Source organism: Macrotis lagotis, chromosome 1, assembly GCF_037893015.1.
Source record: "Macrotis lagotis isolate mMagLag1 chromosome 1, bilby.v1.9.chrom.fasta, whole genome shotgun sequence".
Lineage (NCBI taxonomy): Eukaryota > Metazoa > Chordata > Mammalia > Peramelemorphia > Peramelidae > Macrotis > Macrotis lagotis.
Genome location: NC_133658.1, coordinates 851,018,267 through 851,162,445, shown reverse-complemented (window position 1 = coordinate 851,162,445; position 144,179 = coordinate 851,018,267).

Sequence of the window (144,179 nt, the reverse complement as noted above, 5' to 3'; positions counted from 1 at the left end):
GGACTCAAATTCTATTTCTGACGATCCTTGTCAGAAACCTCAGTTTCCTCATCTATAAAATGAATGGATTAGAAGACTTGCCAGCTCTAGATTTAAGCTCCTATGATGATATGATTCTATGATTCAGACTCAGAATAGGGCCAGGTGGAGGAGGGCAGACAAAGAAGGAATAGTGGCTTCCCCTGCTACACCTCCTCTCATGTTGGCCTTTGGGGCATATTGAGGTCCTGGGCTCCACAATCCTCTAACAGGATTGCCCTAGATGTCTGGAAGCTGTTGGGTTCAAGTTGGAAGGGTATATGTAGCTGTCAAGGATTGACAAAGCTGCTCCCTCCAGAGCTCCAGGGCTTCCTGCTCCTTTGCAGAAGCCATTAGTGCAAAGCTGGGGAATCAAGAAGCTCTGGACTCACCTGTGATTCTCTGCAGTTGGGGAAGGAGTGTCCCCAGTCAGGAAACTCTTGGGAAGGGTAACTCTTGCTCTACCTCACTAATACTACTGGCATCTCCCTCCTCAATCCCTGTCTTTCCATCCATCCCTCTCCCTTCTCTCATGCTCTCTTCTCTCCTTTCCTTCCTTTCATCTTCTCCCTTTCTCTTCCTTCAGTTCTCCTTTTCCCCTTTCTCTTTTCTTCCCCCCTTCCTCCCCACTTCATGGCACTTCTCCTTCTCCCAACTCTCCTTTTTTTCTCCCTCTCCATCTTTCCACCCTTCCCAAAGCTCAGGAGATGAATGTTCCCAATAGTTTAAAAGACTCCATAGCAGAGAGACCTGCCAAGGCTGCTGAGGCAGGAGCTCATTTATTCCCTACTGAAATTTTTTCCCCAAAGGAACTGTCTCTCCTGAACAAAACTTAGGGAATGGAGAACAGAAAGTTTTACTGGTTCATCTGATTAAGTGAAGCCAGGAAATTGCCACTGACATGAAAGGTGCCCACACCTAGGATCCCGGTTGCTTCCTCCCCTGATGTTGCCAATATCCAACATTTAGAATTCTACCCTTCTACAATCCTTCCCAGTTGGGAAAATCCCAGGAATCCCTGCTTACCAACTCACGCATCTTGCCCAGGCTCTCATCTAACCTGGCTCAAAGTGAGCAGGTTTTTGTCCAGCTCCGGGGCATTTTCTCCAATTTCTGTCAGAATTTCAATGCCTTTTTAGATCAAAGGACTGGAAAGGAAATAGAAAGCTCATGTGGTCTAGTATTCTAGTTTTATATGATAAGGAAATAATGCCCAAAAGAGAGAAAGGACCTGACCAACGTCACACAAGTAATGAAGTACACAGAGGGAATGAAAACCCAACCAGGTAAAATCCCCAAATCTCTCTCAACCCTCAACAAAAAGTCAAATTTTCCTCACTCTTCCTCATTCCTTTTTCCAGGCACATATAGTTAAGTCCTAAGAGAGATTGATTTCCTTTGCCCTCCCTACTTCCAGGGCTCTTTTATTCCCTTGTCTAGGAAACACAGAAACAAGAGCTAGGATAGTGGAAAGAGAGCTGAATTTGGAACCAGAGGACCTGGGTTCAAATCTTTTCTGTCATTTACTGTCTGCATGACCTTGAGCAAGTCACTTAACATCTTTGGGTCTCAATTTCCTCATCTCTAAAAGGATGGGGGCTGAACCACATGACCTCTGAGTTCCCTTTTGTCTCTAGATCTAGAACCTTGTGATAATAAGAATTATCATGAGGGAGCAGGACCAGAAACCAACCTTTACCTTCTCTAACCCCCAGAGTAGGATTCCCAGAGAGAGAACCCTCACATTGACTTATCTCCTCTGAGACACTGGAACTGAAGAATTACAGAAAGGTCCTCAGAGATCACACACTTTCTAAATGGGGAAACTGAGGCCTGGGGAAGGGAAGCAACTTGCCCAAGGTCACAGAAAAAATGGAGCCCTTAACCCAGGTTTCTTGCCTCCTGGTTCAATATTTCTTTTCATTTTCCTGTGGAAGCCTGTGTTTCTCCCCTTCCCCCCCTCCCATCACCACCCATCAAACCCCCTGCTGCTTTCCCCTCCTCTGGAAGACCACAGAAGTGTCTATCTCCTCCCCACAGTTCTAAGCAGTAGGCTTAGTGAAGGGTTAAAATGGGAACCAAAAAAATAATAATAAAAATAATAATTCATTGTAAGATCTTCAAAAACAAATTCAGATTTTTTTAATTATATCAAATTAAGGTCATTAAAAGTTAAGTTGTGTACTGAGAGCATTTTTCGATGAAAGGTGCTGTAACATCATTATTTCTCCCCAAAACGCACTCGCTGTACATTTCTCAAAGCCATCAGGCTTGATTGAAAGCTAATGAAAAAGCTGTCCTGCGTCAGTTTATTCCTTGTATCCATTAAGAATAATTACGGCTGAACAATTTTTGATGCCTGTAACCTTCGCGAGTGTTGCTAATGGCATTATAAATTGCTCCTTGTCCAATGACTATGGCGGGATGCTTAATTCAAAAGCGCTCTGTCAACAGGGTTGATTTGTGGGGCTAATGAGTGCGTTTAAAACAACAGCCTCAGCTCATGCATCCTAATGTCAATAAGAGGATGTGGTTCAATAAGGAGGCTTGTCCGTAATAATTAGCAGGGACAAATGCTCAGGATTAGGCCGATCACAGCGTTAATGGCCCGGCTTTCAGCCCATTAAAGGGAAAGTTTTAGTCCCTACCTTCTCTGAGCTGACTCCCAACTTTTCAGGGTGCTAGAGCCAGACTGGGATACAGGAAGGTAAGTGGAGAGGATCACAGGATTGTGCAAGTAGAGGAGGACATGGAAGGCCCAGAGAGGTTCAGTAACTTCTCCAAGGTCACACAGGTGGTAAGTGGCTGAAATGGGATTCAATCTCAGGTTCTCTTGTCTCCAAAGCAAGTACTCTTTTCCATTTTGCCTTCTAGTTCCTGACCCCTGAATCTCTATTTGGCAATGTACACAAACCAGTTCCATTCAGCCTTTAGAGCCCAGTTCAAGTTACAAACAGCCAGAATTTTCTCCTTCGGGGAGGGAGGGAGGTTGGAAAACTCTACTTGGGGGGGGGGGGACAGGAAGAGTTGAAGGGAAGACTTCTTACTCTCAGGGCAAATTGAAATGTGAAAAAATAAAAGAGAAGGGAAAGAAAAAATACTCCCCAGGCAGCTGTGGTTGTGCCAGGAGAGAGGACAGGCTATCCTTGACAGAGAATTACTCTTGAACCCTGAAACTTGAACCTCTGGAAGGAGACAAAGAGAAGTAAAAGTAGGGAGAGCAGAGGTGGAAGAAAGCAGAATGGAGAAGAGGAATAGGATCAAAGGTATGCTGGGGCCATCTTGAACCTGCTCTAGGGACTCAAGTGTTCAATTTTCAGTGTGAACATGGCTACCTCAAAAACAGACAAACCACAAATTAGAACTTGATTTTTACTTTGTTGATTGTCTAGACTTTAGAAAGTGATGGCGATAATGAATAATGTAGTTTAAACTCACAAATATTTTAAGTGTACATTTTTGAGAACCATTTGTCAAACATTTAACAGCACATCCTTGACAGTATCAGTCTGGGTCCCAACAAAGGAATAGTTGTGCTTTATGACATGGGTTTGGACATAGAGATTGAGGATTGGGGTAAGACTGCCCTGATCACCCTCTCTCAGTTAAGGCTCTTGGCCTAGTTCTTCCTCTTTGAACAAGTCAAGTCAATCAATACTTTCTATCAAATTCCTGCTATAAACAAGGTTTTGTGCTAAGGATAAGGGAGCTAGACAGATAAATTAAGTATAGTCCTGTGAAGTTCACAGTCTAGAAAGAGAAATATAACAGATACAAAATATAATAGTGTACACTATCAGATATAATAAATACATATTAGTGATACAGTCTAGGTAAGAATTGGGGAAGGAAAGATTTCTAACTAGAGAGACCAGGGGAAGTTTTATGGAACTGGGTCTTGGATAGAATTTTCAATAGGCAGGCATGAGGTATGGGAGACAGATTCTAGGCATAAGGAAGAGAATGAATAAAGGGATGGATCTGGAATAATACACAACACAAGGCAGAAATAGTCAATTTGGCTTCAAGGGTGGAATACATGAAAGGAATTGATATCCTGTAAATTTAGGTTGTTGTCATATAGAGGATGCCTAGCTAACTTCTGTTTGGACTCTAAGCAATGGATAACCAGTGATGTTAGGAAGACTTGGCAAAATGCATGGGACTGAGTCAGGGTGGAAAGACTAACGATAGAGGAAAAACTTGAAAACAAAGAAATTTACAAGATTTTAAAAACTCTGATAAATGCAATAATCAACCATGATTCCAAAGGACTGAGGAAGAAGCATGCTACTCACCATTTGATGAACTCAAGATGCAAAATTAGATATTGAATGATATGGGAATGTACTTTCAGTATACATATTTTTATTGGGGGTTTTTAATGAAAGAGGAGATTGGAGAGAGAGAGAAAATGGTCATTTGTTAATTGGAAGTTAATAAATAACTAGAATGTGAGGGCTGGACTAGATAACCTCAAAGGTCTTTCTTGTTTATAAATCTGTGCAACTCTGAAATGAAATCAGGGGCACAAACATGAATCAAAACACAATCTCTCTTCCTAAAGAACTTCTAGACTGTAAGCCTCTTGAGATTAAGAGTGGTGTAAAGCAAACTCACTTCTTTCAACTAATACTAATGTTCATGTGATATAGCCTATAATTTTCTCACCCATCTGATCACCTTCCTCTAGATTCTTGATAGTCTTTCTCAAATATGGGCACAGAACAGAATATACTCTCAATGTGGACTGACCAGAGCAAAGAACAAAGGAATTATCTCATTTTTAACAGTTGAAGATCCCATTAACTTTTTTCTGGTGGTAGGGGGAAGATGGCACTAAGATGGTTTATATTTAACTTGAAGTCCATTAAGACCTGGGATCTTTTTTAGAAGCTGTTATTGAGCCATGTCTTTCTTCCCATCTTGTACTTGTGCAGTTGATGCTTTGAAGTCAAGTAGAGATTCTTATGTTTAATCCTATTAGAATTCACCTTCATTGACCCTTTATTCCAATCTCTTTAAGTATTTTTAATCCCATTTTTGTCACCTAGTTTGTTGGCTATATCTCCCAATTTTCTTCCATCTGCACATTTGATAAGCATGCCATTTATGTTTTTATCTAAGCCACTAAGGGAAAAAAAGTGTTATACAGCACAGGTTGGATAAAGGACTGAATCCTGGGGCACTGCAATGGATTAGAGCCATGACTATGGGTTAGCACTGGACCATTAATCGTCATCTATAAAATGAGAAGTTTAGATAAGATTATCTATTTTCTATTATCCATCTATTCTGTCTTTATAATCCCATACCTCACCATCACTACCAGTGGGACCCTAGGCAAGTCATTTCCTCTCTCTGAGAGAGATATACTAGATTGCCTCTCTAATTCCTTCCAGTTCTAAACCTACAGTCCTGATCCCATTTGTGGCTCAATTATCTCATCTTCCATAGATTTGGTCTGAGGACAAAATGAGATAATGGATGGACCAGTGTTTGAAAAAAGTAAAGACTGTTTGAGTGGAAGGGAGTATTACAATGTGTAGCAGACTTGAGGAATGGATTTTTTCCAGTTCTGTTCCTAACTACCCCATTTTGCCCTAGTTTCTAGGACAATGGATCCAGGTTTAAAGTGAATCATGGAATGTTGAAACTAGTGAGGATTGTGAGGCAAAGTTGTATAGTGGAGGGAAAAAATTATTGGTTCTGAAGTTAGTTAGGCTAATATCTCAGATCAGCTATTTAAATAATTGTCTGACCTTAGGCAAGTTCCTTTCCCTCAATGGACCTCAGTTTCCTCATCTGTGAAATAGGGATATAGACCAAATGACTTTTAAAGTCCCATCTGGCTCAAATTTATGCTTTTTCTATTCTCTAGTCTAACCCCTCTTTTTGATAGGGAATGAGACTGACATTTAGAAAGAGGAAGAGAATTGCTCAAAGTACACAAATAAAGAATAGGAGAACTGTGATCTGAATCCAGGTTTTAGCAGTTTTAATTCAACATTCTTTTCAATGCAAAAATGCTGATGAAGAACTGCTCCATGTGCATGTGTGTGAAAACATCTGTAAGTAGGGGTGGATATTGGGAGAGGGAAGAGGATGGGCTATAAAATGTTTAACAACCAGCTTTCCAAAAAAATCTCTGGACTACTTTTAAGTTTAATCCATATCACTAACATTTTCTTAAGTTTTTGTTGTTATTGTTCAGTTGTATTTGACTCTTTATGACCCAATTTGGGGTTTTCTTGACAAAAGTACTGGAGTGGTTTGCCATTTCCTTTCCCAACTCATTTTACAGATGAGGAAACTGAGGCAAACAGGTGAAATGACTTACTCAGAGAAACACAGCTATTGTGATTGAAGCCAGATTTGAACTTAAGATCAGTCTTCCTCACTTCAGGCCTGGCAGTCTATGCACTGCACCACCTACATGCCTCAACTTTTTGAGACTAGATCATCAAGGAAACATAAATCAAGCCCAGAGTTATATAACATTTTCTAGTTTCTGAGATGTAAATGCTCATATTGAAATTTTAACAATTGCTCTTTCAAGGACCAATTCAAGCAGACTCCAGCACATTCCTGGATGTGGAGGAAGAGATGGGAAATGTTTGCAGGAAGCAGCTATTGTATGTTAGGATTTGCAGATTCTCACCTATGTGTTCTGCTGTGAAGGGGCATGACCACACAGAATTGGCATGCAGAATAGTCGTATATTTGGGCTACATGACTAATTATGATGGATGTTTCCTTTATCAAGAACAAGACTTGCCAAACTAATTGCCTTTTTTGACAGGGTGACTAGGCTAGGATCATTAAATATATAGTTTACCTCTACTTTAACAAGTCACTTGACAGCATTGTTTTCTTTTGGAAAAAATATAAGATTAAAAGCTAGATGAGAGCACAATTAGATGGATTCAGGACCAAATAAATGGCTGGATTCAAGGAGGAGTCATTAAAGAATATTGGAAGAACACTAGTTAAGATATCCTGAGTTTTAATTCTCCCTCAGACATTTACTAGCTGTGTGATCCTAGGCAAATTATTTGATGTCTGTTTACCTCAGTTTCTTTATCTGTAAGATGAATATAATAATAGCACTTATCTCCTAAGATTGTTGTGAGGATCAAAGGAGATGAGATTTTTAAAGTGCATTGAAACCTTAAAGTGTTATATAAATGCTAGTTATTATTATTTTATTACTGTTATTGTTATTGATGCCCACTTGCAAGATCTCTTCTAGATACCCCAAGAATCTGAGCTTAGTCTTGTGCTAAATATGTAACCATGTTGCCCACTGAATTCTCTGACAGAATAAGTGGCCTACCTATCAAGCTTGCAGAAGACATAAAACTAGGTCTATAAATAAACTAGATGACCGAGTCAGGATGGCAAATACTCTTAACAGGCTAGAGAGTTGAACTTTATCTTATGAGATGAAATTTAAAAGGTATAAATGTAAAGTATTACTGTTGAGTTCAAACAATCAATTCACGAGTATAAGGCAATCTGGAAAAAAATGATCTTCAATTGTATTAGATTACAAAATCAATAGGAATTATTGGCATGACCTGGCAGCCAAGACAGCTAAACTTTTGGCCAGATTAGACTACACTGAGAGGTGCAGCATCTAGAATGGGGGGGGGGGGGGGGAAGTGTCATGGGACACACTGGTGAATGTTTAACAATCAGCTTCTCTAAAAAAAGCATGAAAACAGTTTTAAGTTGAGTGTACATTAACTATATCTAGAAAGTCAATTGAACAATAACTAAATCCTAATTTGCAGCATTTGCCACTTATAAATCAAGCCCCAAGTTTCAGCATTTGCTATTTTTGAGCTGTGAATGCTCCAGCACAGGCATACTAGAACCATCTCATACAGATCTGCTAGAGCAGATTGTTAAATTTTCAGTGTATTTCTACCTCAGAAATTGACAAATGCTGCAGATCATGGATTGATGTATTGTTTCTAGACTTAAGAAAAGAATGAAGAAAATGTTCATAATGCAGATTAAATTTAAAAGTACGGCAAGGGCACATTTCTTTTTCTTTTTCAAGAGCTGGTTGTTAAACATTTACTTGCACACTCCTGAAATGTTCATGTTGAACAGGTAGCTCTGATGAATCAATTCAAGATGACTCCAGTACATTTCTTCAATAGTCCCACTGTATTATACTCTGGTCAGAACACATCGAGTAGACTGTATTCAGTTCTAGAACCCTCATTTTAGGGAGGGCTTTAGTAGGTAGGAGAACATCCAAAGTAGGGCAATAAGGATAATGGAAGGCCTAAGAATTATATGTATGAGAACCCATTCAAGTAGCTGGGCAAAGAGAAACCTTGGTGGGAGGAAAAGAAAACTTGGCAACTTCCTTCAATTATCTGAAGGACTGTCATTTAGAAAAGTGATTAGGCTTGTTCTGCTTTTCCCCAGAGGACAGAATAAAAAATATTGAGTAAAATATTGCAGAGTGGCAAATTTAAGTTCATTAAGGGAAGGAAGGCAAGGGAAAGAGGCTGGATGACTACTTGTTATATGTTTTAGAAGGGATTCTTGTTCAGGTATAGAATGAATTAAAGTACCATCAAGGTCTTTTGAAATTCCAGAATTCTATTATTGGTATCTTGGTTGGGTGAGGCAAGTCTGGAAGGCAGAGAAACATCTCTTTATATCTAAAGGGTCCAACTGTACCTCTTCCTTCAGCTTAAAAGGGAATATCTATGTGCCTGTGCTTCGAGGGTTTTCCAAAGTCAGAGATAAAATACTACTACACTACTACTACCACTACCACTACCACTACCACTACCACTACCACTACCACTACTACTACTACTACTACTACTACTACTACTACTACTACTAATAATAATAATAATAATAATAATAATAATGTCGATAGTTAACATTTATATAATGCTTACCATATGCCATTTGGAGGTAGTTAGGAAGCTCAGTGGATGGAACTCTGGATCTGGAGTCAGAAAGGTGTTTTCAACTCTAGTCTCTTACTAGCTGTATGATTCTGGGCAAGTCACTTAACCTTTGTTTGTCTTAATCCAACTGGAGAAGAAAATGGTAAATGACTCCATTGTTTTTCCCAAGAAAACTCCATGGATTGTCATGAAGAGTTCAACATTGGGGTGGCTAGGTGGCATAGTGGATAAAGCACCAGCCCTGGAGTCAGGAGTACCTGGGTTCAAATCCGGTCTCAGACACTTAATAATTACCTAGCTGTGTGGCCTCGGGCAAGCCTTTTAACTCCATTTGCCTTGCAAAAAAAAAAAGAGTTCAACATGACTGAACAACAACATGCCAACATTCTGTGCTTAGCACATTACAATTATGATCTCATTTGATTCAGAAAGATTCCCTCAAAACAGATTCTGCCCTCATCATAAGCCCTAGGCAAGAAGGAATTGGGGGAGGAAGAGGGACTGAAAGGAGGACAAAGCCCTCATCTCTACAATGTTCTGTTTAGGATAAGACACTGTTTGCTGTGCCACCTAAGTTATAAGCTCATAGATCTAGATTCATAAGAAAATTTAAAGATTATCTACCAGTTTATATTACAGATGAGAAAACTGAGGCCAAAGAAGGTAAAGTAATTGGCCAAAGTCCTAAGTGTCAGAGGTGAGATTTTAATCTTGGACCACTTGACTCAAGAGCCAGGGTTCTTGTATCACATGGCCTCCACAATATCCCTTCCCCTACCTGACCCACTCCACCCTCTCCTGCCCAGCAGTATCTGTCAGGAGCTCTGCAAGAACAACCTAGGAGGCAAAGAGAGGGAGCTTATTCCTTTTGCTATATCTGAATGGGACAGGAACACTAAACTACCCAGCTCAGACTGTACACTCTTGGCTAGCATTCACATGTTTTTGAATTATTTAACTGAATCTGAACCTTGCCAAACAATGAAAAGAGTATTATTTTTCTGTACAATGAAAATGCTCCTTTTAATAGTAGAGACTGCTCAATCAAGAGTAAAGACTGGAGTCATTTAAAATAATCTCTCTCAGATGTGTGATGAGAATGTTGTCCACACAATGGGCCAGCAGCTCTCTCCTCCCCCCAGAGCTGCATTCTAATTGCTTCATGCACACCCTGGTGAGCTGCTTCCCTTGTGCTGGAGAGAGACTGAAGAGAAGGCAAGGGAGAACACAGAAAGGAAAGGAAAGGAAGTGGGAGAGAGGTGGAATAGGGGGTACAGAGGACTTGGGCCCATGGAAAAGCAGAGAAAATGGGTTAGTCTCTAATAATACTTTGCACTGTCATTATCCTATCCTTCTGTCACACCTTGGCTAGCTAGGGGACACAATGGATAGAAGATGGGGTCTGGAGTCAGGAAGACCTGAGTTCAAATTTGGTCTCAGAAACTCACTAATTGTGTGATCCTAGGCAAGTCACTGAACCCTGTTTGCTTCAGTTTGCTCATTTGTAAAATGAGAATGATAATAGCCCCTTCTAGGATTGTCGTGTAGATCAAGTGAGATAAGCATTGTGCTCTTAGTATGGTACTTTGCATACAATTTTGTTGTTAATGATGATGATATTTGTCCTTTATTCTCAAAGAAGATTATGACCTCAAGGAGGTGATGACATGACATACACATGAATTGGATTTGAGTAAGGCTGGCTCACTCAAATGAGTCTCATTTTCTCCTCCAGAGCCATCTGGGTTCAGTGACCAGATATGAATCAAGATGATTACAGATGGTCCTGGATGTAAGGCAATCATGGTTAAGGTTACATTGCCCAAGGTTAAACAACTAGTAAGTGTCTGAGAGCAGATTTGAACTCAGGTCTTCCTGACCTCAGGGCCAACTCTCTATTCACTGCACCACCTTAGCATGTAGTAAGCTCAATATAAATGTTGATCATCATTATTATCCTATATGACTCTTCTCCTTGTCTTTAATCGATCAATAAAGACCTATTGTTCACCTTCTATATGCCAGACTTTGCTTTTGGTGCTAGAGATGAGAAAACAAAAATGAAATAATACTTTCCTTCAAGAAACTTATATTCTACTATCACATATCATATTTCCTCATGTATAAGATGCACCTTAATTTGAGGACCTGAAATTTGAAAAAAATGTATTACATAAAATTATTGAACTTACATTTTATTCATCATGAAATTCAAGGACCTTCTGCTCATAGCTTTCAGGTATCTTTTGGGCCATGCATGTATGCATGCTTAGTCCATTCTGTTTCATGAACCTGAAGCACCCATTGTATCCTCCTTTGAAATCAGTCACTTCTTTTTCATCATCAAGTCTTCCTGTCTCATGCTGAACCATCTTTATGGACACAGAAATTCCAATGATCCTTTGCTCTTCAATCCATTTCTTCAATTCTCTCTCTAGATCAAGCCATTTGGCTGCCTTGCTTCTCATGACCTTCTTCTGCTGTGGTGTTTTCAGTAGGGTTTCTTCTTCCCAGAGCCAGTCTCAGATTGTTTTCTCAGTTGAAGGAGGACCAAACTGATATTCAGTAGAATGATTTCCATTCATTTGCAAAATGGATCACTTTGAACTTGAATTCAGCACTGCATGAAAATCTTTTCTGAGCCATTTCTGGGCAGAATATGCCAGGAACAAATGCAAAAAAAAATGAGCCCAAATTTTTCAGAAAAGGGTGAATCTTATACATGGGGGAATTCTGTTCATGTAATTCTATACAGAACACATACAAACTAAATATATACAATGTGTCAGGAGGAGATCCTAGTAGATGCTCTTGAGATGAAGAAAAAATTCATGTTAAGAGGATGGTTACTTATGTTGACTTTGGAAGGAAGCCTGATTTATACTAAATGAATAATAAATGTTTGTTGACTGTCTAGGGCAGGAGAGGGGGAAGGTCTGAAAGGGCCACAAAATCATTTGGTTTGGCACTGCTACAGCAACTACAGGTGGGATTTGAAATTCAATAAATCTAGGAGCTTTTTAGAGATAAATTAATTAAATGTTTGATAACATATGGCAGGTTTATTTTTAAGCTGATAATTTTGTATGGCCTACAAATGATATTATAAATATCCAAATTGCCTAGGGAATATGAGGTATAGGAAATGAGGGAATATATTCCAGGCACAAGAAACAACCTATGCAAGGGCAAGATATCAGAGATGGAATGTCTGCGTGAAGATCTTAGCAAGTCACTTAAACTCTCTGAAGCTCAGTTTCCCCATCTATAAAATGGAGGCAATAATAGAACTGATCTCCTAGGATTATTGGAAGATTCAAATATGATAGTGCATGTAAAGTACTTAAAGTCCTATAGAAATATTAGGTATTATTTTGGAGTATCCAATCAACATTCAGGGGTCCTTTCTGTACTTTTACTATTTCCCTGGAAACTGATTCAGGGCTTGCATGGTCCATTTGCTAACTTTTGTTCTTGTTACTTAACATGACTACCTCCTTTTCTGGACCACATGCCCTACATGACTACCTCCTTTTCTGGACCAAATACCCTTGATGATATCTTTCACATGGCTTCTTGATTTGAAGCCAGTAATAGTGGCCTGCTGTAGCTCACCATGTACCTTTCTTATAGATTACCATGTATGATGTTTCTGAGAGAATGCTTTGTACTGCATTGCCCTTGATATCTGTTCTCACTCATAAATTCTGTTGTTTCCGGGACTCTGAATGTCAGATCTTTCTCAATTCAGGTAGAATTAGAAAATAAGCATCCTTTCCTTATCACTGTTTGTTAACCTTATCTGAAAACACCTATTTGAGTTCAGAGTTCCTGATGCTGGGTCAGAAGATGTAGATATTCTCCCTATGGAGAATGCTCTGGAAACCAAGTTCTTGTCCTCCTGACAACTTGAGCCCTGTCCCCTTCAAAGAACTCTAAAGAGAAATGTAGAAGATATCCCAAAGGAGAAAGTGACAGTCAATAAAGGTTAGAAGAGACTTGAAGACTCAGGTCTTCAGAAATTTTGAGCAATGGGTCCTGTCCTCAAACTGCTGAAAATCTAGAAATAAAGATACCATTATTTGTATAGAATGTAGCTATCTCTTTGACCAGATTCTCTTGGCCATTGTTCTCCTTCTCTGTTTTATAAATTATTGTTATTCACAACAGTAACAATAGCAACAGTAACAAAACAATTATCTCATGATTTTGCCATAGCCAATAAAGCAATGCCATTACTAGGTCTATGCCTCAAAAAGATCAAAGAAAGAGGAAGACTCTGCATGTACAAAATTATTATGACCCTTTTTTCAGTGGTGACAAAGAACTAGAAATGAAGGGCATGCTCACCAGCTAGGAAGTGACTAAAAATTTATGGCATATAAATGTAATGGAAAACTGTCATGCTATAAGAAATTATGAAAAGGAAAATTTGAGGAAAACCTGGGAAGATTTTAACAAACAGATTCAGAGTGAAATGAAAAAGAACCAGAAGTATCATTTACACAATACCATCATTTAAAAAAAAAAAAGCAACAACTTTTGAAGCACTAAAAACATCTGATCAATGCAATAACCAATCTTTTTTTAAAATTATTTTTATTTTTTCAATTATATCTAAAGGTAGTTTTCAATGTTCATTTTTGTAAATTTTCTCCCTCCTATCCTTTCTTCCCCCCCCACCTCAGGATAGCAAGTAATATGATATATAGGTTATATATATATACAATTGTGTTACATATATTTTCATATTAGTCACACTTTGAAAGAAGAATAAAAACAAAGTAGGGGAACCACAAGAGGAAAAAAGCAAAAAAGAAATTAAAAAGGTATGCTTTGAAAAGCATTCAAATTTTAAAGTTCTTTCTCTAGATGTAGATACATATTTCCATCACAGGTCTTTTAGAATTGCTTTGGATTGTTGTATTGCTGAGAGGAGCTATGTATTAATTGATCATCACATATTATTACTGTTAAGACAATCAACATTCTCATTTCCCTCTGCATCAGTTCAGGTAAAACTTTTCATTCCTGAAATCTGCCTGCTCATCATTTCTTATAGAGCAATACTATTCCATTATATTCATATACTACAGCTTGTTCAATCATTTCTCATCCCCTCAATTTCCAATGCTATGACACTACAGAAAGAGCTGCTATGAATATTTTCATACATGTGAATCTTTTTATTTTTTGCAACAACCAATCTTGATTCCAGAGGAATTATGATGAAGCATACTACTTGCCTCCTGACAAAGAGAAACTCAGGGTGAAGACTGAGATGTGTATTTTTGGACAGTCAGTGTAAATTTGTTTTGCTTGATTGTGCATATTTGTAAAAAGGATGTTGGTTTCTCTTTCTCTCCTGTAATGGTAGAGGTAGAATGGAGAGAAAAGAAATGCTTTTTATTTATTAATTACATTTTTAAAAATATATCAGCTAATTTGGAAATATGCCCAAAGAGTAATGTGCATACCCTTTGATCCAACAATATCACTACTAGGTATGAATCCCAAAAATATCATAAAAGTGGGAGGGATATATTTGTATAAAATTATTTATAGCAGATCTTTTTGTGGTCAGAAAGAAATAGAAATTGGAAGGATGCCAATCAATGTGAAATGACTAAACAAATTTTGATATATGAATGTCAAGTAATACTGTTATTCTATAAGAAATGCTGAGCATGCTGATTTCAGAAAAACCCAGAAAGATTCACATGAACTGATGCTGAAATATAGTGAGTAGAACCAGGAAAACATTGTACACAATAACAACAACATTGTGTGATGATCAATGATGACAGACATATCTCTTCTCAGCACTACCATGATCCAAGACAGCATTCAGAGAAGGAACTGTGGCATCTGAATGTAAACTGAAGTATGCTATTTTCAATCTTTTGTTGTTTTGTTATTCTTTGTGGTTTTTTTCCTTTTGTTCTGTTTCTTTTTTTTTCACAATGTGACAATTATGGAAATATGTTTAACATGATTATACATGTATAACTCATATCAGATTGCTTGCCATCTTGGGGAGGGAGGGAGGGAAAGAGGGAGGAGAAAAATTTGGAACTTAAAACCTATAAAAATGAATGTTGAAAACTATTTTTACATGTAATTGGAAAAAATAAAATTGTCTCAAAAAGCAAAGTGAACACAATTGCACAGAAAGCTAAAAAAATATAATAGATCAGCTATTGATGATAAATCTCTCTATACTTAACTAGGGTGATCCTCATGCATCAGTTTGTTGGGGACCTGTTCTTTTGATCCTTGGCCATGGAAAGTGTCCTGGTTACATATAATCTGGGATCTTAGGATATGGAGCTGACTCAATCAATTCATTTTACAGTTGAGGAAAGTAAGGCCGAGAGCAAAAGAAGGAGCTTGGCCAAAATCATATAAATTGTTAGTAGCAGAGATTGGGTTGGAAGCCAGTGTTCTCACTTCAGATTTACTCCCCTTTTCCCTATGCCAAGAAACTGCCTCTGTTTGCACTCCACAGGACAGTTGAGCATGTAAGAAAACAGTTGGTAATTATAAAGCGCTATACAATTGGCAGTGATTATTAGTATTAGTATTATTATTCATGGGAGGGCTCCTAGAACCCAGAGACAGATGCCAGACGTGACATGTCACTTGGGGGCTATTTTTACTTGACGGGACTTGTGGGAGGGGAAGTCTGGCATTCCCTCTGTTATTAGGAATCACAAGGTTAGTCTGGTCAGTTTGGGGACTGCCCCCGACGTGCCAAAATGAAAGTACAAACCAACGAGCGTGATCTGGTACAGTCTGAGACAGCGTCATTTTTTGTAGATCAAGTGCACAATCTTGTCAGAGAGTGAGACAGTGAGAAATGGCTGGTCATGATAACTTTGGTAGGTCTCAGAAAATTGACAACTAATAAGTTAATATGTTCACATTTATAAAGCATCTGTTGGCACAGTTCTCACAGACATAGACCTAGAAAGAACTTTAGAGACCATCTAGTCCATCTCCTTGAGAATGACTATTTAAGATTGACATTTGAGGGGTAAGGGTGCCTAAAGTCACATGCAAATGGAGAAAGGGACTAATTAGAGGACAATTATTCCATTTGGCTAGAAGCAGAAGAGACTTCAGTGGTCCTGTAGTCTGGTGGACTACAATGGGGGCCACTAAACCATCCAGAGGGACCCTTGCCATCATATGGTGACTTAGAATATAGATATCAATTGGTGAATTTCTATTATATTATAACTTATTTTGCTAAATATTTTCCAATTACATTTTAAACTGGTTTATACCTCACTGGGGAGTACCATGTGCCAAATATTGCCACCTCTGTTATATCCAACCTTCTCATTCTGCAGATGAGAAAATCGAGGCCCAGAGAGATAAAGTAACTTGTGTGATCTGAGGTTATGTGGGGAGTTTCAGAGGTGGAATCTAAACCTTATGTCTTCTGCTTCCAAAAGACCAGTACTCTCTCTCTCTCTCTCTCACTCTCGCTCTCTCTCTCGCTCTCGCTCTCGCTCTCGCTCTCGCTCTCGCTCTTTCTGTGTGTGTGTGTGTTTTCATTTGAACAGTTCAGTATTTAAGTCTGTCAAAATCACAAACCTGAGTCCTCAACTTATGATTAGACCAAAAGGTTTTTTGGGGTGAAAAGATGGAAGGAAAGGAGACCATTGTTTCCCTCATTATTAAGCTCTAGAATGGAAGTTTTATGGAGATACTGCTTCTTAATCATCTTTTTATCCTACACAGAGCTAATTACTAGATATTCAGTAAATGTTTGTTGAATGAATGAATAGATAATAGTAACAATAATAGCAACAATTTTTCAGGAAAAGATACTGAAGTTTCTGTCAATTGCACATTCTATGTGTCAGCAACAATGATATGATAACCAGAAAAGCCCATGTGATCTTGGGCAACATTAAAAAGAGCATAATTTAGGGGCTGCTAGGTGACACAGTGGATAGAGCACTGGCCCTGGAGTCAGGAGGACCTGATCTTGTGCAAGTCACTTAACCCATTGCCCATCTCACCTCATCTATTGTGTTGTGTTTAGCTCTGAGGACCACAGTTTAGGAAGTTGACAAGCTAGAGAACATTCAGAGAGGGTGACCAGATGGCAAATCCATGACTCTTTTAAGGAAGGGACTGGACATGTTTAGACTAGAGTAGGAGACCGGGACACAAAAAGTTATCTCTTTAACCCCCAAAAAGAAAAACCAGAAAGAATGGATAGAAGTTGCAAAGTGGCAAACTATGGTTTGATATCAGGAGAAACTTCCTTATGATTTGAACTACTGCAAAGGTTGAATAGAGTAGAGGAAGGAAGAAGGAAGGAAGAAAGGAAGGAAGGAAGGAAGGAAGGAAGGGAGGGAGGGAGGGAGGGAGGAAGAGAGGGAGGGGAGGGAGAGAGGGAGGAAACCTTGCTGGCCTGATAAAAGCTTACATAATTCTGTTTTTCTATCTAACACAATATACTTCATGGTTTACAGGAGATAATCTTGGACTAAAAGGGTCAATAGCTGTTGCTAACTGGCTATTTGACCTTGGGCAAATTATTTAACTTCTCTGGGTCTCAAGACTCATCCATGAAATGATATGAAAATGCTCATAAATCAATTGGCTCTTTCTAGGTCAATTTGCTAAGTATTGGTGTCCAGAGTTATGTTGCTTTCTCCAGATGATTGAAGAACTGATACGGGGCTAAATGATCCTTTGGATAAAGACAATTGTCATTATTCTAAGCCCCATTATTCTCCCTCCAAGTCCTGATTGATGAGATCCTAAGTTAACTTTGATATCATTGCTTCTGATCCCAGATCACCTTTCCTGCCTATCCCCATGATCCTCATAGATTGGTAAATTTCAGAGAGCTATTGGAAGAATCCTATATCCCTCAAGTTTGCTAACTGTCTCATCTTAAACTGAAATTCCCTCTTGTTAGTCCCTGCCAGTCTCAGGCACAGCCTTCATCACAAACTTGTGTGGACAGACATCAAGTTGGATACTAGGCATCATGCAGTGGCATATAGAAAAAGAAAATAGTAATGAGTCCCTTTTAACATCATTTAGTGTTTACAACCTCTCCAAAAGTCTGAGTATTATGATCTCCATTATCTCCATCTCTGAGGAGACCAATTCAGAGAGATCCAACTGTTCAAGGTGAAATGGCTAAGGGGAAGAAGTAGAACTCAAGACTGGTGTCCTGACTTAGGATCACAGAATATAGAGCAGACTAGGCCGCACCATTGCTTCTGCCCTGTGGATGGGCACTGTGAAGTTACTTGAAGTTTTTTAGCTATTTACAAAGTTTTTTAATGGCACAATGGATAGAAAACTGATCTTCCTACCCAATAAGACCTAGATTCAAATCTTGTCTCTAACATAAACTAGTTATCTGACCCTGGATCAATCTCTTAGTGTCTTCAAGGACTTTCCCATAGCAGTGAAATCATAGAAATAGTGGCTGACCTTGTTGCTATTCCTCTTGGAAATTTGGAAATCATTTTATATGCATCTTCTCATTTGAATAACATTTGTAAGTATTATCATTCCATTTTACAGATGAGGAATCTTAGTCTTAGAGAGGTAAAATGACTTGGCCAGAATCACACAGTTAATCATCAGGAATGTCAGGATTTGAACCCAGATCTTCCCAATTCCAACTCTACCAGTGATTACTTCTGGACCTCTGGTCTATCACTTCCAATTCCATTTTCTCACCTGTCAATGACTTTTAAAATACCTTACAGTTTTATATCGCATGAAACTATGAAATGAAAGAACACAAAAAGCTTTTCTTAGATATTTACTTTGTGTCCACACATAGTAAATTCTGTGTATATTAAGTTCTGGGTATATAAATACAAAAAAGAAAGATGTTCTCTACCCTTGAGGAACTAACATTCTAATAGGAAGAGATAAAATATATAGGGGAATGATAGTTAGGGAAGTGCAAAGTCAGATCACAAGATAAAGGGTTAAATGTACTATCATAAGTCTGAGGCTAGAAATGATGTTAAAGGTCATTTAGTCGAACCCCATAATTTTACATTTCAGGAAACTGAGGATCAGAGTGATTTATCCAAGAGAGGAAGCGTGGTACAATGAGAAAAGTGTTGACTCTGGATTCAGAGAACCAGAGTTCAAATCCAAGCTCAGATGCTTACTCTCTGTATGGCCTTTAGGCAAATCACTTCCTCTCCCTGGGCCTCATTAACTTCAGCTGTAAAATGAGGAGTGCATTGAATCACAAAGTCTTAGATTTAGAGTAGAAGACTCTTCCAAAATGGCATTGGAGGACCCTTACACGTGGAGATCTGTTATCCTACTATTCTTCCAGTTGTAAGTCTAATTTTCTAATTAAGCCTAAGGTCACATAAATAGCAGAGTCTAGATTTGAACTCAGGATCTCTTCAGGACTCTTTCCATTGTAGTACTCTATTCTATAGCAATTCAGGCATGGGAAAGACTGAAGTGAGAGTAAATCAGTCATGTGTTGGGGACAATGAGAAGGCCTCCCTGGCTAGAACAGAGGGTGCATGATGGAGAGCAGGGGGCTGTAAACTTCAATAGGTTGGGTGGGGACAGACTGTGGAGGGCCTTGAATGCCAGGCGACCCCCTCACTGAGCTGTTGTGAAGATCAAATGAGAGTGTGTATGTGAAAGGACTTCAGGGAATACAAAAGCCGCAGCCTGAAATCCTCTGAAAGGGTCATGGGGGTGATTCTGAAGAGATCCTTGAAAACATGAACAGCAGAGTGCAGATGCTGGGGAGGGGGGTGGTGGTTCTTCTCCACAATTAAAGCTAAGTGCCTCAGAAACACACAAGTGGAGTCAGCAGGGATTGGATGCTCTGTCTTTAGGTACAATGAGCTACCTTGGAGCGGTGGGTGGGCACTGGGGACAAACACTCCCCCCCCTCACTTCACTCTCTGTATGCTCCCAGCCCTGCTCTTCTCCCCCACCCACCAGCACTGGCCCCATTGCCATAGACTCTCTTACTATCTCCATCTCTGCCCCTTTCCTTCCCCTGTATATTGTTTTGCCCTCTCCCTCCCCCTCCTACTTACCATAGTCTCCCTCCTTTCTCTCTATTCTTGCTCCTTTTCCTCCCACAACCCTGTTTGCTATTCTCCTTGGCTGCCTCTATCAGGACATCTTCCTCTCCTCTTCACTTCCCCCTTACAGCCTTTTCTCCCCCACTTTCCCATTCCTCTCTCTCCCGCTTCATGCCTAATCCCTCCTTCTCTTTCCCTACCCTTCCTCCCCTATTACTGCCTCCCTCTCCTTAATTTCCTTTGCTGCCTCTATCTCTGACCCTTCCTTCCTCCATCCCTTATTTTGCTCCTTCTTTTCCTTCCCCTTCCCTGTTCTGTCCCTCTTCTGCATCCTCCCCCCCCTTTTTCCCTCCCTCCTTTCTCTCCCTCCTGTTCTTTCCATCCCTTTTCTTCCTTCCTACCTCTTTCCCTCCTCCCTTCCTACTTCATCCGCAAAGGACAGAGTATCCTGCCAAAGATTCTCCTTGGTGGGGCCAAGTGACCACTTTGAATCCTGAAGTTTCTTAATGGAATCTTTCTTCCAACTCCAGCTCCTTGGCATTCCTGAAACACATTTTACCACTTGCAATAGAGGTATTACTGCTGCCCAGTTCTTCATCTAGTCCCTGGAGGGAGAGGTTGCATTAGGCAACTTGGAAACTCTTCGGGGCCCTTTTGTCCCTCCTTCTCCTTCTTAAACATTTGGAGGAGAAAGCCAAAGAAAATAGATATTCCTACTGGGGGCGGGGGGACAGCCCCCAAAAAATTCCAGAAGAGTCAGATCAGTTGTCCCCAAAGGATAAAAACTCCTTGTCCCCCATAGTTGATGCATTAGTCATCAGCTTAGTCACCATGGTGGTATTAGAATACATTTTTTCAATAAGTAAACACCCCAGGTCTTAATTCTTAAAATCTATTAACATAAAAACTTCCTCCACTATCCCAATCAAAGAAGCACATTATAAGTCCCTACTATGCTCTGAGGCCTCTGCTCGGCAAGGGAGAGATTTTTCCTCACTTCTATTTGCCAAGTCTTACCCTCTGAGCAACATAGAGAAGAGTGGTGATGCAGAGGTCTCCAAGGGTAGTCTGGTATGGGGAATAGATTCAAAGTACTTTATTGGTCTCTGGCAAACATTAGGCTTGAAAATGGTAGACTAGATGCTTTTTAAACTCTGACTTTAAAATCTGAGTTTTACAGTCCCTCCCAGCTCTGACATCTAGTTTTAACATGCTATGAACTAAGGTCCCTTCCAATTCTTATCATCTCTACTCTTGTATGTTCTAAAGTTCCTGCCAACCTGACTGTTCCATGTGCTATGTTCTAGTCCATTTAGCTCTAAAATATAGTTTTCTTGTTTTCTAAGTTTCTTCTTTCTAAGCTAGTCAATGATACAGGAATATGCTGGGGTTTCCCTTGGGTACCCAAAAGGAAAAAATTGTGTTTCCCAACTTACCAGATGGGAAGAGATATAGCCTCTGGTGAAATATCCCTTTCCTTACTGCAGAAGGGAATTGTCTGAATTATTGCCCTGTTGGTGGGTATATTAAAAAACTGGGAGGGAGACTCCTCAAGGGCACTTCCCTCAGGGGAAATTATTGAATGTCTTGTAAGTAAGGAAGCAGCTGCAATGGCCAAGATTGGTATGAGGGATTCATTGGACCCAGCCCTCCCACACTTATGAGTAAATGGAGAACCGGAGATCATAGGTTGGGCTGGACTGGGCTAGGCTGAGTTGGACAGGTGTTGTGTACTGAAAAGAGCCATGACAAGGACCTGGACCATTTCTGAAGTTGCCTTTCATGGCTCAGGTTGAGACCAGATCCATAGGCCAGAGCAATAGGGCTGGGTTAGAACTCAAGGCAACCCAAATGTCAAAATCAGAGCAGTCTCAGAAGATTCCTGGATTTTGTGACTCATCATCTTTTCTTTTCAATTAGTTGGTAAAACCACTTTTAAAAATCCAGTAATCCTCAAGAGTGAGCTAAGAGGAAAAGACTTTAGCCACAGAGAGACTGGGAGGACTCAGGGAGGCTGAGAATCCCAGGGACTAGACAGGCAGGGGTGAGTGGATAGAAAAGGCAGAAACAGATGGGACCATTCCTGACTTCCCCTAGATAGCTCTGGGATAAAGGTCTGTTAGATAAGAAACACTTGGTAACACCTGGGGTCTATTCTTTTTATCCACCTGAGCTTGTTGAAGCAGAGTTGGACTAAGATAGGACTTGGTTCTATGACAAGGTCCTTTCCCTTTCTTTGTGGGTCTGCAACATTGGGGTCAAAGAAAACAGAAGGCATGTTATATGTGCTCCTGTGTCCATGTTATATGTGCTCCTGTGTCCATGTTATATGTGTTCCTGTGTCCATGTTGTATTGCTCCTGTGTCCATGTTATATGTGCTCCTGTGGCCATGTTGTATGTGCTCCTGTTGTCCTTAGTCTATGGATCTTGTCTCTTCCACTAGACCAGGAGTTTCCCAAAGGATGTATTCAATTCTGAGTCCTCCAGGACTTGAAGCATAAGCAAGATCCCCACCTAGTAAAGGGGAGTAAACATGGGACAAGAAATCAGTGACCAGTGCGGGGTGGAGGAGGGAAGTAAGATTGGGGGGAAATTTGTAAAATTCAAAAATAAATAAAGAAATTTTTAAAAAAAAGAAATCAGTGACCAGCTACAGCCTATAATCTCACTGTCCCTTCAGGTCCAGAGTCCTTCTCCAAAGGAATATGGTTATTATATAAAAGAAAGGACCAGCTATTGCCCCATTCCTTGGGAAACTAGGGCTCTTACTAAGGCTCTGAATGACTTCCTGAAAGAATTCCAAAGCATTAAAGGGGTACCAACTAGGATAAAAGTCGTAATGGTTCACAGCTACATAGTGCTCACCTCATGCCAGTGTGCTATGTAATCCTCAGGGTAAATCTTTATTGTTCAGTCATTTTTCAGTTGTCTGACCCTTTGTGACTCTAATTGGGGTTTTGTTGGCATAGCTAGTGGAATGGTTTGCCATTTCCTTTCACAGCTCATTTTGCATATGAGGAAATTGAGGCAAATAGGGTTGAAGGATGAAATTATGTGAGGAAACAGGGCTTCCCAAGGTCACAAGGCAGTGACTGTCTGAGGCCAAATTTGAACTTAGGGAGATGAGTTTTCCTGACTCCAGGTGCTCTATCCATTATGCCACCCACCTGCCCTGGAAAGGGATCTTAGAAAGAATCAAATCACATCCTCCTCATTTTACCAAGGAGTCCACTGAAGGGGGTGTTCTTTCATATTCTTTGAACACTAATTGCCTCATCCCTGTAGGGGTGGGAAGATGGGAGGTACCAATCATGGGTACTGGTTTCTTTGATCACTGCTTTAATATTAGGAGTTCTTTAGTGAGAAGGGAAAAGGAATAAGCTTTTCTTCAGTATCTCCCTGTGACAAACCTTTTAAAGATGAACCTTTCTGTAACCTAAGTACTGCCATTGGTTGGTGCATCATAAGATCCTTTTGTACATGGACTCTCTCCCTTTTGTCTTTGTATCCCCAATACCAGCTGTAGTACCTGGTACTTAATAAACACTAACTGAATTGAATTGAATTAGTTCTCAGAGGATAGAACTACAATCCATTGCTGGAGCCATATTTGGAGCCTTTCATATTTGGTAGGACCTTCCAGAGCTCAGAGGATTGGAGCAAAGGGATCTTAAACCCCCATCATTTTAAAACCCCATAATTTTACAGGAGGTCCAAAAAGGCATAGAGATTTGGCCAAAGTCACACAAGTGGTAGGAGGCAAAAGTTAGATTTGAATCCAACTCTTCTGAGTCTAGACACAATTCTCTTTCCTAAATTCTAAATATCAATGACCTAAATTGAGAGATACCAGACTTGAAATTAAAAAAAAAACGTTTTTAAATTCTGACTCAGGCACTTACTAATTAGATGACCCAAGAAAAATCACTTAAGTGCTCTGTGCCTTAGTTTCCTCATCTGTAAAATGAGTGGGTTGGATTAAATGATGACTTCAAGGTCCCATTCAGCCCTAAAGTCAATGATCCTGGGAGTTACTAGGGTGCCCTGGCTCTTACTCCTGAAAAATGGGTCAAGGGCAGAGGAGAGAGGGTTCCCTTGACCACATGGTGCCCCTTTGCCCCCTAGACCATCTACTTCAATAGCCTAGTCATTTTTATGCCACTAAGAGGAATCAGAGGAAGACTTTGGTGAAGTATTTCATCATTAAACACAGGGGAAAAGAAATCCACCATCACAGTGCTGGTGGGGCCAGTTGAAGGATGCCTCCAACCAAAGGAGCATTCTTCTGCCCACAAAGATCTCAGTAGATGGTATGATTAACTGAGCTCTGCAAATTGTAACCCTTTCCTCTAATGCACTTTCCCTGAATTAACACCAGGGAGAGGCACAGGGTGGTGAGCCCACGACAAATTGCTGGAATGGGCAGTTAAACGGTGAGGTCGAAGGTTAAATGAACTCGGTTGTTTATGAGGACACAGCCCGCATCCATTTGCATTTTAATATTCTCTCAGTAAGACGGAAAACCATTTTGAGGACAGCTTGTTTGGAAATCCCATTAACGGGTTATTTATGGGCCTCCTGACTGCTTGACCCTTAGCCCTGTTTTGTTAAACATGGGCTAGACATGGATCAGATGGGCAGCGGGCCCGCCGCTATTGTTTGCCATCCCACTAAATGTCATCCGATTCAATTATTCTGACTCTGACACTTTCAAAATTATTACCCTCATAATGCGCAATCTTCCCTTTTTTTTCCTTTTGTCAACCTTATTATTTCTATCTTTGCAAAGAGACAACACTGTGGATGGGCCCTACCCCAGGCAGACAGCATACTCCTTTGGAGGAGACATATGACCTGTCCTCTCTGCTCCTTCCAGGTCACAAATGACTCCCAGTCAACCACAGGTCAATGTAGAGAACAGCATGATTCTAGGGGGCTTCTATGACCCATTTTATGTTATGAAATATAGGAAGAGAAAAAGAAAGAGGGATCTAAATCTTTTGTCTGTGGGTTTGCTATGGGGAAGTCAGCCTCCAGGTTCACAGGTCAGAAGAGATTTCTAAGTAATGCAACCTTTTCATCTTTTTCATCTTTTTCTCAAAATGTTGAGTGACTGGCAGACTGAAGCAGCTAAGTCAGCTCATGGTACGCAGATCAGACTAGGTTCTGAAATTTCTGTTTGTCCTTTGTTTTAGATGAGGATCAATGACATCAGGAGGCTGATGTCTTCACTTGCAAGTGAACTGGATTTAGGGGAGACTGGGCTGAGCAGTCCATCAACTTCCTTCTTTCCTTCAGAGTCCAGTAGCAAGACATGGGTCAGGATGACTGGTGGTGGTCCTGATGCAGTGGGGGATCCTGACCTTGGTGATTCCATGGAAGAAGCCTGCATAATCAGATGTGGAATCACAAAGGACTTTCTTAGAAGCCAGTCAATCCAACCTTCTTATTTTATAAATGAGGAAACTTATATGACCAGGAAGTTAAGAGAACCAGCTCAAGGTCATGCAAGCCATAAGCATCAGAGTAGGATTTGATCACAAACTTTATCTCCAAAGTCAATATTCCTTCTAATGTACCATACTATCCTATGCTTTTATAGAGTTAGAAGGTTAATAGTGTGCTTTTTTCCCTGATGACAACTCCATGAGGTGGATAGGTAAGCACCTTTACTTCTAACCTGTTGGGTCTGTTTGAATATTTTAGACCAAAGAAGCAAGGGGTTAGAAAATCAAGAATAGCCTTGCTCCCTTGCTAGAAAAATGAGCACATCCTAAAGGATGATCCCTGAAGAAAGTGCTTACCTGTTGGGAGGTAGGAGAAGCAGGCTGTAGCCACCTGGTCCTGACAAGAGTAAAGAAACAGTTCAACTCTTCCTGAAAATGCTTTCTGTCCCTATCTGCCATCCCTAGTTCAGTGAGAATTCATGAGTTCAGTCAATTCCTTTCAGAACTTCCCAACACAAGGATTCCCTGAAGATCTGTTTTTTTTTTTCAAAATAAACCTTGGCATTGTAAGAAAAGCACCAGACTGACCTAGGCATAAATTTCAGTATCTACTATTTAAATGGCCCTGAGCCATCTTTGGTTTTATGAACCTGAGATTGCTCATGTGAAAAAAATGAGAATAAAAGTGAGTTGTTGTGAGAAAAAGTGGTATAGAAATGTTATCTATTATTATTAGGGTGGGGACCTAGCCCCAAACTCTCTTGTAGTCCAGGTAAGTGATGCCAACCCTATTACAAAGAAGGAAATAGTCCTGTAAGAGCTAGTAAATGGGTAAAATTCATTCAGATCATTCAGTAAGGCTTTATTAATCACTTACTGTATTCCAGGAACTGAGAAAGGCTGCGAATGCAAGGATAAAAGCAAAACAATCTCTGCTTATTGGAGGGAATTTGGGAGTTTACTTTGAGTCTGTAGTTTTTGTTGACCTTATCCCTTTATACACACACACACACACACACACACACACACACACACACACACACACAAACACACACCCCAGTTACATTTATTTCTCCCCATGTCTAGTATAGCAGATCACTAAACAGATAGATAATTAGATGGATAGATGTAGATATACAGATGGACAAGATAATTTATGGAAAAACTAATAAGATAATTGATAGAGAAAGATAAGAGATAGGATGAAAGACAGATTAGACAAAGCATTCCTTAAGTATTTACTATGTCAGTTGTATTAAGCACTAGGAATTCAAACACAGCCAAAAGATAGTTCTAATTTTTAAAAGACTTTGAGTAAAGGAATATAATACATTTTTTAAAAGTTGAAAAGATGAAAGAGGGTGGATATCTCTTGTTTTTTCAATTCTTGTGCTCCCCAAGAATATATAGCCATGATTTGTTCCAAAGCAAGATATTGAGATGGGTAAGCAGTCACAACCTTCAGAATACTCTGATAATTTTCATATAACCTAAGCTTAAATAGATATGAGAAGGGTGAGAAAAGGAGAGAGAAAATGACAAAATAGATGATAGATGACAGATAGATGGATGGATAGATAGATAGATAGATAGATAGATAGATATAGATGATAGATGGACAAATAGTAATAAATTGTTCTATATGCATCCCGTTTGATGCCTTTCCTTCCTTCTCTTTGTGTAGCTTTTAAAATGCTTTGCTGATTCACTCCCCCCCATATCTATCTCTAGCTACCAGCCTACCTTTCCCAGCCTCAGCAAATTCCTCCTTTATTATTAATATGAATAGTCAAACAAAATAAATCAGTCCATTGACCACAGGTTTGAGATACACATCTGGTTCTTTATCTTTGGTCTAACGAGATGGAAGGTATTCTTTACATTTACTATTCTATACTCTATCATCTATTTTTGTTGTTTTTATTTGGGGGTTTGGGGGAACTGATGTTGTGATTGGTTGCTGCTTTGGTGAAAAAGATTTTTTATCACTTTTCCATGAGGATTTTTAGAGATGATTTCTAAACCATCTAACCTATCACAGAACAGATCTGGGAAGAAAGGATTTTAAAGATCTTTTAGTACAACCTCCAACTTGATAGATCATGAAATTGAGTCCCAACAAGAAGGGACCCGCTCAAACACTTGCACCGTGACAGTCCGAACTCAATTATTGGAGAGCTCTAAAGTTAGCATGTTTTGCCCTCCTTTCAGTCAAAATCTGTCTCCTGCCTCCCTGTAACTGCCTCCATGGTTCCTAGCTGTGCCATCTGCATCAGTTTAGAAGTCTAATCCTTTACCTATGTGCCAACCTTTCTAACATTTAAAGGCATCAGTCATATCTCTCCCTTCCCTCCTTTATCAATCTTGTCCACAGATACTTGTATTGCAAGTCCTCTGAATCTTTGCTTCTCCAGGCTGGTCAATCCCATTTCCTTAAACTGATTCTCACATAGCATGGCCTTCAGGCTCTCTACCATCTGAAACACCCTCCTCTGGATGTATTCCAGCTTGCTAAACTGTTCCCCAAGAAAAAGACACGGCAGTCCAGACAGGATCTGACCAGGGCAAAGGACAACAGTTCCAGTTGCTCCCAGGTCTTCTGATTGTCAATCGGATTCATTCCCAAATTAGATTCTGGGATCAAATATATAAAGGGGATATACCTATGGAGAAGAGAAGTGGCTGAGAGGACCTCTCAAGACAAGAACCATTCATATCATTTCTGAGCCTCCAGTAGGAAACCTGGAGATAAAGGGGACTCTAGATAGCTCAGCCTGTCAACTCTGAACATTCAGTCTTTTACTTCACAAGTTGAACTGGGCAGAGAAGTCAAACCCTTCTCACCTCAAAGACAGAAATCTGACCTGTACAGAGAACATTCCAAAGCTCAACCCTCTTAGAGGAGGCAATGGGAAGTGTGTGAGGATGGACATCCAAATCATCTGCTCACCTCTAGCAAATGAATCCTGATCCCCCAGCTCAAGTATAATAAATTTAAAATTAGAAGGAATCTTGAATATAACCTAGTATTCCCCCCACCAACAAAAAAAAAGGAAATTTAGGCCCAGGGAGGGAGGGAGAGAAACTTGCTTGATAACCCACCAAGGTGAAGATTTGAATCCAGGTCCCAGACCTCAGAAATCCACCTCTCCCCACTTACACCAGCAGCCCAGTTCTGTCTCTGGTCTCTGAATGCTGGGGACACCTTTACCAGTATTTGCATTTCAATGTGAATTATATTCCTGAGCTCACAGTCTGGCTGGGTTTTCTTGAAAAAAAAAAAGCAAAAAAAAAAGCCTTTTTGACCAAGTTTAAAATAGAATTTTTTTTTCTGTATGAATTGGCCGTCTGTGGAATTCTCCTCCTTCAGTGGTTAATTCAATCTTAATAGAACCGGATTTTTTTTCCCCTCGAAGAAAAGAGAACAATATGTCTTTAGAGCAGGTTTATAAAGTGTCGTGATTTTTCTACTAATTTACGCTGCATTCTCCCCCTTTAAAATGTTAAATTACCTCATTGTATCTTTGAATATCCTATAGGCTTGGGCCTGAAATTAAGCCTGCTGGATGGTTGTCTAAATGGCCACAATTTGCTGTATGAAATGCCCTGATTACAAGAGCAATTCACAGCAATCCCCATCTCCGCAGAAGCCCGAGCAGGCGCCGGGACAGAGTTGATGTGGGCTGATTGGACCCTCCAGAGGAGCTGCTGCCGCATCCACCTGGCGCGGCCTCCCATGGGGGGGTGGACCGGGGCGGGCCGGGGCCGGGCTGGACCAGGTCGGGGGCTGCGGGGAAGGGAAAGATGCCACTGAGACTTTGGGGCCTAACAGGGCAGCAAGCTGCTCCCCACTCCCCGCCCCCCCATGCTCACTGGGAGGTGTGTGTTGTGAGGGGTTGTCTGTGTGTGTGTGAGTGAATGTGTGTGTATGTATGTATGAGTGTGTGTCTGTGTCTGTATGAGCATGTATGTATGTGAGTGTGAGTGTATATGTATGTGGGTGTGTGAATGTGTCTATGTATGTGGCTGTGAATGAGTGGAGGGGAGTGGGGGGGTGTGCTTGAATGTGTGCGTGTGATTATGTGTGTGAATGTGTATGTGTGTGAGTGTGTGTGAATGTGGGGAGGGTGGATTATGTGGGAATGTGTGTGGGTATGTAGGTGTGTATGTGTGTATGGGAGGGGGAAGCCTGGATGAAGTCAACTATATTGTAGGGCCCAGCATTGTGCTTCAACCAAGCTTCCATGGCCAGAAATGGATTAATTCATGTGCCTGTGTGCCCCGGGGCCATCGACTGGCACCCAGAAACCAAGCCCTAGCCACACACATCTAACACACTCCTCTCTAACAAACCAACATGGACCCCTAAATTGAATTCAGAGGCCATCAAGAACAATTCTCCGTTTTTAGAGAGCAGACAAGGAAGGTTCAGAACAAGGAGCTTGTCCAAGAGCATACAGTTGGTAACTAACAAAGTTAGGATTTAAACTTTTGGATTGTGAGTTCTTTGAGGGCAGGGACTGTCTTTCGCCTCTTTTTGTATCCTTTGGGCTTAGCACAATGCCTGATGCACTATGAACAAAAAAATCAAAACACAAAAACCAAACCTGTCCTTTTAAAATCCAGAGTTGTATATTTTTTATTATACCAAATCACTGGGACAATTTGGGATGAATATTTTACATGCTTCATTTTTTCTTTCATTTAAACCGGAAGCCCATGGGTCCCTGCTGGAAACTGGTGATATAAGGACCTAAGACTGAGTAAGAAGTGGGCCCAGCCCTCAGGGAGCTCTCAGACAAGAAGGAAGGCTAAGGTATGTATGCAAATAAGAGTGATCCTGAGGCAGAAAGTGAGCTAAGTACAAAAGTCTAGAGAAATTGCTTTAAGAAACTTAGAATGGGGGGCAGTTAGGTGACACAGTGAACAGAGCACTAGCCCTGGAGTCAGGAGGACCTGAGATCAAATCTGACCTCAGAGATTTAATACTTAGTTATGTGACCTTGGGCAAGTCACTTTAACCCCACTGCCTTAAAGTGGTAAATATTACCATTGCATATGGTTGGCAAAACAAAATAGTTGAATTAGAAAAAAGAAAGAAAGAAAGAAACTTAGAGTGGATAGAGTACCAGCTCTGGAGTCAGGAGGACTTCAGTTCAATATGACCTCAGACACATAATAGATGTGTGGCCTTGGACTAGTCATTTAATCTTATTGCCTTACCAAAAAACAAAAGTTAAAAATCCCCAAGAACCTTAGACAGGAAAGGATCAAGACTTCCAGTTAAGGGAATCTGAGAAGACTTTTTTAATGTAGAGCCTTAAAGGGAGGAAAGACTCTAGTAAGGATGATGAAGGGAAAGAAATAATTTCTACGCAAGGGAGAATGTCATAAGCAAAACAATGGAGATGGGAGATGAGAAAGGGCAAGCTAAGAACATGAGGAGTATTGTGAAATGAGGCTTTAATTAGGGGAATGACTAACCAAACAAGTTATGGAGTGTCAGTATCATGGAATAGCATTTTCTATATAAAATGACAACTATGAAGGATTCATAGAATAATGGCAAGTCTTATGAACTGATATAAAGTAAAACAAGCAGAAGTAGAATAAGGGTATAAACATTTTAAAAGCATCTACGTGCCAGACACTGGGCTGTGCTTTTGACACTTCAGAACCATCCCTCTGTGTAATCTTTCTCAGTAACCATCTAAGCCACCAACAATAAGACTCTGAGCACAAGTTTTTTTTTTTAAATGTTTAAGACTTCTGTAAATGGATAATACAACCTGGGAAATTCCAGTGGTATATTTTAAAGAGAGTGACTCAAAGGGCAGAGGATTTGAACAAATCATATCCCTTATTTTGCCCTATGTAAAATGAAAGAACTTGCCTAGTTGATCTGATGAATCAGTCAACAAACATTTTTAAGAGATTATGATGTTGGGCACTATGCTGCTAGAAAAAGGTGACTAAGGATGGGGCGGCTAGGTTGCGCAGTGGTTAGAGCACTGGCCCTGGAGTCAGGAGTACCTGGGTTCAAATTAGGCCCCAGACGCTTAATAATTACCTAGCCATGTGGCCTTGAGCAAGCCACTTAACCCCGTTTGCCTTGCAAAAACCTAAAAAAAAAAAGTGACTAAGGAAGAGTTTATGTGAGGAAGAAAATATAAATAACAAGAGATAAACTCAGTGGACAAAGGTAACTTGAAAGGAGAAAATAACATGTATTCTGTCTCTAAATCCAATGATCTCTGGATACCTCTGAGACAGATTGTTCAAGGCTAGATTGTTGGGTTTTATACATCCTAACATGCGGCCAAAGGTACTTAATGGTCATTCTTTTGATATCAGAGAGTCTTTTAACCATCATCATTTATCTTATTCAGATATAGCCCAGATGGGGATGATGAGCATGGGGAACCTGGGCCGTAAATGAAACATTAAAATGATTTTAATGTTTACCATCAAGTACAGAACCCAGGGAAGCCTGCACCCGAGGCTGCCTGACTTGACATGGAAGTTGGGAGACAACTGAAAGTCAATTTCCTTAATGCTACTGGGAGGAGAACATGAGCCTGGAAACTCATCCATCATCTTAACACACTTTGTTATAGACTCGGGAAGGATAAAGCTTTCATCTTTCTGCGCCAGGGAGTCTTCTCAATTAGCATGTAGGGAGGGCGGATGGGGAAGAGTGAGGATGGAGGCAGGAGGAAATTCCTCCTTTGTATAGATGTCATTAAGTTAAAAGATGTCAGCTCCAGAAAGGACTTTAGAACATAGAATATTGGGTTTGGACGAGATCTTCATGTGACAGAATCATAGAATTTGAAAATTGGAAGTGACCTTGGCTTCCATGCAGTCCAATCTATATACAAGAGGCATACCTACTATAAGGCATTGAATAAATATCCCTCCAACCTCTGCTTAATGATCTCAGATAATAGAAGCTAAGATGGAATTCACAACTTCTAGGGTCAACTCCTCCCACTTTGGGAAAACTTTATAATTGTTAGAAAGTTTTTTTTTCCTGACTTCTAACCCAAATTGGTTTCCTTTCACCTCCTTTGGTCCTGGTTCTTCCCCCAGGGGCCACATAGAACAAAACTAATCGCTCTTCCATTTGACAGCCTTCAGATACTTATATAAAGTTATGGTCCACACTCTGAGTCTTCACTTCTCCTAGATTAAACATTTCTAGTTTCTTTGATTAATCGTTACATGACATAGACTCAAAGTCTTGGAAATCCTCCCCTGTTTATCAGTGCCTCTGTGTGTCTCCGAGAACTAGACACAGAACTTCTGATGTGGTTTGATGAAAATGGAGTACAATGGAGCTATCATGTTCTTCTTCCTGGTAAATGCTTCCTTTAATGCAGTTCAAGATAGATCACATTAGCTTTTTTGACTACCACCTCTTTAAACTTTCAATAAGACTTCTAGGTCTTTTATACAATAAACACTGTCTAGTTATGCTTCTCCTATCTTCTTGTTGTGAAGCTTGCTTTTTTTGTGTCCAAGTGTAAGAATTTATACTTATTTCAATTCAATTCCATCTTTTAAAATTTAATCCAGTGCTCTAGTCTGTCATGATCTTTTTGGATCCTAACTTTATTATTCACTGTGACTGTATTCCTTCCCACATTTGTGTCATCTGCAAACTTGATGAGCTTAACTTTTATGCCTTTATCCAACTCATTTATTAAAATGTCATATATGTATATACACATATATGTATATTCCTTTATCAAAGTCAGTGACTAAAATATTCCATGTACTTTTATCCATGCTATTCATTTAAACATCACAGGAATAAGCACACATTCTTGGAGACTTCTCACCATGTTGAAAATGAAGCATTAATACTCTGAGTTCAGTCATCTAACCAATTCTGAATGCATTTAACTGCATTGCTACTTGGTCCACTTCTCTCCATTTTTTCCCATAAGAACAGCATGGAATATTTTGTTCAAAATTTTGCTAAAATATAGGTAAGCTATATCCACAACATTTTTTCTTATCTTCTAGTTTAATAATTCTGTTTTAAAAAAGGAAAAGAGTTGTTTGGTATGACTATGTCTTGATGAAGTCATGCTGGCTCTGGGCAATTATTGTTTCTCTTTCTACAAGTTGACTAACCATCTCTCTCATGATTAGATCCAGATTTTTCCAAGAATTGATAATCAAACTCACTGACCCTTCATTTATAGACTCAGTTTTCTTCCCTCTTTTAAAAAATTTGGACAGCATTTACATTTCTCAAATTTGTAGCATGTCTTCCATTTTCCATGATTTTTCACATACTTCTGACTGTGACACAGCAATCACTTTTGCTGGGTATTTCATAGTTTAAAGATATAGTTCATCTAGACCAGGCAATTTAAACTGATCAAGAATAAATTGGTACAATCATTATCTCCTGGTTTTTCCTAAGTTATCAACTCTAATGGTCATTTTTGTTCTATCATTTATATCACAAACATAATTTTTCTTGGCAAAGAAAACAAGAGTAAAACAAATTGAGTAACTCTAGCTTCCTTCTTACTGTTGACAGTTATCACTGTCCCAACCACCCTAAGAAAAGGTTCTATCCCTTAATTATATTTTTCTCTCCCAACTCACCTAAGAAAAAAACTTTTGTTAGCCTTCATTTCCATCACCAGCCTTAGTTCATTCTAAGCCTTGACATGCTTGTCATTACTTTTATAAGACTATATCATACTCTCATATTCATCTCCTTTTATTTAGATTTGATCCAAAGTTCTGTACTATTCTTTTTAAGATCTAAGTTGATTGATGAGTATCACACAAATCTACATTGGTTTCTTCAGACAAATCCCATTTTTTCTCCCCACTGGATAAAAGTGGTTCCTTTTGTGTTCTCAGAACTTCGTTCTTGAGAATCTTCCATCCCTCATAGGTTTACCTCACTCTACTATTTAGGCCATGGAAACCTATTGCCTTTCCTCTGTATCCTTTAAAATAAGTTTTTGTCAAAATGTAGGGTGCATGTAAGATTGTACCTAACTTTACTCTCTTTATTATAAACTCTATGAAGGGGTAACTCACCCCCAAGGTTTGCATCATTCCAACTCCAGTATCCAGTTTCTCTCTGTTAATGAGGAATGGATCAGAAGTACATTTGCCCCTTTTTGATTCTTTTATAGAATGAAAGACAGCATACAATTTCAGATCTGGAAGACAACAGAACTGGGATCACTAAGGAAAGCTATGATATGTGGTTTTAGGCTTGATGTAATGAAAAATTTTTCTAAAAATTAGAATTAGTCAAAAGTGAAATGAGTGCCCCAGAAAGGCTAGATGACTACTTCTTAGAGAAAGAATTTGAAAGGAATTCTCAGGTAGGTATAGGTTGAAAATGGAAGTTTCTGAGGTCCCTCCTAGGGATTTCTATACTACTAACCTAATTGGCTAGTCCCCACATGTTAAAATCAGCCCACATAGATAGTATTACCTTACCAACAAACAAAAGAAAAGGAAAAAAGACAGGTTTTTTTGTCGTTAGAGGATTTAGACATGGTTTAGACCTTAGAAATCATCAAGTCTGACCCCCTTATTTTGCTGATGAGAAGCTAAAATGTGAATCCCAGTTCTCCCATTATTATGAATGTGAATTTCTATAAGCCACAGCCTATCTATACCTCAGTCTCCTCATCTGTAAAATAAATGAGTAAGGCTAGATGACCTCTAAGGTCCCTTCTAGCCTAAATGGTATGATTCTAGTAAATATCACAACCAGAATTCAAGCCCAGGACATCAAACTCCAACTCCGATATTCTTTTGATCACATCTTGCTGACTCTAAAACCTTTAAGGTACTTGACAATAAGTCTTGACAAAAAACCTACTTAAAAGGTTATTTTAACCCTTGTTTGTCCTTCATTTTTGAAGAAGACCACAATATCAGGGAGGTACTGCCATGAAAAGCTCACAAATTGGATTTGAGTGAGGGGTGCTGTGCTGAGCGTCACTTTCTTCACTTTCACTTTTTCCTCCAGAGCCATCTGAGGCCAGATATCAATCAGGATGATTGGAGAGAGCCCTGGACACAAGACAATCAGGGCTGAGTGATTTGCCCAAGATCACACCATAAGTAGCAGTCAAAACTTGAACCCAGGCTCTGAGTCTGTTTTTTTTTTCTTTCTGTTGACTGACTTTGTAATGATCATTTGCTTCTGTTGCCAGAATATTCAAATCTTATATTGTTTCATTTTGGACAGAAGATTATGGCTACATCTATCATTCAACAGATGCTAATTGATCATTTGTTCTGTGTTGACCTCAATCCTAAGTACATCAGCACCATCCAAGTTGCAAACCCTGGACATAGTGTTGAAGAAAAGTAGAGACACAAAATCCAATCACTTACCTTGGAGAGCTCACATTCTATCTGAATAGATAGGAAGAACTGGGTTTTCTAGTTAGCTGGGTTAGTGAGGAAAGTACTGGTTTGAGCATAAGAACATCTTGGTTCTGTTTTTTAGGTAAGTGGCAGTGGTCAACTCACTTAACCTCTCTCTAGGAGGGCAAATGAAGGTCTGAACGTGATTATTCCCAGATAGTTCTATCTCTAAATCTATGAATCTACTGCCTCTCTGAGGATACATTCCTGATTCCTCCTTTCCTCCCTTTTTCCCCTCTTGAAAAGAAGTATTAGACCATCTTTGGAGTTATGAAGATCTGCCTTCAAATCCTAACTCTGACACATATTAGTAATGGAATCATTTAAATCATTTAGCCTTTCAGTTCTTACAGGCAACTCTAAGATTTTTAGTTCTGGATCTAAGATTTTCAGTTCTGGATAAGTTATTGATTTGCAACTTGGGGAAGGATTTTTCCAAGGATAAAATTATGTTTCCATCCCAGATAAGCCTTTCTTATAAACCCTGGTACCAAATAGCAAAGTGCCTGTTGAACACCTCCTCCTGGGTGTATATATTTATAGCTATCTCATCCTCAATATGCCCCAAATGGAAGTTATTCTCATCTCCTATTTAAACCCCTATTCATCCAAACTTCTCTGGAGGACAGCACCACATCCCAGTCACTAAGGTTTGATACCTGACTTGATTTTTTTCCTCTTCCTCACTTCATTCTCATTTGCAATCAGTTGCCAAATCTCAATGAGTTTCCTTCTGATAGGCACACCTTTCTCACTACTCATGCATCCACCATGCTGTTTTAGACCCTCATCAGTTCTCATGGGAACTATTCTAAAACAATTATAATTGCTTGTTAACTAACCTCTCTGCCTCCTCTACAAAATCCACCCTTCACAAACTACCAAAACAATTTCCCTAATGTTCAGGTCTGATTTTCTCCCTCTTCAGCTCAAAGATATGCAGTGGTTCCCCTACTGCCACATATTCTCTGAAGGAACTACAAGGCCTCATCTAGTCCAATCTATATCTGAATAAAAATTCTCTTTACAGAATCCCCAACAAGTGCTTACTCAACCTTTATTTGAAAAATTCATCTAAGGAGGAGTTTTCTTCCTCTAGGCAGCCCATTCCATTTTTTTGACAGCTCCAACTGTTATTAAGTTTCGTCTCACTTTTAACCTAAATTTGAATCTCAGAAATGTTCATCCTTTCCTCCTAATTTTTTCCTCCAGGACTAAACAGAACAAGTCTAATCCCACTTCTACCTGGTTATACCTCAAAAGGACTTATTTGTCCTTCTTGGGCAAAAATATTTATAGCATCCCTTTTGTGGTTGCTAAGAATTGAAAATCAAGGACATGTCCATCTATTGGGAAATGGAGTGTTATATGACTGTGTTGAACTTTTAATGTGATATAAAAAATGACATGCAGTATGATTTCAGAAAAATCTGTAAAGACTTACATGAACTGATTCAAAATTAAATGAAAGTCAATGTCCTTTCCATTGTACCATATTTTAGGAAATCTATCCCAGCTCTGTTCTAACACCAGTACCACAGCTTCCCACCTCCACTATGGAATACCTTACCTCTGAGATTCCCCTTTATCTACTATGTATATAGCTTGTATGTACTGAGTTGTTTACAAGCTATCTACCCTGAATGTGATTCCCTTGAGGGAACCATGTTTTTCCTTAGTAAAGTATCCAGCACATATTAAATGCTTAACTAGATCTTGTATAGATTGTCTTCTGTCCCTCTTAAGTCTTGTCTTCCCATAGGCTAAACACTTTGCTTCACCCCGTTTCTTTAATAGGCAGAATGATCTGAAGCACCTTTAGCTTTCTGATCACCCCCTTGCACATGTTCTTCAGCTTTACCAATGTGTTTCCCATATTGTGGCACCCAGACCGTATCATACCATTCCAGGTGTTATCTGACTAGGGTAGAATATAGAGGGATCATTTCCCAGCATCACAACATTTTTCCTCCTTTAATGTAGCCTGAAGTCACATTAAGTTTTTTGATAAGTACATAGATACATACATAGACCAACAAACAGGCTAACCAGTAGACTACAAGACTGACAGTTCTATAGACAGATGGACAGACAGATTGATTGAATGACTGATCGATTGATTGATTGGTTTTCATTCTCTAAAAGGTAAAAGAAAGGTATTGTGGTATTCTCATCAAACAAGGAAGAACTGATGCTGAAATAAAAATTCTGGGAACCTAGAATGGAAGTGACTATCCCATCTTAGAATTTGTGATAGAAAGAAACAAAACCAGCATAGTTTTGCAACTAAAGATTTTTGGAAGAGCAGATTTCAAAAGGTTCAGAGGAAGAATTGTTTTTTCTCCCATGGACTAAAGTTCTACAAGAAAAGTCAATCTAGGAGAAATGGGAAGATCTCAATAATGAAATTCTGAAGATACAAAAAGAAACAATTCTAATGAAAGGGAAAGGAAGATTATCTAAAGAAACCCATGTGGATACACAGGAATCTCTCCCATGGACTAAACTTCTATAAGAAAAGTCAATCTAGGAGAAATGGGAAGCTCTCAATAATGAAATTCTGAAGATACAAAAAGAAACAATTCTAATGAAAGGGAAAGGGAGAATATCTGAAGAAACCCATGTGGATACACAGGAAACTCATCAATCAACTTAGATTTTTCAAAGTAATAGTATAGAAGATTGAAGGAATGACAGACAATGCAAAATAAGTACAAAAGAGGGACATGGTCCTGTAAGAAAAGTGTCAGGAGAACTAAAGCTCAGAAGGATCTGAATCTGGGGAGGGATTCTAAGAACAAAAACAAGAACTACTTTAGCTATACTGGAAAAAATGAGAGGATCAAATGAAGGGAAGAACTGCTACTGGAGGTGGTTAGAACAGTGGGCCTGGATAAAAGAGGAGAAAGAATTACTCAGCTTTGATTTAGGGTCTAATTTCTTTGTCAAGAAAAAAGAATCTTGTGTGGCCTTGGGCAAGTCACTTAACCCCCATTGCCTTGAAAAAAAAACTAAAAACAAAAGAAACTTTAGGTCAAATAGGAAAACATACAAATAGAGAAGAGGAAGTTGAAGTCTAAGAAAACACCCAGAAACTCTTGATGAGCACCCCAGAAATCTATGATACTTAACATTTTTGACAAGGATAAAGTTATAAATGATATTACAGAATTAATAGGCAGCTAGTTACCCAAGTGTACTGAACTTGGAATCAGGAAGACCAGAGTTCAAATCCTGCTGTAAATACTTATTTGCTGCAGAAGCCTGAACAAGTCACTTAACCCTTCTCAGCCTGAGTTTCCTAAACTGTAAAATAAGAATAATAGTAATATCTATCTTACAAGATTGTTGGGAGGATCTAATGAATTAATATGTGTAAAACAAAGGTTTCCAAAAGAGGGCAATTAGGATCATAAAGGGTTTCAAGATCATGACTTGTGAAGATGGGCTGATGGAACTAGAAATATTTAACCTTGAGAAGAGGAAATTTAGAGAGAGCATGATATCTAACCTTGGGTATTTGAAAGGCTGCCAGGTACAGAATTCATCTTGTTCATCTTGGCTTCAGATGGTAAAACTTCCTCATAATTAGAGCTGTCCAGAAAAACAATAGGCTCCTCAGGACATAACGGATTCCATAGTTCTGATGGTCCTTACCCCAAATTTTGGTGATGATTTAGAAGCTATATTATAGAAGAGATTCTTGGTTAGGGATTGGTTGGGCTTGCTGGCCTCTGAAAATCTGTGATTCTTTTATAACTTTCAGATAAACATCTATCTAACCAAATAGACCCAATTTTGTACTCATGACATTGATTTTTTTTAACCTGAGTGCAAGACCTTACATTTATTCTTATTAAATTTAATTTTATTAGATTTGGCCCAAGATTTCTATCCTTTTAAGATCTTTTTGTAGATCATAAGTCTTTCATACAAGGTGTTGATTATCCCTTCCAGCTTTGTGTGATCTGAAAATTTGATAAGCACTGGGTCAGGATTTTGTTCAAGCCATTGACCAATAAGGTCTAGATTAGAAATTCTATCATGCAAGACAAGCACCACAAAATGTTCCTAGGACAAGTAAAACACACACACACACACACACACACACACACACACACACACACACACACACACAGAGTCAGGTTTTTAGAAAAAATACAATTGAGTAGAATGACAGGGTAAAATTTGGATATCAAAACATGAGTTTCCATGGGGAAAAGATTGCAGGACACTAGAAGAGTGAGTAGGACTATATCAATGAAATATTCACTTACAGTGAGGGTAGAAGCTTGTTACTTGGTAGTTCCCATTTTAACAAATTATACTTATTAACTAGGTGTTAAGCTCAATAATAGCTTCCTCTTGAAGTAATTATGGCCCTATCCTAGTTCCATCTCTGTTCATTAAAATGTTGATTAGCACAATTAAAACACACAATCCTGGACATCAAATTATTAATTACTATTCTTAGATCTAGTCAAATAGTTTCAAATCCACCTAACTACCCTAATGTCAAATTCACGTTTCTGCTTTGTCCTCAAGGATAACTTGACAGACCTTATCAATATTTTAAAAATCTAAATAAACTACATCACCTGAAATTTCCCAGTCCATCAATTTAATTGTCCTGCCAAAAAAAAAGGAAATGAGATCTGTGCTAATGGTATGAAAAACAAAATGGGAAACAAAAATAAAATATTCCCTGACTTCAAGGAGATTATATTCTACTGTAGGGGAAACAACAGAAAACCAAAAAATAAAAATAAAAAAACTAATTTGAGAGGGGAAATATTAACAACTGGCAGGAGGAGAATAGAACTAGAAAAACATGATATAAGAAGTGGAACATGAGTACAAACTTTAAAGAAACAGGATTCTAGGAGGCAGAAGGAAGAAGGGAACACATCTTAGACATGGAGGGAAGGTTGTGTGGAGAGGTGGAGGAAAGAGGTTGAAAGTCAGCTACAAGAAATAGTGGGCAGGCCAGTTAATCTAAAATACAATGTGAGGAAAGCAAATAGGAAATGTGTCTAGAGAAAAAGATAAAGACAAAATTGTGAAGGTCTTTAACTGTCAATAGAGTTGGATTTTATCCTAGAAGAAATAGGAAGAAAGGGGAGCTTCTTGAACCAGGGAGTGGCATGCTCAAACCTGTGCTATAGGAGTACCACTTTGGCAGTTATGTGGAACATGAATTAGAGTTGCCTGTTCTTGATAAAGTCATGTCAGTAAGGGAGAAAAAAACACCAAAACCCCCCAAATTATTGGCCTTGCTTATCCTTTACAGGAAATCCTCCTTTCAATCTCTGTTGGTCAATTATGTAGCTAAAGCAGAATCTTTAGTCAACTTGTCTTCCTTGTCACTAAGTTTTTTTTTTGGTAGAATGAATGTATGACTGAATGAATGAATGTTTATGAACAAGGGAATAAATAAATCAGTTTTACTTGGTTCCAGAGGACAGAAGCAATTATAACGGTTGGGAGTCCTATAGAGTCAGACTTTGACTCAGTAGAAGGAATTTTCTAGCCAGCCAAGTTATCTGCCAACAGAATGAGTAGGGCAATGAGTGCCTTATCACTAGAGATGTTCAGGTGGACTGAATAATAATAATAATAATAATAATAATAATAATAATAATAATAATAGCTAATATTTATATAAGACTTTGAGGTTTGCAAAACACTTTATAGATTTTGTCTCATTTGATCCTCATTACACATCCATGAGATAGATATGATTGCTTCCCTATCTAATGATTATAAGAATAATAAAAAGCAAAAGGAATTCCCAAATTTGAAGGGGGTTAGATTAGAGGAACAGAGATCTAATTCTAGAAGTGTGGGATTTAAAGAGAATCAGAAGGCTTCAGATTATGTGAGGAGAGTCCTTGAGGACCTTACCCACAGGAGCAAGGCCCTCACATCCTCAAACTATTATTGTGTGTAATGATAAGTACAAAGGTATAAGAAAAAGAACCAATCACACTAAAATATTGGAAAAGTTGTCCCAAAAGTCAGTCAATCATCGAGCATTTATTAAGTGCCTTCTGTTTGCCAGACAATATGTTAAACCCTGGAGACATAAAGAAAGGAAAACTGTCTACCTTCACATTCTAATGAGGGTGATAAAATGGAAATTTACAAGGTAAACAGGAGCCAATCAACTGAGAGAGAGAGAGAGAGAGAGAGAGAGAGAGAGAGAGAGAGAGAAATTGGGAAAAGACTTCCTATAGAAAGGAAGATTTTAGTTGGGTCTTAAAGGAAGCCAGGGAAAGGCAGGAGGTAGAGATGAGAAGGGAGAGCATTCCAGACATGTAGGACAAAGAAGTGACTTGAGCTGAAATTCAAAGAACTGGTAATGGCATTTCTTTGGGATAAGTTTATATTATGGAAAGGAGTCTAGGAAAAATAGGTCAATGGGCGATGGCCAAAATAATCTCTATGACTGATCCTTCCCTCCTTCAGTCACCACAGTCTGTATGGTGGCTATATCCAAGTGGATTTTCCACCCCACAAACTTAGCCCTGCCCCTTCACTTTCTATATCACCATACCTCTTATCAAAGAAGTCCTGATATAAATCAAAGTCATGAGTTAAGGAATAAAACATCTTTCATTGAGATAACAAAGAATCAAACTTGCCCCCCCCCATAGGATTTCCAGTAGATTTCCAACCAAAGAAACTCATGAAGAAGTTTTAGGAGGAGAGGGGAAGGAGATAATAGGAGAGGAGTAAGCCCTGGTCATTAGACCCCAGTGGTCTTGGCAGTCTGGGGAAGGAAAGGAAAGGCACTTCATTCTGGCTGTTTCGCCCTTCATGTCCTGAATCCCAATGGATAGGGGCAAGGATATTATAGAAACTGAAATTCAGTTTGAGCTGGTTCCCTCATGAGGCAAAATCCCAGGGGATTAGGGAGACTCTAGAGTGTGACTCAGTTCAACCTAATCAAGAATAAATATCTTAAGAGTAAGAACATAAGGATATTATTGAAATTCTGACTACCAAGATCATGAGTGGCAGTCAGTATCACATTTGATGTTAACAATTTCTGTTATTACAATAACAATTATATTGTCAATTTTGTCACTCTCTAGAGTGGGCATAGGCAGGAGATTGGAAATATACACACTAACATGGCAGAATTTACACCTGGAACAGATTTTTAAAAGTTCCTAGCCCAAACTTCTCATTTTCAGAGGAGAAAACTGAAGTTCATAGAGGGAAATGATTGGCTCGGTGTCAGACAGCTAGAAAGTCACAGAAGATTTGAACCCAGATCTTCTGGGTTCCAAGGAAGTGATTTTTTTCCCTCTTTATTCCTCTTGTCTGGCAAAGTCACCTCCAGAATAGGAGTGGGGGATGAGAACAAATGCCAAAATCTATCCAGGAGCTCACTTTCCTACCACTTAGCTTCTTTTCAAGTCAACCTAATTTTCTTTCCCAGCATTGACCAGCTGGAAGGTTGAAGTCAGCCCCCTTCTTCTGCTCCCCAAACCCAAGCAGAGGAGCCCTGGATCTGACAGCCAGGATTCAGTCCCATTTGCTGGCGATGAAAAGAGTCGGCTTCTGTCTGTTCTATGTAAATGAAGCTGTTTGTAAATGGGAATCCATAATGGGGCTGTGCCAGCCTGTAGATTGTCTGGGAGGTAGTTTCACAATAGAGGAAAAGCTCTGGAAGCAGGCATGGGGGGAGGGGAAAATATGGGAGGGGGGTAACAAGCAAATGTGTTGTGGGGGATGGGTTAGCCCAGACCAGAACCCTGAGACCAGAATCCAGACCTGAGCCCCAAGACCCCAGAGTCCAGAACCAGAGCTCAGAGGCCAGAGGCCAACAAAAGAAAACTATGAGAGAGGTTGGAGATTTGGGGAGATGTGGGGGAATGGGAGTAAGGAATTCTATACTGGGTTTAGGGAAAAATCTAGATGGTTATATAGAGTAAGAGGATGATAGCTGCCCAAAAGAGAGGGAGAATTATCTAGTGTGTGCAAGGAGACATGTCCATGGAGAAATGAATATGCATAATGTCCAGAAAGAGGCATGTGCAGGAAGACTTCAGAGAAATGAAATGACAAGCGGGTGGGGAGGGGGGAAGGAGGGGAGAAGGATGAGAATGCACCAATGAGTCATATATGTAGAAAGAAACATGCCAGATAAAAGGGATGCACCCAAACAGCCTCTCACATGGACAGACAGGCTTGAAAAATGTTAGCAGAAGGAGAAGGAATAATAGAGAAGGACCCTCCTTTTAAACATCTTACAGTCATACTTCCCCTTCTAAAATCCAAACTAGAACATAGGCATGAGAAATCAGACTCTAAGGTGTCAAAATAGGACATCCTGCACTGCCTCTCAATGTTCTTTTTTTTTTAAAGATTTTATTTATTTTGAGTTTTACAATTTCCCCCCAAACTTGCTTCCCTCCCCCCCCCCCCCAGAAGGCAGTCTATTAGTCTTTACATTGTTTCCGTGGTATACATTGATCTAAGTTGAATGTGATGAGAGAGAAACCATATCCTTAATGGAGGAAACATAAAGTATGAGATATAGCAGAATTACATAATAAGATAACATTTTTTAAAAAAAAATTAAAGGTAAGAGTCTTTTGTCTTTGTTCAAACTCCACAATTCTTTCTCAGGATACAGATGGCACTCTCCATTGCAGATATTCCAAATTTGTGCCTGATTGTTGCCCTGTTATTATGAGCTAGTCCATCAAAGTTGATCATCACTCCCATGTTGCTCTTAGGGTGTACAATATTATTTTGGTTCTGCTCATCTCGCTCAGCATCAATTCATGCAAATGCTTCCAGGCTTCCCTGAATTCCCATCCCTCCTGGTTTCTAATAGAACAATAGTGTTCCATCACATACGTATACCACCATTTATTAAGCCATTCCTCAACTGATGGACATTCACTCAATTTCCAATTCTTTGCCACCACTTGACAGAACAGAAAGAGTCCTAGACTAGAGTCAGGGAGCCTTGGTTCCAATTCCAACCCAGTAACTAGCTGTATGACCTTGGGCAAGGCATTTATCTCTAGGCCTCAGTTTCCTCTTCTGTCAAAACAGAATAATTATTCCTGTCTTCCCCAAGAATAAAAATAACTAGCATGCATATGCCAGTTGTTTTATACTAAGAAATATATGCATATCAGTTGTTTTATATTGAGATATTATATATATACGTATATGTTTTAGGCTGGATTTGAACTAAGGAAAATGAGATTTCCTGACTCCAGATATAGCACTGTGCACTATGACACCATCTAACTGTCCCCACACTCTAATTAGTTCTAATTAGCTCTCTAGTCTAGAGTTTGGATAGCCAATCTTTTATCTCATCTGGGCCACATCACTAAATAAAAACTTGTCAAGGTTTGCAAATAGAATTTAATATTTATTTATGACTGCAATGAAATCTATATGACCTATGAGTATAATAATAAAATGTAATAATACCACATGGATAGGTTTTGAGGGGCACAGGCTGTACACCCCTGCTCTAGAGAGTTTGTGAGTTTTTTTGTGCAATCTTATTAGGCTTTGAAGTCCTTGAGAGTAATTACAATTATTTTCTTGCCTTTCTTTGTATCCTATGTAACACAGAGTATGTATATATGTGTAGTATGTAGTAGAGGGTTCATGGTAAGTATTTAATAAATATTCACTGACCATTGACTAATAATAATAGATGGCAAGTGATATGGTATAATGAATAGAGAGCCCAGAGTTGGGAAGACCTGGGTTTAAATCTTGCCTCTGCTATATGATGCCTATGAGTTACCTTTCAGTATCTCAAGGAGCTAAGACTATGACCATGGCATGGGGAAAAAAGCTCTGATTCTAAAGTTAGAGGACCTGGATTCCAATCCTTTGTCTGGCATTACTTATCATCTATGGGAGCTTGGCCAACTCATTAAGTCACATAAGCTCTGGGTCTCAGTTTCTTCAACTATAAATAAGCAGATAACCTCTGGGCCCCTTCCTTCTCTACATCCCTTATCCTAAGAGGTGCCAATGACAATCACAGTGTGAATAGTGGCTTCCCAGCAAGGAAAAAGACAAAGGGAAAAAGAATAAAATGGGGGGGGGGGAGCGGAGATAAGACTCAATCCAAGACATCACTTCCACCCTTGGATCTGGGCCAGTCAATGCCAGACAGTGGATCCCACTCACCCAAAGATGGCCCAGAGAAGCCATCAGTACTCTCCAGAATGACTGAGTCATTAAGAAAAGGCTAAATAATGTTCAAGAAGAAACTGCTTGGGATCCACTTTAAGAAACTATCAGGCAGAAATAGGAAAAATGGTGGGGGAGAGATATTTAATAGAGCAAACTTCAACTATTAGGAAAAATCAGATCTCCAGAATGACTTGTTCCCAAATGGTGGCCCCAAACCTTCTATTAATGTGGAATAGTCTGTCATTCTCTCTCTCTCTCTCTCTCTCTCTCTCTCTCTGTTTTGTTGTTCTTTCCTGTCTTCTATTTCTTTTCCTTCCTCCCTATGTGTTTCTCTCATTACCCTTTCATGTTGTCTCTGTTTCTGTCTTTCTGTTTATTTTTCCATCAATCCTTCCTTCTCTGTCCCTCTCTCCACATTTGGAATGAAACATCTCTTCCTCTCCCTCTTTGTCACTGCATTCCTTCTTGGCCTTCTCATCTTCCTCTGTGTATAATTCTATAGCTGACCCCTCTCTTTCAAGCTGTGTCTCTCTGTGACTCTGTCTCTCTGTCTCTGACTCTCCATCTCCCCCAAGTTGGCATAAAAATTATTTTCTGTTTCCTCGCCTCCAATTAGCTATTGATTAGAGTATCTGATTGAGAATGAGCACTTAATAAAAGTAAATAAGTTCTGACATTTTATTTTTACTCTTGAATAAAAATGTTCATCATCCCGCTGAAAATGAGCCGTCACATTTTATTTAACAGCAGAAAAGATTTGTACATATGGCCCTGCAGGAGCCGAGGAATCTATTTTCATTATAACAAACATTGATTTTGCATTAAAAAGTCTCATTATTTGAGATAATGACTGCTGGTTCTTTAGCTATTCTTCTGGTTCCTAAATCATTAAAACGCTAACATTTAAAGAGCAAGTGGGACCGCAGAGGACCCCAAATCAGACTAGAAGCCATGGTCTCTTTGGGCCCCTGTGCTATGCAAGATGGGGGGTGGAGGGCTTTGGGGAGACACTAGAGATTATAGTTGAAGAAAAAATATAGTTTTAGAGAGAAAGGGATTTAAAAAAAATAAAAATAAAATGCTTCTGATTTCCAAATCAATCTTGTCAACCCCAAGCCCTTAAGTAAATCTTGATTCTTGCTTAGATTTTTGTTTTAAATTTAAGTAACTATGTGACTTTGGGGAAGTCCCTTCCATTCCTTGGACCTCATTTCTCTCATATTTAGATTGAATAGATGGATGGTCTCTAAACTCCTTTTCAATCATGATATTCTATGTTCTTTGTTTTAATATTCAATATTTTAAGGATGCTCCCACCCACTGTGGTCTAAGGTCTTTCTTAGTCCTGGTATTGATTCCTAAGGACTCTTGTACTTCTTACTTTGTCTGCTTTAAAAGCTTCCCCAGTTCTGACTTTTTACATTCTAAGGTTCCTTCCAGCTCTGACTTTAAATCCTTTATATCCTAGCCTGTTCCTACTTCTCAAGTCTTTTTCCACCTTCCATCCCACTCCCTCCCCATAACGGACACTGACCTCCTGGCTGTTCCTCACACAAGACACTACCCCTCCCTACTTAATGCCTTTCCACTCCCACCCCCACCCCAACTCTCCTCCAAGCCTAGAATTCTCTACCTCTTCATCTCCACCTCCTGGTTTTTCCTGATTCTCTGCAAGTCCCAACTAAAATTCCACCTTCCATAAGAAGCCTTTCCCAGGCCTCCCTGAACTCAGTACCTTTCCTCTGAGATTCTGTCCCATTTATCCTACATATGTCTTTTTTTATACATAGTTGTTTCCATGTTGTCTCTCCCATTAGAATGCATGTTTCTTGAGAGTCGAGACTTTTTTGCCTTTCTTTGGTAGAAAAAGTGTTTACCACAGTGTCTGGCACATAATGGGTGTTTAATAAGTGCTAGTTGACTATATCTCTACTCAGACTCAGGCTTCTCCCAGATATTCTCTGTTCTAAAGATCCTCTCAGATCTGACACTCTATGATTCTAAATCAGTCTTTTGCCCAATTCTTCATTTTTAGATGGTAAATAGGGCCTAGTACATAGTAAAGGTTTAACAAATACTGGTTGACTAAACAGGGTGCTCTCTTGGGCTGTGAGATGATTACTAGGGCCTAACTGAGGGCTGTAAGCATTCATGTATTCAGTATGATTTCGGTGGCACATACCTTCCCCCCCAAGAAGAGGATGAATAATTGACAGAAGGAGAGTATGAAAGGTCCCTAGCATCCATGTACTTTTCCCAGGTTCTGCTCTCAGTGATATCCTTGGTACTTCCTCTGCAGGAGGTCTGACTGAACCTCATTGGCACAGTCCATGTGACCTAACCAGGTTGAGGGGAATCTCAGCCCCATCAGAAGGCTGGGATAATGTATTCTTTTAGAAGCCGAGGCTCAGCTCTAAACAAAGCAGATTCAGCCTGCATATCAATTCTGGGGGATTGGGAGGAGGGGAGGAGGGGGAAAACATAGGACCAAGATGCTGGCAACCTAGGCCTGTTTCAATGTGAGACCAGGGGCCTAGAGAGTGCTAAATGCTAGTAGCCTCCTAAGTCACAGGGAAATGGGAATCAGGACTTTCTTAGACACTCATATCAGTTTGGATTCACGAGATCTTGAAGATCACTTAGCCCAGTCTCCCATTTTATATACTGAGACCCAGGGAGACAATATGACTTAGTGGACAAATATCTGAGGGTCAGGAAAACCTGGGTTCAAGTTTTACACCTTATATTTATTAACTAAGTGAATTATTTCTCCTCCTGAATCTCAGTTTCTCCTTTATTTATGAACAAAGCACTTTTCAAATCTTAAAGCACTCACTCTCTCTCCATATATATATATATATATATATATATATATGTATATGCAATATCTATGTGTTATATATATGTATATATATGCAATATCTATGTATTACATATATATGTATATGTATATGCAATATCTATGTGTTATATATATGTATGCAATATCTATGTATTACATATATATATATATATATATATATATATATATATATATATATAAGCAATTATTTATCATTAGAAAGGGAATGATTATAAATACCCAACTCATAGGCTTACTGGGAGACTCCAGTGAGATCATGTCTATAGAGTGCTTTGCAAACCTATGAGCATATTCTAAATGTCAGTTATGATAATTATCATTGCCCAAGATCACAAGCTCATAAGGAGGAGAGCTGAGATAGGCATCCAGGCCTTTGGAAAAGCTTTGTTTTTCCCTGTCTCTCTTGCTGCCTCTCTATGTCTCTGTTTTTTTTTTCTCTCTCTGTCTCTTTGTGTCTCTTTCTCTGTCTTTGTCACTGTCTGTCTGTCATACACAAGCACACAGATTGAGGGGTGGGGCAGTAGGGAAAAGGAAGACAGGACAAGAAAGCCAGACCTTGAATATCCTAACAAGCAGGCTGTTGGGTGATTTGCATATGCCCAAAGTATCTATATAGAGGATAACCCTTCCTGACAGACCCTTGGTCAATCCAAGTGAAGCCACTGTTTTGCTGTGGGGTTTTTTGGCCAGCCTTGCCCTTGCCTAGAGTTCCATAAACTAACTCTGATGACTTTCATGGAAAGCATGTCCTCGGCCAAGTCAAGGAAATCCTAAGTGAATGTTATCTATCTGAGTCCCTTCTTCAAATCAGCATTTTCCTCTTCCTTTCTGCATCTGATTAGAGTCAATCCCCCCACCCTCATGCACACAAATACACAGGAATCCAGACACTCACAGAAACATGGACACAGACAAAAAGACACACCCAAGGACTTGCAGAAATTATACATGGGGAGACACACAAAGAGAGAAGCAGATGTATACATCCAAGGCAGACACAGATTCCCCCACCCTTTCCAACCAACTGTCCCCCCAATTCCCTCTGCATTAGAAAAAATCAGCAATGGGCTTCAGGAGGCACAGGGTTGGCACCCTGCTGTTCCCCTTCATAGACCTCTCTATCCTTGTGTTTTCCTGAAAGAAGAAAGTCTTCTAATGTATGGGTTCAAGCCGGTGAGGAAGAAGGGAGGAAGATAATGTTGGAGATTGGATGCTGGAAGCTGCAGCCAGAATGAAGTAATAGATTGCAATTGCTCTGGTTAATGATATGGTGCAAACCAATAAAAACTTTTTATATGCCTCATTTCTGTCACCAAACCCCTAAATATTCCTAGAGTTGAAACCCAAGATCTGTGTAAAGGGAATTGGATTAAGGTTCTGCTCCTGGCAAACCACGGCTCCTGGTACTGTTGTGCTTTTCAGCATTTTCTTTACAACAATCCTGTTTCTTCCATTTTATAGAAAAGGAAACTAAAGAGAAATGACTTTCCCAGAGTCTCATGGTTAGGACTCAGAACAAGGTCTGTAGACTCTGAGTTCATTGTTCTTTACATTAAATCATATGAAAATTAAAATTAGTTCAAGCAACTGCCTCTGGGTTCTGAAGGAGGTCAGAATAGGGATGCTAAATATGAAGAATTCAGAGAGGTATCATGGGAAGATTTACATTAACTGATTCAGAGTAAAATAAACAGGATCAGAAAAATTAATTCAATGATAGTAACAATATAAATAAAAAATAGTAATACAACAGTACCAATTTTAAACTGTTTTATAGTGACCAACCTTGGCCCCAGAGAAAAGTAGAGAAAATGCATCCCTTTCTCTTCAGAAATAAGGGATTATGGTTATGGAATGCTGGATATACTGTCAGACACAATTGATGTATTGATTGGTTTTGTTCAACTGCTCTTATTTTCCTCTTTTTTATTATTTGTCATAAGGAGTGACTCTTTGAGCAAAGAAGAGGAAGGGTTCTGTTAAGAAATAAATATAATATAAAAATGAAATTTATCAATGAATACTAAAAAGAAAATAATAGGGTTAGGTTTTAAAAGACCCAAAAAGTGAAAGGGACAATGCTAAGGAAAGGGAAATTGGATGATAATGATTTGGTTAAGGAGGAGAGAGGGAGGAGTCTAGAGTAAAAGAAATTGGAAGGAAACATAAGTATTATCCTCTTCTTGGTTTCTGAAGAAAACATTCTTTTTTTCTATTTTTGCAGCAAGGAATGATTCCTGGAAATTCACTCTAGCATCAATAGAATGTCAGTCTTTTTCGACCAGGTCCAATTCTTCATGATCCCATTTAATGGTCTTCTTAGAAAAGATATTGGAGTGGTTTGTCATTTTCTTTTCCAATTCATTTTACAGATGAGGCAAACTAATGCAAACAAGGTTAAGTGATTTGGCCAGGTACTAAGTATCTGAAGTATCTGAAGCTGGACTTGAACTCAGGTCTTCCTGACTCCAAGCTCAGGGTTCTGTCCTCTATGGCACCCACTAGCACCCAACCATAAGAATGAATGTCCCATTTAATCAACTGCCAACAAGGATTTTTAAGCACAACTGATGACTTAGCACATGACCCCCCTCTCGCAAATCCAATTCAAGGGCGTGACATAGCATCCTGTTATCATAGTCTTTTTCAAAAATGAAGGACAAACATCAACATTAAGTACTGCCATAGGCCAGGCATTATGCTAAACACTAGAAATTCAAAGAAAGGCAAAAACAATCCCTTTTTTCAAGGACCATATATTCTAAGGGGAGATGGGAATTACAAGCAAATAGCAAGAGATTTGTGAGACATATACAGCACAAATGGAAGGCAGTCTCAGAGAGTAAGGATAAAGCAGCTCAGAAGCCAGGGAAATACCAGAGAGAGATTTGAACTGACTCTTAAATAAGTTAGGGAAAGTTGAATTGCAGTCCAATTGTCTGGAGTTCTGCAAAGTTGGGACCAAATAGAGGAGTTGGGGGTCCAATCCTAGGAACTGGCATTTCTGAGGACCTAGACCAAGACACAGGAAAAAAATAAAACCAGATTAAGCTTTCTATACCCTCCAGGGTTTACCTGAGAGTCAAAAAGACTCATTGCATATTAAGAAGTCTGTTGCACAGAAAAAAAGAAAACTAATAACAGCACTCAGAGCCATAACTAGCGAAAGAACACCTAGGGTTTTACCGTGGTGTGCCAAAACTTAGTGGATACTGACAGCAGTTGTTGTCCTTCAGCAAGAGAGAAACAACTGAACTTAATACTTAGTTAGCAAAAATAATCATTCAAAACAGGAAGCAAAAATATCACTACCCCCACCCCCAGCAGTCTTCCCAGGAGCAAGCGAGGGCATGTTCATGCTTCTTGCCCCAGGCAAATTTTTGCTACTTTACCCATAATGCAAAAATTACTAGTTACAACTCTGCAGCATCACTGTTTCCTGCTCCAGTCAGATAACATCTAGGATATTCTCTCCAGTTCTGGGAACACAATTTTTCTATCCCTAATGATGTTTTTCCTTTTTTAAAAAAATTTTATTACTATATTTTGTTTTTTTATATCAACTTCCTTTCTAAATATATCCCTTCCCAGTCAACCACCCCATGTAAAAAAAGGAAAGAAAAAGCAGTTCAGCAAAACTAACTCTCTCATCAACCTGGTCTGACAGTGTGTGTGATGTTCCAGAATCATAGATTTCTACCTCTTCAAAGAAGAGAAGAATATTTTCTAACTTCTTTGGTCTTTCTCATTCTAAAGCATTGTGATTCTTTTTGATTCACTCTGCATCAGTTCATAAAAGTCTTCCCATGTTTCCCAGAATCTAGCCAATAGCCCAATCAATAAATAAATGTTTATTAAACTCTTTGTGCTTTATGAGGCAGCTCTGTGGCACAGTAGATCAAGTGCTGGACCTGGGATCGGAAAGACTCATTTTTGTGAGTTCAGATCCAGCCTCAGACATTTACTAGTTGTTCAGCTCTAGGCAAATCACTCAACCCAATTTGCTTCAGTTCCTCATTGGTAAAATGAGCAAGAGAAAGAAATGACATATCATTTTAGTATCTTTGCCAAGTAAACCCTAAAAACGAAGTCCCACAAAATCAGGTGTTTGTCCTTCATTTTCAAAGAAGATAGTCATATTAGGGAGATGATATCAGGACAAGTACATAAATTGGACGTGAGTGAGGGAATGCTGTGCTAAGTCACCGACCTCACTTTCTCCTTCAGAGCCATCTGAGTCTGGTGACTAGATATGAATCAAGTAGACTGGAGATGGCCCTGGATTTAAGACAATCAGGGTCAGGTGACTTTTCCAACGTCACACAGCTAGTAAGAGTCAAGAATCTGAGATGGATTGGCACTCCTGTCCTCCTGACTCCAAGACCAGTGCTTTATTCATTACACCACCCCACTGCCCAATCTGACATGACTGAAATGACTTGAATGCCAAGTTATAGCTTATTTTGGTGTATTGGTGATACAAAGACAAAAACTTTAAAAAAGAAATAAAGCCTGCTCTAAGAAGCATATATTCTTTCTGGGAAGATAGCCTGTACATTTACAAATAGATGCAAGATAAACACAAAATAAATATAAAAAAGTAAGGGAGGAAGGAATAATTGTTGAGGGAAGTGGGGGATGGTGATCGGGAAAGGCTTCATATCAGTGATGGCACTTGAGCCTTGTTTTGAAAGAAATAAGAGAACAGAACTCTTCAAAATCATCATTTCTCATGGCCCAATAACATTCCAATATCTTCATATATCACAATTTCTTTAGCCATTCCCCAATTAATGAATACCTACTTTATTTCTGCTATCGAGCAACACACACAAAAAAAGTATTACTATGAATATTTTGGTAGAAAGGAGACTTTTCTTTTCATCTTTAGCATCCTTGATATAAATGCCCAGCAATAAAAACCCCACTTTAAAAGTCATGTTTTTGTTAGTATAATTCTGAATTGCTTTCCAGAATGATAGGACCAATTCACAACTCCATCAACAATTTATATTAGAGTGCCTATCATTCTGTAACTCTTTAAATTTGAATAATCTTGTCTTTTATGGTCTTTGTCAATTTGCTGGGTGGAAAATGAAACTTTAGAGTTTATTCAGATTTGAATTATTAGGTGAGATTCTCACCTAATTGACACAGGGCATGGAGTGAGGAAGATTTGAGTTCAAATTCTGCCTCAGACACTAGGAACATTCATTTAACCTCCCTCTGCTTCAATTTTCTCATTTATACAACAGAGATAATAATTGCACTCATTTCCCATGGTTGTTGTGAGGATCAAATGAGATAAAATCTGTTAACTTAGCATAGCCACTGGCACATAGCAGGTATTTAATAAATGTTTGTTTTCTTCTTTCAGTTCTGCCTTCTTTCCTTTTTAAATCTAGTACTCTTCTTATTACCTCAAGCTGTTCAAAAATGTGATAAACTTTTGTTCTTCTTGCTGTTCAGTCATTTCACTCATGTACAATTCTCTGTGAAACTATTTGGGGTTTTCCTGGCAACAATACTGGCATGGTTTGTTATTTCTGTTCATTTTACAGAAAAGAAAACCGAGGCAGACAGGGTTAAGTGACTTGCCCAGGGTTACACAGCGAGTAAATATCTGAGACTAAATTTGAACTCAAGTCTTCCTGACTCCATGTTCTATCCATTGAGCCACCTATTTGCCTATACATGTTAAAAGAGATGACCTCCAAGATCATTTCTAGTCCCCAGATTCCATGAGGCCTTGATCCTACTGTACCTGGGTGCTGCATCCACATGTTACCATGAAGATAATCTGTTGAAGTTATGTTACCCCTACAGGTAAATATGTTGTCTTATCACTAGTGTCATCAAGATACCCCATTTGATCACAACTGCCTAAGACTTTCAGGCCAGGGAAATGTTTAGGGATCTCCTATGGCTCTTCACCATTAAAGGCTTTAAATGAAAACCCACCCCATGGTACATGCCTATCATCCTGAGACTGAGGAGGCTGAAGCTGGTAGGTCACAGTGAACTTGAGCTACAGAATTGTGAGATATAGAATCACTAAGTCAACTGGGTGTCTGAACAAAGGCCATCATCTATATGAGAAACCCCTGGGAGCTGGGGTGAGGAAGTAGACTCAGGAGGCTCAACCAGGTCAGAAACAGAAGTAGGTCAAATCTTCTGAACTGATCAGCAGTGGAATCAGGCTATGAGTGACTGTGTAGCATTGTCCAATGTGGACAAGATAAACATAACAAAAAACAACAATCAAAACTATTTGTCATCTCACCAAATTTTCCCATCCAGGAGGCTAGAACTATCCGTGTTCCTGTACCTGATATTAATGTGAACTCTTCCCTATAGTAAATATGTAACAGAAATCTGTGAGAAGGGCTTTGTGTAGGCACAAAGGAGATGCTATCAGAAATATTGTGAGGGAGGGTAACAAGCATCTAAGGCCTGGGGCTGAGAGTTAAAGGGGAGAACCAGGAAATAGAAAACAGAAAGTAAGCATTGGAAACAAGGGTAAAGAAGGACAGTGAAATGAAAACCCAATTCAATTAAACAAGGGTTTATTAATGACACCAAGATGGTCCAGATACCACTCTAAACACTGGAGATACAAGTAAAAAGGGCCCTGCCCTAATGAAGTTTTCATTCTACTTGCAGAAAATAACAAGCACACATATAAATATATACAAAATATTTATAGGGTAATATAAAGTCAGGGGAAGAGGGAGACAGCTAGGTGACACAGTGAATAGAGTGGTAAATATGAAGAAAGGAAGACATCTTCCAGAGTTCAAATATGATTTCCGATACTTAGTAGTTTTGTGATCCTGGGCAAGTAATTTAACCTGTTTGCCTTAGTTTCTTCATCTGTAAAATGATTATGGAAAGGAAATAGAAAAACCATTCTAGTATCTTTGCCAAGAAAGCCTCACATGTGGTCATAAAACGTTGGATATGACTGAACACCAGCAATATTATCTTTCCAGTTGAAAGTTTATAATCCTGAATCATCCTCTCTCTGAAATTTCATTTCTTCATCAGCAAAATGAGAGAAGCAAACATTCATTAAGCAAAAGTGCTGGACCTTTGGTTTTCAAAGTCTTATCCAAGGGACCCCTTGGGTCCTCAAAATTCTTTTAGGGAGGAACAGCTAGGTGGATAGAGTGAGGAGGACCTGGATTCAAATCCAGCCTCAGACATGTAATACTTCTCTAGCTGTATGATCTTGGGCAAGTCACTTAATCCCACTGCCTTGCAAAAAAAAAAAAGATTCTATTAGGGGGTCCATGAAGTCAAAATTAGTTTAATAATAATACAAAAACATTTTAGCTGTAACCCACATTAGTAAAGCTCTCGGGAGGGGGAGGGGCAGAATCCTTAATAAATTTTAAAAGTATAGGGGGCAGCTAGGTGGTGCAGTGGATAGAGCACTGGTCTTGGAGTCAAAAGTACCTGAGTTCAAACCCAACCTCAAACATTTAATAATTACCTTGCTGTGCAGCCTTGGGCAAGCCACTTAACCCCATTTTCCTTGCCAAAACACACACACACACACACACACACACACACACAACAACTGAAATAAATAAATAAATGAATTTGAAAATTATAAAGGAGTCTTCAGATCAAGAAGTTTGAGAAGCAGAAAGACATAAACAAAAGCCTTCAAGTAGCCTTACATTCTACTATAATAATAGCTGGACTGTTTTTTCCTCTTTTGAGTGCTGTCAAGACTAAGAGATCATAGATCCATAGAATTAGAAGAGACCTGAGAGGTCATCTTCCAACCCCTACCTGGCCTATTTTACATAGGAAGAAATCATGATGCAGAGAGGTTGTCCAAGATAAAACAGAGAGCAAGTGGCAAAGTTAATATTTGAACTCAGGTCCTTTGACTCCCATTCATGTGCTGAATCTCCCTATACCATAGCACCTCCTTCACTGAATCACATTTTATGATGTGGGAATTCAAACCCAGGCTGCCTGTGAGAAAACCAGAAATTCTGTGTTATCATTATTATTATTCCAGAAAGAATATCAAGAATTCTATGAGGGGCAATAATAAACCATGCTTAGAAGATACATTTACCAAACAAACATTTGGTACATTTAAATCTGAATAATTTCCTGCATTTCTCATGGAGATACAATGCTGAAAGAATATGGTAAATCTATTCTGATCATGTTTCTCAAACACATAAAGTTGGCACCTGGAAATTACTTTCCTCTAAGGAAAGGGAAACTATACATCAAAGCACATCTTCCTGCCTCCACTTTATCTCTCTTCCCATTTGTCAACCATCCCTATTGCCACAATAATCTCCCTTAGGTTTTAGTTATATCACTCCTGTACTCCAAAACCTCCTGTGGCTCCCTACTGACTTCTGAAAAATGATCCATTATTTTAGACTGCACAACTTCTGGTGCTACCCTACCAGGACCCTTCTACTCACACTTAACAGCTATCCCTTTCTTTCTATTGCTGTTGCCACCACTCAAGGCTAGCACCTATCACCATCTTAAGTTATTGTAATAGTCTCCTAACACTTTTACCTCTCTTTCTTGTTACTTTATACTTTATAAAACAGTCTTTACAAGACCAATTTCATGCCCTTGCTTGTGTCATTCATTGTTCCTGTAATTCTTCCTTCTTTGCTTGGTCAAATTTATAATCATCCCTTAAAGTCCAACTCAAATGCCACTTCTTGCAGGAAGATTTCCTCTCTTCTCCCTGCCGGTCAAGATTTTTCCCTTCGGTCTTCACAAAGTCCTTAATTACTCCTTAATGGACTTACTTCATAGACTGTGTATTGGAGTGATTTGGGCTCCTTGCCTCCTTAGAAGGTCTTCTCTTACTGGTTCCCAGTGCTTATCTACTAGATCTTGAAAATGATTTGGCTTTCCATTTTTCTGTTGCCATCAACTGTGGATTGCTTTCCTTCCATACTGATCCAAAGATCCTCATCCATATCTTTATTCAATATTGTTCTCCCTTCATTAAGATACATATGAACCCATGAACGTATGAAGCAGGTATTAGAGATGTCACGTGTCCAGGCTATGAGTGCTCCCTTTGGAAGTGGGCACTCTGTTCATTCCATGAATCTCAATATCCTCACTTTTGAAATGAGGAGAATCAAATTTACATTTACACTGCTCACTTCATCTGGGAGTCATGAGCAGACAAGGCATGGAGGACAAGTATTTCCATTTGATGTTTATGAGAAGTGAGAAAAGGAGGGAGAGAAAGAAAGGTGCAAAGGGAGGAGAGACAAAAAGACAGAGAAGAGAGGAAGGGAGGGAGAGTAAAAAGGAGAAAGAGAGAATAAGGGAAAGAGGGAGAAAGGGAGGGAGGGGTGAATAGATAAAGAGATAAGGATTCATCTCGTCTAACCCCATTATTCTAGAGATGAGGAGGCTCAGAGAGCTTTAATGATTTGTCTAAAGTCACATAGCTGGTTAGTAGTAGAGCCAGGATTGAAACCCGAATTATCTAACTCCAAGTCCAGACTGCTCACCATACTACACTTGTTCTGACAATGGTTAGCATTTCCTGGTAACACTTCCTGGACTTGCCTTGTCAAAAACTCTGTATTTAGGGCTCCTGTGTGACTTCTCTAGAATGTGTGTCTTTGGTGTGAACACAACTCCATTCCATCTAGTAGGGAAGAAGAAGCCAGTTTGGGGATCAGGGGGAGCATCTCATTAATGTTTCCAGTTGATACTGTATCAGGAACAGAAGTATTATTGCTACCACCCATTTCTACTATCTTGAACTACTGCAATAGCCTCTCAACACTTCTTTCTCCTCCTCTAATCCTTCTTTATCATACTTCATAATTAGTCTTTATTCAGAAGCATCGTCAAGTCTCTTCTCTGCTCAGAAATCAATGGGGGTGGGAGGGAGGAAGAGGAGGAGGAGGCTTTCTATTGACTATGGACTAAAATGCTTTCTCATTCTGACAGTTGAGGACAGTAGTTTGGTACTACCCTATTTTTTCAGCCTTATAGTCTTCCCCTTTCTGTAGTCTATATTTTAGGTTACTCATTGTTCCTCCCAACATGTCATAAATTCACCTATATTTCTATCTTTTGTCACACTACTCATACATTCTATGCATAGAGTTCCCTCCTCCATTCTACCACTTGTTAGATTCCTCCTTAAAAATGTAACTTATAGGTCACTTTTTCAAAAAAAAATTCTCCCTGATCTCTGCCCCCATTCCATCCATTCCCCAATATCTCCCATACTAATGAATAAAGAGGCAAGTATTTCCAGAGAGATTCCAACATCACTTAGAGTACCACTTAAATCCTATCTGTGTTGTGTTTGCACATTTACCCAGACAGATGCTGCCCAAGTCTATTGATTTCTTCCTTTGATGTCCCTTCATGCCATGTTAGCAATTTGGATTGTGCCACTGGAGGTAAAGCTTCAGCAGGTTCAACCAAGATACAAAGGTTTAATGTTTAACCAAAGCCAATGGGGAGGAGAAGTTAAGGGTTTATCTAGGTGTCAGGGAATAATGTACTATAGTGGATAAAACACTGAATTTGGATTCAAAATCTGAATTTGAATCCTGGCTCCTTCAATATGAATTCATATCATTTGGCCCTAGTGTCTCAAAAAGGTGCAGTCCTTAGGTGATGAAGTTTTGTGGACACAGGGACTCATCAAGATTCCCTACTACAGGGGCAGCTAGGTGGTGCAATGGATAGAGCACTGGCCCTGGAATCAGGAGGACCTGGGTTCAAATTTGACCTCAGACACTTAATAATTACCTATGTGATGTTGGGCAGGTCACTTAACCCATTTCTCTGCAAAAAAAATTCTCTACTACATGGAAGGGCTGGAATATGAACCAGACACAAGTACATCCCCATAAGTCAAAGGATAGCATTCAGGTCCTAAAGAGGATGCTTCCTGATGATAACATCCCAGGTTAGCCTCAGGTCATAGGACTATGAGAAAAAACAGACCAGGGTATTCCCTCAGGCTATTCTGTGTGATGTGTCCCCATCCCCTTGCCCTGTGTAGTGTCCCCACTAAAAGGTAATATAAAAAGAGAAGGCTAGAATTGGATTTGGGAAGACCTTGATCAAATCTCACTTTAGACTTTAGCTATGTCACTTAACTCCTCATAGTCTCCATTTCCTCATCTGTAAAATGGGGAAAATAATACCTACAGTGCTTAATTCACATGGTTATTGGGAAGATCAAATGAGAGATCTCTATAGTGCTTTGCAAACTTAAAATGACCTTTACAGATATGAATAATATATTATATAAATATAATAATAAATAAATATGTAAATACTATATATATATGTATGCTCTATTATAAATACTATAAATATGAGCATCTCTATCTGCCCACCAGAGGCTGCCATTCTCAGTGGAGATAGCCATCATGATTAGGAATCCAAGGAGAAAACATGACAGATTAAATAGTGGAAGGGACCTTAGAGGTCATCCAGCCCAATGTTTCCATCTTACAGATGAGGAAACTGAGATTCAGGAAAAGTTAAGGGAGTAGCCCAAATTAAAAAATCAGCACTATTTCCACTACTAGCTCCTCAACCCAAGAGGCTCACTCACCTTGGTGAAAGCAGCAAGGAACCCAAGGAGCTGGTTGTCCTTCCAGAGAAAAGAGACCAGCCCATTTCACTCTCCTTCAGGAGCTAGTGTCTGTCTTCTATGTTCTTTCTTCCATGCCCCAGTTTAGCACATGATGGAATCTGATTCTTTAAAGGTCTGGGCAACAATAAGCAGGTACTGAGATGATTCCACCAAGGGAACAAGAGGTGGGACCTGGCCTCTGTGACCAACAGAACCTAGAGCTGGAAAAATCTTGGCCCAATCACTTCATTTCCAGAGGAGGAGACTAAGATCCAGAGAAGGGCCTCACTTGCCCTAGGATCCTCAATAAGTGGCAAGGTCTGGATGCAAAATTTCTTTCTCAAGAATACCGTACCACACTGTCTCATCCCCAAGTTTTGTATGTCATGATTTGTGTGTTGTCTCCCTATAGACTGCAAGTTCCTTCAGGATAAGAACTATTTTGGCCTCTTTTGCATTCCTGGTACACAGCACAGTACCTGGTACACAATAGGAGCTTAATAAAAGCTCGTTGACTAACTGTAGTTTAAAAACAAACACTTGGGGCGGCTAGGTGGCATAGTGGATAAAGCACCGGCCTTGGAGTCAGGAGTACCTGGGTTCAAATCCTGTCTCAGACACTTAATAATTACCTAGCTGTGTGGCCTTGGGCAAGCCACTTAACCCCATCTGCCTTGCAAAAAAAAAAAAAAACACTTGAAGAGACCCTACAATAGGGAAAGCAATCAATCAAGAAACATTTATTAAGCATGAGGGAGAAATTAGATGGAGGGATAGAGCAGCAGCCCTGAAGTTTGGAGGACTTGAGTTCAAATCCAAACTCAGATACTTGACATTTACTAGCGTGGTGACCTTGGGCAAGTCATTTAATCTTGATTGCCTTGATCCCGGGCATCTCCAGTCATCCAGATCCATATCTGGTCACTGGACCAGGAGCTCTGGAGGAGAAAGTGAGGTAGGTGACTTAGTACAACCCCTCCCCTTACTCAAAATCAATTCATATGCATTATATGGCATAACCTTCATGATGTCATAGTCTTCTGTGAGAAGGAAGGACAAAAATCATTATTTATTAAGCATCTACTCTATGCCAGACACTGCTGGAGACAGAGACCAAAAAACATTGTCCTGCCTTCAAAAAGCTTCCACCTTACTGGGAGAGACAACTAACACTTGTGTAAAGATATAGAGACTCCCAAGAAAGAAATTAATGATCAATTATAAGGTGGTTAAATACAAAGTCATTTGGTAAGGAGGTTATTAGCTAGTAGTGTGGGGATGAAAGGCTGCCTGCTGAAAGTTGGACTTAATCAGTGTACTAAAAGAAGAGGGCTGCTGGGGCAGATCACAGCACAAGGCCCTTTGGCAGAGTCATAGAAGAAATAAAAAACTTGAGGAATTCCCAGCTTGTTATAGAGACAATAAGAACAGCTCATGTATATTTAGTGTATATATTCTACACATCATCTCATTTGATTCTTCCAACTACTCTGAGAAAATTCGTATAAGTAACTCCATTCTCATTTTCCATTTGGGGAAAGAGAAAGTTGAAATGACTTACTCGTGGTCACATAGTTAGGAAGAGATTCAACCTGGACAGGAACTTGGGAGTCTCCTGATTCTTCTGTCCCTGGCTCTATTTTCATAACCTGCATTACCAAGGACTGAATCATAAAGATACTAAATGAAGTTCAGATTTGAATAAGGGAAGACTATGATGGTACTGTCCATAATCATCAAATATTAGAGCTGGAAAGGGAAGACAGAGGTCATTTGGTACTCTGCTTTTTTGCACAGAGAAAGAAAATGAGAAATAAACTTGTCCAAATACAAGGAAAATTAATGGGAGAGCCAGAACTAGGAATCAGTCTTCTTGCCTAATATCTAATCTTCTTATCAATATGACACCACATTTCCTTATTCAATTCTTCGAAGGAAAGAGCAATGAATTTGAAGTCAGGGGATTGGAATTCAAATACCAGCTCTGCCAAATGCTACTTTTTTATATCAAACAAGTCACTGAATTTCTCTTAAGGCTCTGTTTCTTCATTTGTTGATATGAGGTGGGGAAGAGATGAAAAGACTTCCTAGGTCTCTTCCAGCTCAAGATCACTGGTTTTATAATCCCATTTAAAGGATCCACAGATGTAGGTAGTAGTTTTTCCTATATCTAATTGTGGGTGTCTCCCTAAAGGTCTATCCTGAGACTTCTTTCTCAAACTCTTGCTCATCAGCTCCTATGAGTTCAATTTTCATCTCAATAATGTTTATCCTTTATATTTCTAAGAGGATCAATGATATCCCAGGGCAATGACTTGAACATGAAAGGGATTTCAGTGAAACTGGGTTGTACAAAGTCATTGACTTCACTCTTTCTTGTAGATTCATCTAAGTCCAGTGTCAAGACAACAATCAGGCCAGGTGAGGGCCTGTGATACAGTGGATGACCTTGGCATCTTCGATGTCTGACCAGTCTCTAAAAGTATTTATGGCTATTGGAACAAATTATTCTCCTCTACCCATTCTAATGAGGAAATTAGACAAACCAGGTAGGAGGCCCATTGGGTATCCTCAGCCTGGTTTAGCCCATCTGCCGAGTTTTACCAAAGTGTGTCTGCTGTGCTTGCTATAGCTTTTTGGAACCACGGGTGAGATCTGGGTGGGAGGCAGACACCAAAGGATGTGTACCTTGAAGAGCAGCCTTGAAAAGGGCCTGGCAAGCCTTCACCCCAGAAATGCTAGTTCTCCTGAACATCCATACACCCCCATATCTGTTCAGATGGTTCCTAGATCTACACATTCAATGATAATGTCTCTTCCAACTCCAGTCACATATCACAAAATGCCATTCATTATCTTCTTCCTCCACCAAAAAACAAAAACAAACCTGACTTCAATCATTGTCAGGAGCACCACCGTCTTTCTAGTCCTCCATGATGATACCTTAATGTCATCCTTACTTCTTCACTCTAGATATCCAACCTAATGTCAAATCTTATTGTTTCCATTACTATCAAATCTCTGTACTCACATGGCCACTACACTAGAGCAGGCCCTCCTTACTTCTCATACAGACTCTTAGAATACCCTGCAAGCCAGCCTCCTTGCCTTATCTTTCCCCATTCTAGTCCATATTCCATAAAGCTATCAAAGTTCTCATTGCAAGGTGGACCTTTATTCCCCAGTGGCTCCCAACTAACTCCACATCAAATATTGGTTCCTCTGGCATATGAAGCTTTTCACAATCTGGCCTCATCTTATGTTTCCTACACTATTCCACATTACTCCCTTCTATATAAAAACTACCTGTTTTACTCTCATATTCTTCTCATAGGATATTCCTTGCCATCTTCCATCTTTACACCCACTCATTCCTCAACTCCTCCTCTTGGAATTCCTGATTTTCTTAAAGTCTCAAACCAAGTGTTTTTATTGGCATGAAACATTCTTCGGTGATTTTGGCTATTAGTGGCTCTCCTGTCTCTCAACCCTGGTCAAGATCATATTGGATATACATACATACATATATATATATATATATATATGTATATATACATATATATATAATGTTTTACATATGCCAATATGTACCCTTTAGAAGAACCCCCTCAAGGGAAGGGAATGTTTTGCTTTTTGTCTTATAACCCCAGTGCCTAACACTCAGAAGTTACTCTTTGTATTTTCTGCATTTATCTTTCATAGATCTGATGGTTTGCTTCTTGTCTCCCCTATTAGAATGTAAGTTCCATGTGGGCAGGGAACCTTTCTTAGTAACTGTAGGGCTTAGCTTAGTACTTAGCACTCTGCATGCACTTGAGCAATATTTGTTGATTGATTAATTGATTGAGACAAAGTAGATAATAAGGGCTTGTTGATTGATTGGCTCCACAGAGCAGATAAGAAATGCTTATTGATTGATGCATTGGCACATAGTTAATAATAAAGGCATGTAGATTGATTGATTGCTAAATGGCTGATGGCATGAGTTACTGTGACTCAAAATCTATATAGCTGGTGGATAATCCTCTGGCGATGACCCTCCTTCACTTAGTGAGGCTATTCTTTGACATTCAAATTTTTTAAAAATACTTTCTTCAAGGCTCAGGATTCCAAAAGTCAGGAGACTCTATGATCTTGCCAATCTAGAAGTTCTCTCCAGTGCTATGACAACAATCCCTCTGTGGTCACCCATTTTGAGTGGCTCTTGTCCATGTCTTCCCAGGTCACCACAGGGGATATTCCCACATAATGGAGACCTCCCTCTACTCTTGACATTCAATGAATGGAAGTTGATTATGCTCTCTGTCTGTTATCCCAGCCTATCAGAGATTTAACAAACCAGGGTGATTCCTTGTGGGTTTTCTGGGACAAGATCCTAAGAACCTCAAGGGAGTATTAGACTAGATGGCCTCAGAGCTTCCTTCTAGCCCCAGATCTATGATGCTATGATGTTTCTGCTGCTAGAATCATCTCTCTGAGAACAACGTTCATTTCCCCTTTACATGTCTAATCTGTGCAGAGATTTGTACATCTTGTCTCACCCATAAGAGTGTGAGGGCACAGACTATATTTCTGCCTTTCTTTGACTCCTTGGGGTCTAGCACAGTTCTTATCACACAGTAAAGTAGCTAATATATGCTTATTGACTGGCTATGAAAAAGACTCCCAAGGTACAACATGGGAAATAAGTGGAAGCTGAGCCTCTCCCTTGAAAAGAGATGAGCTCACATCCAATCTTATAAGAACTAGGAGAGGGAACCAGGAGTATTTAGAGTAATGGTGCCATCCCAATGGGGTGGGATTAATCAAGGGAGAAAGCTTTGGTGATTGATGGCCTTGTTGGGGAAGAAGGTCCAGCAAAGAGCAACAGGGAGGAGCCTGACAGTGATGGGCAAGATGAGAGGGACCCAGATAGGGAGGAGGGGGAACCTAACTCTCTTCAGTCACTTGAGGATGATGCTGCCAAGGAAACTGGAAAAGGCAAGATGGGCACAACCATCCCATCTTCCACCTCCGTCACTTAGTTCCTTAACACAATTTAACCAGGCCTTTGAGCTGCCGTGAGCACCCGCCTTCACGGCAGGAGTGGTTCTCTGTGGACGGCTGTTTTAGGACCAAATTAATTCTGATAATTGGGATTTATGGCTTCCTCCTCCTATGCAGCAGGGAAGGGGGAGAGACCTGTTTGTGGGTCCCCATCACAGGCCTGGGGGGCAAGCAGAGGAATGGGGCTGAGCCGCTAATTTACACTTGTTTAACTACAGCTGCATGGCGGCCCCTATTTGTTTATTCCCCATTTATTATACTCCTCCAAACTCCAGTTAAGCACTCAGGGGCTTTTTCCCGTCCCACTAATGGAGGAGAATAGATGCATTATATGTGAATAATGCATTACAATGATACAGTTTGGGTCTCTTAGCGCTAACCGAGACCAGGCCCGACTTACATTATTTATAATTTACACACACCTTCCCCAACATTTTTATGTAAATATTTAATACAGAAAGCAAGTTAACCCTTTGGTTTTAAGAGATTTCCAGAGCCTCTGAAACAAAAGGAAGCAAGGACAGTAGATCAGAGGATGGGGGCTGGGCCGAAGAATACAGAAAGATGAAGAAAACTAGAAGCAGTTCACTTCTTAGTTCTATATCATATGGGACATTGATCATCAGGTTTTGTCTCCTCTGAAGGAAGGGTAGGCAAGTTTGTAAAATGGACCCTGTCACTGACTGAGCTGGGAATCCACAACTCCGGAAAATACAATTCTTTCCACTGCTTCATGAGGGGTATTGTCTAGTGGTAGCAATCTTCTGGACAAGCTCATATCAATGTCATTATGAGAAGGTGATATCTTGGACCGAATAAAATAGTCCAGATGTGTGTTTCAATCAGGTCGGAGGCCAACAGGACTTGGGACTCACTTGCCTTACCATGGATGAATAGCCTTTGACTGATACAGCCAAAGTTCAAATTAGCTTTTCATAGCAACTATATCACAACTGCAATTCACTAAGACCTTTAGGTATTTTTCACATAAACAACATCTCCAAACTCCTCACTGTTATTGGGTAAGACTCTCTCTTCATGAATTTCAACTGTGATCTGGAGAGAAAAAGATTTATCCTAGCAGGGACATTCAGACAGGTCTTTGGGCACCCTGGACATGGGTGCACCCTATGGGATTGGGGAGATTAAGTTTATTCATGAGTTCAACCAGACGCTTTCAGAAAAGAGTCACATCTGTTGATTCTGGAAAGAACCGCAAAGAAATAATCGAGTCTCCCCCAACTCCTCGTTTCAGGCAGGTAAGACTCTAATGGAATGAACTGGCTTCGCAACTTTGGGGCTTGGTTATAGAAAATCATCTACATCTGAACTATTTCCCCTGAAAAAATATAGGCCTGATAAGGGATGGAGTTAATAAAGTAGGGAATGATTGATGATGATGATTGATGATGATGGAAAAGTCATTCTCATCTTGAGTTTAGATTGAAGTAGTCTGATAGAAATTGTTATCCCACAATTGTTCTTTCCCATTTAATATTTTGCATATTATTGCACCAGTGGGGGGGGGAAACTATTTTTCAAGAGTATTAAGATATAAGTTCATCTTTTGTAGACTCTAAAAGTAATCCTGGTACAACTCCAATAGCAGATAGGATAACACATCACTCATTCTATTCCCATATAATTTTGATTTTTATTTCTGACTTTACATCTTGAAAGTTTTTCATTCCAAACAATTTGGAGAAGGAAGACCTTGTGCTAAGGGCTTTATAAATATTATCTAATTTGATCTTCATAGCAACTCTGGGAGGTAGATGCTGTTATTATCTCCATTTTCAGTCGAGGAAACTAAGGGAGTCAAAGATTAAGTGACTTGTCCAAATTCACATAGCTAGTAACTATCTGAAGCTAGATTTGAACTCAGGTCTTTCTGACTCCAGGCTCAGCTCTCTATCCACTATGCCACTTAGCTCCCTCTAGGTAATAACATTCCTTTGACTGGTTTAGGATAATGGTTTTTCATTAATATGTAGGTTTGAAACTTATATAATAACAAGTAATAATAACAAGCCATGCACTTTAGATCATTTTCTCATTTAATATCAATAACAAATTTGAGGGGTAAGATCTGTACCTATGATTTTATTGATGTAAGAAATACCATGTGTGGAAACTTGCATCACTGATACAGATCAGCAATTCATTTTTATCTTAAAATTTTGGAATATTATCTGGGGCTAAATGAATAAACCAAGATCACACAGCTAGTAAGTGTCAATAACTGGACTTGAATTCATTTCCTTACTCCCAGGCCCACTTTCTACTCATTCTATCACATTATAAAGATTATTATCCCCATGTTATTTATATGGTAGCTGAGATTCAAAGAAGCTAAGTAAGTCAATAGGACTTCTGACCTCCCATTTATTATAGCTTTACATTATACCATGGTTACTGTAAAATAATAATTAGCTCACCTTTCTAGAGCATTCTGAAGTTTACAAAATGCTTTCCTCTGGGGCAGCTAGATGGCATAGTGGGGGGGGCAGTTAGGTGGCATAGTGGATAGAGCGCTGGCTCTGGAGTCAGGAGGACCTGAGTTCAAATCCAGCCTCAGACACTTAATTACCTAGCTGTGTGGCCTTGGGCAAGCCACTTAACCCTATTGTCTTGCAAATAAAACCTAAAAAAAATGCCTTCCTCACAACTACCTTGTAAATTTTGTGATATAAGTTCTCCTTTTACAAATGGAAAAGTAAGCATCATGGTCACATAGTCTGGAAAAGAATATTCAAATCTTGGTCTCCCAACTCCAAAGGAAACACTATTTCCATTATATTATACCATGTTCTATATAATAGAATGTGATGCCAATAGCCAACCTGTTCTGGGCACCTGAAGCAGCAATATCTTGGCTCATAAAAGAGCAAATGCAAGGAATATATCCTTCAAGGAAAAAAGAAAAAAGATAGGGGTGGCTAGGTGGCACAGTGGATAGAGCACTGGCCCTGGAGTCAGGAGTACCTAAGTTCAAATCCAGCCTCAGACACTTAAGAATTACCTAGCTGTGTGGCCTTGGGCAAGCCACTTAACCCCATTGCCTTGCAAAAACTAAAAAAAAAAAAAAAAAAAAAAAAAAAAGATGGGAAAAGAGTCAGTCAATGAATGTTCGTTTAATTGAAAGAAAGGATTGTGTTCTACAAATATTATCTCATTAATTCTCATAACAATCCTGGGAGGTTGGTGCCATGATTAACTTCATTTGAGGACTCTGAAGTAGGCAGAGGTTGTGACTTGCCCAGAGCCACACATCTTCTAAGTGAGTGGGGCTGGATCTGAACTCAGGTCCTCCTGACTCCCAGACTCTATCTACTGTGCCACTCAGCTGCCTCTGTGAGAATTAAATTGAATTTTCTCAAAATAACCAGGAAGCAGGATTAAGTAGAAGTGGAATGGTTAGCAATATAGTGGTGTAGAGATCCACAGGACCAAAGAGAAAGAAGTCATTCTAGGCCAGGTAATAACCCAAGAAATTGAAGGACATCTAGGTGCAATAGATGGAACACCAGACCTAGAATCAGGAAAACTTAAATTCCAATCCAGTTTCACTCACTGAAACACTGTGTGACCCTGGGAAAGCCATTTAACCTATTTGCCCCATTTTCTTCATCTTTAAAATGGGAATATTAATATCCTTTATCTCTCGGGGTTTTGTAAGAATCAAATGAGATAATGATTTTAAATCACTAAGCACAGTACCTTGTCAGATAGTAAGTACAATATAAATGATAGTGATTGTTGCTTTTTATTATTGTAGCTGATGTTATTATTATTATTATTATTATTATTAACCAAATAGATGTATAATTATAAAAAGAGCTTCATATACTTTCTCTTTGTCTTAGTCCAGGCAATTACCAAGTCGGATCCTTCTGAACCTTAGTATTGACAGCTAATCATTTGATCTTTTGACTGAGTTTTCAAGTTGAACAGCTCCTGACTCCAATAGAATCATAGGATCATATACTTCAAGCAACTTTTAATATCATCTATTCCAACCCCCTTCATTTTAACAGATGAGGAAACTGAGGCACAGGAAGTTAGACTAATATAACTGATATCATATTAACTCTAAGTGATAGAGCCAGGATTCAAACTCAGGTTCTCTGTCTCCAAATGTGACATTCTTTCAATTGCACCACACAATCATATACTGTAAGAAATTTCAGCAAGGTCTTCCCTTTACTGACCGACTGATAATATGAAACCTTTTTTAAAAGCCCAGGGACCTGAGAACAAGACAATCAGATCATTCAGGAAGATGGAGAGAGGAAGAATGATCATGAGAGCCAGAATACACAGGATTATAATTATCATGGAATGGCCAGAACTTTTCCTATGGTGTCAGCATCTGGGTAGGATCATTTCCAATGATAACCATTCTCATATTTTCCTGTTCTCTACTGATCCATGATATTCCACAGCATAACTGATCTATTACTATTACAACCAGGGTTATACTGCTGTGGGACCTCACTTCCAAAATCTGTCTGCCTTCCAAACCTCCCTCGAGGCATGAGCCAAATTCTCTATGAAAAAGACTACCTCTTCTACCAGCATGATTGTACCATTCTTTGTTCTACCCTAATGCCATCCTGTCAATTTTCCCTTGTCAAAAGTTATACCTTAATGTGCTACATTGACATGGAATAAGCTTTGCAATTGAGTCTTAGTTCACCACTCATATGCCTCAGTTTCCTCATCTGTACAATGTCAATAATGTTTACATATCTACCTCACAAGAGGTAAAAAAGTGTTTTTTGTCAACAGAAAAACATTACTATCATTTTCATTGTTAGTAATTGTTATTTTCCTGGGACAATAGTGAAGGAATTTGCAAATGGATTGCCAGATCCCAGTGGGAAGAAAATGGCAAAGATGAAAGAGGAAAATAGAAATGCTCTTGAGGGTCAAGGGACCAACTAGACTAGGACAAATTTCAGAAGCATCTAAGACATCTGATTAACCATGCACTGAACAGATTAATTTTCTAACCCTAAGACTCACCAAAACTCACCAGGAAATTGGGCATCCATTTAAAAATCGCTGAATTTAGAGTCCAGATATCTGTGGTCAAACTCCAGCTTAGTAACTGTAGGATTTGAGGCAAGAGTCTCCCCAATTTGATGATATCTCTATTTCCCCAGCTGTAAAATGAGCTGATTGAACAGTGGAACTCTTAAGATTCCTCTTGACTCAAAGAGAATATTGGCAAATGTGGGTGGGCAGCAGCAACTAGAATTCTAGGATCTGAAAAGAGGATGAAAGGTCAAAATAGCTTCCATTTGTGGCTCCCAAGAATTCTATGACTTTCTCCAAGTATCTGGGACAGAAATTCCCCCTCAGATCTAGGAGCTGGCCTCTGAAAGTTCCCAAAGCCCACCAGCCTCCTGATATCCCACAGATGGCTCTTGGCTCTTGATTTCTGCCAGCTGGGTGATCTTTCCCATCTCTGTTGCCACAGATGCCAAATAAGAAAGACATCTCAGTGTGTCTCTGAGTAGATCTCAGCACATTTTTCAGCCTTTGTTTAATAATTGATAATCTTGTAATCGTAAAAATAATTAACACATGAGCAATGATTTGTACTCTGTATAGCTTCTAGATGAAACCCAAACAGCAGCTCACAGCCCCAGGGGGTAACCAAACCAGGGATCAATAAAGGACAGGAGGAGAGCTTTCTGAGAGGTAGGGAGATGAGCGAGTAGAAGGAGGACCCAGGTCTCATTGCTAAGGAGTCTGCTCTAAAATAGGAATAAATAATTCCCCTTCCCTGCCCACACCATCTCAGGCTCTGGACTAAGGTCCCTAGAAGGCTCCTACTTTATAACTACATCCCCAGCAGGCTAGCAGAGTGAGACATTCATGTCTGTTGAATGCATTAACACAACCATGGAGTGGATTCCATCCCAGCTCTGCTACTTGCTACCTCTGTGACCTCAGGCAAACCACTTACCAATCCCAGTCTCAGTTTTCTCATCTGTAAAAAATAAAGGGTTGAACTGTTTTGATGTCCTTCCTAACACTGAATATAATCATGCAACCAAAAGAAACCCCAGGATCGTCTGTTAATGGGACAGGTGACATTAAATTCTGGTTAGTTTAGGTTGGAGGAGGATCAGAAAGATTGGAAGGTCAGGAGTCTGGAACAGTGCAGTGTAAGTAGACCAGATGAGGCAGGATAGGGGGCATGCTACGGAGCAGGACCCTGGGACTAATAAGAGCCTTCAGACACCAGAAGAGTCAGAAGAAGAGAAGAAAGGACAGTCTGCATATTTTTATTTATAGTAAGGTTTATCAGTAATGAAAGCTAGTAATTTTTAAAACTTGCACTTTATTAAAATTATTCTTAAGTTGTTGTTTGTTCTTCTTTCTTGAAGAAGACCATGACATCAAGAAGGTAATGCCATAACATACACTTGAACTGGATTTGAGTGAGGGGCTCCTCTAGAGCCATCTGGGTCCAGTGGTCAGATATGGATCAGAACAATTAGAGATAACTCTGAATATGAGGCAATCGGGTTAAGTGACCTGCCCAAGGTCATATCTAGTTAGTGTCAATGTGAATTTGAACTCAAGTCCTTCTGATTCCAGGGTTGGTGCTTTTACCATTGTGCCATCTAGCTACTTTATACATATCATAACCCTGGGAAATCGGTGCTACTATTAACTTCATTTTACAGAGGAGGAAACTTGAGGCAGAAAAAAATTAAATGATTTGTCCAGGACTGCACATCTAGAATGTGTCAGAGGCTGGATTTGAACTCAGTTCTTCTTGCCCACACTTACTCTATCCATTGCACCATCTAGCTGTCAAAAAAAAAGAAGGGGGGGAAAGCTTACCTTTCCAAAACCATGGGGAATGAGTAGCAAGCATAATTATTCTCATTTTACAGGTAAGGAAACTAGGACCCCAAGAAAGAAAATTATCTGCTCAGAGTCACACAGTCAAAAAGGGGCAGAGCTTCCTTTGGAAACCAACTCTAGACTCCAAGTCCAGAGATACACAATAATACTATTCATGTTACCCTGAGTCTGCCTATCCTGTTCATTAAGTTTGTAAAATTCCCAAACAAACACAGGTTTCCTATCACCTCTTAGAATGAAATGTGAAGTCTGGCTTGGCATTTTAAAGTTCTTTGAAATCTGTCTCTTTCTAGACTAATTTTCTTCCCATCATACCTTTCAACCAGACAAACTGACTTTCTTAATGCAATTTATACATATCATTCCATCTCCCCCAACCCTATCTTTGCAGAAAGGCCAGAAATGCCCTCCCTCCTCACATCCAACTCAGAATCCTGGACTCCCTCCAAGCATCACCTCTTAGATGAAATTTTTCTTGATTCTTCCTCTTAGCCACCTCCCTATTACTTTTTCTCTATCTTGTATCTATTTCCCATTGACTTGCTTATGTAAAATATAGCTTCCTCCTGTAGATTGCAAGTTATAAAAAGATGCATGCTCTGTTTGGTTTTTTGGTCTTTGTATAAGCCATCCTAGCTCAGTAACTGAGTACATAGAATAAATGTTGCCTATGTGTTTGTAGAATCAAATTAAATTGACTTTTAAATTGAGCAAGGTTCTGTCATTCAAACATGATTATAGTTCAGAATACCTTGGCCTTAGAAATGTGCAAATTTTTGCATCAAGGTCAAGGTTTTTAGGAAACAAGCCATGAGAAAACAGATTCCTTGGTGTCCTGCTCTGGATCCAGTCCTGCCAAAACTCACTTAGAGAGGCATCTATCCTCTCTGTACCAACCTCATCTGCAAAAGGTACAAACAGTTACCTTTGGGCTTCTAAGATTGAAGACCAGGGATCAGAACCTCCTGTTTCCCATTCTTCTCGTGAGGAAGCTAGGTACTTCAGGGAAGAGAGTCAGAAAGATCTGAGTTCAAATCTGGCTTCAGATGCTGACCTGCTGTATGACCCTGAGCAAGTCACTGAGTGTCTATTTTTTCTCAATTTCCTCATCTGTAAAATGAAGATAAGAATAGTACCTACTTTGCAGGGTTGTTGTGAGGATCAAATGAGATCCTTATAAAGTGTTTGGCACATAGTAAGTACTTTATAAATATTAGCTATTATTATTAAAAGACTCCTTAGGGGCGGCTAGGTGGCGCAGTGGATAAAGCACCAGCCTTGGAGTCAGTAGTACCTGGGTTCAAATCCGGTCTCAGACACTTAATAATTACCTAGCTGTGTGGCCTTGGCCAAGCCACTTAACCCCTTGCAAAAAAAAAAAAAAAGAGTTCTTAGAAGGGTGCATATCTAGAAGGCTGTGCTTCCTCATCAGACTCTCCATTCTCATCTGTTCCTCTTGGTTTCCCTAAAATCCCAGCTTCTGTGGCAACCATGTCAAACTAAAATACAAACTAGGGGACCACTAAATGGTCCATAAGCATCCTTGTCAGGAGCATACTGACTTAGAAATCACATAATATCATTATCTATTTTTCTATTCTATTTTTATTTATTTTGTTAAATATTTCCCAATTACATTTTCATCTGCTTCAGGCTGACCTGGGAGTACCACAGGCAACTAAGAAACCATTCTCAATTCCCGTTAATGTTAGTGTATTCCTTCTATTAATTATCTCCAATTTATACTGTCTATGTATTTTGTTGTCCTCATAGTGTGTCCCCCATTAGAAAGTGAACTTCTTGAAAGTAAGGATTCGTCCTTTGCCTTTCTTTGTGTCCTCAGAATTTAGCATATAGTAGGCACTAATAATAGAAATAATCTGATCCAACTTCCTTGATAGGAGAAGAAATGGAAGCATCCCAGAGGAGCTAACAACTTGTCCAAAGTCACACTGCAAAAGGGCAGTAGAATCCTCCTCATCTCTTCCCACCTAGACTATTATAACAGCTAGTTGACTTGTCTTTCTGCCTCTGATCCAGCCCCTCTGAAATGGTAATCTATTCTCCACCATCCTGCCTAGTAATCTTCTAATGCATTACTATAAGTACGTCAATCCTCTAAGAAACTTTTAGCAGCTGCCAAATAACCTATAAACTTCTCACCCTGATATTCAAGGACCTTTACAATCTGACTTCAGCCTACCCAGATAGCTTTAACCTATACTAATCCTTTCTACTAGCACTTACATCCCAGACCAATTAGACTATCCTCCATCCCTCATCCCCAACCTCCTCTCCCCTCCTGTCTCCATGTCTGTGTTCACAAGGTATTCCAGTTACTCCCCACACCAATTTTTAAAGCCTTTTCTCCTGTCATGAAACCTTCCTTGATCCCTCTTCATTCACAGATTGGAAAGTGATTTGCCTGACTTTTCTTTGTCTCTATCACTGATTCTTTTATATCATAGCTATTAGCTATGTAGCTGCAATCTGTAAACTTGTTGAGAATAGAGTGAGTTGTGTGTCAGTGTATGCATTTGTGTTTTGAGAGGGAACTAATGTGGCAGAGTAGAAAGAGTGTTGGATTGGGAATGAGAGGAACTGTGTTCAAATTCTGACTGCCACTTACTACCTAGATGACCTTGGGTGAATCATTTTACTTCTCTGCACCGCAGTTTCCTTATCTATAAAAAATCTATAACTAGATTCCCTCAAAGTTCCTTTCTGCCTCTAGCCCAAAGATTTTCCCTTTTATATCCCCAGATTCATCCCAGTGCTGAAGTATAGATGAAATTTAGTAAATATTTTGAGTTGAATTGAATTCAGGTGAGGCTAGAACCCCATCTCCAGAATCCCAGTCCTCCCTCACTAGCTTGCTTCCTTACATCACCTCATCTCACAAATGCATGCTCTCTCACCTCCTTAGAGTGGGCGGTATGACTATAGAATCCAAGATGTGCCCAGTGTCACATAATGGATGGAGCGGCCCAGGCTTAGACAGCTGCCTGTGTTTTAAAAACCTCTTTGGACTTGGTCCAGCCTCTCTGGCAGCCCTTGCCTCCCTTGGGTCCTGTCCCTAAACACTCCATTTATCTTTAAGCTGCCCTCCCCCTTCTCTTCCTTCCAAAGTCTTTTCATTATGTCAATGAGTCTTCTCATGGGCCCTACCATATCATGACTTCCATCACATTCCAAATCATCATGCCCGGCACCCTTCTTTCTGACCTAAGGATCTTCCTGTCAGGGTCCCAGAGCCCCTACTTGTCTGATTACGTATGGGAATGTTTAAGTCTTATGACACAGGACTATCCTTTTAACTTGCAAGAGAAACCCTGCTCAGCTAGGAATGTATTCAATCTAGGATCATCCAGGACAAGAGACTGTGTACCCCATCACTGTTTCTCCTCACCCCTAAGTCTCCTAGTCACTTCCAGGTTTCCCATAATCCCAATATCTTGGTCACAGATGGAAGAATGTCTACAAACAAAGGATAGAAAAATTCAATGCATGTGAAGAGATACATAACTCTTATTCATGTTAGGAATATTTCTCCAGGGTATCCAAATATCTAGTTATAAACTTCTCCCATTGACTATTTAGTCTATGGGACACCAAGCATCTGGTCATTTGAAAACACCTGGAGAGGGGCAGCTAGGTGGCACAGTGGATAGAACACTGGCCTTGGGGTCAGGAGTACCTGAGTTCAAATCCAGCCTCAGACACTTAATAATTACCTAGCCATGTGGCCTTGGGCAAGCCACTTAACCCCATTGCCTTGAAAAATCTAAAAAAAAGAACAGCTGGAGATTGAGATGTATTTTTTTTTCAGTCTTCAAATGGCAAGGCTCTAAATCTCTTCCCAGGTAGATTTTTCTTCTGACCTCCACTAACCAAGATGTACTGTATTGGAGACTGGAGAAAGATATTAATTACATGAATAACCAACTTATTTTTCTATAGCCCTTTATAGTTTACAAAGCCCTCTCATGCCCCACATCCTATTTAACCCTCACAGTAGCCTTGAGAGGGAGAGAGGAAATAATATTCAGAAAAGTACAATTGGCTTGGCCAAGGTCCCATAGACAGTAAGTAAGAAAAAAAACAAAAAAAAAAACCATAACTTGAATTCAGACTCTCTGACTCTAAATTCAAAGGCTTCTCCTACCTGGATAGAGCTAGGGTCTGAGCATACGTTCTAACTGATTCCATTTCTCTTTCCACCACATCTCACTCCATATCCAATTTGATCCTCACAATAGCCTTGAGAGGAAGCGAGAAAATAATATTCAGAAAACAGAAATTGCCTTGTCCAAGGTCCCACAGACAGTAAGTGGAAAAACCATGACAATTCAGGATCTCTAATTCCAGATCCAAGGCTCTTTCTACCATGCCTTGCTTCCCTTACCTGGGCAGAACCAGGATCTGAGCACAGATCCTAATTGATTCCATCTCTCTTTCCACCCCATTTCAGAAAGTACTCATGGAAGGTGAGATCCCTACCATGGAAAGGCAAAGGGAGACATTACAGTGCTGTTGGCTGGGGATGCAGAACTAAGTTTTCAGTGTTCTGCAAATCCCCTAGTCATTGGACATGAAGCAAAAGGAAAAGGTAAAATAGACAGCACTCTTGCCCATGTGGTCATGAAATCTGGGCTCAAGTGGCAACTTGCCATTGATTCACTAAGCAACCCTGAATTCCTTCCCTCTGATGGAGTTGAATCTGAATACTTCTAAAGTGGCACATCGCTCTGTAACTCTTAAGAAGAGTGAATCAGAGCTAGAGAAGGCTAATAGGAAGGAGAAGCTAGAGAAAAAGAGCAAAGAAGGGAAAGAGAGAGAAAGAAAGAAAAAGGAAGAGAAAGAGAGAGAGAGAGAGAATAAATATTCTAGCCAATGTAGCAAAGGGGTCGTGGCATCTTGAGCCAATCTATCAGAATAAAAGGGACCTCAGATTCCAGGCCTGCCTGCCCCAAGCCCCCCAGACCAGAAAGGTGGATGAGGCAAATGCTGTCCATCATAAAAAAATCAATGGTCCTTTTGCTAAGTGGTCAATATTTATTTGGCATCAGCATTGTTTAATTCAATGCATCAATTAAAGATAGTGTAATGCTTGGTTTGGTCCCCAGCCGCTGTTTCTATTTGTCGTTACCTCATCTGTTTGATATCCCTCCTGCCTCTGAGCCCCTGCTCTCTCGTCCCCTTGCATAACTCAAGGACAGGAATAATTGACGTGGAACTTTAAAAAATTAATTTCTCCGCATACGCCGGCGAGGGAGAGTGCAAGTCTTTAGAATCATTTATAACTTCACGGTGATTGGCCCTGACAAAACAATACCTTAAAAACTCACGAAAGTAAATTATGGTCCCAGGAAATGGCTGCTCGGCGGCGGCGGCGCCCCCCGCGCCCCCCCGGCTTGGAGGCCGGCCAGGCACAAACACAGTAATGTGCTTTTGATATTAATAACAGAGATGGTATTGATCCGCGAGCCGGTGTCACTTCCACACTCGGGTCCAGGAGATTGCTGGAGGCATTCAGGCCCCCGAAAACCACTTTCCAGGCAGGCCATTTAATTTCGGGAGTCTTTAATTATGTGAAATGGAGCCTAGTTAAAGGGCCAGGCCCCTGATTCTGCCCAGCTGAGACGCGCGGGCTGTGATTCAGGAAGCTGTCAAAAGCGAATATAACTCAATTCCTCGATCTCCAAATGCAGTTGTCTTTTTAAATGTTTATTTCATCTCCGAGCCCGCCTGGCCAGGTGCCATCGCGCATCGGACAGACACGAACTCAAATTACAGGATCGTATTTTTCAGGGGACCTGAAGCTAATGCTCCTATTTTTTTTTTTTATATAATAAAAGTCATAACTTAAAGTGGACAGCCAGCCACCTTCTCTTCTCTCCCGGAAAGAGTGGAGACAGGCTGTGGAAAATTGGGTTCCTTTAAATCGTCTTCCCTTCTGAAATGAAAGCCTTGTCAAATTGGATCAAAGGCCCCAGATAAGTAGATTATTTTGTCTCAGGCACTGGAAATGCCAGGCCCTGACCCCCCCACCACCACCATCACCACCAGCCGCCTGCAGTCATGGGACAAGCCATGTCCAGTGGGAATGACAAAAATCTCACACCTGAAATGGACTTCCCTGCTTGCAAAGGCAGAGTTGGGAGGGACTTTAAAATATAGAATATCGGATCTTGAAAAACCCAAGAATGGGGAGTGTGGATTGTTGGAACTGGGTTTGGGACGACGGAATGTTGGAACTTAGAATTTAAGAAAGGGAAGGAACTTTAGAACTTGGAACTTCAGAGCTAGAAGAGACTTTGGAAATTTTTCTGTTAGAAGTTGAAGGAAACTTAGCATTTAGGATGTCAAAGTCAAAAAAAAGGACTTTAGAACTCGGGACATAGGGATGCCAGAGCTAGGAAGTAACTTAAAGATCATTGTCCGCTCCGGTGCTCTCATTTTACCTTGCCTTGATCTATAATCATTAATGCCCACCTATAAATGCCAATCCATCGGGGACAACATTCTCCTTAGTCTTCGTAGAACCCTTGAAAGGGAAGTGCACTTCCCAATAAGGAGATTCTCTGTGGATGCTAGGGTTGTCCTGGATCCTGTCTTAGGGGGATTCACTATTGGATATACCTCCGGGTCCCAATAAAACACTATCTGGCCAATAATTCCATCCTGTAGCCTGGAGCCCCCAGGCAGTACAATAATGAAGGGATGATATGCCATGCTGCACCTCACCCATCCCAAATATGACTGACAGCCAGAAATGAAGCAAACAAGGCTATTGAAGAGCCAAAATAAGCATCCCAAATTCCCTGGCCCTGATGCTTATGTACTCCAATTATAAGGAATCCCCTCAGGCCCTCACAGGAGCCTGGTTACTCTTATTCTACACACAATTCTAATGATTGAGATAAATTAGATGCTGGGAGGGGCAACTAGAGGCTGACAAATTGACAGCAATAAAAAGGGAAGGGGAAAAAGGTGATAGAAAGACTATAAAAAAATAGTCATTAGAACTCAAGAATCCAGGAATCTGGGACCTTTCAACAAGGGGTTTTCTGACACCTCAGTAGTTTCTTCAAGCATTCCTGTATTGCTCAAATACATTGATGTTCAGATGACCCTGAGTCTTTAAGTAAAGGTTAAAATGTTGTTCGGTGGCCTCAATTTAAGAAGGCAATAAGAATGAAACAAGCCTTAGAATATTTCTAATCTATAACAAAATGCCAGGATTTCCTTGATATGAATCCTCTAATGCATTTGATACTCCAAAACCTAAATGGATCCATCAATCAATCAACAAGCATTTTTTAAGTATTTGCTATGCATCTGGCATCAAAGAAACAAAAATGAAAATATGAAAAAAATGAAATAATCTCCTCCCTCAGAGTTTGCATTATATTAGGGGGAGGGGATGGAGATGTGAAAAATAAAATGAGTTAATTTTGGCATGGGGGGGTGTCACTAGGATCTAGGGAAACCAGATCTTAATGGTCATTGTGTAAACACTTTTCCTGCCTCTGTCACCCTGTACCCATTCAAAACAAGACTTTTCAGGGTCTCTGAATTCTTCATATTTGGCCTGTTGTTTCTATCAGAGCAATAACATCCCATTATATGACCAATATAATGGCATGCTTTTCTCATCTCAACTTTTTGGCCCTCACGGCCTTTCTTGCCTCTACTTCCCCTCTCTCCTTCCACATCTTAGAATCATTTTTTTTCTTCAAGATTCAACTCATGGACCACCATATTATACCCTGTTCTATATGTTTTCCTAAGCCCCCTACCAGGGTCTAGTGTCTTCCCTCCCAAAATTACCTTGTATTTTATGTATTTTATATAGATATATGTTGTCTCCAATGACTTAACTATAAGTTCTTTGAGGACTGTTTCAATTTCTTTTGTATCCTCAGAATACGGAAGATGCTTAACCAATGCTTATTAATTGAACTGCTGATTGATTTAAGTCACCATAGCAGCCTACTGACACCATCTAAACACCCTCCCACTCACCCAACACTTTGATTCTTCTGTGGGACTCTGTGCTTCACAGCCAACAGCACAAACAGGAGAAGACTGTTTATCAAGCTGGGCTTTTGCAACAGCAGGCAGCTCCAATCATTGAAAATAAAGCACAATTTCTAGGATGCCATCCAGCCCAAAAACTCTTCTCTAATTCTGAGCCCAGGTCGCTCATTAACTCTGCCCAGCCTGTACAAGGTCTGTGTACTGATGGATTAAGTCAATGAGTTATCCATTGAAAGGCACACCAGAGTCTGGGCAATATTCCCTCATCATAGAATACAATACGTTGGACTTATTTGAGTTAATGTCTGATCCCCTTAGTACTGAGGCCTGGGAGAGCAGGAAATACATCTAATCTATACTTTGTTTCCCTCCCCACCACCACCACCACTCCCTATAGCTAGCAGAGTATAAATAGAAGGAGCTTAATAAATGTTGAATATTAGATGAATAAGTACTCTCTCCTTGGGGAAGCTAGATGGTCTTAGAGTCAGGAGGACAGGAGTTTGAATCTGATCTCAAATAACTTGACATTTATTAACTGTGTGACCTTGAATAAGTCGCTTAACCCTGATTGCCTCACGCTCAGGGCCATTTCCAGTCATCCTGATTCATATCTGACAACTAAATTTAGATGATTGTAGAATATAAAGTGAGGCTGATAACTTATCACAGCACTCCCTCAACTCAAATCCAATTCAAGTGCTTGTCATGACATCACCTCCCTGATGTCATGGTCTTCTTCGAGAGGAAGGACAGGGATGGGGGGGGGGAGCCAAGATGGTGGAGTGGAGGCAGGAATTCCCAGCAGCTCTCCCCAGACCACTCCAAATGCCTTACAATTATGATTTCAGCTAAATTCTAGAGCGATGGAACCCACAGAAAGACTGAGTGAAACAATTTTCCAGCCCAAGACAACTTGGAAGTTCTGGGGGAAGGGTCTATTCCACCAGAATTGGAAAAGGCCACATTGCAGCTGGGGCCATAGTCAAGCAAACCAGCTCCACCCTTCCAGTAACTGGCGGTGGGGCACCTAGATACCTGGGGGCACATGGATCTGTGGCAACAGGGGCAATTTCCAGACATCTCAACCTAGGGATGGCCAAGGAAAACTTGGAAGGTAAGCAGGAAAACTCTGCCACACCCACAGTGAGTGTGGAGCCCGAGTCAACATGGAGCTCAGGTCAGCATGGAGCCCAAGCCAGCACGGAGCCCAGGTCAAGGCAGGCCCCAGCATAGCCCCAGCTCAGGAACTAGAAGCAGGCCTGTGGAGCCACCCAGCAGTTGCTTCCAGGACACTCAGACCATGGATGGTAAGGGGGTCAGAGAAACTGCAGAGATCTCTCCACTGTTCCTGGGGCAGAACTCTGTTGCTTTGCCCATGCTCAGAGCCAGTTCTCAGTCTGGGGCCCCATACTGCCATAGTAGAACAGGGACTCTCCTCAAAGCTCCAGGGCAGAGGGGAGTGCTTGTGGTCATCCATAGACCCGGAGAGTAGTCAGAGTCTCATAAGACCCTCAAAAGCTTGGGAAAGTACATTCTCCACCCTGGAAGCAGAGCTCCACCTTAACAAAGAGTTAAAATCCAGTCATAGACTAGGGAAATGAGCAAATAATAGGACAAAAAGAATCTGACCATAGACAATTACTTTGGTCCCAAATACCCACTCAGAAGATGACAAAATCAAAGCTTCTGTATCCAAACCTCCAAGAAAAAATATGAATTTGTCTCAGGCTATGGAGGAGCTCAAAAAAAAATTTTGAAAATCAAGTAAAGGGGCAGCTAGTTGGCATAGTGGATAAAGCACTGGCCTCGGAGTCAGGAGTACCTGGGTTCAAATCCAGTCTCAGACACTTAATAATTACCCAGCTGTGTGGCCTTGGGCAAGCCACTTAACCCCATTTTCCTTGCAAAAACCTAAAAAAATCAAGTAAAGGCAGCAGAGGAAAAATTGAGGAAAGAAATGAGAGTCATGTGGGAAAATCATGACAACCAAGTCAGCAGTTTGGTGAAGGAGATACAAAAAAAAATACTGAAGAAAACAATATCTTAAAAATCATCTTAGGTCAAATAGAAAAGGTAGTCCAAAAGATCAGTGAGGAGAAGAATACCTTAAAAAGCAGAATTGGCCAAATGGAAAAGGAGATAAAAAAGCTCTCTGAAGAAAATAATTCCTTCAAATGTTGGATGGAACTAAAGAAAACCGATGACTTTGTAAGAAATAAAGAAACATAAAAATAAAACCAAAAGAATGAAAACTAGAAGAAAATGTGAAATATATCACTAAAAAAAAACAACTAACCTGGAAAACAGATCCAGGATAGATAATTTAAAAATAGTGGCCTATCTGAAAGTCTTGATCAGGAAAAGAGCTTAGACTTCGTTTTTAAAAAAAAATTCTCCAAGAAAATTGTCTTGATATCCTAGAAGCAGAAGTTAAAATAGAAATTAAAGGAATCCACTGATCACCTCCTGTAAGAGATCTCCCAAAAAAAACTACCCAGGATTATTATAGCCAAATTCCAGAACTTTATATTAATGAGAAAAAGGATTACACAGAATTTAGGAGCATCTACATTAAGAGCTCATGGGGCTTAGAATATGATATTCTGGAAGGCAAAAGAACTTGGATTACAACCAAGAATCAACTACCCATAAAACTGAACATTTTCTTTCAAGGGAAAAGGGGACCATTCCATGAAATAGGGAAATTTCAAACTTTCCTATTGAAACAACCAGGGCTGAACAAAAAATTCTCTTCAAGTACAGGACTCAGGTGAAGCAGAGGGAGGAGAGAAGGGCAAATTATGAGGGATTTAATGATGCTGAACAGTTTGTATTCCTGCATGGCAAAATGATACTGATAACTTATATGAACCTTCTCATTTATTAGAGCAGTGAGAAGGAGCATTTATAGGCCAGGCTCTGGAGGGAGCTGAATATGAAAGTCTAATATATTATAAATATGGAATCAATGGGAGAGAAAGGAATGTACTGAAAACAAGGGAAAATAGAGATAGAATGGGCTGAGATATTTCATGTAAAAAGAGGCAAGCAAAAGCTTTTGCAATGGAGTGGAAGGGGGGAAAGATGGGGGGGATGAGTGAACCTTCATTCTCATCAGAAGTGACTCAGAGGAAATAACATACACACTCAATAGGGTATAGAAATCTATTTTACCCTAGAGTTAAAAAAGAGAGGAAAGGAATAGGAGAAAGGGGACAGGGAAGGAGAGGGGGGACATAGGTGATAGAAGAGAGGGAAGATAATGGGAAAGGGTAGTCAGATACAACACACTTTTGAGGAGGGACAGGATGAAAGGAGAAAGAGAGAATAGAAAAAAATGGAATTGGAGAGGAACATGGATGGAGGAAAATACAGCTAACAATATCAACTATGGGAAGAAAAATTATTGAAGCAAGGATAGACTTAAGATAAACACTGCAATCCATCCCAGAGACAGAGCTGATGATATCTGAACACAGACTAAAGTATACTTTTTTCCCCTCTCAGTTTATTTTTCTTGAGGTTTCTCTGTCTTTGATGGGGGAGAGGGAAGATTGTGTTTACAAATTAATTAATTAATGTAAAATTTCAAAAAAAAGGAAGGACAAGCATCATCATCATCATCAACATCACTTCGTCCTTGTGGGCCATACACACTTTTTAGGGAAAAAACCTTTATGAATTATTTATAGGCAATGCGCCTGGAATGTGCTCCCTCCTTAGCTCTGCTTCAGAAAGTCCCTATTCTCTTTTAAGGATCAGCTTAGTCATTACCCTTCCTGATCCCCATAATAGCTTTTGTCCTCTTTCCCAAGCCACCTTGTATTTAATTACTTTGTATACTGTGTATATAAGTATTTATTCACTTTATATTTATGCTAGAAATATTTTTATAGATCCTTATGGTCTCCCTGGCAAGAAGATACATTTCTAGTAAAGAGGAATTGTTTCATTCCTTGTATTTATATTACCAATGTCAAGAGAATGCCTACCACTCAGCACTGCTGACTGATTGTGGGTGACCATTTCCACACTTAACTAAACTGGCCTTCAGAGGAGAGGCACACAGTCCTTCACCATTCTCAAAGCCTTTCCAACTCAGTAGCACCTGCCAAAACTTGAGGTTCATTGGCATAGCTATCAAGAACCAGGAGCCTCCTCCACAGCATTGCCAGGAGATTGGGGAAAATTTCCATCCAAGCAGCTTAAAATTTTTATGAATAAATACACAGATGAATAGAAGAATAACTAAGCAAATAAATAAATAAATGAAAGATAAATAAACAAATGAATAAATAAGCAAACAAATAGTTAAATAAGTAGAAAGAAAAAGAGAAAGAAAGATAAATAGATCAAAAGACAGACTAGATGGATGGATGGTCAGATTCATAAACACCTTGGCACTAAATGGGATAAACCCCTCATTACACAAAAGCAGTGCATAGAGTATTGGCAGAGAGCTCTGGACCTAGAGTCAGGAAGATTCAAGTCCAAATGTAGCCTCAGACAAACTAACCCTGAACAAGTTATTTTTTCTTTCAGCCTCAATTTCCTTATCTAAAGGTTTGGAAAATAGTTAAACCTACTTCCCAGGGTTATCGTGTGGATAAGAAAGATAACATGTGAAAAGCATGAGAACCTCAAACCACTCTACAGATGCTAGCCATTATTTTCTCCAGTATAGACTCTCTCTCTGAAAAGGTGTGTCTGAGGATAATAGCAAAATGAGTTGTGGAACTCTTACTTGTGAGATCAATCACTTGGAAGCCCTGAGAGGTCATCTGAATACCATAAGGGAACCCTCAAGGTTCAGTAGGCAGTAGCTAAGCTTTTTTTCAACTGCAATAATCCTCCAGTTATGTTAGCCCTTAGCCTAAGCTCACCCTCTCCAGTGCTGATTGCAGTTTTGGACCATAACCTAGTGCCCTCCCACTACCTACACCACTTGATCAAGTCCTTGGAGAATCTACAGCCTCATAGCCAGAAGGGCTCTTAGGACATAATCTGTAAGAAGGACTGTGTAAATGTAAAGAAAAATAACCTGAAAAACACTAGAATTTTCACACAACAGTGAGCTTTGACTTCAGAGACTGATGGTGAAACATACCTCTATTCTTTTGGCAGAAGGAGTGGCCTAGAGGTGTGGTATAAGCAATGTGTCTTGACAAAAAGGTGGAGGGTATGTATCATCATAAGTCTTTTGAGGTCACAATTTACATGTTGAAATTTTTGCATTTGTTGATGATTAAGTTCACTATAAAAAAAAGAAAGTTTAAAAAAAATAAGGTACATAGAGTCAAATATGTCCATTGGGTTCCCCGGGTATTTTTGGCTATACTTCTTCCATACAAGGAAGTGTTTTAAAGTGTTGTGTGAGGTGTCCCTGAGAAGTTATCATACTAAATTTTTTTTTAAAAAAATTAATAAAACATTTCTTTTCTTTAAAGGATAGGATTAAAAGTTTGGAGAGGCCTAAAGAATGATCAGATCCACCCCCCCCCCCATTTTTCAGAGTCAAAAACTGAGAACCAAAAATCAAAGAGACTTTCCCTAGGTCATATGGTGTTAGAGTCAGGTCTTGACCTCAAATCTTTCCTCTCCAAGTTCAGTATAATTAGAAATGATCTGCTAGGAAAATTACCAGGAAAAAAATCATAATTTCCCTATTAGGAGACACACTATGGAAAAGAGGACAGGGAATTTAGAGCTGGAAAACCTAGGGTGAAAAACTAGCATAAGACAGAGCACTGGATTTGGAGTCAGAAAGATTCGCATTCAAATTCCTCCTCAGACTCTTACTAATTGTGATCCCCTGGTGGGCAAGACATTTTCCTTATCTCTAAAATGGGGATAATAATAGAACCTATTAATGGGATTGGTGTGAGGATCAAATGAGATGAAATGTAAAGTACTTTGTAGACCTTAAAATACTCTATGAATGCTATTATAATCATCATCTGTAAAATGAAGGAATTATACTCAATGATCTGTAACATCCCTTTTAGCTCTAAATATGGTTTTCTAATCCTGTGATAAGTCCCAATTCTGCCAAACACTGCCCTTGTGGTGTGATACAAGTGGTTGTATCTTTCTCTGTGCCTCAGTTTTCTCATCTGTAAAATGAGAGATTTGACCTGTATGATCTCTAAGGCCCTTTCTAGCTCTAATCAAATGAAATTATGAAACTGCATAATATAGATAGCAATGACTCACTCGGGGCCTTTGAAGTACCTTGTCTTGTTGCCAAAGAGAATTATTTATGAGTCATCATCGTAAGACAGACCTGCCCAGATATCACCGCCTTCCAGTCAGGTCCAACTCAGTCTGCTGCTGCTGCTGGTGGTGGTAGGCCCTGGCTGCTCCCAGAAGCTCCTAATGGTTCCCAAAGCCCCCAGGCTGGGCAGTGAGACCCTCCAACAGGAAGTGGAGCAGTCAGCTCTTGCAGACATTCACTCAATGGTCCCCATCTGGGGAATGTGCCTTCTGTCTGGCAGAAAGTGAGCAGTGGCCGGCGTCTGAGCTCCGCTCAGCTTCACTCGATCAGCCACCCTAGCACAGGAAGGCTGGGAGGGAGAGATGCGAGTGACAACATTCTGGAGAAAGGCTCCGGAGGGAGGGAGGAAAGACAGACTAGAGCCCATTTGGTTTGCACAGTTCCCATCGCCATCGGGCGCTGTGCTTTCTTTCCCCTTCATCAGACAGATGGACCCTGGGAAAATCCTCTCTGCCTGGGCAGGAGGTTGCACAAATGTGAAATGACAACTCTTTAGTAGAAAGAAAAGAGCCAGAAAGCTATTTGAGGCTTCAGGGATAGGTTAGCACAATGGTAAGTGCAAAATATTAAGGAGTAAGGCCTGGTGAGTAGGAACTTGTTAGGTCCATGTAGCCTCATGGTCAAAGATTGCCCCACTAGGCCATGTCCCAGATGTACACCTTTGCACCCAAGGGGAAATAGTCCATACTCAGTCCATTTCAAAGAACAAAGCCCTTGAAAGTAGGGATTATTTTTGTTCACAAAGCTGTAACTTTAGTACCTAGCACAGTACTTGGTGCATGGTAAATACTTAAAAAATACTTGTTGGTTGATTGGTTGAATATACTATGTTGGGTCTTTTTAAGTGGAAACCTATTTATTTGTCATATGCTCCAAGAGCAGGGAGAGAAAAGAAGGTGCCCATAACTCCACTGTAGCTAATAGGGATTGTTTCCATTAGGAAGAGAATTACTGAAAAAGCCTTGAATAGGAAGTCAGAGGACTAGGGTTTGAATTCTAATAGCCATTTACTACCTATGTGTGGCAGTTAAGCCATTCAGCTTCCTCCTTTATAAAATGAAAAAAAAATTGAACTAGATGATTTCCAAACTTCCTTCTAGATGTAAATCCATCATCTTGGGATCCTACCAGAGGAGAGATGGGCCAGAATCCTATAAACCTACCGGAGGGTAGATGGGATAGAATTTTGCTGATCAGTTTAAGCTGTAAAAGAAAATGTTCATTCCAGTTTCTGGCCCAGAGCAGGGAGCATAGCTTCCCAGCAGACTGAGCCTGGCCTTCAGATTTCAATCAAACTGAATAATTTGGACTAATTATGACAAGGCCAATATGCATTCACTGCCAGGTTGATTCTTTTTAAATTCAATTTTATTAGTTCAGAGAGGCAACATGATGTAGTGGATAGAAAGTTAGCCATAGAATCAACAAGATCTGAGTCCAAGTCCCACCCCTGACATATACTTTTTATGTGACCCTGAGCAAATCACTTAACCCTTCAATGTAACACTAACACTATAAATTGCAGATAATTTGATGACCTGACTTGATGGAGAGAGTTTCTGCACCTGGGACTTCAGATGTCCAGTCTATATTATTCTCAAGGGAAGAAATGAAGAAATGGGATTTAAACTCCTATAACCCCTTATAACAAAACTAAATAGATCAAAATGATGCCACCTACATGGGAAAAGGGACTCAGAATAAGGAAACTGTCTATCTTAACCAGTAACATCCTAGTTTGTTAACAAGATTCAAGAGGAAGGAAGAGTCCTTTCATATATGCCTACACATTTTCACTATACACATGTCAACTCATTTGGATGTTACAACAGCTCTATGAAGTAGGTTGGTAAAGATGAGAAAATTGAAGTTCAGGAAAGAAAAAGAATTTGCCATGGTGACACAGCTGGTAAATGGCAGAACTGAAAGTGACACCAGAGGAAAAGGTTGAAGATGACAAGAAGACTGAATGTAAGTAATGGAAAGGAGAAGAGTGTCTGTGATCATTGTCTTATTCATTTCCAAATAGCTACCCTTTGTCTTATCTGGTCTTATATAAGAAATATGTGTGTGTATACATATGCATTTAAGCACATATATTCCTATATAGTATCCCACCAAAAACAAAAACAAAAACCAAGAAACTTACCTTTTAGTTTTCCTTATCAGTTTCAGTTCATTTTAAACATTAAGAAAAGGAAACAAGCTTTTAAGTGTTTTCCAAGTGCTGGACACTTTATTAAATTCTCTATAATTTTATTTTATTTGATCTCATAACAACATTGGAACAACATTTTAGATGCTGTTTAGATTAATGTTTAGATTTAATAATATTATTAAGAGGTAACATTGATATAACACTTTAACATTTGTGAAACACTCTGTATATGTTAATTTCTTTGATCCTCACAACAACCCTGCAAGTTAGATGGTATAACTATTCCCATTTCTCAGAAGCAGGCACAGTTAAGTAACTTGTCCACTAATAAGTTTCTGAAAAAGGGCACTAACTCAAATCTCCTAACTCCAGGTCCAGTGCTCTCCCCAATAGGGTGCTTAGCTGCCAGCATTTTGGACACTATTCTAACAAGATGTTTTATATGCGTGTTTTATTACCTGCTGTTGTTTTCCTCTCCTTTACATGTCTTTCTCAAATCTAAATTGGACAATATTAAACATTGTATATATCCATGTTGGTCTCTTTAAACAACATCCCCTTTTCCTCATCATCAAAATTGTCCCTTTATGTCTCCAGAATTTTAGGTTTTTATGACACCAAATCTCCTGGGCTATATCCCCAGTAAAATTTTATTCCTTTCTTCACATACTTATTAATTTTTTCTTTCTGTCCAGGTAGTCTATAGAATGTGCTGATGACAATAACACTACTGCTTTTACCTCTGTTGTTCTTCATTCAAATAATCTTCACCATGCCTCATCGCTGGTTTCTGGATTTCCTGCCATGAGTTTATCTTCTTACTATAAAATGCTAGTCTGCCACCCCTACCCATTACTCATGAATAGCATGTATTTTTCCAGATCCATAATCTAGAAATTTTATCCATTGAATCAAAATTTCTTTTGGAATTGAAAGGCACCTCAGAGGCTATCTAGTAAAAACCATGTGCAGAAAGAATTCCTACCGTAACATCTCCAAAAATTATTCATCAAACCTCTACTTGAAGGCATTCAATGGGGGGGGGGGGGGAGCCAATCCCTCCCAAGGCAGCCTAGTCTACTTCTTGATGGTTCTAATCATTAGAAAGTTACCCCCTTATAGCAAGTCTAAATCTTCATCTTTGTAAATTCCACTCATTATTCCTGTTCTGCCTTCTTAGACTGAGCAGAACAAGTTTAATCCCTCCTTCACACAACTTTGTGAGTATTTGACGACAGTTATCTTGACTTAGATTTATCTTTCTCTTCTCAATCTATCTTCATATGGCATGATATCCTTCACCATCCTAGCTACATTCCTATAGACACTTTCTAGTTTATTGTTATCCTTTCAAAACTGAATTTAAGCATGACGGCACACTCCTATAGTTCCTGCTACTAGGAGAGACTGAAGTTGGGAAATCCCTTGAGTTCAGGAGTTCTGAGTTGCAGCAGGACTAAAAACAACTGACTAGTCACACCAAATCTTCACCGACTTGGTGGCCCCAAAAAAGCAGGGAATCACCAGTCAGTCTAATAAGTATCTTCATAATAACATTAGGAGATAGATGCTATTATTAATGGTATTATTATATACTTACATATTGATAAAATTATTAATAAGAGGTAACACATTAAGTTTGGTGAAGCACTGTCCATTTGTTATCTCACTTGATCCTCACAGATCAGAACTCAAGTAACTCAGAGCTTCCATGCTGATCAGTAATGAATTTGGGCCAATAAATGACCATTGCACTTTCAACCTGGGAAAGATGAAAGCGAATCTAAAAACAAAAACAAAAAAGCAACAACAACAAAAAACCCTGAATTTACCACAGTCCTTCTGTTGTAGTCTGAACAGAGAGGAATATGAGGAACAATCACTTCCCCTTTTCCTATAAGTTAACGCTCTCTTAACATAGTTCAAGAATGCATCAGTTTTTTGAGCTGCCACATCACACCTACAATTTATATTGACCTAAGATTATATTATATTATTATATTATATTATATATATATTATAAGATTATATTATATTGACCTCGGACTTTTTTTAGGTTTTTGCAAGGCAGTGGGGTTAAGTGACTTGCCCAAGTCCACACAGCTAGGTAATTATTAAGTATCTGAGGTCAAATTTGAACTCAGGTACTCCTGACTCCAGGGCCGGTGCTCTATCCACTGCACCACCTAGCTGCCCCAACCCCTTGGATTTTTTCAAAAAAATGTGCTGTGTAATCATGCTTCCAAAATTCTGTATTTGTGAGATTGATTTTTTGAACCCAATATTTACATTTACATTTATATTTAATCAGCTTTAATCCAATTTTCTAGTCTATCAAAATCTTCCTTGATCCCAATTCTCTCCTTAGTTGTATTAGCTAAATCTCCCTCTCAGCCTTGTTTCACCTACCAAACCAAGAATGATACCTTTGGCAAGGATAACAAAGTGAGTGATAAAAATGTTAAACAGTAAAAAGTCAACAATGATTCCTATGGTTCTCAACTAGAGTTGATTTTGAAACAAAGACTACTCTTTAAGTACAGCCATTAACCAATTCAGAATCTGTCAAATTGTATTATCATCTATTCCACATCTTTCCATCTTCTCCACAACAATTGTATGACATGACATACATTATCAAATGTTTTTCTAAAATTTAGGTAAAGTAAATATATATCTATATATCTATATCTATATCTATATCTATATATGGTATGACTCCGATGTTCTCAATAGTTATCAAAAAAAAAACATCAGTCTGATATGAGAAATACTGACCCAGTCCTCAAGGAATTTATTTATATTCAATAGGGAAAGATAACACATGAAAGACACTGAAAAGGTGGAGAGGGAGTGTGAAGAAGGTGCCTAGCATGAGCCCATGGTAAAGAAATTCAACTCATCTGGTAAGAAATGAAAACATAGCTGGTCTGGGCACCCTCCTTAAATAGAGATTGTGGGAGGAGTTATCTAATCAAAGGGAGGGGCCACAGAGACAGGAGCTATGAATTCCAAGTTATGAATTCCAGGACTGAAATGATTTTCCAGAATAAAAATTTTTCTGGAGCACAGTAGAAAAGTACATCCTGATTTTAAAAAAAAATGACATAGCTCCTTTTTAAATGGAGTCATATAAATCTTTATAATCATAGTTTTTCTATCCAGAAGATTTCCAACCTTCTTTTAAATAATCAGACCCAGAATTTTCTCAGGAATCAAAATTAAGTTCACCAGCCTACAATTATCAAGTTCTATTCTTTTCCTATTTTTTTTTTTGAAAATTGGGACATTTGCCCTTCTCTGCAGTTTCTGGACATATCAAAAATATGAATCCTTCATTCTGAACCTCTTCCTCCTCCCATCAGAATTTGAATTCTCTCTTTGGAACTCTGGGATCTCTTAATAAAGATTTTATATTATCTTGCCCAGACCCCAACCACCTCAATCACTTCCTAGTCATTTCCAAACCATGCCATTTACACATTGTCCATCCTTCCGCTGGTACTTAGACTCTGCCCCTAAGACTCTGGGATCTATTAAGCAATCTTGAACAGAACTAGGTCACCATATTCCTTCTATCATTTCCAAACAATACCACATGTTCTTTGACCTCCTTCCACCATCACTTTCCAACTTGAGCTACCCTACATGCATTGTCTTCTCCTATAAGAATGTAAATTTTTTTTGTTTCAAGAACTGTCTTGATTGCTACTTTTTGTATTCCCAGTCATTAGGACAGTACCTGGCACACATTAAATACCTAATACATTCTATTACTTTCATCAGTTCTTCAGTTCTGAGTTATCTCTCTTGTTCTCCACAGTCTTTCAAATATTAGCAGCCACAGTTTGGCAATTATTGATCCATCATTCATGGATATGTAAGACAGGAAATTCGAGCTCATCCAAAGTTCTCTTACTGTCTTCTTGCTTTTCTTGAGTATCATCTCCCTATAACAAAAATATTAGACAAAAAAGTTCATACTCCTTGGCAAAAAAGAAATGGAAAAACCCTGCTTTCTCTTTTCTCTGTTATCATCACTTCATCTACTCCCAAGTAGACTCTAATCCTTCTTGGAATCTCCTCTTTTCTCCAATAGAGTTTTTAAAAGAAACACCTTTTTAAAAAATTCTTAGTTTCTCTCCCCAACCTGAACTCATTCTGAGGTTTAAATTCCTTAAACTATTTTTATAGGATCATTTCACATTCAAATGTATTGCCTGATCATACGTTCATTTTCTATTTTTTGTTTTTGGAATCTAAATTCATTGGTGAGTTTCTTATGTATCCACATCAGCTTCTTTAGATAACTCCTATTTTTTTCTTCCTCATTGAAATCGATTTCCTTTGCATCTAGACTTTCACACTTCAAAGTTTCCCATCTTTCCTGGTATGATTTTATCACCAAGACTCCATAATACCTGTGAGGTAAACTAAATTCCTCAACTCCTGTTTTATTTTTGTTTTCTCTTTCGAGGAGAATGCACTTTGGCCAAAAGAAACAGATAATACAAAGTCACTCACCAAGATAAGTAGGGAGATTCTTGCAACAGGAACTCTCTTCACCTTGCTTATTCTTACTAGATGGCATAGAGAATAGCTGCAAAGTATGGGAAAATAACAATACCAAAGAAGTCAAGACATTCATAGGAGAATTCAAGAAAGAAGACTGCAATAAAATCTATTGTTTATACACAGTGTATTTGTCTAGCTACTCTCTATAAGATCTATAATGGACTTGGGGATTTTCTGCTTTCCCCCCTTCCTTTTAAGATTAAAGTTCTTTTTATTAGAATTTCAAGACTACAGGAAAGTCCAACATTCTTAACTGTTCTTGTTAGGTGCTCTTTATGCCTGGACAGGAACCTATTATTCTTATATCTTGACTTGTGGCCTAAAAATCCAAATACTATTCTCAGACACCAGTTTTTCATTTCTTTCAATCAGCTTCAATAATAAAATCCCACTTTGTCCCCTAGCATTTTTTTGCTCAAGACGTCATAATCTTAAGCAATTCTTTCTATATTCTTTCTGGACAAATCATCTGTGCCCATATAAATCAGAAAAAGTAGTAGTCACAGAGCACAAATCTTAAGAAGTTCTCTGTGATATCTCAGATACATACCCTAGGAATATCCACCTCTGTATTTTTATTACTGAAGCAACAAATACGTTCAATATTTTTCAGTAGGGAGTTATAGCTTCCTCCAAAGTATTTCTGCTTCCCATGATCTTCACTGAATAGCCATCCCTCTGAAAATATCTATGAATCTATATTATTATTATTCTTTAGAAGGTAAACAACTGTTTCATCCTCAGAGGGTCCAGTTCCCCACTCCTTGCAAAGAGGAATATCTTTCACTCTACCCCCAAAAGTTCAGTGATAATTCTTTTTCCTGTATAAAAAATTCATCTACCAAAACATGGGTCAGTATAGCCCTCTTACTGATCAGATCCTTTTCCATCTCTGTTTTGACATTAAAAATCCTTCTATTGGGGGAAAGGGGAGTTAAGAAACCTTTTTTTTCTATATACATGTATAATATGCATATTATATATATATAGACACACATAATAATTCTATATACACTAATATGAAGGATAATCTAGAAAAACATGTATGTATGTATGTATGTATGTGTGTATGTGTGTATGTTGGTTGGTTCTAGTCCTTCATTATCAAAGAAGACCAAAATGATATCACTATTTTTAAGACAAATTACTGTGTGTCCTATTGTGACTGATCAAACCCATACAAGCACAGAATGCTCTACCACAAGTTGGGCACAAGATGGGTACTCTAAACTTATGAATATCACATTCAATACTGATAAACTTCTCTGGGCAACCAAATTGTGACATAATTTTTTCATAAACCCTCACAACTGATGGTATCAAAGGCCTTAGTCAGATCTACAAATGTTGTATACAGACCTCTATTCTGTTCCTGGCATTTTTCCTGGAACTGTCGAGCAGCAAATACCATATCAACTGTTCCTCTACCCTTTCTGGAGCTACACTGGCTTTCAGAAAGGTGAACAACTTCCAGGTGAAGGTTCAGCCTATTGAGAAGGACTCTGGCAAGAATCTTACCAGCAATGACTAAAAGAGAAATATTCCTGTGTGTATGTAGACATATGTATGTAATACAGTGCTAAGAAAGAGAAATGAACTAATACCTTAATGAATCACTTAATAAGGTCTTCTGAGAATCTGAACTTTAGCCCAAGTGAGAGACTCTAACAGGAGGCATTTCTGTGATCAGCCTTTAGAAAAGAATTATTTGAGGATAATTTCTGTAGAGGGAGATAGGATAGGATCACTTCACATTCTTATATTTCAGATGTGTTGCCTGATCATGCTTTCATTTTCTATACACAGCTTTTTTTGAAATCTAGGTTTATTAGTGAGTTTCTTATGCATCCACATTGATGTCTTTAGATAACTTCTATTTTTTCTTCCTCATTGAAATCATTGGCCTTTGTGTCTAGATTTTCACAATTGCCCATGAATAGAGCTAGTCCAAGGAACAGTAGACTGAGGCTATTTTCATCAGGAAAAACAAAACCCTGGAATGAGAATATTAGCATTTCAGGGACTAGCACCCTACTCAGCCAACAAGATAATAAACTAAATATTTTCTATAGTCCTTACTAACTCTCAAAAAAATTCTGAAAAGAAAAATTATGCACTAGATGAAAAACCATTCCATAAGAAGCTTCAAAACCAAAACAAGCCAAAAGTCCTCCAGGTTGCAGCCACATGAATTAACAGTGCAGAATACTAATCATAATACCCTCATTCAGCATCTCTCCTTTACCAACTTCAGTTATCTGACAGAGCATACAATCCAGTTCAATCTATATAACTTGAGTAACCACTCAGGGATTTCCCTTCTATTATAGAGGTTGCTAATGCATCCCATCCCATTCCATCTAAAAATCACCACCAAGAGAGAAAAATAAAACAATTTAAAACCTAGAGCATGACCAGATAAATTAATAGAAAGCAACTAAAATCAGAAGAGAAAGTTCCAAAATATCAAAAGATTATAAACATCTATGAATAAATATTGCAAAATGAAGAAAATTGAACTAATTCCTGAAAAACCATAGAACTCTGTGGATTTCCCAAAAACATGAAACTTTAGTAAAATATTCCAAAATAGTTCAAGGAAAGCAATCAGAATCCTGAGGAAAGTTATAAGGGAACAATGGCTAGACTTAAAGCCTCCACTCCAGGAAAATATAGAATAAAAGACCTTGAATCTATAACTCCAAGTTTCTCCAAAGAAGCAAAAGAGAGAGAAAAAAAACTGAGCATACAAGTACACTGAAGTGAAAGACAATCTAATAAGAAAAGCAAAAGGCTATATTGTTAAAAGAACACATGATTTCTGTACAAGAAAAAACTAATGAGCCAAAAGGTTTCGAAGAATTTAAAGATGAGTCTCCCAAAAGAACATAACAAGTCTAAAGAAACTGGACACCATAATATCAGAAATAAAATTTTAATTCCCAGAACTTCTAAGAAGAGAAAACAAAGTATCAATTGAAAGAATCTGCAGATCACCTCCAGAACAAAATCTCAAGCTTCAAACATGAAGACCTAGCTTAGTTAAATCTAATAATTGCATTAGCAAAAATTCTGCAATCAATAAGGAGAAAGACCTTCAAATATTCTCTTCTTCTGTACTAGTGGTCCCTTGAGTCTGGAATGCATGCTTTTCTCACCTTTGCCTAATGGAATCCTTAGCTTCTTTGAAAGCACAGATCAGTGTCATTACATAAATGAGATTTTTTGTGATTCCCCCAGAAATTAACACTCTCCTTCTCTTGAAAATACATTGTTTTATTGTATGAATTGACTGAATGGAATATCAGAAACAGCACTATATAGATTTAGAAGATGTCTATTTGAATTCTGTTTTGATGCTTATTTCTTGTATAACCTTCCCAAAATCACTTAATCTCTCTGGGTCTCCATTTTCTCATCTGCAAAATATGGAGGTTGCAATATAAGAGTCCCTAAGGTCCCTTCTAATGTATATCTAAGATATTATTGAGTTAGCAATAATAAAGATTTCACCAAGGTCCCATAGAAGGCAGGCTGCATCCTTTCCACTGTAAGAAAGTGACCATCGAAAGTGACCATTTCCTAAGGGGTGGCTAGGTGGCGCAGTGGATAAAGCACTGGCCTTGCAGTCAGAAGTACCTGGGTTCAAATCCGGTCTCAGATACTTAATAATTACCTAGCTGTGTGGCCTTGGGCAAGCCACTTAACCCCATTTGCCTTACAAAAAAAAGTGACCATTTCCTTATAGCACCCTATAGAGTCACACCATGATCATCCTTGCCCAAGTGATTATGTACTTCTTGGAGTCCCAGAAGAATTTTTTTTTCTTTTTTAAAGATTTTATTTATTTTGAGTTTTACTCCCAGAGGAAAGTGAAAGGAGACAAATTTATATTAGAAAGTTGAGGAATCATTCACTCCAAGCAACCAGTTATAATTAGAAATCGGAGCTTAAAATCCTGGTTCTGTCCTCTCATAGTTCTCTGGTTTCCTGAACTGTTGATATGTTTTTGTGGGTATTACATTGTGTAATTGAAAAGAGTTCTAGACTCAGAGTCAAAGTTTCATAGAATCATATATTTAAAACTGGAAGAGACCTTAAAGGTGATCAAACCCAACACCCTCTTTCTACAAATGAGGGAACTGAGACTAATGCAGGTGTGGAGATTGGCCAGGGGTCACACAACTAATAAGCGGCAGTCTTGAGATTTGAATCTAGATCTTCTGACTATATTAATAACAGTAATTAGAACATAGCACTTTAAGATTTTCAAAATGTTTTACAAATATTATCTTTCATTTGCTCCCTTCATCAACCCTGAGAGGGAAGTGCTATTCTTATTCCTATTTTACAGATGAGTAACCTGAAACTGAGAATGATTAAATGACTTGCCCAGGGTCACTAAGACTAAATTTGAACTCAGATCTTTCAGACTCAATGCCTGGAACTCTACCTATTAGTACATATAGCTGCTATGTGTTCTGCCTCTCCAAGTTGACTTAGCAGATGATGATTTTAATCCACTGGCCCCCAAGGTTATGGGTCCAAAATATTTCTGTGTCAGAGAACTGACTTTAAATTCTGGTTCTACAAGTTTGAGAGCTTGGGCAAGTGATTTACTTTCTAAGCCTCAGTTTTCTCCCTGGATGAAGTGGACAGAGGAGCAGCTTCTGATCCAGAAAACACGGATTCAAGTCCAGTCTCTATTACAAAACAATTGTATAATGTTAGACAAGTTTTCTAACTCCTTAATAGTCAGGCCACTCCTAAGACTAAGTTACAGGTTATTTTCAGGTACATCAGATACAAACAATTTCTGCATTGGAAATTCCCTAAAATGATGAAATTACAGGTCTAGACAAAAACAAATGAAGATAATCATACCTGTAACACCTACCTCAAAGAACTATTGAAGATTATTTGCAAATTGCAAAGCAATATAAAAGTTTGAGTTCTCTTTATTGTTATCTTATATATCTCATAGGTTATTTCAAGATGGAAGAAGTTGACCAAGTTCAACTGTTTCTTTCCCAGAAGTTAAGTGACTTGCCTTGAGTCACACAGCTAGGAAATATCTGAGATATTTCAACACCTATTTTCCTGACTCCAAAGTCAATTTTCTATCTACCACACCATGGAGCCACAGAAAAAGATGTAGGTCTGCATCTAAGTCAGTTAAAAGTAAAATCTGAATGAATAGATGGATAGAAGACAGAGAGAGAGATAGAGATGGGATAGAGATAGATAAGATAGATGAGATATAGTTAGATAATATGGACAAACTGACAGACACAGAGACAGAAAGAGAGATGATAGAAAGATAGATAGATTGACAGATAGCTAGATAAGCATTAAATCCCTAGTGTACTAAGAACTAGGGATATAATTTACAAGCAAAAGATTCTCAAGATTCTTACTTTCTAATGTACGAAGACAACACATAAAACCATCTAGAAAATAAAGGAGAGGGAGAAGGGGGAAGAGAACCCAAGCAAGGGATAAAAGTTGTTGGTGAAAAGGCAGAGAAGTCCAGAAAGTTAGGCAAGAAACTGAAGGATCCCAGATGGGATCCTCAGCAAGCAGAGGAGGGGGCCACAGGAGTAGAGACATCTCCAGGGCAAGGAGACTGCTATCAAGTCGATACAAAAGTTCAGAGTCAGGTCTTTAAAAGCCAAACAAATGATTTTATATCTTATTCCAGAGGTAATAATAGGGAGTCACTGGAATTTATTGAGGGCAGCTAGGTGGTGCAGTGGATAGAGTACCAGATTCAAGTCAGGAAGACTCAACTTTTGAGTTCAAATCTAGCCTCAGATATTCACTGTGTGATCCTAGGCAATCTACTTCATCCTGTTTGTCTCAGATTTCTCATCTGTAAAATGAGTTGGAGAGAGGAATAGCAAATCACTATTGTATCCATTCTAAGAAAACCCTAAATGGAGTCACAGAGAATCAGACATGACTGAAACCACTAAACAACAAAGAATTTCTTGACTGGTTGGTCGACATCTTCATACTCAAGCTTTAGGAAGACCAATTTGGCAGCAGAATAGAGGAACAAGACCAATCAAAATATTTTTTTCAGTAATCCATGAATGACATGATGAGAGCCTGCATTGGTGTGATGGTTGTTTGAGAAGAGAAAAGAAGATGAGGTTAAAAATGGTGACAACTAAGGAAGATATTGGGTAGCCAGGTGCAGAAGGATACCATGCTTCAAAGGATCATAGATTTAGGTCTGGAAGATACCTTAAAAGCCTTCCAGTCCAACTCTCTCATTTCATGCTCCCAAGAACTGTGCTATTGTCTTCTGATCCACCCAAGTCAATCTGTACTGTTGTCCCAAAATGCTGGATATCTTCCCACATTTGCTCCCCAGTTTCTCCATTCCAAATGTTTTTCCCCTCCTCTCTCTAAAAAATGAAGAAACTGAGGTCCATGAAAACTTTGAGCACACCATTAGCAAGTGTCAGAGGTTCCAGGGATTCAAAGCCAGATCTCCAAGTCTCATGCTCAGTGCCTATCACAGACTCTACATACAGTAGGCACCTAATAAAAGTGTGTTGATTGATTGGCCATTTGATTGACAGGGGAGAAGATGATGTTTCAGATTCCACCTTCCCCCCGTTCTACAAGTTCATATTCTTCAGCCTCCTGTCTGCCTGCTTGGGTGGTTTCCATGCTGTGAAAGGCCCCCTGCTCCAAACAGGGCAATTTAAAAACATGTAAAATACATAAATGCTGCTGCAGCTGTGCACATCTGCAGTGGAATGTGGGATCGTTGCATCAGTACGGACTCTAAATGACAATAAACCTTCCACCCCTTATAAATTAAGCTGACTTTCAAAAAAACCATCTCTTCTCGGGCAACTTTTTATGGCTGTTTGGTAACTTTAATCATTTTGCAAAATGCAATTCCTGGTCATAAATTCTCTCCTCAGTACAGATTTAGGGAGATCTAGAGGACTGCGGCGGGTTGATAGGTAAGTTTTAATCTGACAAGGCCAAAAAGTCTATTAGATTTATACGGAGGGAGCAGATATCCTGTAATTACAGCCAGGCCGGTGGAGCTGAGCAAGGATGGGGGAGAGTAGGCTCTAGGGGTGGGAGATGGGGATGGGGGGTAGTGTGAGGGAAGGATGTGGCCCTGGTTAAGGGTCTGAGAGCGAACCTACAACTTCCTCCATTTGTTAAATTCCCTGGAATGTGCTTGAAATGCCTCCCTGTGGTTGAAGCAGCCTGTTTGTCACAGACCTAACCATGACCATCTAGGACAGTCCTGGTTTCCAAATTACTGAAGCCCATGATTGATGCCTATATGGGCAGAGTTATCCTAGAGGCTTTAGCTCTCTGGATGGTGTGCTAAACACAGGGTTTCACTCAAAAAAAGCCATGGATGGGACAAGGCCAAGGTGGAGGGGGGAGATCCCTGCCCCCCCCCCCCCCCGTAAATCAAGGGCAAGCTGGAACACAGCCAGAGGAGGATGGCCAGGATAAGTTTGACTACAACCCAAAGATTGGTTGAAAGAATCACAAGCATTTACTCCAGAGAAAAGGAGATAGAGAGAGAGAGAGAGAACATGATCGCTTTTTAAGGGCTGTCATTTGAAAGATGAATTAGATTTGTTCTTGGCTCATATGGTAGAACTAAAAACAATAGGTGGAGCTTTCAGAGAGGCAGTTTTAGGCTTGATGGAAGGAAGAAGCTTATTAATAACTGGAGATGGATGAAAGTAGAATGGGTTACCTAGGAAAGTGGTCAGTTCCTGATCCTTGAAGACCTTTCAGGGGAGGATGGATGATTTCCTGTCAAAAAAATTTCAATTAATTTCAAAAAATATTTTAATTTAAATTTTCATTGTTGACTTTCTTCTTACAACACCTACATGTCTCAGTGAACCTTCCCATTCCCCTCTCAGTGAATCATCTCTTATACAAAGAAAATTTTTAAAAGATAAAAAAGCATTCACAAAGTCCAGCATTACCCATATTCATCACTCTCCTCAAAGGGAGAAAGGATACCTTCTCTTCTCTCTTCTTTGGGACTAACTTCACTTATGATCATTTCATTGCATTCAGTTTCATTTTCAAAAAGCATTTATTAAATACCTTCTTATGTATCAGATATTATGTTAGGCATTAGGGATACAAAGACAAAAATAAAACCGTTCCCATCCTCATGGAGCTTACATTCTTCTTTACCCAGGTAATTAATACAAATTAGATACATAGGACTTTTGATTCACCTTTCTATACTACTACCTTAAGAAGACAATGGAGGAAGATGAAATTGAGCAGGTTTGACATGAATATGAAAAAAGTCAAAAAAAGAGAAGAAAATATGTAAAAACAAACACAAGAATTTTTCAAGTATGGATGAGAGACATAGAAAACATAAAATCATAAGATCATAGCTTTAGCACTGAAAGATAGATGGATTTTGAGAACTTAGAGTCCTTGAGTTCAGCCCCTTCATTTTTTAGATGAGGAAGTTAAGGCCCAGAATGATTAATTGTCTTGCTTAAAATCATATGAGTGTCTAAGGCAGGATCAGAATTCAGGCCTTCCTTCCTCATAACTCTATACAATCACCATTGGGATAGAGAAAGTCCACAGCCACTCTCCCCTAATAAGGCTACAGTGTCAAGACTATTATACCACTATGAAAGAGATAGGAGAATTCCAAAGAATAGGTAAAATAGAACAACCATTAGTTGTTCTAGGAAGAAAAGTAGCCAGTGGAGGAATCCTGTCTGAATTCAGATTTCTGATTAGAGTCAAAGATCACACTGAGCCACTCTGATTCCCAAGAGGACTTGAGGGTGACCTTTTGAGAAACTGTAAATGAAAAAGTTGATGTGGTAAGGTTAATGAAGACCTGATAAATCCAATAGTTGGAGAAGAGAAAACACAAAATAAGCCTGAGTTCTTCATAAGGGTACTTCTACTTGAGTTCCTCATGGAAGTAGATGAGGTTAGACATCTGAACAGTGACTGGAAATAACTAGGTTTCCAGCATACCTATAGACAGGCAACAAGAGGGTTGCATCTCAGAGAGACTTCAGGCATGTAGCTCATGAGGTAGATGGTTTTTTAATGTCTTGATTGTATTCCTCTTGCTTCTTTTTTCATAATTAAAGACTGTATGCAATAAGATCATGTTTGTGGCCAACTTCATTATGCCATATTCATATAATTAGAGGAAACTGAGATACAGTCAAACAGAGAAGAGAGCAGTTTCCCAGAGTATGGGAAATCAAGGCAAGATTCTAGTTACATTCCTAGATACATTAGTCTCTGCTGTGCTACAGTAAAAAAGAAGTGAGAAGTTGCCACCCACTAAAATGCCAAGCTATAGAATAGACATAGCAGCTCTCTGAAAATCCTAAGACTAGGGTTCTCTTGTGATAGATGAAATGAGCAACTTTCAGAATGAGCATAGGATTGCCTGTGCCTGGGTCTCCAATAGAAAAGGGCAATCAACCTAGCAGAGAATTTTCTAGTGCATCATAGATAAAAAGTAACTTCAACAGAGAAATAGTACTAACATTTGGAGGATCATATAAGGTCTCACCTAAAAAGTGGAATCCAAAATAAGCCATGAAGAGATGGAGAAAGAGCATTGAGGACTTGAAGGGAGTCCTTACAAAGATATAGAGATGGGAAATGAAAACTCCCTCTTCAGAAAGAAACAAATAAGTCAGTTTGACTAAAATATAAAATGAATGAGAGGAAATAGTGTAAATCAGTCTGTAACTATGTCAGGAACTTCAGAAGCATCTTCTTGTAGAGAAAGGGAGATTAAGCTAGATGCTACTTATGGTTTCTCTCGTCTCTGAAATTCTATGAGGCTCTTACGGCTTTGGAGAAGACACAAATCAAATGCTTACTATGTTTCAGGGGCAACTAGGTGGTGCAGTGGATAGCTTAGATTCAAGAAGACCTGAGTTCAAATCCGACCACAGATACTTATTAGCTATGTGACCTTGAGTAAGTTACCTAACTCTCTTTGCCTCAGTTTCCTCATCTATAAAATGAGCTGGAGAAAGAAATGTCAAACTGCTTTGACATGGATAAGGAAACTGAGTTTTAGAGAAAAGATGTGACTTGTCTAGGATCACACTGTTAATGATACTCTGAATGATGAGTTGAATCTGGGTCTCTCTTGACTCTAAGCCCAGAATGTTCTCCACTGCTCTACATTTGTGAGAGAGGAGGGAAAAAAGATGGTCTGGTTAAACTGGAAGTTTTGGTTTAGGTGCTTGTGTCTGAGAAATATGGAAAAAACAGAATCTTGAGAAATGGAGCTGAATGAGGTGCACTGACCCCTTGATGGTCATAGTTACATTGTTCAACCCATCAATCTGTGAGCAGGAGAGCCCTTCCCCAGCCCAGGCTAGTAGAGACCTAGCCTATGTCAAGAAAACCCTAAAAGAGTCATATACAACAAAACAACAATTATTTGTTGAATCCTGTACTAAGTACTGACAATAAAAATGAGGCAAAAGATGTTCCCTGATCTCAAGAAGCTTACAATCTAAAGGGGGCAGTTGGGGGTGGGGAGCTGTAAAGGGGGAAGGAAGGGAACATGCAAATAGATACCTACAAAGTAAACTGTACATAGAATAAATAGGAAATAATTAGCCCTGGGAAGGTACTAAAATTAAGAAATTTTTGGAAAGACTCCTTATAAAAGATGGGATTTTAAAGGAAGGCAGGGAAGTTGGTAGTTGGATTCCAGATGAGGGAGACAATCAGAGAAAATGTCTGTTATTTGTGAAATGGTTAGGATGCCAGTGAATTGAAGAATACATGGTGGGGAATAAGATGTAAAAAGATTGGAAAGGTGGGAAGGGGTTGGATTATGGCGTCCATGTGGTCTTCATGAGGAGCATGCTGTATGTGCACACATGATGAAGATTTTAGACTGAGTCAGAAGACCAGGATTCATTCTAGCCCTGCTAGGGGAGTGCACTTCTGTAAGCTCTGATCCTCAGCTTTCTCAACTATCAAATGAGAAAAATCACTCCTGTACAATCTCTTTTACTGAGTTTCCAGGTGCTTTGGAAGCAGCCCTGGGAAGCCTGACCACACAAATGTGAACTGTTGTCATTATTATTTGTACATTCAAAAGAAACTGAAAAGAACTTGCTCCCAAGAACTGTGCTATTGACCTGTGATCCACCCAGGTCAAGCTGTACTGTTGCCCCAAAATGCTGGATATCTTTCCACATTTGCTCCCCAATTTCTCCATTCCAAATGTTTTTTCTCCTCTTCTCTCCAAGACCCCAGCCTTCTTCCCAGGCTTATCTTTTCCAGGAGAGCTTCCTCACCTATCTCCAGCCCTCCTATAATCTCATCCTCTGAGTTTCTTTAATCCTTTGTCTCTTCCCTTCATTTAATATTACAGACATGAGCTGTTGTAAAGCAAACAACCTTGGGACTGGAAAGGAGTTTAGAATCTGTCTAGCTTGGGGGCAGAGACAAGATGGCAGCCCTGGGTGCTCTCTCCAAAATATTTCAAAAATCTTAAAATTATGACTCTAACTAAATTTTCAAAAGACAGAACCCACAGAAAGATCCAGTGAGGTAATCCCCCATTCCAAGGTAACCTGGAAAATAGTGGAAAAATTCTGTTCCACACGATTAGAGGAGCAGACCCTGCCAAAGTGAAAAAACTTCAGCCTCCCAGGAACAGCCCCAGGGCACTTGGGAGCCATGGCTCCCAGCAGCAGAAGCAGTTTCCTGACCTGCACCCCAGGGAGAACCAAGCACAATTTGGAAGATCAGCAGGGAGAACTTTGCCAGAATGAATGCGAAGCCCAGGCCCGAGCACGGTTGCGGCACTCAGTGCACTCAGCGCGGCCACAGTAGTCATCATGGCTGGCAGCCCAGATCCAAGAAATGGAAGCAGGCCTCAGAATCAGCAAACAGGAGCCTCTAGGCAGCTGCGCCCTGAGTGCTCAGTTCACTGAAGGTAAGGGAGTGGAGGGACTTCTGAGGTCTATCTGCTGTCCCTGGAACAGGACTCTGAGGCTCTGACCACATTCATATCTTGATTGCAGTCTAGGCCCCCCACAGAACAGGGACTTCCCCGCCTCAGTCCCATGGCAGAGGGGTGCACTTGTGATCATTCACGGACCAGGAAAACAGTCAGAGCCTCACACACTGAGGTCCTTGTGGAGGTGTCCCAATAAAACTCAAAAGCTCAGGAAGCACCCCAAAACCAGGCACAGGTTGGGGAAATGAGTAAACAGAAAAAAGGAACCTGACCATTGACAAATACATTGTCTGTGATCCCAAGAAGGATCAAAATACTCAATCTGAAGATAAAGAAGTACACGCTTCTGCATCTAAAGACTCCAAAAAAAGTAGAAGTTGGGCTCAGGCTATGACAGAACTCAAAAAAATTTTTGAAAATCAGGTAAGGGAGATAGAAGAAAAATTGGGAAAAGAAATGAAAGAGGTGCAGAAAAAAACAAGAAAACAAAGTCAGCAGCTTAGTCAAGGAGATTCAAAAATATGCTGAAGAAAATAACATGTTAAAAACCAGCTTAGGTCAAATGGATAAAATAGTTCAAAAAGTTATTGAGGAAAAGAATGCTTTAAAAAGCAGAATTGGCCATTCTGAGGAATGAAAATCCTTCAGATATAGAATGGAGCTAAAGGAAGCTGATGACTTTATGAGAAATCAAGACACAATACTTCAACACCAAGAGAAGAAAAAATTATAAAAAAAATGTGAAACATCTCATTGAAAAAAAACAACTGATCTGGAAAACAGATTCAGGAAAGATAATTTAAAAATTATTGGGATACCTGAAAGTTGTGATCAGGAAAAGAGCCTTGACTTCATTTTTAAAGAATTCCTACAGGAAAATTGCCCTGATATCCTAGAAGCAGAGAGCAAAATAGAAACTGAGAGAATCCACTGATCTCACCTGGAAACAGATCCAAAAAAAACAACCCCCAGGAATATTATAGCCAAGTTCCAGAACTTCCAAGTCAAATAAGAATATTACAAGCAGCCAGAAGGACACAATTCAAATATTGTGGAGCTGCAATCAGGATCACACAGAACTTAGCAGCAACTACATTAAGGTTTTGCAGGGCTTGGAGTATAATATTCTGGAAGGCAAAAGATCTTGGAATGCAACCAAGAACAAACTACCCAGCAAAACTGAACATCTCTTCCAGGGGAAAAGATGGACTTTCAATGAAACAAGGGAATTTCATATGTTCCTGGTGAAATGACCAGAGCTGAACAGAAAGTTTGACCTTCAAGTACAGGACTCAGGTGAAGCATGGAGAGTGGAGGAGAAGGATGAATTATGAGAGACTTAATGATGATGAACTGCATTTATTCCTGCATAGAAAAATGATACTGATAATATTCATATGAATTTTCTCATTTAATAGAGCAGGTAGAAGGAGCTTTTATAGATGAAACACAGGAGAGAGAGCTGAATTTGAAGATATAATATATTGTAAAAATGGAGTCATGGCTAGAAGGAAAGTAAGAGAAAGGGAGTAAGAGAAAGGAGAGGTGGAATAGGCTAAGATATTTCATATAAAAGATTTTTTGCAATAAGCCTTTGCAATGATATGGAAGGGAGAAGGCAAGGGGAATGAGGGAACCTTCACTCTCATCAGAAACAGCTTAGAAAAAAAGAAACAGCTCAGAGAGGAAACAGCATACACACTCAATAGGGTATAGACATCTAGAATACAAAGAAGAGAAGGGGGACAGGGGGAAGGGGGAGATGTGGGTGATAGAAGAGAGGGTAGATCATAAAAGAGAATAGTCAGATATAACACATTTTATTTTTTTACTTTTTGCAAGGTGCTGGAATTGGATGGCCTGCCCGGGACCCTGGGGCTGAGTGGTTGCTGGGTCTCTGGGGTGGTATGTGGGTTTGGGGCCTCTTGGCCCCAGGGCCTGTGCTCTATCCACTGTACCACTCAGCTACCCTATGGTACATTTTAGAAAAGGGACAGAATGAAAAGAGAGAGAAAATATAATATATGGTAGTGGGGAGGAATTACAATCAGCAACAGCAACTGTGGAAAAATATGGAAGTAACTTCTGTGATGGACTTATGATAAAGAATGTGATCCACCCGATTCAGAGCTGATGGTATCAGAACACAGACTGAAACACATTTTTTCTTTCTTTTACTTTATTTCTCATGAAGTTCTATATTTTTGTGGGGGAGGGGTATTATGTTTACTCTTAAACAAGAATATTTTAGTAATGTATAAATAAAGTCATATTAACAAAAAAAGAAACCAGGAGGGATGGAAATTCAGGGAAGCATGGAAGGATTTGCATGAACCGATGCTGAGTGAGATGAGTAGAACCAGAAAAACATTGTACACCCTAACAGCAACAAGGGGGTGATCATCATCCTTGATGGACTTGCTCATTCCATGAATGCAACAATCGGGAACAATTTTGGGCTATCTGTGATGGAGAATACCATCTGTATCCAAAAAAGAGAATTGTGAAGTTCTAACAAAGACCAAAGATTATTACCTCCAATTTAGAAAAAAACCCATTATCTTATTATGTAATTTTACTATCTCTTATACTTTATTTTCGTTCCTTAAGGATATGATTTCTCTCTCATCACATTCAACTTAGATCAATGTATAGCATGGAAACAATGTAAAGACTAACAGACTGCCTTCTGTGGGAGATGGGGGGAGGGAAGGATGAATAGGGGTAAATTGGTAAAACTCAAAATAAATAATCAGTTTTAAAAAAAAACTGTCTAGCTCATGCCATCCTTCATGAGATCGTAGCCTCTCAGAGTAGGAAGGGCAACTAACTACCCAGCTGATTCCTGAATAGGATTTTTTTCTATATCCCCAGTAAATGGCCATTCAGTTTTTCCCTAAAAGATGACAATGTTGGGGCAATCACATCTTCCTGAGTAATTTCAGTCTTCTTTTGGATAAGATGTAATATTAGAAAGGGTTTTTTTTTTCTTTTACTTAAACTAAAGTTTTCATCTCTATAATTTCATCATGGAGTTGGAGCTGGAAGAAAACTTAGATGTCAGCTAATCCAAATCCCATTTTTATAGATTAGGAAACTAACCCCTGGAAATATGAAATGAGTTGCCCAAGATCATATAGATAATGAGTGAGATGGGATGTAAACCCAGATCTAACAGCAAATCCAGTCCTCTTCTCCATCATAACACTTTCTCTCCAGCTTACTCACTGTGTGACCCTGGGCAAATCTATTTACCCTCTGTCTGCCTCAGTCTCCTCCATTGTAAAATGGGGGAAATAATACCAACAACTTCAATGGGCTATTGTGAGGAAGAAATAAGAACCTTGAGGACAGCTTTCTTCTTGTATCATCCCCCACCTCATTCTGAAGCCCAGAGAAGAAGGGTAATTTTTACAAGGTCACACAGTGAGTAAGCAGCAGAAATTGGATTTGAATTCAGATTTCTTGATTCCATATCCTCTTTGTTTTCTACTCTTTTGTTTTCTTCTTTTCCTTCCTTAGTCTCCTCCATGAACTCTACAACCTAACTACACTGGCTTATTGACTGTTCCTCATTCACAGCTCTCCATTTCTCTTTTCTATACCTTTGCATTAGCAGGGCCTCATGCCTAGAATGCTTTCCCTTTTCACCTCCATCTTTTAATTAAAGAGTTTGATAAATGCTTGTTGAATGGAGGAACATATAGAAAAACAGACACAGAAAAAAAGTATGTTATAATGACACAAAAAAGAGTACCCTTGCAACTCAGGAAGATTATAGTCTAGTGAGGGAGGTCAGACTCACATATTACAAAAGATTATACTATATGATATAAAGTATTCAGCATATCTCTTAGAAAAGGGCCATCGTCCTTCCTTGAGTCGCCTAGAAAGAAAATAGACTAGGTCTCTACATGCCTGGACTGAGGAAGAGGCTCTCCTGCTCACAGATTGATAGGTTGAACAATGTAACCAAGGGATCAGAGGTCCTCATTCAATTCCCATTTCTCAAGATACTGTTTTTTTCCACATTTCCCAGACCAAAATTCACAGATACCTGAACCAGCCCATCCAGTTTGACCAGCCCATCTTTCTTCCCTCCTCCCTCACAAGTGTGGAGCAGTGGAAAAACATTCTGGGCTTAGAGACAAGAGAGATCCAGATTCAAGTCATTATCTGTAATATCATTAGCAGTATGATCCTAGACAAGTCATATCTTCTCTCTAAAATTCAGTTTCCTTATCTATAACTCGAGGGCAATGATACTTGAACTATCCATCTCCCAAAGTGTTCTGTGAGAAACAAAAAAGCCTTAAAGCACAACAGATATGGAGGTTGAAAAGATTTATGTTACCTCACAAATAGTCCCACTATATGTCAGTAGATGAGATCAAAATAATAGGTTCCCATTTTGATATCATTTCTATGCCATTTATAAAGTGCTTTCATGCAATAACCCTGGGAAGTAGGTAATACAAGTATAATTGTTCTAAATGAGAGGTAATAGCAGGAGCCTACTTTACAAGTAAGGAAACTGAGGCATGGAGTAGTTACAAGATTTACCTATGGTCACACAGCTGAACACTTTAATTCTGGAATTCCAAGCTCAAAGTGGTTATCTGACACCAACTCCAATTGGATTTAGCTGTTTCCCAGTGTTTCCAGTGCCTAGTCAAGATATCCTTGTGCTAACAAAAAAAGGTCTTTTTTAGAGATATGAAAGTATAAAATATAGATAAGCATTAGTCAAATGAGACTAATGCCTTCAATATTGTTTCAAGCTCACTCATAGATGTCGACCGCCAGTGAGATTGCCATTTATCAAGTAGGAATATTACAGTTGTATATTAGACAACTGTCTGGTGACCATCCTAGCATCTCATCTCCAGGGCATACCCAGGCAAGGCAATGTCTCTCCCCCAGATAAAATCAACCTTAATGGAGAAACTCACCAATTTCAGAAATAACTTGTCCTATTGTGGCTGATGAAAAGCCTTGCCCCAACAACATATGAATATTTAAATGACTTAATTATTTAGATCATCATTTTATTAGCATCCACTGCTCTACAGACCCATAAAAAATGCAGAAATCCAGGTATGCCCTGATCTCTCCTTCAGGAACATTTAAAGCCCAAGCTGACCCCCAAATCTTCTCATCCAAGGTGTCTCCCTCCCTTATTCCCTACCTACTTAATTCTGCCCTCTGTCACCACTCCACCCCTTAGACCTCACTGAGCAATTAACTTGTGCCTCTTGTGTATTTTTGTGTATTATAGTTATATATGTATATTAGAAAGAAGTATCTGTGGCATAGTTGATGGAAAATTGGCCTCAGAACCAGGAAGTCATGAGTTCAAATTCTGTCTCTGAAGCATACTGGCTATGTGACCCCCAGGCAAATCAACCAATCTCTAAGTTCTATGGTTGCAGAGAAAACACCAGCCAGAATTGGTAGAGCAGTATTTCTCATCTGAGAATTTCCTACAGTAACATGTAGCCTTTTTATTCTGCCATGATCCCCAGGAGAGAAAAGACCATTTTTAGCTAAGTTTTGTATTTCCCCCAAGACTCAGCATAGGATCTGTACCCACAATAGGTATTTAACAACTGTTTTTGGTTGAATTTAATTTAACAGAGCAGAAAGCTAAGAGCTGCTTTGTACTTTCCTTAGTTTCATAGAATGTGGTGGCCAACCCACGTTGATGATGCAGTTCTTCTCAGTTGGCTAGATTGACCCGCAGAAAATAGTCACAGTTTATCTCTGGGACTGTGCTCTTACCTTTTCTATCTGCAGTAGAATTAGACAAAACTTGAGTTTACCTGGCATTTACTTCAAGAGTCCAAGGCATCTCAGAATCATGGATGAGGCATCAGAGTAGTACTAGAGGCACCATGAAGCAGTCACATCATATGGCTAACAAAGAGATGCCCAACAGACACAGTGCCAAAATATCAGTGTGAGGCACCACTGGAAAAAGAAAGTGTCCAATCACCTGGAAAGAGTGAAGGGGAGTAGATGGACAGCCCTTGGACTCCAATAGTACTCACAGTGAGTCAAGAATGTTAAAGGCAGGCCCCCAGAAGTTTGGGTGAACTGGGCTATTTGTGAATACAGAATTTACCAGAGGATAAAGGCAAGACTTGCACAGGATGGGAAGACCTGAATGGTTTCAAATCTGTAGTATTGGAGGGAATATATTGACTAGATCACAGATGCATCAAATCTCAAAGAATAGCACAGAATCTGGAGTCAGAAGTCATAAAATCAAACCCCAGCTCTACCTTTTTAAGAACTTGTAAGGCATTAGACCAGTTCCTTTCTCTCTGGGGTTCATTTTCCTCAGCTGTAAAATCATGGCATTGGACTGGATAATTGTTTAGGTCCTTTCCTACTTAAAAAAATACTGTGATAAGAATTCAATTCAATCAATCAAAAAGTCTTTATTAAGTATCTGTTAGTTCTGGACACTATGTTAAGCTCTGAGGACATAACAAACATAAAAATAGTAAATTCTTGCCCTCAAGAATTAAATTGAATTAGCCATTTCTGTCAACACACTCAGTTGAAAAACAAAGAGAAATATTATATTTCAAAAATATCCCTTCTGGAACTAAACATTTGGGTTAGTTTTTTTCATAAAATAGCACAATGACTCATTTTCATATAATATCTTTAGATGTACAAGGACTTTTCCTTTTTGTGGTACAAAGAATTGAAAGCCAAGTCATTTCCCATAACTTGGAGAATGGAATATTGCTGTTCTGTAAGAGGATGAGTATGATGACTACTGAGAAACCTAAAAAGATTTACATGAACTGATAAAGAACAGAGTAAGCAAAACCAAGAAAATAAAAGAGAAACAAAAAAGTAAAAATGATTACAACAATGTGAATGGAGAAAACAATCAGAAAATAGTCAAAATCAAATGCTATTAAATTATAAGATACAAGGTTGATCACAGAGAAGAGATATGAGAAGACAGTTCTCCTCATGCCTTTCGTCCTTTCACAGCATCTTCATTAAGTTCCTCTTATGGGGTGCTTTCTGCTGGGCTCCAAAAGTTGATGTCTTCTAAGAGTACTGATTTCCTTGTCTTTTCTCAGTGCATCTAGTTTGCCTTGGTTTTTCATCTCCCCACAATAATGCTCTTGTCAGCCAATGCTGTTCAGGGGATGCTGATGAAGGGAAGTCTGGATAAACTGAACTTTTGAAGTTCACATACTCATTACCTACTGAAAGGGAAGAAAAACATACAGAGAGACATAGATAAAGTCAGAGAGAAGGATGGATGGAGAGAAAAATAACTCTACTCTCCTACCCTAGCAAAAGGGAAAAGACTCTCAGAAGTCCTTCACCAATGGATTCAATTATCACTCACCTGGTTAACTTGTATATAGCTTATTTGTACATAGTTGTTCATACTCTATCTCTGTTATTAAATTGCGAGCTCCTTCAGGGCAGAGTCTTTTCTTTTCTTTTGCATTTTCTTTGCATTTCCATTGCTTAGAATAGTAACTGTCACATGGGGGGTGCTTAATAAATATTTATTGACAGACTGACTGTCTGGTTTTCTGTTTTTATGCATAGCCCAATATGGCATGATTGATTCTCTTAAATCAATTATAATATTTTCCTGGGTTCCAATCCTGCTTCTTCATATCTATATGACCATTGTTGCTGTTATTATTGCTGTTCAGTCATTTCAGTTGTATCTAACTCTTCAAGACCCCATTAGAGGTTTTTCTACCAAAGATACTGGACTGGTTTGCCATGTCCTTTTCCAGTTTATTTTTATAGATGAGGAAACTGATACAAACAGGTTTAAGTGACTTCCTCAGGATCATACATCTGGTGTCTGGAACTGGATTCAAATTTATGAAGAGTCTTCTAGTCTATAGGATTTTGTACCCTACAGTGCCACCTAGCTGCCCCATATAACCTTAGGTGAGACACTTCTGTTTTCAGAGACTCAGTTTCCTCATCTGCAAAATGAAGGCATTGATCTAAATGATTTCCAAAGTCTTTTCCGGTTCTGAATCTATAGAACTATGGGGTATAAATGAAGGGGCTAGTTTAGATGATCTCTGAGGCTCCTTCTAGTTCTAAATGCTAGCAGCTAATAATGTATCAGTCACCAAGACCTCCTGTCCATTTTGGTCACTTTAGTCACCAGTTTGACAGGACAAATGGGTCTTTGTCTACTCGGAGCCTCAGCCTTTAATACTCCCTGAAATATTTCCCAATCTGCTGCCCCTCCCCTGTTCCTCTTTCATTTCCATTGAATAATATTCTACAAGGGGATGCAGAGAGGCTGAATCTAGGCTGACTTGTCATCCACTACACCCAAGTCATGCCCAAGAACTCGCTTCCACTGTGACCTTTGCAGCAAAGCCCATCAGAGAGGGACATCCTGTCTGGGCAAGCAGCCAGGAAGGGGGGTGATAAAGACTAAAGAGTGGAAGGAAAAAAAATGGTAAAGAAACATGGTGAGACATTGGAGGGAGGGAGGGGACCATGGGGTAAAGAGGGTGGAGACATGTAGAAAGACCTCAGATAGTGCAAGGGTAGGCTAGGACATTGGACTTGGATTGACAGTTATGAGAAGGAATTCATAGAGATGGTCATATTTGCCCTCTCTTCCCTAGGCAAATACTTAGGAGCCTTAAGAGGCAAGGATGCAGGATGGAAGCACAAGACCCACTGTGGGATTCCAAGTCTTGAAGAAGATTATTCAGCAATCCTAAGTAGGGCAGGCACACATCAGAGATTTTCAGGCTGACAGACCCCATGATTGATCAAAGAGCCTTGAAAATTAAATCCATTAAAAATGAGACAATGCAGGGCAGTTAGAAGGTACAGTGGATAGAGTTCTGGCCTTGGACCTGAGTTCAAATCCAGTCTCAGGCATTTGATATTTCCTAACTGAGTGGCCCTTGGGCAAGTCACTTAACCCTTATTGCTTTCCCCTCTAAAAAAATGAGGCAGCTCAGAAATCTGTTGCGAATCCAGCCAATAGAACAACAGTTAACCCTAATTTCACTACCTCATCCATAAGCATTTTGCAAGGTCATGTTACACATTTCACTCTAATTGCATACCCTCTGTCCAACAGTTTTTCAAAGATAGTTCTAATTGCTTCAGAGAGCCAGTTATTAAATTTTTAGTGTGAATTTGTGTATCACAGAAATCAACAAATGTGAAAAAATCGGGGCTTAATTTATTTTTTGTTGATTATCTAAATTAGAGAAATTAATGGAGAAAATGTTAATAATAGAGATTAAACTCCAAATGCATCATGTACACATTTTTTTCCCAAAAAGTCAGTTGCTAAATACTTACCAGGACATCTCTCTCTGTATATTCATGCTGCTTCCCTAATCTATCAATTCAGTTATCTTGGAATACTTCTAATCTACCCCCACTTGTTTTACAGGTGAGGAAAATAAGGCCCAGAGAGGTTAAAGGACTTGCCCAATATCACAAGGCTAGCAAATGGCCAGGGCGGAATTTGAATCCAGGTCCTCTGACTCTTAATCCAGAACTTTTTCTATTGTACCATAAATGAATGTCTTAATGGTAGAGAACCTATGTTGGATTCAAATGATCACCACATTCTTTTCTAAATGCTCATGGATTATGTTTCTTCTAATCCTTTTGAGTTTCAAGACAAGACTAGATTCAGAACTGCTAGAAAGTGGATTAGGGAGGGAGGGAGGGAGATCAGGTGTTCACAAACATTTTCAACAGGAAAGATTACAGTCTTTTTAGACATCAGTCACTCAGAGCCCTATCCCCACCCTCACATCAGCAGTGAAAGACTGGACCTTATGGTTCCAGGGCTCAGCACTAGAATGGAGGTCCCATACAAAGATGAAGGTTCCATGCAAACATGCCCAACCCATCTCCTTAAGGCACAGGAAGCTCCAGAAGACCAGCTTGGCCTGTAGGGATACCATGGCTTCAGTAATATGTGTCTGTGGGCACATGGGTGTCTGTGCTTATATGTCAATATATGTGTGCATGTTTCTCATCATTACAGCTAGGTGATGCAATGGATAGAGCACTGACTTTGGAGTCAGGAGAATGGGAGTTCGAATCCAATTTCAGACACTTGTTACTTATTAGTTGGGCAAGTCAATTAACCCTGATTGCCTTGTACCTAGTCTTCCTGATCCATATTTGGCCACTGGTCCCGAATGCCTTTGGAGGAGAAAGTGAAGCTGGTGACTTAGTACAGCAAACCTTACTCAAATCCAATTCATGTGCTTCTCATGGCATCACCTTCCTGATGTCATGGTCTTCTTTGAGAAAGAAGGACAAACAACATCATCACCACCTCATCATCATCATCCCATCTCTATGAGCATATCTTATGTGTCAATGAATGTTTTTGTATGCACAGTCACATGTCCAGACCTCTGTGACTGTCAGCATGTTTGGATTGCATTGTGTGCATGTGTGTATGTGGGGGGAAGGGAAGTTGGGGGGTTACTCCTTGTTTTCCTAGGTTGGCAGTTTTGAGGATCAGTACCATTGGGAGTTGGGGACTCTCTGCAATGCCTGGTGTTACTTATAGCAGTTTTGCCTGCAGCGGTCATAGCGTTGGAAATCCAGCTCCATGAGACTGCCAAGAGACCCCTGAGCTGGCAGACAAGGAGGACGCATGGACCATTTTGCAATTCCTGCTCATTAGACATGTTTGGGGCCGTACGTGTGTGCTGTGAGGATAAATAAGTATAAATATTATATTTGCCTCCAGGTGATCTTTAAAAATGTATTTCTCTCTTCCTCCACCTGCCCCCCCAACCCCCAATTGTCAGCACCTCCTGAAAGTGCCTGCTTAGACAAGATGCCATCTTAGGGGTTCCTTAGGGGTCCTTGAGGAGGGACTCCCCGCCCAAGCTGGTCATCTCTGAATTCAGGGGCATCTGTAGGGTGGGAAGCAGCAATGGCAGAGTGCAGCAGCCGGTGGTGAGGGCACGAGCTATGCCAACTGCCTCCAGGGAGGCCTTCCAGGACAGCAGAGAAAAATTCTGGTATGATTATGTTAGGGGGAGGAGTACTTGGCTCTTCCACAACAAAGTCTGACTGTCTCCATATTTTGGTGATAATTTGGGACAAGCCAGGGCAGGAGCCATCACAAAACCAACAGCCATAAGGAAGTGTATAATAATGCACAGAGATCTGGACTTGGAATCAGGAAGATTGGGATTCAAATTCTGCCTTGGATGTTTTCTAATTATGTGACCCTAGACAAGTCACTTTTCCTTTCTTTGCCTCAGTTTCCTCATCTATAAATTGGGAATAATTATAGTGCCTAGTTCAGGACTGTGATAATCAAATGAGAATAATTTCTATAGAATGCTTTGCCAACTTTACAATACTAAATAAATTTTAACAATTATCATTCCAGGTCATTCTCTGTCACTTGGGCAAGTCACTTCATTTCATTGAGCCTCAGTTTTATCATCTACAAAATGGGAGTCATAGAAATACCTCAATGGTTTATTTTGAGATTATTCCTGATTCCCAGCACTGGAGTTTTTCTCCTGCAAATTACTGCTTCTTTCATAAAATTTAGCCTAGAGTGGAATATCAGTTTGGCAGCTCTGTAGAGAATGACTAAATGGCATATATACATATATACATACATACATATATATATATATATATATATATATATATATATCCCACTTTTACTGCTGCAGCAAAATGTCTCCCATGACCAGTGTTTGAAATGTTTTTAAATTTCCACCTTCCACCTTGAAGTCCACCTTGTGTCCAGAATACAAAAAAGAGTTAAGAATCTCAGTGCTAAATCTTCATAACTCCTATCCTTCATAATCATCCCCTTATCAGGAGACTCCAATTCCTTAGTAATTCCTCAGCACCTTCCATCTCAACTTCAGCCACTTTCACCTGCCCTCTCTCTCCAGACACCCCCCTTTCCCTAGCCCCCTTCTACTCCCATCCTTTCCTACCACTCCTTTTCCCAGACCTTTTCCCCAATTCCCCAGAATTCAATGGATTCGCAAAGTACTTGGGAGGAAGTTCTTAGAATTGTCCACAAAGAATCAATTATCTCCCCTGTAGGACCTGAATAAGGTCATCAGAAATTGTACCTCACTTTTGATGTCTTTGAGTTTCTGTTCCCCTTCTCATCTGAAGCCAATAGAAAGAAACTTGAGTTCAGGTCTTTGCTCTGCCACTATTCAGCTTCATGACCTTGAGTAAATCATTTAACCTCTATGTTGGTCCTCAGTTTCCTAGACCAGATGATATCACCAGATCACATCTGGAATCTACTGTTTTTGAAGCAAAACTGTACAATAAAAACTCCAAATGAAGTGTTTTCTTTAAAGCTCTCCATGAGACTCCCAACTCAATCAAGTGGGAAGAAATCAAGAAGTAAATTAAGATCACCCATATTGTAATTAATTTATCATTATGGTTATTGCCCCTAGAGACCCTAACCATGTAAGTCCTCCCTCCTAGAGCCAATTTGGGGCAGAGGGTCCCCAGGGTTCCCCAGACCTATGTTCCCCTTTGTACCTCTATGGCTCAATCTTGCAGACTGATTTAAATGTGTGAGTTTTGGCCTGGATCTCATTACCCGCTTCTGCTGTGGCAGACAGCTATAACATCGACCCCATTCATTAGCAGTGACAATTGGGTTGCATGGGAGAAATCCCTGGCCTCCCTTCTCAGAGAAGCCTCTGGAGAAGGAATGGGGGAGAAGGGGCTTTAAAACTTCCAAAGTGTAAAGATCCTCCATAATCTTTGTCAAGGGGTGAGATAGATCCTTTGTTGCTGTTGTGGATAGAAAGGATATGAATTGAGCTGCATTATGCTGGAAGCCCATATGCAAACTCAGGAATTGCATCTATAAATAAGATATTATAGTTAAAGTAATATCGATTATTAGGAGTTACTGTTATATTTAAAGCCATAAAACCGAGACCAAAAAAATATTACCGTTAAAGGACTTTAAATCTCTCCAGCAAAACTCAAACAGCTTGGGCAGGTTTAGCAGGGTTATGAGACCCCCTCCTCAAAAATGCATCATACAACCTTAATGCTGGAGGTGTCCTTGGAGATGATGTAACCCAACCCCACTTAATCTGTATGTTCTAGAAGATGAAACTAAGTCCCATAGAGAGGAAGGCACTTGACTGAGGTCCTACAAAGAGTCAGGGGGCAGAATGAAGACCAGAACTCAGGTTTCCAGATCTCCATCATGGGTCTTGCAGTGAATGGGGATGGGTGTCAGGAATTTTTAAGTCATAAAGGGGGAGGAAAGTGATGTTGTTTTTTTATTTCCTCCAGAGAAAAGATGTTGAGACTTTGGAGAAAAGTGAAAATGAATTATAAGGTTTGCTTTGGATTTTTTCCCAAGGTTCATTAATAATCTAAAGATGTTTGTAAAGAGCTGATATTATTTCATTGCTCATGAATCAGTCTTAATATAATCAAAGAACTAGATTTCTTTTCTCTCCCTTTTCTCTACCTCAATTCTTCTATTCCTAAATCCTTTCTTTTCCTCTCCCTTTCCAACTTCTTTTTTTCATTTCCTATCCCCTCTCCCTCTCTTCATCTCCCACTCTTTCTTTCTATTGAATCTTCTCCTAATTGCTCCTTTCCTGCCTCCTCTTCCCTCTTCCACAGGCCCTCTCCTACTTTTTATCCCTTCCTTTTCCCTCCCCTCTCTCCTCCCTTAGATCATGTACCCTTCCATTTCACCTTCTCTAAACATACTCTCCCTTCAGACCCTGTCTCTTCCCCATCTTCCTGCTCCCCTCCCTTCCCACCATCTCTTCTTCTGGGACTTCTCCAATTTTCTGGAATTCTAGGGATAAGGAAAGTACTGGGGGGGTTTTCACATAGAATCTCCACAAAGAATCAGTTGTCTCCCTCTCAAGCCTGAGTAAATTCTCTTTTTTAACTCAACAGTTTCCCTTTGTCACAAACTTTCCCTCACTTTTCTTGTCCTTGAGTGTTTTTCCTATCTTTCTTTTCATCTGAAATCAATGAAAGGAATACTGAATTTAGGATCAGAGGACCTGGGTTCCAGTCTTTTCACTTTTCAGTTGCATGAGCTTGAGTAAGTCATTTAACCTCCATGTCCTCGGTTTCTTCCTCTATATAATGAGAAGGCTAGACTAGATGACATCTAAGACCCCTTCCAACTCTAGCTCAATGGTTCATTGTTCAGAAGTCTGATCTCCAGATACCCAAGCAGGCAGAGAACCCTTTTGCTAATCTTGACAGTTGCTGCAGCAAGGGCTTCATCCCCTATCTGTCCTGTCTCACCACTCTCCAGAACACTTGTGGTTCTTAGAACTTAGATACAGTGGTCTTTCAATTGTCTTACAATTCTAAATCCTAAAATCATCTGACTCTTATAATTATTCCCTTCCCAGGAAGTCCCCAGTCCTGGGTGACCCATAGATAATCTATCTGATTATACTTGGAAAGAGCTGTCTCTAAAATGAAATTACATTTTGAAATTTGAAAATATTTTTTAATTTCCCCATAAGTTTCTGTGTATTATTTGGATTTATACATGTCAATGCATGCATTATAGAAAATACATTTTAAATAATATTTTAATTTATTCAATTATGTGAAGACAATTTTAATATTCATTTTTTTATTTTGAGTTCCAAATTTTTCTCCCTCTCTCCCCTCTCTAAAATGGTAAGTAATTTAATGTAGGTTTTATATATATATATATATATATATATATATGCAATAATGTAAAACATATATTCATATTAGTCATGTTGTAAAAGAAGAAATAGAGAATAAAAAATAAATTAAAAAAGGAGAATAAAAAAAGAAGAAGAAATAGACTAAAAGGGAAAAACAGATGAAAAAAATAAAGTGAAAAGAATATACTTTGATCTGCATTCAGGCTCCATCAGTTATTTCTCTGGATGTGGATAGCATTTTTCATCATGAACCCTTTAGAATTTTCTTAGATCATTGTATTGCTAAGACTAGTTAAATCATTCACTATTGATCATCATACAAAGTTGCTGTTACTATGTCCAATGTTCTCCTGGTTCTGCTTATTTCACTTTGCTTTAGTTCATGTAAATTTTTGCATGTTTTTCTAAAATATGTTTTATAGCACAACAGTATTCCAATAAGAATATACATTGTGCATGTTTTGGTATATGTGTCCTATGATCCATATATGATGTGTCTCTATGTTATATGTATTTGAGATTGTGCTTTGTGTGACAAGAGTAGCTGTGCTATAGAAATATATATACATATATGTGTATATATAATATACTGTATTTATTTATGTGAATATTTTTATGTTTTATGAGAAGTTAGAATGTTTTTTAAAAATCCTCATTGATGGGGGCAGCTAGGTGGCGCAGTGGATAGAGCAGCGGCCCTGGAGTCAGGAGTACCTGAGTTCAAACCTGACCTCAGACACTTAATAATTACCGAGCTGTGTGGCCTTGGGCAAACCACTTAACCCCATTGCCTTGCAAAAAAAAAAATCCTCATTGAAATTAGAAGTCCTAGATTCAAGTTCTTGCTGTGCCACATCACTGTATGACCTTGGGAAAATTGTTAACCTTCTCTGAACCATTGCATTCTCATCTGTTAATCATCCTTTGCCTGCTTCTCTCAGAGGGTTACTGTAAAGAAATTCCTCAGGCATCTGTAAAGTGACATAGAAATGAGCATATATCATAAAAAAATCATGTGAACAATACATGAACACAGATTATATTTACTTCTGTGTATCATATGTGTTGTGTAAGTTGTATAATACATATAAAACTTTATAACCCAAGGCTAATATGAACAGAAAAATTTGCTAAACCAATCAAAAAATTTAATCATAAGGAAATGCATGTATTTATACAATCAGTGAGCACTCTTTGGAGTTTTGGTTTCCACTGGACATTAGCCAACTCCTCTGGCTAATGTTAGTCAGACATTATAGCTAATGTTGAACATTAATCAAATCCTCAGCCTATCAGTGTATAATTTCTAGGTCTTCTAAATAACAATGGACATTGTCCACTTGTTCAGGTTAACATTGAACATGAACTATCTTATATATTTTACATAAAAAAGGAATGGGAGAATAGGAAAAAATAAGTCTAATGGGGAGGAAGGATACAGGACCCTAAGCAGGGTTTTTATATGGAAAAGTCTCCAGAATAGTCCTAAACACAAAAAATAGAAATAACTGAGGGGAGGGAAGATATGGCATCATGGAAAGGCATGAGATTTGCAATCAGATGCAAATCCTGATTCTCCTATCTTTTGTGATCTTGGGAATGCCTTGCTCCTTCTTTGGGACTCATTTTCTCTTCTGTAAAGTGTTGGAGTAGGACCTGATTTTCCCTTCTAGTTTCAGATTTTGTTTATCATATGATTTGTAAGTGGATCCCAGACTTTCTCAGACTCCCTTGGGAGCTCATTCTCCTATTTATGACAAATATCCAGAAATGTCAAGATCTGAAATGCTGATTTATAACAACTGAAGAACATCCCTAACAAAACACAAGCAGGGACAAGAGGACCTTGACTAGGCCTGGGGCTGTAAAAACCACCCACCTTTTCTTTGGCTTCTGCAAAGTCTCTGCCACTGGTCAGTGAGCCTGGGAGTATAAGTTCCCCAGTCACCACATCACAGAATGGTAAGGTAGTGATGTGAAAAGAGTAATGAACAAGGTTCAAATGCTATCTGTCATGAAATCATACTGACTGGGTCCACTGAAAGTTTATGATATGGAATCTCAACTGGATCTTTGCTTTTTATCCTTTTTTTATACTTCCCTAATTGAGTCATTATTCTATTCCCCACTATCCTACTACCCCTACTTCCAAAACTTTTAATCCCTTCTCAATTTTTCCATGACTTTCCCCTTCCCCAAAGTCTCAACTGCAGGCCTTGCTGAAAAGAAATTGAATCTATTCACCAAGAGCTCCCTCCCTCTTCTCTTTTTCCTCCTCTTCTCACATCAGGCAAATCCCTACAGTTACTATCTTTCCTTCACCCCTGTCTCAACTGAGGAGGTGTACCTTCTTCCTGCCAAGGCAAACCCCACTACATGTACATGGACCCTTTCTATCCCATCTATTTTATCAGTTGCCCCCAGCACCACCCCTACTTTCTCTCTAATCTTCCATCTATCCCTATCTACTTGCTGCTTATAAATATGCCTATGTCTACATACATTCTTAAAAATAACCCTCACTTGATCCAACCCTCCCTGAATAGCTCTCTCTGTTCCTTGCAGCTAAACTCCTTAGGAAAAAAAATCTATCTACAATTGGCATCTTCTCCTCTCCTATAATTCTCTTCTAAATATTTCCTACTTCATCATTCAACTGAAATCATTCTCTAATAGCTAAATGTAATAACCATTTCTTGATCTTCCTCCTTCTTGACCTTTCTAGATCCTCTGACACCATCAATCAGCTTCTTGTCCTGGATATTCTCTCCTTTATAGCTTTCAGGATCTCACTTTATCCTAGTTTACATCATACCTATTTGACTACTTTTTCTCCATCTTCTTTGCTGGGTCTTCTTCCAGATCACAATCACTCCTCCAAGAATCTATCCTGGGCCCTATTTTCTTCTTTGTCTATATTACTTCACATAGTGGCTTCATAAGGTCCCATGAATCCAATTATCATTTTTATATACATGATTCTTACATCTATTTATCTAGTCCTAACCTCTTTCCTGACTTGCAGTCTCATTATTATATGCCTATTAGGCATCTCAGGCTAGATATCCCAAAGTCATCTTAAAATCAAAATGTCCAAAACAGAACTCATTATCTCTCCACCCAAACCCTCCCCTTAGTCAAACTTCTCTATTACTCATTATCTAGGGCAAAATTATCCTCCCAATTTCCTAAGCTTACAACCTAGGTATCATGTCCTTGACTCCTCACTCTCACTCCACGTATCTGATGTGCTGTCATGTCTATTCATACAGTCACACCCTGGCACACACCCTCATTCTTGAATTATTGCAATAGTCAGGTTGGTCGCACTGCCTCACATCTCTACCATAAAACGTCCTCCATACAACTGCTAAAGTTATTTTCCTAAAGGGTAGGACCTACCATGTCATCTCTCCACTCAATAAACTTTAATGGCTCCCTTTTGCCTCCAAAATCAAAACTAAAATCTTCTATTTGGCTTTTAAAGTTCTTCACTACCTAGCTCCTTCCTACTTTTCCATTTTTCTTATACCTCATTACACCCTCCATGTATTCTGCAATCCACTGGCACTGGACTCCTTGCTCTTTTTCACACAAGAAACTCCTTCTCCCAACTATGTACATTCTCACTTGCTCTCTGCCAAGTCTGGACTACTCTTTCTCTCATCTTTGCAGCTGGATTCTTTCAAGACTCAACTTAAATCCCATTTAGAGGAATCTTTTTCCTGGTCTCTCCCACTACTAATGCCTTCCCTCTAGGGGGGAATATGTGCACAGTACATATTTTGCATGTTTGTGTGTTGTCTCTTCCATTTGAATGTAAGCCCCTTTATGAGCAAGAATCATGTTTTTGCCTTTTTGATCTCTAGTGCTTATCACAGAAACTGGTATACAGTAGGTATTTAATAAATGCCAGTTGACCCCTCTTTGATATTTTGTAGATCAATTCAATAAGCATTTATTAAGCACCAACTATGTGCTTAAAGTACATAAATGTACATAATGTACATGCTTGTGTACAAAAACTAAAAGATCACCATCCTCTCCATCAAGGAGCTTGCTGAGAAGAAAAGGGTATATATGCAAATTAGCAAAAGTAAAGTGTATATACATATATATATATATATATATGTAAAACCTAGTTTGTGGAGTGTTAGAGAGCAATAATGACTAAAGAAGGAAGGGAATCAAGAAGGATCTCACTTAGGAGGCAACTTTTGAGATGAGCCTTGATGTGTGAGAGAGAATAAGAGTTACAAATGGGGAAAATGGGAGAGAATTCCAAGCTTGGAAATGCAAACTGTCTGTGAAAAAGAAGAAAGGAAGAAATAAAATGTAAGTAGATAAAGCAATCTCTCTGGACCTTAGTTTCCTCATCTCTAATAAGGGAATAATACCTATTATACTGCCTTCACAGGTTTATTTTGAGGCCCAAGTGCAATAATGTATTGACATTATGCAATATTGTACTTAATGCTCTCCAATATAAATGTTAGTTATTATGTAGCTTTGTAGCCTAAAGCTGCTTTGAGCAGGTGTAGATTATGGTATTTTCAGGGGAATTGGGGAGTGAGCAAGGTCCAGGCATCAATTGGCCAGGAAGAGGGAATGAGTGTGGAATGAAATAAACATGAAGTCATTGTCCCCTCTCAAGATGCTTATCAGGATGTCCCTGTATCTGCCACATTTTACTCAGATTCTTAAGAGTATTCAGATGCTCTATGTGTGTCTTATTTCCCCCACCATATTCAAACATGAAAGCATTTCTTATCCAAAATTTGCATCTCATTAGTGCCTAAAGCAAGATTCTACACATACAAATCATTTAATAAATTTTTGTTGGATGGATGCACAAATAGATAGAAAGTTGGATAGCATTCTGTGATGATTTGCTTTATCTACATATTGACCGTATATCACATGATCAAAACAGCACAATATCCTAGAAAGACCCCATGAATCTGGTCAGACATGCCCTGGTCAAAAGAACCATTAGGGATTTCCACCCCTGGTAAGCATTTTACCTGTAGATCTAAGGCTATTAAACAGTTTCCCTTAGTCTTCACCTTGGTCTCATTAATATGAGTGACAATGCAGTCTAGTGGAAAGAGTGATTCCTTGGAATGAGGAAGACCCAGGTTTGAATCCAACCTCTGGCAATTATTATGAGCTATGTAACATGATTTCCCAGAGCTTCAGTTTTCTTATCTATAAAATGGGGATAATAATAATAATATCTGAAGAATATGCCTCCTAGTCTTCAATGTGTGAGGCTCAAATGAGATCATGGATGGAAATGCCTGCTATTATTAATTTATTCAACAGATGTCTTTGAAGTGCCTGCTGTTTAGTTCAGTGAGCTGGGCAAAAAACAGGGGAAAAGAAAGTTGAAATAAAACACAATCCAATCCCAGATAAACTATGAGCTCTAGTCCCTTCTCCTAGAAAAAGCCTTTCCTTATTTTCTTAGGTGTCAATTCTCCCTCACCCCAGAATTCCTTTGTATACTAGCCTGTATTTACTTATCTGAAACCATATGGAGGGCAAGAACTGTTTTATTTTTCTGTTTGTACTTTCAGCACCTAACCTGGTGGGTGGAACATAGTAGGTTCTTAATAAATGCCTGTCAGTGAAATGACAATCCATTGTCCAACTGGTCAGGTTGTTGAAGGAGGCCTAACAAAGAAACTTCTGGAACATGGCCAGAGGCAGAGAGCTATGGGAAGCTTCCGGGCCCCAATAGCAGCCCACAGAGTCCCATGTACAAAGGCCCTGGCTCCATAAAAATCCAAAAAGGAGGAAAAACTGGTCCCCTTCCCTTGACTTTTCAGTTTGGGATGGGGAGGGATTAGAGGAAGAGGAAGGAGTGTTGCTGATCATGTCACAGGTTTCTGCCAATATATTGCTTCCCCCCCCCCATTTTTTGTACTTACAACCAAAAGCTGTCAGTAGGCACATGTATTGAGAAGTCCAACATCCTGTTGGATTCCCTTCTCTTGTTCTATCCCCCTGTCCTGGCCTCCCAAGTGACACTCACCATTCCACAGAGGAAGCATATTCCAAGTGACCATCTACTCCCCTTCCTGTCCAACAGATTCTAGACCTTCAAGAATTGGGTCCCTCATTCATTATGGAATAAATACTCCCACTAACCACACTATCAGGAAAGAACAGAAAACAATTCTAACCAATTCAGGCAACATGTCTCACATCCACATCCAAGAAGACCAATAGCAGCAGAAAGATAGAAACCATCTCTCAAGGTTCCTTTTCCATAATCAGGTGGCCTCCTTGTATAAAATCAAAAGGTTGAATTAGCAAAAGTATCAGACTTGCCAGTCACGATCTGCTAAGCATGACCTAAATCAGATCAAACTGTAATTGAAAAATATTTAACAGGCAACTAGGTGGCACAATGGATAGAGCACCACCCTTGGAGTCGGAAGGACTTGAGTTCAAATTCAACCTCAGACACTTAATGATTACCAAGCTGTGCAACCTTGGACAAGTCACTTAACCCCATTGCCTTGCCAAAAAAAAAGAAAAAAGAAATATATTTAACAAAATAGATGAAAATGCCATTCAACATAGTGTTAATTTGTGCTTTTCTAAGTCAACGTGCTGCCTACAGTGATCTGTTTCTATTTGAGTTTGACATCAATAGATTAAATGACCTCTGAAAATCTTTCTGGCTCTAAGTTTGAGATTCTATGAGCCTAGGACACAACTTACCCTTGTGAAGTTTCCAGTTACATAGAAAAGTGAACTCCAGGAAACTAATGCTTTCCTTCCTTCTTTCCTGTCTGCCTTTTCTTCCTCCCTTTGTTGCTTCTCTCCTTCTCTCTCTCATCTTTCTTTCTTTCCTTTATTCCACAGATACTTATTAAGTACCTATCTGTGCAGAACTAACCCTTGAGGAGTTAAAACATTGAGAAGTCTTGGAGACTTTCCCCAAGGAGAATTTGGTTTAGTAGGAGAATGAGACATAGTCACAGATAACTGCAATATATCATATCATATCATATCATATCATATCATATCACAAGAGAAGCATATTAAAGATGCAGAAAGACATTTCTATATGAGAATGATATGAAGGGTTTGTTTTCAAGAGAGGAGTAAAGAGCATCATGATTAAGGAAAGCTTCCTGGAAGAGGTGGAATTTAGGATGCACTTTAAAAATATTCCCTAGGTAAAGCTGAGCAAGGAGAACATTCTAGGTACATGGAATAGTGCTGGAATAGTAGATCTAATTTTTTTTTTCAGGAGAATAAAAATATCATTAAGTTTTCCTGGGCAGGCTGCTCCCAGTCAGAGCACACTGGCCACGCTAAGAAGGGGGAAGTGGCCAGGGGTAGACTGGGATAGGATATTGTTTTTTCTATCATTGTCATCTGAAAGCACTCTCCTTGTGACGTTTCCCTTTGTGCATGATGTTGAGTTTGGATATATTTCTGTGAGAAAACCACTGTATATGTCTATTGAAAATTTTTTCAATTTTGTGCAAATGTGCTGGGAATTATAGGATCTGGAAGAGGAAAAAAAGGACAGCTTCTTTTAGAAGCAAGTTTGGAGGGAACTAGGAGCCTGCTGGGGTAGCTAAAAGAAATCTTTACTGTTCTATGTAAATTAACTTTTACACAACATTGAGCTTCAAAGATATCAAGATAGGCCTGCCAGAAGCTACTGCTTTACTTCTGCCCACACACCCAGTTCAGTGATCTCAATTATGAGTTCAGCCTGAACTGGCTACACTGGTCCTTACCATCACAGATGCCTTATTAAACCAAATATAAAAATCCCTTTGCAAAACTGAAATTTGATGATTCTTCTCCCAATTTTCAGAACAGGAAAGTACATTCCTCAGTCTCTAGACAAGTGATCATAATATTTCTTATTAGCAAAATTCAAGCCTGATTATTAAAGGGTTGGTTTGTAAACCCATAAAATGAGAAAGTCAATCACAAGGACCCAGCATAGGCTCACTAAGTACTAACTGTGAAAAATTAAGTTCTCCATTCCTTTTTAATGGCAGTGCCATTAGTAGTGTTCTTCACTCAAGAGGTACTTAATAAATCTTTAATGAATTATATTGTATAGAGTTTTGGAGACAGAAAGATCTGGGTTCAAATGTCACCTCTGACCCTTACTAGTTATGTGCTATTGTTGCTGTTCAATTATTTCAGTAATGTCTTACTATTCATGATCCTATTTAGGGTTTTCTAGGCAGAAATATTAAAATAGATTGCCATTTCCTTCTCTGGTTCATTTTACAGATGAGGAAACTGAGGCAAGTGATTTGCCCTGGGTCACACAAATGGTAAGTTTTTGAGATCAGATTTGAACTCAGGTCTTCCTGATTCCAGACCTGACTATCTACAGTGCTACTAGCTGCAGAGACAGTTAAATGACATAATAGACAGAGCTCTAGACTTGGGAAACAGTAAGACTTAGATTTGAATCCTACCTGAGACCTTGGATAAGTCTCTTAACCTTTTACTAAAGCATTAATTTCCTCAATTATATAATGGTGAGAATAAGAGTACCTACCTCATCAGGTTGGTATGAGGATCAAATCAAAAGACCCAAGATATATGAAGTGCTTTGAAAACTTTGAAGTGATAAATAAATAAATGTTGGCTATTATTATTGGTAAGAAATATATGAAGCTCAAGAAATTCCCTAGAACTCATCTACCAGGTCATAGATAAGTTGCAATTTGTATGGGAAGGGAGTCTTCATATAAGGAGTTCCCCAAGCAGACAAAAATCACAGATCCTTCAAATATTTGCACATTGTTTTTGGGAATTTCATAGACATAGATATCTAGATTCCAACAAAGCATTTGAAAAGCATCTCATAATGTCTCTGTGTAGGAGGTGAAAAAATGTAGGCTAGGTGGGTTTGCAACTGGTTTAATGATTAAACCCCAAAAGTAAAGCTTTATGGATCAGTGGTAACATGGAAACAGGTCTTTAGTGTCTGCTTCAAGTTTCTGCCACAAAACTATTCAGTTCAATGCTTTTACCAGGGGCATGATCCAATCTTATCAAAATGGAAGGTGTTGCAAAAATGGACTATGGGAGAGGAGACAGACTATATATTCATTGGATTATGAAATAAGGATCTAAAAATCTTCCAAAAAGAAAGGATGGTAGACTGAATCTAACAAAAAAAAAAACTTGTAAGTCCTACACTTGATTTTTTAAAATGAGCTTTGCAATGACAAGGTGCAAAAGGCATAGCTAGAGAGTAATGAAAAAAATATGGAGTTTTGGTAGAACATAAGATCATTTTGAGTCTACAGTTTAATAAGGAATTAACATAGATGAGACAATCTCAGGCTGCAAGGTGAAGTTGATGCCCTGCTGTTTCTCAGTCCCAATCAGACGAAAGCTTTAGTGCTCTATGGATTTCTGAACCCCATCAATTAGGAATGACAATGCATAAATTGGAGTACTTCCAAAAGAGAGGAGAGAAGGAAAAGGAGACTCAAAGCCAACCTAGGGATCAGCTGAAGGACACAAAGATGTTTAACCAGAATAGTAGAAGACTTGGTGGGAGCACTTAATCACTGTGTTCAAATGATTGAAGAGTTGTTGTGTGGAAATAGGATTAGTCTTGTCCTATTTGATCCCAGAGAACAGAACTCGGAATAACGAGAGGTAGATTCTAGCTTTTCACTGGGGATAAATTCCTAACCATATGAGCTGTCCAGCAATTGAATGTGTTACCAGTGCTACCACAGTCTTCAGTTTCCCTTGGAAAACCATATGCTCCTTATTATTAGGTTCACGTAAGTACCTAGCAAGGAAGATGTAGAGGGAACTTCTGCAATTAGCATGGAATTTTTTAGAAGATGATTTTTGAGATCCCTTTAAAATCTGAGTCATTTGATTCTAGGAGGTTGAGTTATCCCTTTTCCTCAAGAATTAAGAGTCTTAAGTCTAAAGTTGGTGTTTTACTTTAGCAACTACCAATGCTGATTATCTTGTCCTTAGCATCAGGCTCTCTAATTCCACAGAATCTGGCTTCCCATATTCATGACCCACCATTTTTGCTGGTCTTTAAGGCCTGCTCCATCCTTCAAACTGTACCTCTTTGGTCCTGTCCTGATCTTGCTTCTGTTCTTCACTATCTACCTGTAGATACCATCACTATCTATCTGTAGATACCATCACTTTGGATTACTCACCTGGTGTTCCAGACCTCTTGCTTATACTTTTTCCATTAGCTCAAAATAATTTCTCAGGTTGTATTTCCAGTACTGCTTCTATCCTTCAGGCTCCAGAATCTCATGCTCCCTCTGCTAGTCCCACCTGACTATAGTTCTGCAGCTAACAAAATACTAGAGAAGAGCAAGAATAGAGTCCATCAAAGTGCCCATTATGGGCCTGTGTTAAGACACTGTGCTAAGCACTGGAGGGAACAAAAAAGAGGAAGACAACAGCTCCTGCACTCAAAGAACTTACAATCTAATGAAGACAACACTCAAAAGGAAACTGAAAAGAAAGGGATAGTACTTAACTGGGGACATGATGGAGAAGTCCATAGGACAGCAGCTGGGTGGAATACAAATCCTATCTCAGATGTGTTCATCTTATATCATAAGTCTTATAGAAAGAAAAATCTCCTGAATCAAAAGCAAAGAGAAATCACATGTGGTGGACATGTGTAGTACACTATGGAAGTTCTCTTTTTTCCTATTGAAATGAACCATATAGAATAGGAAAAAATGGATATAAAGCAAATAAGTAAGGTAAAAGGGCATAAGAGGAAAAGGCAGACTCTCTCCTTAAAGGTAATATAGAGTCAACAGCAGATAGAAACAATTCAGCCTCAAACCTGGGCCAGTTGCCTAGACCAGTCTTCTAACAGATCTTCCTACACTCACTCTCTCTCTCTCTCTCTCTCTCTCTCTCTCTCTCTCTCTCATCAATTGAACCTCAAGCTGTTTCAGTTTTCTCATCAATAAAATGGAAACAATAAAAGTGTCTGCAAGAGATATCATTGTAAGGCTAAAATGAAATGTTTGAAAATGCTTCACAAATCTTAAAGTATTATATAAGTATTAACCATAATTTCAATATTATACCATTGTTCATATGAATAAAATGAATCATGAATAAATACTGTCCTTATACTCCTGAGCTCAAAAATCTGCAGTGACTCCCTATTGCCTAACAGTCAAATTCAGATCTCTTTGCCTGGCATTACAAGCACTCCACAATCTGACACCAAACCAACTTTCAATTTTGATCTATTATTACTGTCTTTTGTATGCTTTACATTTCAGCCAAATAAGATATGCTTCTGTGCTCTTCAGAGATTTCTTATCCTCTCACTATCCTCATTCATGTTCTTCCCTGTGACTGAAACATTCTCCTTCCCTTTCTTGTTTAAAGCTCTCAGTTGGAATACCATCTCTTCTCAGCATCAACCCCATTCACACTCTTGGTATTGCTTGTCATCCTCTGACATCACATAGCACTGTCTAGACACCCTCAAATGAACTTGCTTTGTGTCATGGATCTGTGGCAATATCATATTTTTCTCCTGGACTGTGGACTCCCTAGTGATCCTTATTATGGTTCCCATACCTTAGAGAGCTGATCACAGAGCTCTACACTCAGTAGGTACTCTGTAAATGATGAATAAATGTAAGAATTCATTAGAACAAAAGGCTTCTCCTCAGTTTAGAATAAGGAAAAAAGAATAATTCAGCCCAAAAGACAGGGAAGGGAATATATTGGCCCTTGACCACAGTTGGTTAGAACAGTCTAGCTCTCAGACCCGGCTCTCAAGGTTTTGATTCAGTGTGGAAGAAGCAGGGAGGAACCACAGACAAAGAAGGGAAATAGAGCCTACAGAACCTGCACTAGACCAGTGCTATCATATGATCTTCACCCAACCTCTGCCCCCTACCAAATGCAAACTCCCAAGGAGGAGAGGAAGAAAAGTGCCCAACTCCCAACTTACAGGACAAGCAAATAATAAACGCGTCCTGAAAATAATTAAAATTGAAAATTGATTGTCTGGGCTATGGCAGATTTATGCAAAAGGGCCACTGCTCCTTAGGGACCAGAGGGAGAGTTTCCAAGGCCTGTGTTGAACAAGCTAAGCATTTTTTTAGATTATTCCCAGCATAATATGCCAAAGGGACTCGGCTCCATTTATTATTTCCCTAAAAAAATCAATGGACTGAAACATTCCCTCTAGACCTATAATATTTATTTCAATGTTCTGTCAATAAATATAACAAGGTTAGCTTTCTATCAGTTTAGCTGGAAGAATCATTTGAGGGAAGTTCTATTTGTTAAGCTCGATTACAGAAAGCAATCAATAGGGGAAAATTCCCCGGTCACTCTAGCCAAGAAGCATGGAGCTCAGAGGAGCCATCCTTAGGGGAGGAAGCATGCTTCAGGCCAACAATTGCTCATTCTCTTTCACCCATAGCTGGCAGGGGAGGAAGTCAATGGGGCAAGTCACTTTCTCACTCTTTTCCTCAGTTTCTTTATGTATAAAATGAATGGCTTGGGAAGAGCAGCATAGTCTAATAGATATAGCACAGGACTTAGAAGCAGGAAGATAGGGATTCAAATCCCATATCAGATACTGTATGACACATATTCAGATTGGCTGAATGATGTGGGTAAATCTTTTAATTCCCTGGGTCTCAGTTTCCTTATCTATAAAATGAAAGAATTGGACTTAATGGCTTCTATAGTTCCTTCTGAATCTATGAACCTGTGATCTTTCTTATCTCTGAATCTAAGTTTCTTCATTTGTGGGAGAAAGGAAGGAAGGAAGGAAGGAAGGAAGGAAGGAAGGAAGGAAGGAAGGAAGGAAGGAAGGAAGGAAGGAAGGAAGGGAGGGAGGGAGGGAGGGAGGGAGGGAGGGAGAGAATGAGGAAGGAAGGGAGGGAAGAAAGGAGGAAAGGAGGAAGGGAGGGAGGAAGGAAGGGAAGGAAGGAGGAAAGTTAACAACTGTAGGTGACTTTAAGGCTTGCAAAGCCCTTCACATTCTCTATCTTATGTAATCTTCCTATCAACCCTATGAAAGTATATACACTATTGTTTATTATCATACCATTTTATAGATGGGAAAACTATGAGAATTTAACTGACTTGCCCAGGGTCAAATAGATAGTATATCCCTGAGATGGAATCCACACCCTGATCTCCTTGACTCCAAGTCCAGTACTCTATTTCCCCCATCATACTGCTTCTATCTATTTGTACAAGAAAAGTAAAGGGAAAGACATGAAGGAAAAATATAATGGATTGGGAAAAGAAGTGAACAGGAAAAGGGACCCATATAGATCAAAATAAACATAGTTCTAGCAAAGAACTGCAAAAGAATTGATATGTACAGTGACTGGCACATGGTTAGACCCATTAGAATGCACAAATAGAACAGAATATCTTTGGGAAGTGAAAAATTATGCATATAAGAAATTCAGAGAAAAATAGGAAGTCATAAATGGCCTAAGGTCATGTCAAGTAAGTAGAATGTTTTATAGATTAAATAATAATATCAACAAAAAAGAATGATTAAAAAATAAATTAGACATTTTATAATTATAACGATCAAGCTTAGCCCCAGAAAATGAATGAGAAAATGTACCTCTTGACTTTTCTTGGTGAGGTAGAATTCTATAGATGAGAAATATATATTCTGACTGGTACATATAGTGTTCAGCTTGGTCAAACTACTTTTTTAAAGTGTCTTTGTTGCATCAGAAGACTCATTAAGATAGGAAGAATTGGCATAATCTATTCAGAAATAATAATTGTAATTAACATTTATATAGTACTTTAATGTTTGTAAAGCACTTTACATAGTTTATCACAATTGATCCTCCCAATAACCTTGGAGAATAGGTATAATGATTTTCCTCATTTTATAGATGAGGAAACTAAGACAAAAAAGTGTCTTGCTCAGATCAGAGTCACACAGTTCCTAAGGCAAAATTCAAACTCATTTCTTCTGACCCACAACTAGTATTCCAGTCATGATATTACCTGTCTTTATTGTGATATAAAAAGAAAATCAATAAACTTCCCCCCAAAAGGCATCATCTCATAAATCACAAACAATGCCAAAAATGGTTTTGTGGATAGATGAATACTTTCACAGGCAGTTAACTATGTGCATAGATGGCAACTTCCATGTATGACTCAATGATTCACCTACCCTAGACTCTGAGTCTACTTTGAAATGTCAACCAGACTGAACTGGCCTCTAACCTGTGGGTGGCAAGAGCCAAATAGAGTAGGCAAGAGACAGGAATGTCAGGAAGCAAACAGAATTTTAATTTCAAAGTGAGGGAAACAACACCCAAGCAAGGAGACAGATAATACACATGTGCAGGGGCCCTACCCCTAGTGGAGGGACCCAAGGCAGTGTGGGGAGATCTCAATACTTATACTAATGGCTTTACAGTGAGCTGTAGTCCTAACAATTAGAGATAACAGCAACAATGAAATAAGTTTGATTCATAACAGGCCTTCATGACCAGAAAACGGGTGTTTGAATGTGTCCAGTGCTTGTCCAAGTTCAAAGAATACTTGGTGCTGGGCAAAGACAATACAATAATCATATGAAACGATTCTGAGATTTTTCTGTGACTGAGATCCTCCAGAGGGTGAGTGCAAAGGATTGATGTTTACTTGCTAAGACTTAGCTCTGGAAAATAGGGTATGTTGATATTTCCTCCTTTTGGCCAAAGGGAGGAAGTTTGAAAGAATAAGAGGCCATTTGGGTCAGGACAAGTTGCTGAACTGAAAGTCTTGTCTAGTCAATGTTTATTTGCCATCAGAAAAGAAAGGGAGACCAAGAATGTATAGGGAGAAAATACCAGCCCAGGCTTGAATCAGGACCTTGGTAATTAGGCACATAATAAAAGGGAAGAGGTAAAAAAAAACTAGAACATATTCAACCTTCATCCAGAATCTTGAGACAAACTGTTTCATCTGAATGATGGTTGCTTCTGGGTTTACTAGATAAACCTTGAGGTCTGTGGAGGGTTCTGCCATCCACTCAGGAGCAGGGGCTTTCTTCGGATAATCCAGCAGACAAGTTTGGTAGCTATGGGAATAGTCAGAAGGACCTGGTAGGGGCCATTAGAAACAATGATTGATTGCCAGTTCTGAGAAAACTCCTTGCATCAATCTTTGTATCTGAGTTTCTGGTCAGAATAATATAGGTCCTTGGTTAAAGGTCTTAAACAGCACATAGAGATGATCCAGTTTCCCAGTCATGCAGAGCTAGGTTCAAACAATGCAATAAGGTTTTTCATAAATTCATTATCGTAATTACATTGTCAGGTCAAATTACTGTCACATTACAGATCAAAGTATTTACGGGGCTCATGATGGACTAGTTTTGAAAAAAGGAAATTTAAATGTCACCAAGGTAATGGAGAAAACTTAAACTCAAGGCTCAGATAAGAAACCGGAGTCTCAAAACCTGAGTCTAGAGTCATCACTGTTAACTAACATAGTAACATTTCTATGACACTAACTTGTATCATAGTAATTCATTCTCAATGTCCATTTAACAAGTATGCGTTGTGTCTCAGATGTCTCATGTAGTTATCTGATGCATAGATATCTTTTCTTGAATAATATGCCTATTCTAAGGACAGTTCTAAAAGAGGCTCTGCTTCTCTGATTCCAAATTTTTCCTAGATAATTCTGCTAGTAAAACAACATAAATTACTAAACTTGATTCTCCAATCTTAAACTTAAAATTTCAGAGAACTTCATATATAGCATTTACTATTTCTTTTTTCATTTACTATTTACTATTTCTATCTTTACCTAAACCTTGTACCTCTAAAACATACTCAAAGTCTAAATTTCCATGATAGATAAATTTGGAACTCAATCATATACATCTATATATAGTTCTTAGAGAAAATAGTCAAATCCTGTTGCTTTCTCAAAATTTACAATTCCATTTATCTAGAAAACTTTCACATTGTATATCTGACTTAGTCCTATGTCTAATCATTTCATCTAAGGAAGATATCCCTTTATTATAATTTGGCCAATAATATAAGTTAAAATTGTAAGGTGTTTCTACTCACATCCTATTATAGTTACTAAGAGATATTTTGGTATCAATCTAATAGATTTAGTAATGTACTTACAAAATTTCTTGACTGTAGAAATTTGTCATAAAAGGAAAAAGGAAGTACATAGTTAAAATAATATCACATTTCATTACAAGAGGGGAAAGCTCCCTTGGCTCAGTTTGATTCCAGGCATGAGTCATATCTGACAGCCAAAATCATGTAATCACAAAGTGTTAAAAGTAAGGTTTCAGCATTAATCAGGTGGAAATTTTCCTTTTCATAAAGGAAATAGCATAATGGGAAAATAAAGTCATGAAAATTCTATTTAGGACTATGCCAAAGTCATCCCCAAAACATCTCCCAGATACAGACATCCACATTTAGCAGTTTCCACACTACAGCACATGTCACTTTCTACTATTGACTTCATGACAATTCAAACAACTATCCCTATAGAAAATTAGTCCCAAGAATTTTTACCTTAAATAGCAAATTTTAACTCATCACAACTTAGTGCTTGACTATCTCCAGACTTACAAAATAAACTAAGATGGTCTTAGCAGTTTTACAAACTTTGATTGTCTGATTATTTTTCTTATTACCTTATGTCCTTCAGAAAGCCTAAAGTGGAAACTAGCCCTGCTTAAATGGGACAATTGCTTCAAATACCCAAGTTCATTTTCCCAGTGTTTTAAACTCTGGCTATAACCCTTAGAAGTTTTTATGACTGACTACACTTTAAATTTTTCAAGATAACAGAATCTACAAACAAAGCATAGACATTTTACATTTTATAAAGACAAAATGACAAGACAGATAGAAATAAACAAAGTTTTTAAAAGTATTCAATTACAATTCTAAGCTTAACCAATTTAGCAGAAGTTCATAGTTACCTCAACATGTAGTTTAAAATCAACAGAGGTTCACAGAGAGGTCAATTAACAGAGGTGTGAAATTGAAGAAAGGATATCCCTTTTGATTCTTTCACAACATGATTAATATGGATTCATGTTTAACACTTATACATATAGAGTCTATATTAGATTTCTTTCTGTTGGGGGAGGGGAAAGGGAAAGGAGGAAGGGGGAAAATGTAAAATTTAAACCCTTGTTTAAAAAAATGATTATTGAAAACTATTATGGTATGTAGTTGGAAAAATAAATAAATAAATAAAATACGGGAAATTATTTTCACATGTAATTGGGGAAAATAAAATATTGAATTAAATAATAAGTTTTTAAAAGAAAGGGCATCTTTACCAAAGTGATCCAAGACAAATCAGGACACCAGAGGAGCCCTGAAGTTTTCCTCACAAAGAATGGAGAGCTTGATTAAGACAGAAGCTCAGGCATTAAAGTAGAGAGAAGGGCAGTGGACTCACCACACATGGCAGGTAAAACACCAAATAACTAAATCTCTGGTGGCATCTGTTCCATTTTCACTGGTCCCAGAGCCCAATGGCCTGGTTCCATGTCAAATCCAACTCCTGACACCAATTAATGTCAACTGGAGCAAACCAGTCTCAAATCTGTGGATGGCCAGAACTGACCAGAGCAGGTCAGAGACAGAAGAGTCAGGAAGCAAACAGAAGTTTAAATTCAAAGTGAGAAAAATAGCTTGCAAGGAGACAGTTTAGACACATGTACTGGAGCCCCACTCCTAGTGGGGTACCCAAGGCAGTGTGAGAAGATTTGAATACTTAAACCAATGACCACACAGTAAGGTGTAGCCCTGACAATGAGAGGTAATAGCAATAAATGAAACAAGTTTGATTCATAGCAGGACTTCATGAACAGAACTTGGGTACTTGTTTGACCTTGTCTAAAGTACTTGTCCAAGCTCAGAGAACACCTGATACTGTTCAAACAATTCAATAATTATATGAAACAATTCTGTGTCTGAGAGTCCCCAGAAGGTGAGTGCAATGTATTATTGTTATGTCAATTTTTTGCTGGACATAGCTCTGGAAAACAGAATATTTCCTAATTTCTTGACAGAGAAATAACCTCCTATGCTAAAGTGATATCTATAAATTGTAAGGACCAGAGATGACCTCAAACTCATCAGGAGACTGGTTCCTCAAAAGAATTGAGGAGAAGCTGATGGATAAGAAGGCATACAGTAGGTTGGGGTGTGCACCAGTTGAGTGAACATGCCATTGACAAGATCAAAGGCTCAGTAATTGTTTTCTCATTTATTATTATTATTATTACTATTATTATCATTATTATTATTATTATTATCTGCCATTCCTTGTCTGGTCCCCCACATGATCCTTTTCTAATCCTGGATATGGTCAATATAGCCTCTGATTCATCCAATGAGAACTTTGCTACTGACTTCTACTCCTTGGGGAGGGTCTTAGGGGATCTAGGTGTTGGCTTCCCAAAACCATGGTGCCACCCTGCATCCACTAGTCCATACTTCAAATTATCAAGCATATGATCTGGTGTCTGCTGAAGGTGTTTGTCAACCCATACCTGTCTCCACCCCTGGTTGTTGGAGTTCTTCTAAATTCATGATAGGTGGACCATGATTCAGAGCTAGAGTACATTGCATTTCATAGAATCACAAATTTAGAACCAGAAGGGGCCTTCACAATCATTTTATCCAATGTCTTATTTTTACAGATGAGGAAGCTAGGACCCAGATGAGGGAGACTAGACCTCATATGTACTTTACCAGCTGCCCTGGAGTGAAGACAGTAGCTGTCATAGTCTTGGAATTTCTGTTTGTCCCAGATTATCTGAGTAATAGCTGTCACCTTAGAGTATGTGCTTGGTGAACTAGGTTGCACAGCACCCAAAAGAGGGAAAGGTTATCAAAGGTACATGACAGACTCAGGAGGGGTCTGTATACCTTTATTTTGTTTTTGTTTTTTAGGTTTTTGCAAGGCAAATGGGATTAAGTGGCTTGCCCAAGGCCACACAGCTAGGTAATTATTAAGTGTCTGAGGTCGAATTTGAACTCAGGTCCTCCTGACTCCAGGGCTGGTGCTCTATCCACTGTGCCATCTAGCTGCCCCAGTCTGTATACCTTTAAGTCTAGGAGAAGTCCTAGAAACTCAAATTTGTTGACCTTGCCCCTGGACCTACCACGAGCACACTTAGAGGCTTCCTACTGGGTAATATTTGAGGGATGTCATAAAGTGTATCAACTAAAAATGATTCCCCAGTGGCTCTCTTAAATTATCACCATTTATTTTCTTTGCAATAAATCACCAATGGAATTATAAACTGAGAGGTGAGACTTCACTAATGAATCATATCTTCTCTGAACTTTTGTTCTCATTTTGCAAAACAGAGATAATAATCTCTATCACCAATCCAAAGAGCTTTATTTGTTGTTTTAAGCTGTTTTTTTCAGTCATATCTGACTTCTTGACCCTATTTGGGGTTTTCTTGGCAGAGATACTGGAATGGTTTGCCATTTCTTTCTCCATATCATTTTACAGATGAGGAAATTGAGGCAAATAAAGATAAGTGACTTGCCTAGAGACACACAGCTAGCAAGTCTTTGAAACTGGATTTGAACTCAGGTCTCCCTGACTCCACTATGACATTTATCTAGAAAGGAAAATTGTAATTTTTTAGGAGGGTGTTGGAAAGAAATCTGGATCTGTTATTGGATACATTAGAATTCCCCCAAGTGGGCACTCCCTCCAGTGTAGCAGATTGACAAATCTGTCATAATTTAAAGTCTTGGGGCACTTACTTAAATATTTAGTGACTTACTTCCAGTTACATAGCCAGTAAGAGTCAGAGAATAGATCTGAACCCAGGGTTTCCTCCCTCCAAGGACAGGCCCCCTACTACAACACACAATCTCCCTAAGAGCTGTGATTATTATTTTATTATCAACTCCAGTCCACATCCAATTTTCCTTCTTTCTCTTTTTCATAATAAGAGACACTTATAGAGTGTTTTAAGGATTACAGAGTGCTTTATATTCATTATCATAGTTAATCTGCACAGCAAACCTATGAGATATACACTATTATTACTCCCATTTTACATATAAGGATAGCTACATGCTCTAGAGTCATGTAGCTAAATACTTGAGACTAGAGAACTGGAAACAGAATCCCCCCCCCCCAATGATTGCAGAATAGTTAAGCAAATTGTGATATATGATTCAAAATGGAATATTATGGTACCATAGGAAATAATGTATATGATGAATTCAGATAAGGAAGGGAAACTACAGAACCAGGAAACTATAGAAACATCTTGCTGGCATATTGGATAGAATACTTGGACTTGAGAAGTCCTAAATTCAAGTACTACCTCACATACTAAGAAACTTAACCTCTTCCAGCCTCAGTTTTATCATCTATAAAATGAGTTTAATAATAGCATTTACCTCACAGGATTCTTGTGAAGATCAAATGAGATAATATATGTAAGATACTTTGTAAACCTTAAAGAACTATATATCATCATCATCATCATTTTACTCTGTATATATAATGATTCTAAACATGGAAAGAATAAAAAACAGTGAATTCAAATGTAAAATTGTAATAACCAATGTTGGTTCCAAAAAAAGTACTGAGAAAATGTACCTCCCTCTCTTCTTTGCAGAAATGGAGGACTATGGATCTGGAATGTTGTGAAACTTGGTTAAGGGCTGAATATTTATGCCAATTTTTTTTTCTCTTTCTTTTTAAATCTTTGTTACAAGAAATAACTTGCTGGGAAGGAGAGGAATGGAATATATTTGGAAATTCAGGTAACATAAAAATAAGAATTCAATGCTAAATGTGAAAAAAAAAGATATCTAATACCAGATTCCCGTACAAGTCTTCCTGACTCCAGGCCTAGGACTGAATCTATTACACCACACTGACTCAATAATGGAAGGTTAGCCCATCTGATGTGAATATATACAAGAGGAATTCAGAAACATGTTGAGCCCGGGAGAAGGCCATGCTCATCCCCTTTCCTTTTTGGGTATTTCTGGAGAATTTCTACAATTTACACCCAAGATTGAAATCTTCATAAGGAGACATTTATATTTGAATATAAATCTATTTATTGCAAATATAAATACCCAGGGATAGTTCAATGGTACTTTGCTGTTGTAGCTGAGTAGCTGAGCTTCTTGGAACAAAGATGAAATTTTTTCTCAATGGCCTTTCAAAATGAAGAGATCTACTGGTAGACATGACCCCTACAACCAAACTAGAAGGGAATGCTGCAAAAAAAAAACAAAAAAAAACATCTTTTTTTGAATGGCATGTTGGGAAAAGCACTGAATCGAGGAAGTCAAAAGACCTGTTCTTTTGTGAGCTGGTGGTTACTAACACAAGATGAGACAGGGATAGGCAATCAGCAGGAATCATAGTCACTTACTTGGAATAAGAAGTAGAACACTGTAGGAAGCTACTGTGCCAGAGGAAGACCTGTTATTAGATCCATATAGAGACTTCCCCCAAATAGGCACTCCCTCCATCATAGTAAATTGACAAATCTGTCATAATTTAAAGTCTTAGGGCACTTACTTAGATTTTTTTTTAGGGAGGAAGGGGTTGGGGAGTGAGCTTACTATAATCTAATGTTTAGTAGTTTCCTTTTTAAATTAACTGTCCTTGGTAACTAGGTACGAAACTGGTATTTCTATTCTTCTGAAGAACTCTGGAGCAAAGTCCCAGTCATTCCACCCTTGTTAAGTCTCTGCTTAAAAGATGTGGGTTTTAATTCTGACTTTGCTAGGTTTGCCAACTTGGCGAGTGTCTTATCCTCTCTGGAGGATGAAATGAGGGTGTTTGATTAGATAATCTTCTGGGTCCCCTCCCACCATAAATCCCATGATCCTATCTTCAAGACTTAGGACATTGCAATAACCACTCCTCTCATTTTTGAATTGTATGTGGCTGGGATAGTCTCCTACCTGAACACCACCCCATCCTACCCTGATCCAAACACACCCCTTCCCTGGCATGGGAGCTTCCATTCTCTCTGACTGCTTTCCAAGTCCCCAAAGTGGCATTCAATATGTGAGCCTCAGCAAGTAAACAGCCTTTCTCATCCTCTTTCTCCTTGCCTGTAAATAATACTTGCATGAACTTCCTCATGAGGCTGTCATAAATTACTCTATAAATCTATAAATCTATAATCTATAAATCTTAAACCAGATATTAAAAATGGAAGTTATGTAAATTATTATCGCTTTTTCTGTGACTTGGGTAAAATTCTTTTATAGGGTTGGAATTGAATCAATAGAGTTAAAAAAGACCCATAGAGATCATCTGGACTATAGTTCTTCACCATTCTGTGTCTTAGATCTCTTTGAAACCTAGAGAATAGAGTTTTTATAATTGAAGAAAATAGTTAATTTCCATTAGAGATTAGTAAAAAAATTTTAAAATATTAAAATGTGATTTTTTCCCCATCTAGGTTCAAAGACCCCCTGAAATCTATCCATACATTGAGTCAAATATTAAAAACTCCTGATCTAAACCAACTTTGTAATTTTCCAGGTAGGATTTCTAAAGAGAAGTGACTTGGACAAGGTCACACAGTGATTCAATGATGAAATTAAAATTCAAACACAGTTCTCCTGGTCCAGATTTCTTTGAGCCCCAAGTCTCCACCAACCCCCATTCCAAATTAATCCTCCACTCAGCTGCCAAAATTATTTTCCTAAAGTACAGATTTGACCACACACACACACTGATTCACATACACACACATACATACACATATCCTTATTTAATAATCTTCAGGGGCTCCCAATATACTCCAAGATCAAATAAAAAATATTCTGTTTGGCATTTAAAGTCCTTTACAATCTCTCCTCTTCCTGCCTGTATAGTCTTCTTGTATTTCTCTCCCTTTATGCATTTATACAATTCAACTACACTGTTTCATTTGCTGTTCCTTGAACTCAGGCCACCACTTCCTGGCTTAGTGCCATTTCTCTGGGTGTCCCCCATACCTGAAACGTTCTACATCATCACTGCCTCTTGTTGTCTTTCAGGATCAGCTCATATTTCACCCTTTACAAGAGACTTTTCCAGGTTCTTTCTCTCCCTCCCACCCCTAAACTCACATATTGTTAGTCCCTTTCATTGAACGATACCTTCAGCTTTTGGGGCAGCTAGGTGGCACAGTGAACAGAGCACTGGTCTTGAAGTCAGGAGGACCAGAGTTTGAATCTGACTTCAGACTTGATACTTCCTAACTGTGTGAGCAAGTCCACTTAACCCTGATTGCCTCACATCTAAGGCCATCTCCAGTTGTCCTAATTCATATCTGGTCACTGGACCCATATGGTTCTGGTGGAGAAAGTGATTCTGGGGACTTAGCACCTCACTATCTCACTCAAATTCAGTTCATTTGCTTGTCATGGCATCACCTAATCATATCATGGTCTTCTTTGAAAGGAAGGACAAAACATCATCATCACCCTCAGTTTTTACTTTATACATTTTGTATGTCTATAGTTATTTGTACATTGTCTCCTCCACTAGAATGTCAGCTCCTTGAGGATAGAGACTGGGTTTTTGCCTTTTTTTTAATATTTGTCCAGAACCTAGCACAATGGTTGAGATTCAGTAAGTGATTAATAAATGAATATTCATTAACTGCTGCTTCATATGCAGTCCAGAGCTGATATTTTGTGGAACATGAAAGAAACAAAACCCATAGAATTGCTGTTAGTACTTCTATCATTGTATCTTCCCCATCCTCGGCCCCCAAAGAGGTTTCCTCTACAGCATTGGACCTAGTTCTGGGTATCACATTTTATGAAGGATATTGATTAGCTGGCAGGCATCCAGAAGAGAACAACTAAAATGGTAAAAAGTCTTAAGTTCATG